At 46.9% G+C, this 118,747-nt stretch overlaps 3 protein-coding genes and 1 long non-coding RNA gene across 10 annotated transcripts; all 4 read left to right on the forward strand.

Annotated features, from left to right (window-relative positions):
- The first annotated feature begins 6,301 nt into the window (after positions 1-6,301).
- map7d1a (MAP7 domain containing 1a) lies at positions 6,302-44,623 on the forward strand. Of its 5 annotated transcripts, XM_023821198.2 has the most exons (20): positions 6,302-6,504; positions 7,741-7,847; positions 22,081-22,284; positions 26,167-26,235; positions 26,681-26,701; positions 30,244-30,407; positions 31,410-31,521; positions 32,867-32,971; positions 35,110-35,232; positions 36,001-36,152; positions 36,353-36,483; positions 36,992-37,218; positions 37,794-38,124; positions 39,146-39,305; positions 39,899-40,003; positions 40,889-40,939; positions 41,037-41,109; positions 42,126-42,210; positions 42,729-42,958; positions 43,963-44,623. In XM_023821198.2, the coding sequence occupies exons 1-20, from the start codon at positions 6,464-6,466 to the stop codon at positions 43,971-43,973; spliced, it is 2,502 nt and encodes an 833-aa protein (XP_023676966.2). In that variant the 5' UTR covers positions 6,302-6,463; the 3' UTR covers positions 43,974-44,623. The 5 variants fall into 5 exon arrangements, with proteins under 5 accessions (XP_023676966.2, XP_072572364.1, XP_023676967.2 ...); XM_072716263.1 differs by lacking the exon at positions 32,867-32,971 and having other exon boundaries at positions 6,304-6,504; XM_023821199.2 differs by lacking the exon at positions 26,681-26,701 and having other exon boundaries at positions 6,304-6,504.
- A 2,202-nt stretch (positions 44,624-46,825) lies between these two features.
- LOC111848852 (uncharacterized) lies at positions 46,826-58,665 on the forward strand. Its single transcript, XR_002839406.2, has 2 exons — positions 46,826-47,173; positions 58,372-58,665. It is a non-coding gene; the product is annotated as an uncharacterized lncRNA (long non-coding RNA).
- Positions 58,666-74,257: 15,592 nt separating this feature from the next.
- On the forward strand, positions 74,258-96,002 carry thrap3a (thyroid hormone receptor associated protein 3a). Of its 3 annotated transcripts, XM_023821249.2 has the most exons (11): positions 74,258-74,647; positions 84,346-84,504; positions 87,670-88,530; positions 89,403-90,158; positions 90,271-90,443; positions 91,059-91,170; positions 91,354-91,438; positions 92,330-92,508; positions 92,852-93,044; positions 93,782-93,931; positions 94,286-96,002. In XM_023821249.2, exons 2-11 carry the CDS (start codon positions 84,377-84,379, stop codon positions 94,526-94,528), a joined length of 2,880 nt encoding a protein of 959 aa, XP_023677017.2. In that variant the 5' UTR covers positions 74,258-74,647; positions 84,346-84,376; the 3' UTR covers positions 94,529-96,002. The 3 variants fall into 3 exon arrangements, with proteins under 3 accessions (XP_023677017.2, XP_023677019.2, XP_023677018.2); XM_023821251.2 differs by lacking the exons at positions 74,258-74,647; positions 84,346-84,504 and adding an exon at positions 86,553-86,860; XM_023821250.2 differs by lacking the exons at positions 74,258-74,647; positions 84,346-84,504 and adding an exon at positions 86,901-87,467.
- Positions 96,003-96,991: 989 nt separating this feature from the next.
- Positions 96,992-114,960, forward strand: sh3d21 (SH3 domain containing 21). The gene is made up of 17 exons (XM_023821252.2): positions 96,992-97,263; positions 98,705-98,862; positions 98,994-99,051; positions 99,985-100,100; positions 101,621-101,711; positions 103,275-103,336; positions 103,416-103,461; positions 105,543-105,637; positions 106,008-106,103; positions 106,563-106,614; positions 108,431-108,508; positions 108,995-109,076; positions 111,413-111,471; positions 112,297-112,412; positions 112,800-112,930; positions 113,740-113,803; positions 113,944-114,960. The coding sequence occupies exons 1-17, from the start codon at positions 97,260-97,262 to the stop codon at positions 113,983-113,985; spliced, it is 1,350 nt and encodes a 449-aa protein (XP_023677020.2). The 5' UTR covers positions 96,992-97,259; the 3' UTR covers positions 113,986-114,960.
- The last annotated feature ends 3,787 nt before the right edge of the window (positions 114,961-118,747 follow it).

Raw genomic sequence — 118,747 nt, forward strand, 5'->3', positions numbered from 1 at the left:
TAGAGAGGGTAAGATCACATGGAGGAGGGGGTGCAATACATTTCCTTTTAGGAGAGATCAAAGTTCATTTGAGGCCTTATTCCGAGTCTTATTCTCTCTGTCCCTCTCTCTTCCCCCACACACAGTTTGTCATGGTAATGAGTGTGTGTGTGGGGGGGAGTTGTCGCAGGGGGGTGGGGGATGGGGGGGGGGGGTGCCTGTGGTGGTTACTGAATGGATGAAGAGGAGAGAGGCCGCTAACGGGGTAGGCCTACCAACATCAGAGAGGAGCCTCGGGGGGGGGGGGGGGGGGGCTGGATGATGCTTACTTCTCCCCCACTGCCCCAAAAATGTCCCGAGTTATATTTATTGCCCCTATAGGGAGGGGTCCCCAAACCGCAGGAGTGTTTCTGACACTCATGGTAGCACCACAAACTCAAAGCTAACACCTACTCAGTAGTCCCTAGTGTACAGCACTGAGGCCTTACCAGCAAACTTGTTCCAAGCCCCTCCCCAGTTAATTGAATTACTTGTAGCTCTATAGTAAAATAGCTTGGACATGTGTGAGATGTTAATTAACCACGTGGAGAATGGGGCGGGGCTTTGTTCTACAGCTTCATCAAGGGCACTGATGTATGTCAAGCACTAAGAGCACACAAGCTATTCAGCAAAGGGGAGACACACCCAGGTGGTGCATTTTGTCTAAAGTATGTAAATAATCAACCTTCTTGACTGAAAGAGGCGGACTAACAATAGCCACTTCGGGTTTTCAGTATTATACTTGCATTCACGCATCTGCATTTCAACCATTCAGATATTTATCTGAATAAATATAAATAAACTGGGTCTATTCCTCCAGTCCACTAGGAGGCGCATAGACTTATCAAACACACACGTGGACAAGGTGCATTGGTGCATTAGACACGATCCAGAGCACTCTGTAAGTCTGGCAGGCTTAGTTGCACACAGCAGTGACATCCCCATGCACCTGGACGGCTTCCTGCACGAACAGGTTGATCCTTTCTCTTCCGCCATTTCCTCACACCACACAGAATAGCAGGCTTATGTCCAAAGCAAGTTTCATGACTGGCTATTTAGGTTCCCCCAAGTTTATACGCCTGGAATTTTGGGTTGAACCTGCAGATCGGGATTCTGGGAAGGCCACCTGCGGGGCTCCCAGCGGCTGTCAGCCGAAATCGCCGAAAGCTGAACCGCTGAGCGGACCTGGATCCTTCCTCTCTGTCACGGCAGCTGACAGCGAGCGTCCATGTTTCCAGGTCTCGGCCTCGGCCAGCGGGACACGGAGCAGTTGCCAGAGCCACGTGGCGATGGAGATTCTGCCGGTCCCCCCTGCCTGGAGCCAGTGGAGGGAACGAGTTAATCAGCATCTGGAGGAGAGGAACGTGAGGAGCGGATGAGTATGTGTGACGGTGACTCACGGGCTTCTCATGAGGTGCCGTGTGGCTGGAGCAGGAGGAATCTGGATCTACAAACCTTCTAGGTCGCTCCAAAAGCCTTGTGCGGCCACAGCGGCCTGCCGCCAACACGGTTGCCTCATGGGCGTCAGCCAGAGGCCTGCCATTCAGGGCTGACGTAGGGCCAAAAAGAGCAGACGGAAACTCACAGATTCCCCGCTGGGGTCTTATCTGTCGCCTGTAAAGTGAACAGGAGAAAGGAGTGTAAATATACTAATATTACCCAAAGCTCCCAACCACTAACACATCACAGGTTCCACAAGCAACCTTTGAAGGAGGCACTTAATGTAAAGTGGCGTAAGTCAGACATCCAGCTTAAGAAGTGTAGAGCTGAAGGGATGTAAGCCTCATTAAAAAGAAAAAAAAACTGATAAACCACTTAGTAACAATAAACCCCAAACACTGTGAGAGCGGGAAGGACGCGATAGAGGTGCAATTAATCTGCTTAGCTGACTCTTCTATCCAAAGAGTCTTACAGTTTTTATCCATTTATATGGCTGAATGTATTAACTGCTCAGGGGTACGAGAGCAGGCTGGGCTTCCCCGTCTGTGTTTGGACATTAGTGCGTTGCATTTATGTACCTGTCGTTTTCCTGCGTCAAACCCGAACACAGATGACCAGTGATCACGTGTGTCCCCAAGCTGGTACCCTGCCTCCCTAACTCAGATAAGCTGCATGTGTCTGTTTTGCCCACCCCCAGTCCCATGTTCTTTTGCTAATTGCTTGGCTCTGGGCCCACCCCTCTCAAGGCCACGGGCTGGCTTTTAATGAGGGACTGGAGTGTGTGTTTATGTGTGTGTGTGTGTGTGTGTGTGTATCAGTGTGCAGCTGCAGGCACAGTGAAGCCACACCCCCCCCCCCCCCCAACAACCTTTAACTGAAAGAGGAAGGGGGGCGGGACTTCCTCTCCCATCCATCTCTGAATGGGAGAGGGTCCCGTTTGTTTTTGTACAGTAGGGGTAAATGTTGCAGACTTTGGCCTGCATATTCTCTGGGTGCCTGGTGGGATAACGATCAAACACAATCAAGGACAAATAATTCAATCACACAAGTTTAATGAGAAGTAAGGCACAGTTTGATCATGGAATGATTATTTTGATTGTCTCAGACTGTGTGACTCGGATCTGCATCGTGGAACTCATCCCATCAAAGAGACCAGGTGTTCGGCTTAACAGCACACGTCTGGACTGTACAGTAACACCACAAAGTTTGGATTTATTAGACTTTGATCAACAAGTTTTATTGCTTAGGTGAGTCACAGCAACAGTGTCTCACATGTTTCCCCCTCCCCTTCCCCCATCACCCTCAAAGCCCTGCCCCCACAGCCCCCCCATGCTCTTGGCAATGTGACGAAGGGTGTAATTGATTTGGGACCGTATCTAATAAACGTTTGTTGATTATTCACCGGGGAGGGCTAATCCTTTTAATTCACACCAAATCAGCTGCTCAGTAACGTATCTATCATTATACAATTTAGGGCAAGCAGACTTTAGCAATGCGCTTCAATTAATTAATCCATCTACTAATTAACTAATTAATGAATCAGACCTGATATGTTTAGTTTGAAGGTACAGAGGATTCAGGAGGAATGTTATTTAATTTCACTGTATACTATACATGGCTAAGATGACAATAAAGCTTTATTTACATTATATATATGTATGTGTGTGTGTGTATATATATATATATATATATATATATATATATATATATATATATATATATATATATATATATAAATTGGATTAGACTCGTAAGTCTCCATCATCTGATTTTAAATGTGTTCATCTCACACTGACAGCCACAAAGCGGCCATCGTCATCGGTGACAGGCCACACCCACAACCACCTCCCTCGACAAACGCAACACGTGTGTCATTCTCCAGCTGAAGTTCAAGCTAGTGGGGGGGGGGAGGGGGGTGTAGGGCAGAGGAGGGGGCCTCAATGGCACCCGGGGTGCCTTTTTAAGGAAATGGGGGTGATCGGGGAGAGAAAGCTTTGGTGAAAGACCGGGGAGAGAAAGGGAGACAATGGCAGAGCAGAGGCGGTGCGGGCAGAGAGGGAGGGGGGTGAAAAGAAGCGTGCTCGAAAACAAAGGTGCGGGGGAGGGGGGCGAAGGTGGCCTGTAATGGGACTGGGGAAATGAGAGGCATCTTTTCAACAATAAGCTGCGAGTATCCCCCCCCCCCCCCCCAAGATGAGCCCTCCACACACACAAAATGATCTGCTATCCTTCTGCACTGCTGTCCGACATGATAAGCAACAGGGTAATTAAATTAGGTGCATTTGAGTTTGGTCTATAACACGTGACATGAAAGAATTACATTTCTGATTTAATATCCATGAGATTCTCCTTTCTCCATCTCCTTTTTTGCAAAGAGATACATCTTTGTTTGGCAGAAAACTCCACAGGCTGGAGAATATATATTTTACATATCTAATCGGTTTAAATTCTTCTAAATCTTCCAGAAGCCTCTGTGCTGAGGGAAGGGGGAGAAGTTGTATTCAAAGGATTTCTGCATGATATTTCAGTTCAGGCTGGATCAGATTTTGAGATATAAGCTCCCGATTCTCTCGACACACATTATGCTACTTAGCCAGGACGGGCAGTGGGGGGTTATGGTGGATTAGGCAGGGTCGTTAAAGAAATTAATGTCACCTTTTCAAGGAAGGTCACACACAAACTTCAGGGGTGTCGACCCAGGCAAGGCTTCAGGTGTTAACCTTTCAGGAAGGATAACCCCCTCCTTTAACTGCCAGATTCAGCCACCCAAAAAAAAAACCACAAAGTTCAGGTGAATTACTGAGTCTGACCTGCCTTTGGTTAGATCTGTGCAAAGGCATCCAGGCATCCTGTCCATAGTATGTCCACCAATCCCTGGGTACAGTGTTGGTTAACCTGACTGGATAAACATGGACGGCTGGTTCTCAAATACTTACGGACAACAGTTCAAGCAGTTCATTTTATTGTTAGCATGACAAGTGTCAAAACTAATTCCATTTAAAAATAGGTTTAGTTAATTTTTATGACACTTAAAATATTTTTACTTCCAGGATGAAGTTCACCGAAAAGAGGGGGGCATTAATTCTTAATTAAAGGGATGTGGTGGTGGTACCCTAATCAGCCAGTCTGATGGTTCATTCTCCTTACAGCATAAAGCCGTGTGCCTGAACTAAAATGTTTGCTTCTCCTGCGCCTCCCCCCCCCCCCCCAGTCTAGCTAGTCTTCGCAACACAGAAGACCTAGTCTCCCTTTTGATATGAAGTCTGCTCATCAAAATGCTGAGTGTCAGCTGTGTGATGATCAGCAGCCCCCCCACCATCCAGTTGCGGTGACAGGTGGCTCGTGAGAATTTGCTTTAAAGAGACATAACAGCTGCAGAAAAGGAGTCATTCTGCATGCATTGGGAGGGGGGGGGTGGATGCCACATCTTGGGGATGGCTGTCGGCCAGTTCGTTCCCCCCTCCCCCTATCGGCAGATGCACTGGGGAGCGAGATGCACAGGTGGAGATGCAGCCAGGCCCCCCCCCCCCCCATTGCTGAAGTGTGGCAAGCACTCAGGCGACCGCTGTGAAAGGGACCCCCGAAGACACTATTCATCTCAGATCCCAGATGGACAAAAAGTGGAGTAGAGGCACACATACACACACCCTCCTTCGTGACTCTGGAGACTGGAGGTCAGACAGGGGCCCTCAAGAAAGAACTGAAAGAAATTAATCTGCACATTGTTCTCCTGAAACAGACCAGGAGCCCACAAAGCCCATCAAATTTATGTGTCGTAAAATGCTGATGACAGACTTATGTTTGGAACAAATCTCTTTTTGCGCACATAACCAAAGCATACTTGGTAGCCATATGACCGTCCGGCAAGTTAAAATAGTTTTCAAATAGTTTGCTGGACTTCATAAAGGGATGCAAAGCGACTCTCAGGGAATTTCCAGCCACTTACGGCTGCAGATAAATGTCTGAAAACAGGACTGAGATCCTGCTTTGGACCAGAAGCTGACATACCTGGCATGAAATCTCTGTGAATCTATTCAGCCAACCTTCAACTCTTGCCCTTGAACTATGCAAAAATATAACCTTAACACCAGCACCAACAGTTACATATTGAATGATTATATATCTGGATGGACATTAAATAAGGGATTCATTAGGTTTATACTGACTGTAGATCTTAAAAGGCTGCTTCTCCCTGTCGTGCAGCAGAAAGTGATGGACTCCAGCCTTTAACACAGTAACTCGTCACTAAGATATTCTGTGGGAACAACAGAAGGACCTCGGTGAGACTCAGGCCAAATGTTTACTAATCAGCTATGTTTACAACATACACTGCCTGGGCAAAAAAGTGGCATTTCATTGGACAGTCTTTAACTTTGATTATGATGCACATTTGTCATTGATTTGTTTCCACGTGCCTATGCAACATCTCAATATTTTTTTTCATCTAGATTTGCATTAATTTCTCATCGAGATCGTGTATTGAGGACAGGAGTTGAACCACTCTGTAAAGTCTGCTTCAGCACATCCCAAAGACTTTCAATGGGGTTAAGGTCAAGACTCTGTGCCGGCCAATTCATGTGTGAAAATGATTCCTCATGCTTGCCGAACCACAATTCGAGCCCGATGAATCTTAGCATTCTCTTCCTGAAATATACTCATGTTGTTAGGAGAGAAAAAAAAATCCATGGATGGGATAACCTGGCCATTCAGTAGATTCAGATACTCAGCTGACTTCACTTTATTGCTGCATAACCTTAATGAGCTGTAATAATGACCCAGTCATTGGCTCTTAAGTGCTTGCTGGCCAAGCAGTGTACAACGAAACAGAACGTGGAAACAAAAAAAGATTCATAGCCCTGGGTCCCCCAGGCAGTCACCCACCTCCCAACGCAAGCCCCCCAGAATTCGCTTACGACGTCGTCTTTCGCAGCTTAGACTATATGGCGTGACACACTGGGGTAACTGCACGTCGGACTCCGATGCCTGGATCTCTGTATAAACAGTAATGAGAGAGCAGGACCAGGCAGCAGAGCTACTTAAAATGAGGTAAGAGACTCAAGTTAGAACTTCTGCTGCTTCCAGGACTCCAGCTAGGAGCATATAAAAAGCAGAAGGAAAACAAGCCTACGGAGTATTTGTGAGCGCTAAGAACACAGTTACACGATTAGTAAGTCCACATTTTACTGCGACTGTGAGAATATGCGTGACACAAATCTGATCAATGCATAGAAAATACACACATGCATGCTATATGTATGAATAACTATGCATATTTGTGTTTGTGTGTGTATAAACGATATTCGATTTAAAGAAGCAACATATGTGCCATGACAACAAAATGATTCTTTCAGTTAAAATGTCTGAGTAGTCACCGGAAGTCAATAGATTAATATATGAAGTTACAGACTATACATTCGCAAGAATTTAAATGCGCGATTCAATATTGAATGAAACGAGGGACAACTGTGTAATGGATTGTGACATTTTATCATAAAATGGCATTATAGGCACCACTACCACTCGTCAACAAGTTGCCGGACTGTGACTTTAACGGGGCTGGGCGTCGATGTCCATCGTGATCTTCTAAAGTGACTCACCATCTGCGATCTCAGCCAAAATAATTCAACTTTCCCCAGATAGTCTGAACATGTTGGGATCCTCGGTGATACCACTATGGAAAACGGAGGGGGGGTATATTGTTAGGCCGTTTAGATATATCGCATAAATCAAATGCAGAAGCTAGGAAAGGGGCAAAAAAATAAAAAAAATTAACGTAATAATAAATAGGTCCAGATAGACACGTATTAATTTGTCCAAATAGATCTACTTTTGTATTCTCAAATATAACAGGTACCCCGTTATATGTGGTACAGTCTTCTCTGGAGGCTAGGAGGGACCGACCGCACAATAGCTATTCCATCAGCTGTTGTTGCGGTGTGGTGGAGTTTTCTACCTTTCTTTTTTCTTTTCTAAAGTTTTTTTTCCTTTTCTTGACACCACGTCTTTGCGAAATAAAAATATTAACAGTTATTTCGGCTGCACAAGTGCCGTCGGGAAAGCCACTTTTACCATTTTCGTTTAAACTTTTTTGTATTAATTTGTCTTTCTGCCCTTTTTCTTCCGTTCCACGGCATCTGTCCATTTTGCCTTCTCCCTTTTTATTGTTTCCACCTTTACCGTTTGGGAAAATTGCTAGACGGTGTCTGCGCTGGCGAATGACTGAAGTGAATAACTAAGCCGAGATTTTTTTTTTTTATTCCACCCCCTATCTGCTGCTGGGAGGAATGGTTATACGGCCGCAGGACCAGAGCCGAGAAGCGCACGACTGAATGAGAAGACGGATTGCAAAGATATGGACCTACAAGAGAAACCTCAGCCTGCGGAAAAACGTAAGTTATTGATCTGCGGCACGTGAAGCTCCAGCAAAGGGCTCCGTGTCCTTCATACTGGCCGCACTGGTATGCTCCCCTTTTCCGCCGCCTCCCCATGCCACATTATTACACTGTAGGTACATATGGGCCACACAGTCTCGCAACATTAAATGCTCCTAACCGGGTTGAACAGCTGTATGGATCTAAGGAAATAACAGGCCGCGTTAATATGTATTTTTTTAATCACGTGACTTGCCTAAAAGAGGCGCAGATGTTTCCGCTGATATTTATAATCATAAAATCAGATCGATATTTTTTTAGACTAAAGAATATCTTGTAAATAGCGTGGACGATATACCCGAACCCTATAACTGAACTGATTTTAATTAGCGCCTTTGAGTGTTAATGTATATTTTTCCAGATCGTATAACAAAGTCAGCACTTCTCGCCCCTTTGGTCTGGGGGTGGTATCTCGCCTCCTACCCCCACATCAGAGCCTCGTCCTGCTCTGTTGCTCAAACCACAGAATGAGCGGATGCATTGCCCCCCCTCCCCATTTCATTCTGATTCCTCTCTTTATCCTCCCCATGGGATTTGGAAATAGTGTTTCTGTTTGCTCCTTTGGGTCTCTGAACCTTCCCCCAAAACGTGGCAGCGGGTTCCCTTTACGGTTTTCTATTCGTGATCATCTTCAAACGTCTTAAGCTAACTCCAGCCACAGGCTTCGGGCGTCTTGGGTCCATCTCACGGCAATTGCAGCGTTTTGTGGGGGAGGGGGACCGACACTAACCGGTATGAAGTCTGAATTACTGGGAACCGGGATTCATGTGCGGGATTAGTGCCCGTTAGTTCTCTGTCGTGTTGGGCGTGTTGACGTGATATCCGTCCTTATTTTAATGTTGCAGTTGCCATGTTATGAAATATATTTGCATCGGATGCTCCTTCAGAAAAATAACAGTAATAAAAAAATACCTAATCCCCCCCTACAGCACTGCAAATACATTCTTAAACTCACAGGTTGCTCGACTTGTTCCATGCTTGAAAAATAGCATCTCAGCTGCACCCATGAGGTAATCCGGTAGCCCTCCCCCTCCCCCCACCCTCTTCAAGCAGATGTGGTCACAAATCTCGTTTCCATGCTGCTGAAGCTCTTATGTGCAGGGAGGACCAGTCAAACTGCCCCCACTAGGGTTTTCTGTTTCGGACAACAAGTCTGGCTTGTGCTTAAGTCTCTGTTGCAGGGCAGGTTTTTTCCAGGATTCTGCAGTCAGGTGTGTTGTCGGGGGGGCTAAATGACAGCTAGGGAATTCCTTGATGGGGGACCTAATGAGGGAACCAGTATTTGTTTTTTCCTCTTTTGCTCCAAGATGCTGCTTGGCCGTGACTCAGCTTGGGGGGGGGGGGAGTTTGTGGATGTTCAGATTGGTGTGCGACCAGTCTGCAGTACATCCAACGTTAGTCTGCTTAGCGCTTGCGAGAGCTTGCGTCAGATATGCTGTAGGTTGTTCGCAACCCTGGAATTGACTCTGGAGCTGGATCTTCGTACACATTGGGTGCTTTGAAGTGTCAGCCGGCCACGACGTTCTCATTTTCCCGTTCTCCTCTCTATCAGGGAGCAGCACTGTTCCAAGAAGCCAACTTGCAGGACTTCTTCCTATGGATTTCTTGGCCTGGTTGGGAAGCTGAAACTTCAGCCTCACCAAATAGCATCACGGTTTGGAAAAAGACGCAGAGGCGGCCATTTGGGAGTCAAATTAACACCGGCGGCCGTTAGATGGGTGATTTGAGTACCTGTTGATACCATCCTTTGAAATGATACCCTTGCATTTACCCAGCCAGAGTTCTCTTGGTCGTTGGCACAGACTCGAATGTTAATTTCGATCCTTCACCTCTAAGAGTCTGTTTCCATATCAGACGGCGTGTGGTGAGAGTCCCACATGGGTATATGTGCGTAATCACTTCATACAGGGTGTGTGTATAAGGACCAGCAGACTTTCCCCCCTGACCTCTCACCCTCGTCTCTGTGCCATGAGCTTCCCGACATTCATACACACGCTGTGGAGCTTCTCTCCAGACAACAGATGCCCGGGCCTCCTTCCTGATTTTCGGCGCAGGGACGGCTTGGGTGGGGTGTGTTTTGGCCGAGTTTCAGATAGCGGAGCCCCACCTAGCCTGTGGGAACCTTCCTCAAAGGACGTGGGGCTGCTCAGCTCCCTGCCCCTTGGAGATGTTTCCTCTGCACCGTGAGAATAGCCCTGAAATGTCCGCGGCTCGCATGAGAATGCAGCATTGTCCTGTCCTAACCTTTCAAGACATTCTGGTCGTGTTAGGTGTGGGCTTTCCTTTTTTTTTCCTTTTTTTATTATTTTTTTTTTTTTTAAAGAACCGGCACCGTAGTGGATGGACCTGCGGTCTGACGATGTATCTCCCATTTTGAGACAAAGCGGCTGCAAGATATTCCAAGACTGTGGCAATTCTAGTGAGCTTGAGAAGAAGCCAGACCGCACCCGGCTCCACGGTGTCTCCGGAGCTCCAGGTTCTTAAAAAAAAAAAAAGACACACTTCAAAAAGTGAAGTTGTCTTTCTGCACTGCAGGTCACTGAAATCACCCGCAGAGATGAGACCTGCTGCCATCTTGGGGGGTTTTTACATTAGTTTGTGCTGGCTGTTGGGGGTGTAATATAAAGACATACTTTTTTCTGACTATATGACTGTTAACCTTCCTCGAATAGTTCTGTGATGTTCAACAGAAGTAACTTTGGTTAAGAGGATTGAATAGAAAGGTTCTATTGTATGGTGCAGCATAAGTTTAATAGCGAAACCAAGAAATAAGTTGTGCGTAGTGACTAATGTGTAGTGACTGATTTAAGTCTGCTTTGTAGGGGCATTTTGACACCATTTCTAACATTGTCATTAGGATTTAGTCTACAGAAGTTCAGCAAGGGCTGAACAGAGAATATTTACTTACAACTGTTATCCGGATGGACTGTTTTAGATTTCTGCTCTGCCCAGACTTCCCAAAGAGGGTGGGAATTGGGGGGGAGGTGGGATATAATGGTGCGTTCGATTATTTCTCTCCAAGTCGGAACTCGGATGAAAACGTCACGAAAAACGTCACTTCCCGTCGGAAACACGCCCCTTTTATGACGTTGAAGTCGGACCAGATTTTGTTGCCCGAGTTGCCCCTGTGACGTAATTTCAACATGGCGACTTGGTTTGTTTATAGTTTGTTTACTGATCAAAAACAAAATATCGCTATGAATGTACTAAAATATTTTATAAAGCTTTTAATGTGGTTTGACTAGTTCGTGTTTCTTGTTTGTCTCTCGGAAAAATCTCATTTCTCCATTTTGGAAAACTCCAAATCTGCTAAAATATAAAGCAACAACACACAGCAACGTGTTCATGGAGGCAGTCATGTTTGTTCCGAGATGTGGGTAGCTCGAACGGGAGATTGTCGGACGTGATGTCACTCAACTCGGAATTTCGAGCTCCGAGAGAAAAACGAACGCACCATTAGCATGTGGTGTCTTGCTCGTCATGCACTGAGCTCCTGGAACTTGTTTTATGTGTGAATTGGCCTGTTTTTGGTTTTCAATCTCCCTGGGCCAGAAGGACGGTCTCAGAGTACTGTTGCCAGGTATGGATCCAACGTTCTTCCATGGTGTGACTGGAGGGGAACACTGAGCCGAGATCCGTTTGCTTGTCTGTGTAGCTTGAGTGGTTCTTGAGTTTGGTGGGTGTCACAGATAGTAAGGACAGTGCCAGAAGAAATTCATATCATATTCTGTCCAGTGTGTTTGTGTGTGTGTGTGAAAGATAGAGAGGGAGCTCTTGAAAGTCTGTCACCTCATTCCACCGCTGGGACAGAAAAGGAAGTAATCCCTGTATTTCTGTAAAAAAAATACTTGCGTTTTTTAAATGCTAAGATGTCACCCAGACTACTTGCTGCGCATTGATGCTCTTTGTGTCATCTTGGTTATTTAGCTGCTGGCTGCAAGCACAACCTCTTGGAAAAGTGCTCGTTGGTGTTTGATCAGTGGCTTCTAGACAAGTGATCCCCTTTCCTCTTGTCAGTGCTCTGTGAAGTTAGGCATGCATGGCGATGTGAAGATCTGTCCTTCCATGGGGAAAGCTCCACTCGACCCAGTTGGAGGAGGAAGTGTATGAGGTGACAGGGATTAACGGCTCATACCTGTGTGCCTATTGAACCTTTTGATCGGGGAGTACTCAAGTCCCCAAATCTTGGCATGCTATAAATGGTGCCTACAGAGTAAGCAAGTGGCTGCTGGGTGCTTCTTGAGATTGGGTTGAAGTTGGGGTTTGGTTTGGGTTGGGTTTAGTTGCTCTGAAACTATTTGGGGAGAGAGTTAAACCTTTCAAGATAAGTCTTCAGTTGAAAGACTGTTTTGAATTTTCTACAGGAAGCCTACTGACCACCTACAGCTGATGGTAAAACTGGGTGAACATTAGTCATTTTCTTCATGTGATGTTATTTCTCTTTTAATGGATGTTTGTGCGTCTCACAGTGCTGAGCACCTCCACAGCGAGAGGTCAAGTGTTGACCTTTTTTGTGGCAGATGAGGGTTGCTTTGATTTTAATATCAGTGTAGATTCATTTTCTTGTTCATGACAGACTTCTGTTAACTCCGTTTGCTGGAAGAGGCAATAAATTTGTATGATAGAATCTATGTGTTCAAAGGAACAGATGGTGTTGAAGTGTCAGTGTTTTTAATCATGCTCCTAGTTTTGTAGTGATTAACTATTCACTGCAAGTTTCTAGTTACACGCAGATAAATAGTCTGCTGAGTGTGTGTGTGGGGGAGGGGGGGGGAGACTAATTTAACACATGCTGTCTTCATAACACACTGGAAACCGAAAGAGTATTTTCTAATGTGTTAATAAATTTGTCTTTTATGGGACGTAGGAGGGGGGCTTCGTGAAACAGGATTAACAAACCTAGACTTTGTGCAGCTCACCAATGAGACACGTGGCTCTGAGTTTGCTGGAATAGTCATTTTATTTATAGTGAAGCTGCCCGTTCACGTGCGTCTTGTCGTTTTGTGCAGATGCAGATGTTTTGTGCTGTTTTGCAGTGTCTTGCTGGTGATGTATGAATTGAACCTAGACTGTTTGCCCCGGGCTCTTCGAGATGCCAAGCCCCCCCCTTGAGATTTAAAGATTTCTGCACAGGCTGGCTGGCATTAGCAGGAAATTACAAGACTGTGTTTTTTTTTTTGGGGGGGGGGTGTTTGTTGCTAATAGTAGTGAGCTGAAATCTCAGACTTAAAATCCTTTAGAGCTGTAGGGGAGGGGGGATTTTTAAGGAAGACATTTAGTCTGTGTGTCACAGAGGGAGAGGGAATTGGAAAAAATTCCTGTTGGGGGGGGGGGGGTCATGAAGCAACAAGAGGGAACATGTGGTATTTTGGGAGTGTGTTCAGGGACTGTGTAGGGAAGGTCCTCCGACTCACTGTTAAGAGGAGGTGGTTCCCCCCCCCAGCCAAGCTGTGTGTGTGTGGGTGGCGAGTCTTCTGCTTGAAGGAATTGGGGAGGGTGCGGTGTGGGGCGGAGTGTCGGCTGGCTGTTGGCTTGGGTTGGGGGGGGGGGTCAATGGAAGCAGAGCTGGGTGATTTCATTTCTAGGTTTTAGTGGGGGCACTGGCATCACGTCACTGCGCTTTGGGTGTGGAGGGGGGCATGATGGGGAAATGAAAGGTCCTCCTTCGACATGCGAATAAGGCTCGCTCCGAAAGGGTACAAAGGGCTGCAGACTTGGGAAGAGCACAGACTGTTGTTTTTTTCGACCCAGATCAGCATAGACCTCCACCTTCTCCCTGAGATTTTTTTCTCATTCTGAGAACATGGATATCATGACTCTTACTAAATTCTAATTCCCAAAAGTCCAGCGAGTTCCAAGATGATTCTCCCCGGGTGTCGGACATTCCTCAGCCTCGTGTGCCGGTGACCCCCTGCAGGCCACTGTGGGGTCAGGGGTCGTCTGCTGGCATGCCAGCACTGAAACGGGAAGCCTGTGGTGCAAACTCCATCCTACCTCCTTCTCGGTTCATTGTTTTCATTCCCGTTAACAGAACAAAGGTTTCTCTCTCTCCGCAGGGCTTGATAACCCCTCTCATAAGGAGCTGCTGGGTCAGCCTTCTGTATCTCATTGTACTTGTTCTGGTCACAGCTTTCTGTCAGAAGCCGGTCATGAACACATGTGGCCCAATGTCCGGTAGAATCATAACCGTAGCGTTTCGGGGAAGGGGGGGTTGATGAGATGATGAATGAATTTGCTTCATGGATGGCTCTGCATATTTATGCCTGATGTGTAATTAGCTGTTTCTTCAAAGACCAGGCAATAGAAGCAGGGTTTCGTTCGCTGTGGAGTTTGCACCAGTACAGTGTAGTGAGAAGGGGAACTGATCTCCATTCACATCAACGCTCAGCCATTTTAAGAGCCTCCTTTCCAGGTGTCTGTGTTCCAGAACCATGTGGTTTATGGTAGTCAACTGGTTGGTCGAAACAAAATTTTGGGTTGGATTTTTGTTGTCTGGACCTTAACTATCTACTTCTGGGTATGATTTTTCATTGTTTCTTTAAGTTAAGCCAGTGTTTCCCAGTCTGGTCCTCAGGAACCCACAGACTGTCCATGTTTTTGCTCCTGGAGCTGGGAGGGAGCAAAAACGTAGACCGGCCCTGGGTCCCGGAGTATTTTCCTTCCACAGGTGTGAGGAGTCCAGCCAATCAGTCCTCTAATTTGTAATCTAATAAGGGAAAACCCACATATGTCACGGCCCTTTCTGGATAAGATTGGCACCCCTGCACTACATCAATCCCACATCCTTCCCCTCTGACCTGAGTCTTTGCTGGTCTTGATTGATGTCCACAGACGACCTTCTGCGACATGGCGGCTTGCAGATGACCGCAGCACTTGTCGTATGCGGCTGGATACGCTGAATCGGCTTGCCCGGGGGCAGCTGTCCACTGTCTCCATGCGTCTTTTCTCTCAGAGCTGGAGAAATTTGCTTCAAGTCGCAGTTCAAGTTCATAGTGAGGAAGTCGATCGCGCCTGGCGGAGCTTCCTGTCCGGGCCCCTCGTTTCGAGGCCCCAGGAAATAGAAATGTGGATCCTTGCTATTTTTGACGTCCCACTCCACCCCCATGAGTGTGCACTGCCTCTACTCTCAGCAGTGTTGCCATGACCTAATTTGAGTCCCAAACAGCTGTACCCTAGATTCTGTTGGGGTGGGTGAGAGAAGGATGCGGGGGGGGTGGGCTGAAGGCTGCCCAGTGCAGCACCTCCGTCCAACCGTCGCTGAAAATAAACCCGCGTGGGACTCGCGCGTCACTGGACTGGAAGGGCTAATATTAGGCTGCCGCTATCGGGCACCTAAGGGCATGTGGCACTTTTTTCAGGGGTATCTGCTTGCCCACCCCCCCGTCCAAGGAGCTGTGACTCTAAGCACTTAGATGGCAGCCATCTTAGACGCAGTTGTTTTGTCAACAGCGCGGAGGATCTTGGACACGACGCACGCGTGGGGAGGTTCCAGCGCTCGCCATGGCAACTGGTCAGTCACATGACGCGGTGTGGGCTTGATTCACAAGGGGTGTGTGGGCGTGCAAGAATGCCTGGCGTAGCTAAACCGATACACGGGTGATGACTCGTTGTCGCCATCGTTTGACCCTTGACCTTGCCTGCTCCTGTTTCCCTCCAACAAATTTTAAAGCGTATGTTATTCTTTTTTAACCACCATTTTGGTTTTCCAGCCACAGTGATTGTGCAGGTTCTTGCATGTTTCAGTTGAGCTCCTGTGATTCTCTGAAGAGCCGTCCACGCTTGGACGGGCATGTGGTTTGGGAACCTGTAATTACTCCTCCTGTTTGCTGGCGGTCCCTGCCCACGTAGGCAGGGCTTCCGTATCAAATGTCGGCGTTAAGAGGGACCTCGGAACTTCTGGGAAATTACACTGTACCATTAATTATACGCGACTCTCGGCAATGACATGTTTGGTTTACTTTTAATCAGTGCTAACGGTGATTCATTGAGTTGAGTGGAGTTGATCTGAGTGGATGCTCTTGTCTGTGATGGACAGTTTATGTCTCTGTTTATCGATTGGGTATCTGTGGCTCTCCTGGAAAACCCCCCTCACTGCTATTCCACCTCATTCTTGTGGCCAACATTATTTTGGTGTGCTCTTCGATTTTCCAAATGTTTGTACAGTGACCCCCTGTAGCGCCTCTGGATTCACGGGCCAGATGTTGTTTGAGTCTTCACTTTGCCTGGAGCAGGGTGGGGGTGTATCTGAAAAGTGAAATTCGCTTGTGAATTCCTTTCTCGGAAAAGCTGCGATATGCCTGTCCTTCCTATAGCAAACCTAATTTTTTTTTTCTTTATAAACCCAGTTCATCCACCAAGTACGGCACCAGTTAGAAGGCTGCCCTCATGAAGGGTGGCGTGACCCTCGGGCTTGTGAGATCGTCAGCCAGACGCGTCCATCTCAGTCCTGGGCAATGTGCTGTGTGTTGCTATGGTGATGGACTGGCCTGGGGGGTATGAGCCACGATGCTTCCTTCCTGGTCTTGATGCTCCCCCGCCCCCCCCCACGCACACAGCTGTTGTACTGGGTCAGTAGGGCTGGTTGACATGGAGGAGATTCAGATCAGCTTGGTCACATGGCCGGTTTGTCTGTTTGTTTGTGATCAGTTTAGTATGGAAGCCTTTAACAGTAAAGCTCATGTACGTCTCAGAGCCAGTGGAAACCCTTGTGGAGACCAGCCTAAGCTTCACCGTCTGTATCACACTTCACCGCCCAGTCAGACTTCGCCTTGGACTGGCAGTTTGCTGATTGGGGACACGCACGCACACGCGCACGCACACGCACACACGCACACACTTGTGCCATGTGGCTCCAGGGAGGGCCAGGGTCTCAGGGCTCACCGTCCTGAAATTCACCCCTTAAACCACAGTCAGCTGCCTCTGCATTCCTCACATACTTTTCGTGTGTCCCCCCCACCCCCCACCCCCCGTTCTTGCTTCCAGCTGTCACCCACTCCCTAAACCTCACCCCCCTCCATTCCCGCCCTGCTGCACCCTTCCTCCTGCCGTGCCATCTTCATGGATTTGCTGGGCTGTCTGTGATCATGCCGCTCAGTGGCGCCCCCGATTGCCCGGGGCTGTTGCAGCACCTCATCACTGGTTCGACATTCTTAAGAAGAGGCTTAAAAACAGTTTTTCCCTCAGACTATTTCACTGCTGAATAGCTTTGCCCCCCCTGCAACCTAAGTCTCTGAAGATCACTCTTCACTCTTCAAATCTATTTATTGCACGTTCTGCTTCAACACCAATCTTCCCCACCAATCAGGTGGTCAAATGTGTCTTTGTCTCGTCTGTATTACGTTTATATGTCTTAATATTTATATTCTATTTATTTATTACTTCTGATTTGTGCTACAACCAATGAGAATGATATTTCAGCTCAGTGTCTAAAGCTGACTATAAATGATACTTTGACTTTGGAGTCTGGTTCGTGGTCACGGTGTGGTCGTGGATCCTTAGCTGGAATCGCATTGTTCCCCTTCGTTCGCTGGCGCTTTTCCTACCTGAGATGGCACAGGTTCCATGCACCGAGTGACTGGTGTGCCCCTCTGCCCCCCTCCCTCGCCTGCTGCGCGCACTCAGCCTGTCTGCTTCTGCGAAGCTCTTCTTTGAAGCCATTTTTTTAACGTAACAGGCCGGGCGAAGTAAGCGGAGAGCGGGACTGCTTCAGACAGGGGGCTTCCTGTTTTGCCAGCTGTCGTGCATAAACGGGGGGGCTGATAGAATAAACAGCCGCCTGTTTTGTCCTCATGGATAAAGAGTCTCTGCAGCCGTGTGCGTGTGTGTGTGGGGGGGGTGTTCTGTTGCATCGTGCAAAGCGTGCAGACAGGGACTCATGCCGCGTTGGGGCAACAAAGTGCTCAGGGAGTTTAAACCATTGCTGCGGTGGACTTGGCTGTGGAACGTTCCAGGTCTGATGCCAGCGTAAGCCGTAGCGGAAGTGGAGTCTTCGCTAGGGACTTGTGGCGACTGTTCCTTAAATAAAAGAGGGGTTCTGGGGTAATAATCTGACTGCTCTGCCGGGAAACGCTTAAATGGTTCCTCTAGGATGCACCGTGTACCTTAGGGGATCTTCTTGCCAAAGTAAACACCGCACCCACCCTCTCAGAATCCCCTCACTCCTACCCTACCTCCAGATTACCCAGAATTCTCGTGTCCCACAGTGGATGAGACGAGCAGTATGCTATTATATTGCCTTCATTGCTCCTGGGGAGGGATGTGCTGAAGATGTTCCAGCATCCTCTGTAAATATTTATTTCCCTGGAACTCGTCTCTCCCCTTGCCCATCCCATCAGAGGTATGGGGGATGGGGGGGGGGGGGTGGGGTTGTGTTGCAGCGCGGTTGTAGCGAACAGCTGCTCTGCCCCCCCAGCCTATCGAAGACCCGTTTCTGAGGTGCAGCCTGGCTGGCTGGCCGCGGTTTGTTCATCGGTCATGGAGTGTGACGTCACACGGTTGGCGTGCAGTGGGACCCCGGACAGGTCGCTTCCTGTGTCCCCATCTCTGAGGGCTGACAGTGGGGTAGGGTCTTCCCCGTGAGTGACACGCATGCCAGGGATTCCTGCAGCACGACTGACCCCCTTACTGCTCCCCTCCGCCACTATCTGCTCCTATAATAGGACAGACAGTCTGAGACTGCCATACACCATGTGACACAATCATACGCAAAACTCGCGTGTCCCCGCTTTAGTGTGTGTGTGTGTGTGTGTCCGCTTTAACGCGTGTGTCCCCGCCTGAGCAGTGAAATGTTCTTTAGCGTGTCTGAAGTCTTCAGTCTCTCACTAGTGAAGCCAAAATATTCAGTATGTGAGGGATTTGACAGTACGGATCGCAGCATGAATGTAAACATTTTAAAGCCGCCTGATGAGACAGTCTCTCTCGTCACTAACAGCCCAGCACACTGGCCCCACGGCTGCGATGTGGAGACACTGCGTCTCCCATCTTCTGACAGATCGTGCTCGTTCCTGCAGCCCTGTGCCCTGTGCCCCCGGATGCTTGCAGATAATCGGCGGACGGCTGCCCCCACCCTCAGAGCCAGGGTGCCCCCCGGACTGAAGCTGGGGAGGAGGGCAGAGCCTGTTGGTCTGTCGGAGGGGCCAGAATTCAGGATGGAATCTGTCTCGTGCTTAGGGGGGGACGGGGGGGTTACTGATGGTTTTTAGGCATGGCGTCGTGCTCCTCCTGCTTGGTAACTGGCCCCCTCCGTAACGAGAGCCTGACTTCCCACTGTTTACTGGTGCAGGTTTACTGGCTGCTGGTTCTGAGCGCGGCTGGAAAGCCGTCGCATTCCACAGCTTTGCCGGTACCTGCAGCCCCCCTCCCCCCCCCAAACCGCTGTCATCATGGTGAAAATCTTCAGCCGCCAAGCCGCTTGTCTGATTTCTGAGGAGGACTTCAGCCTCGCTGGGTTTCCCCCGGATGGGACAGTGAGCAGAGCCAGGTGACGGGTGAACTGGAGGAAGGGATGTGGAGGAAGGGATGTGGAGGAAGGGATGTGGACCTCAGTAGCGTAGCAGAAGGAAGGTGGGATGAAGACAAAAGGCATGAACTTCAGCATCAGAATGGAAGCAACGCGGAGGCAAAGTGGGTGGCTGGCAGTGGGGAAGGGGGTCAGGAGCCCAGAGCCATGTGGCATGGCGATCCGGCTGTGCCCCCCCCACCCCCCCCAAAAACAGAGCAGTCATGTTCATAAGCACAGCCAGTCCTCTGCTTTGTGAACGGTGTCGTCTGTCTGTGGATTATGCAGCAAAGCACCACTGGGGAATTCCAGGGTACTTTCTGAGTTTGAAATGTCTACCACACACCGAGTGCAACAGCACAAATATGCAGTAAACAGAGAGGGATCAGACTGGCTGTCTGGGTGGCAGGCCTTACAGCACGGGGGGCGGCCATAAAGTTCTCCATGGTATCTGTGGGTCTCGGCGGCTCGCCGTCGTCGCTGTTGGTCAGAGAGCTTCGAGAGCTCGGCCCTGTGCAGATCGTCATATCTGTGGATTACCTGCTCTTCCCCTTCCAGTTTCCATCTCCAGATCTTCATGGATCATCTCCTTTCCTTCTGTGAGCTTCTTTCAAGTGTGGCAGTGATTTTCTAGACATAGTGTGTTCACCACAAAGTCGCCAAGCATCTTTATCTGGTCCTGACCCAGTCTGGGCTGACTTCTCCATGTTGTTCCAAGTAAACTTACAATAAATTTTACTGGCCTTGTTTGAAGGGTTGAAGTTAACTGGAGTTAACTAGAGCGGAAAGCCTGTAGATGCCGCAGTCAGATTGAGAAACAAACTGTCTTAGGGGGTTAAGTCTGCACAAAAACAGACCCCCCCCCCCCAAAGGCCCTGATCTGGTTTTGTTTTTGGTTAACACCCATTTCCAGATGATTAGAACAACAGATATTTCCAACATAATAGCATTGTGCTTGACTCTGAGCATAATGCTGAACAGCAGCGACGTGTACGGGAGATCAGAGCTGAATTCTTCATCCGTCGTGACAATGGGGCAGTGGGGGGTGGGGGGGGGTGCCTTTATTTTCAGGCAAACCAGCAGTGTTAATGCTGTGTGCTCAGATTCTGCGTTAAGGCTGCATTTTGCATTTGAACTGCCGGGGGTTGTGTCGCTTGACCCGGATCCAGTGTTTCCTCTGGGTTCTGTTGTGTACGGAGAGCCGGGGTGAAGTTCATTTTGGAGCTGAGCGAGGAGATGGGGCTGCCAAGCATGAGTCACTCTGCATTGACTATGTTCCCCCTGCTTTAGTGGGGAAGAAAGCTTTTTTTCTTCTTCCCTGCATCATCTGTGGAGGGTTGGGGAGTGAGACGGCTGACTTTGAGTGCAGGGTGCGTCAAGCTTTCATTTTCACTCTAGCGGGGGCTCAAACCTTCAGCCTGGGATACTTTGTCAGATCTGAAATGTGCTCTTCCATCTCCCCATGGTACCGCTGACAGCTGAGACAGCACTTTGGGCTCCCGCTGCCTTTCCCTGTCGCAGCCATCCCTAACCCAGCGCCCACTGGATCGCGGGGGGCAGGCTCGCGGTCGGGGGTGCTCTGTTCCTGCTCTGCACTGGACCACCCGCTTTAGCGACTTGTCTGGTCTGCAGTCATGACCTTCATCTCTGCGTTTGTGGAAATCGAAACCTGAAAACCTGCTGTCCTCCATCTACCGCTGAACAGCGCGTTTCTGGTCAGTGTGCCCGCTGGGTTGGCTGGTTCGCCTGCAGATGCTGCATGTCGAGAATATAGCACCTATTTTCCAGGGCAGGCTTGTATCTGGGGAAGGCGACTTGTGACTTCCTGCTCCTCTCCTTCCCTCTGCGTTTTCCAGCCAAATATAAACCTTACAGGATTCAGTGAGAGCCTGCTTTGGGACTACAAGTCTACCCAAGCATTTAACTTTGCTGCAGGAGTCTCCATAAGCCCATTTTTCATTTCACTTCCCCTGTCTATCTGTATCCTGTCATGAAACACACACTAGTGTCCACTGTAGATAACAACATAACTTTGGGTCTTGATTGGGATTCACAGTGTCGGTTTGGCCTAGAAGATTCGCCCGAACACTCGTACAACAAAAAGTATCCCACTCTGCTATTTCGAAGGTAACTCTAGGGGCGTGTAAGATAGCCAGAAGCACAAAGGAACAGTCTGTATCTTGTAAGTTGTAGCCAGAGTGCTGAAATGCCTTGACTCAGCCCAGATCAATAGGCAGGGCAGTGAGCAGTCAGGTCTGTCCCGGAAGCCATTCATTTAGCCCATTTTCATCACGTTAAAGAGCCGACTGCACTCGTCATGTCTGAAACCGCATCTTGATTTGTGATTCACGTAGCCGACGAAGGTGTCTTTGTGTGCAAGGCTGAGTCGTCCGGACTTGTTGCTACTTGGGAGTGTCAGGCAGGTCAGAATGCTGCTTATTACGGTGAAGCAAGACTGAACCTGGGGAGGTATAGCTGAGTCAAGCTGTAGGCAGTCTGCACCACCCTGCCACCGTGGGGGCAGGAAGCCGCCTGATGATTTGGCCGCTCTACCTGAGGAGTGTCTCTAGCCTTCGGGTGTCGGGATGCATGACGGATAACTGAAAACACGCCGTTTGCAGGACTCCGTCACACATTCCAAAAAACAGTCTTGCTTAATTTCACTCCTCTTTCTGCTCCCCCCCCTCCCCACAGCCACCAGCTCAGCTCCTGAAACCAGTCCCAAAGACGAGGACGGAATGGGAGCAGGAGGGAAGCCCCAAGATACGGAGCCCCCAGCGAGGACAGAGACCCCCACTAAGGGAGATTCCCAGAAGAAAAAGGACAGTGGCCGGAGATCCAGCACCCCCAGTAAATCCCTTGCTACTGGGACCAGTGCAAGCCCTCAGCCCAAAAAAGGTACACAACTTTTCTCATATTATATAATACCAGTGCCCATTTTTCCCCAAAAATATTTGCGTTGCATATATTTATTATATTCTAGATGTACTATCAGGAGGAATCTAGATGAGGAGAGTCTATAAAAATAGGTGTCGCTGGCATATAAACCATCAAACTTCAGGCACATGTGGAATGAGATTTTCATGCCTTATTCATGCTCTAGCTCATGCTCTGCCCACGTCTTAAGAGTCGATGAGGTCAGTTTCTGCATCCTTGCAGGCTTTGATGGGTCCAGTTTCTTCTACAGCCCAAAGATGTTTTCAGCAAGGAACATTTTTTTTTGTGCCCTAATGTGAAGGAAATTGTAGTTAAGGCTTAACGTAATTTGAAGACGTCATTAATGTAGCAGGCTGAGCGGCTTGGTGCCCTAACATGCCCTTGGAAAGCTCGTTTCATCCTAGAACACTCCGGAACACGCTGTGAGGATGCGGGCGGTGAGCGGATGGTGACCGAGTTAGATCCCTAGGTGAGCGGTAGAGGAATGGTGCGCCGGGTGAATCCTACCCTCGTCTCGGCATTCATTAGGGCAGTGCTTCTGAGTCTGGTCCCACTTTTTGCTCCCCCCAGCCTCCAGCACACCTGAACCAAACAATAAAGAACACAGGTGTGTTGGGAGCTGGGAGGGAATAAAAATGTGGACTGTGCATGAGTCCCTGCGGACTGGGTTGAAAGACGCTGATGTAAGTCTTGGTGGTAACGTCCTGGGTACACAGCTTTTCTCTGCTAAATGGGGCTGCTTTCTTGGGTATGTTTGTTGCTGATTCTAAGGCCCCAATGAATGAGGAGGAGATGCATTACAAACATGCAAACGTTAAGGACCCTGGATTTTGTTCCTGAAGGATTAGCTGTTGAACAAGCAGAAAGCAGCACTCATTTGAAGTATTTCAGCTGTGTTTTTGCCCAGGGAAATGTGGGTGGAAACATTGCAGTTTTAGACAATAGATGGAGGGAGTATGTAAATTGCTAAGCCTCACGACTCTCTCCTTGGCCTCCTTTGAGTCCGTGTCTCAGCCCAGAGGTCTGACATGCTCATAGTCTGAACGTTTGCAGGGCAGGGTGACTGGAGCCGGTTGCCAAGGAGACAGTCTCCTGGCACGTCCTCCTGGTGTCACTGCAGAATGCTTTTGTGTGTGTGTGTAACAGAGACGGTCTGTCTAATGGCTGTGTGCCTCTGTGATGCAGCAAACCCGTTTCAATCACAAACAGGTAGGGAAATATCCTCTTAAGCTAACCCTCAAAACACCTGAAAAGCTATAAAATAATGTAAAAATATCGTGGAGTTTGCAAATTGAGGTTCTGAGAATAGCTCTTCGGTCTTGACTGATTATTCTGGTGATCACAGTAGACGGTTGCTTTCTTAATAATCTTTTAATCACTAGAAATGTTTTAAGTGAACTGCAGTCCATCATCCGTAACGTACAGGTACCTCGCTTGGCTGTCACGGCTTAGTTACCCCGCAGGGGTTTGAAGTGCTGGGAATGGAATATTCCAGAATCCAGATGTGGATCGTGTCAATGCAGCAGATCTAATGTTGGTCTCTGTGGTTACATGTGGATGTAGGTCACAGGTCGCACTTCTGGGGATGATGCTGTAGGAAACTAAACTGACGCTGGTGACCAGCTATGAAATTTATGTGTAACTTGAGATGACAATGACTGCATGCAAAATATTTAATTCAATTAAATTCATTTTTATATAGCACCTTTCCCACCCCCAAGTCTCCCCAAGGCACCTTACATGGGTGTGTTGTGATACATTACAGAATGAAACAAAAACAGGGAAAAGGGAGGAGAAAGAAAGAAAGAAAGAGAGCCTGATGACATCGGAAGAGAGGAACCAAACACTCCCAAGTATGGGGGAAAGAAACCTCTGGGGGTCCAAGGTCAACTGCCCCCCCAGGCATGCTAACATTATAGAAGAAGAAAATTGGCTTGCTTGCTAAATGCAAGTAGTAAACTGTGATTAAGGGCAAAGCCAAAGTCCATCAATGAGTCTGTTCTCCACACCGGCCTGTTTAGGGGGGCAGATTGAAGTCTGCACCCATGATGTTGCAGTTTGTAAGTCAGATCCACAATGCCCCCCCCCCCCCCCCCCATGGGACCGAACCAGCACTCCAGCTCTCCCTCCCCGGGCACCATCCGGATACTTGGGAAGGAAGGCAGGGAGCATGGATGGCCAGAACGCATGTTGACACACACAAATGGACAAGCATCGTAGATGAATATGGCATGAACAGCAGTACCAGTAGCCATAGTTAAGGTGTGTTATGTGTTAGGTTGTGGCTAAGCTACTTCGGTTGAGATTTAAAGACTGAGACTGACGTGGCATCCCGAACATAGACTGCCAAACTATTTCACATATTGTTGCCCTGTAGCAGAAAGCTTTACCTTCAACTGTGACTTTATTTATATGTGGATTAACCAGGAAGTCTGCATGATGTGATCTGAGTGGGTGATGTGGCTTGAAGTAATTCTGTCAGGTTGGCAGGAGCTAGACCTTTAAATGCCTTATATGCAAGTAGGAGAACTTTGAAGTCAGTTCTGAACCTAACAGGAAGCCAGTGCAGGGGACTAAGACCAGGGGTTATGTGTTACAACTCCTGGTCACATTTTGAATATGCTGCCAGGTGTTTAGTGTGCAGTGTGCTCCCAGATAACAGCATTGCAGTAGTCTGACTTACAGTGTGCAGTGTGCTCCCAGATAACAGAGCATTGCAGTAGTCTAACTTACAGTGTGCAGAGGCATGTATCGGTTTCTCAGTGAATTGAACAGTATGCAGTCATCATATTTTGGCAGTGTTACGTAGCTGTAAGTCAGTCAGTCTCCTCTGTGGTTGGTTGATGACGGACAGACAGTGTCACAAAGCGCTGTGCAGCACTAAGACACTTAACTTACCATCGAGATAACAAATCAAGGAAAAGCAAACAAAAACACAGCACTGAATACAACAGAATGCAAGTAAGACAACTCAACTCAATTCAGTCGCCTGCTTAAACCAAGTCTTCAGTTGCTTTTTAAACGAGTCACCTGACTCAGCTGAACACAACGCTAGCGGGAGACTTACGACAGGCTGAAAGGCACAATCCCCATGTTCTTTAGCCGGGTACGTGGGACCCTTAGCCCGACCAGCTGAGTAGCAGTGGAAGAGGCCATTAATATATTCGGGTGCAAATACAAATTCTATACTGAACCGGAAACCAAGGCAGTTTGTACAAAATGGGGGTAGGAGGCACACCTTCGATACTGCATCCACATGCTTGTACTTAAGGTGACACCTAGGTTACGGGCTTTCTAATATTCTGATGCTTTCCTCATAGCTATCTTTCAGTCAAAGATAAAAGCTGCAGGAAGTGATGTAATCTGTGTTGGACCCGATCCATGGTGCTGGGGCAGCGTTGTGCCATTCAGACCCCTCACCAGTTATGGTAATGAGGTTCGCATCTGAGATCTCCGTGCCGTCAGTCTGATTAGGAATTGGTCTGGCACTTAAATGCCTGTCAGATTCGGACAATATGGAGGCTGCATCTCTGTTTTGGGTTCCCACTTACCCATTGTCCGAAAAGGGCTCCTCTGCGCCCCCCTTCCCCCACTGCACCCCCAAGGTTTCCTCTCTTTTGAAAGGAAATGGCAGTCCAGTCCTGCTCAGTATCCACCTGCTTTCCCTCCTTGTGACAGTGTGGAAAAGTGGGATAATTACCACCACAAGCATTGAAGCCTTGAACTGTTTGCCTTGTGTTGTTCACACCCCCCCCCCCCCCCCCCCCCACCACCACCAACATTTGATTAGACGTGCTGGATCTCATCCTCAAGATGTAATCTCTCTCTCCCCCCCAAACACAGATGGCATGAAATCAGAAGACAGACAGAAGCTGGCGAAAGAACGGAGGGAGGAGCGGGCCAAATACCTGGGTAAGCCGGCATGGTATCAGGCTAAAGAGCGCCCCCATGCTGTGGGGAATAGAACTCGCCCTCACATTTTTTCAGCTCGCATTGACCTTGACCAGTTCAAGCTTTCTGCAAAATGTTCTGTTATGTAATTGCGAAGAAGAATCACTGCAGTGATTGATACTTCAGGTTAACAAACGTCTGTTTCTGAATTTAAATGTTGACACGCATTACCTGCAGATTGTGTTAATCGAAGTCCCGTCTCGCTTAAGAAGGAGACTCGACCATGTCGACCGACTTCACATGGGGTTTATTCATAAAGCGTCACCGTCACCGTACGGCAGACGTGCTGTTCCGTGCCGCATTTCCCGTGCCGTGTCGCCCAGCTGTGTAGCCAAACCGAGGGAGGTGGGCCGCTTTTTCATGATTGACAGCAGCTCTCATCTTTTCTTTCGCCCCCCCCCCCCAGAGCAGCGTAGCCAGATGCAAGGTAAGAGAAGCCTTTACCATGGGTAGTGTCACTGTTGGTGGTGCCTGCGATGTCGTCTTGTGACTCGTTCTCTCTCCGTATGCCTGGGGATGTGGCCCCCCCTTCTCCATTCATCATCCCATACTCCTCCTTTTTTCTCTCCCTCTTCCTAGCTGTGATCTAATTGACAGTACTGAAACTTACGTTCTGCTGCAGTCAAAATCTCAAATCTAGATGAAGGGCTTGATTTTGGGGGCAGAGACAATCTGGCTCAGATATCGGTGGTGCTTTCAATCAAACGGGCCTTCAGCTGACATTCTTGTGGAAGAGGTCAGCCTCCTGTGTGGTTGTGACGACGGGCAGTAATCACTAGCTCAGGATACGGGAAAGCTGCGCCTGACCTCAAAAACACTGATTAAGGCTTCGATTTTGGTCTGCACCCATTCCCTCCAGCTCTCCGTCTCATTAGATCAAAACATCTCTCTCATGTCTCTCCTGCTTCTCTGGCGACTTCCATCGATGTTATTGAACTCGCCACATAGAAGAATGCCAGATCTGTGGTCGAATGTGTGGAATGGTTGTTTGGTTCAGTGTTTCTCAAACCAGTCCTCAGGGACGGCCAGACGGTCCATGTTTTTGCTCCCTCCCGATTCCCTGAGAGCCTGGAGGAAGCAAAAACGTGGCCTGTTTTTGGGGGTCCACGAGCACTGGTTTGAGAAACACTGGTTTAGTTGTTGCTTTAGAATGGGGGGTGGGTGGGGGGGGTATGGAGGAGGAGGGTGCCGAGCTGGGACTGGTTCATCCCTGTATGGTGGGGGGTAGTATGCAGCTCAGCAGGGATAGGGCGCTGTGCCAGTGATAGGAAGGTCATTGGTTCGAACCCCATGGTTGGCAGAGTGATTTTGCTGTTGGGACCCTGAGCAAGGCCCTTAATCCCCAATTGACCACAGAAGTATATGTTGCTTTGGATAAAAGCATCGGCTAAATAAGTCAAATGTAGTATCGTTTATGACAGATGGAATGATTTCATATTTTTTATGTGAACTTTGGGGATTTTCCTGGCCTGTTCACCACCCCCGCCCCCAGATGATCAGGGTTACCCCCCTCACCAGGCCATGGGAGTAGAAAGTGGAAGCAAAGGAATTCATATGCTCCCCCCCCCCCCAATCCCCATATGATTGTTGTGACTCTCCCTGGGGGTGTTTTTTGAATCGGCATAATTCTGGCTAGCAGAGGCTCTCCCCTGACAAGTTCACAATCCTCACCCTCACCCCCCCCCCCCCCCCCCCCCAAACAGATTGACCACCCCACCCCAAGCTATTCCCAGTCTGGGGGGCTCACTTTGAGTCAATATGAAGCTACACCCTCCAGGCCTGATGATATCTGATGCCTGAACAGTAGGGCTCTTTGCAATGATCAATGGTCATCACTATGCCCACCGACCCCCCCCCAAATTTTGCTTGCCACACTGTTATCAGTCCATTGTCACAGCCCTCTTAGCCCAGCAGCTGTAGTCAAAACCAGTCCAAACTTTGACACACTAGATGTTTGCAGAGATACAATCCAGATATTGATCACTGGGCCAGCAGCCGTCTGTTACTGGTGCTCGAAGTCACACCAGAGGTCCAAAGTAGTGTTAATTTACTATTCCTGCACATACACAGTTCTCCTCACACAGCATGGCTTTGTCAGATGAGGTCCGGTGACAGGAAATATCGGACGGTTGTGATGATGATGTCAGAGTTCCACGTGGCGTAATGCACAAACTCTGTTGCCCTTTCACCACACTGCTGGTTCCCATGTGTCTGTCATTTATGGCCACTGGAAATTGCATTTGACATTTAACAGAGGAAGGCGCCTAGGCCCCATCTCCTGAATCGATCACGGCTCCCGATGTCACAGAATCCGTGAGCAATGGCTAGAATCGGATGTTTAATGTGGTCGGGAGATAAAGCGGCACATTAAGGTTCCTCCAGGAAGAGCTAGCACTCTGAATCATAGTATTACCTGCAGGGGGCTCCAGTTCGGATGCAGAAGGGGGATCGCCAATTACAGAGGTGCTCTAGCATACATTAGTGCCGGTGGTATTGGCAGAAGTGATGTAATGATGCTTAGTGTGAGGAAATTTTAATTTCACTCATCACTGGTAGGAATGTGGTAGATTTGCTAGGAATATGCCTGGAATGTGCCGCCTTTGTCTGAGGCAGACAGTGATTTATGGCCTGGAAAAGCTTGTCTATCTGGTTTTCAGGGGGATTTATCTAATGGTCAATCGCGTCATGTGAAGCAGTAAACTAGCTGGTGTATCGTCACTGAGCAGCAGGTGGCGTTGTGGTTAAGGTCCTGCTGCCATACCCGTGTCAGGTCACCCAGCTTTCGTACCCTTGAATGAAGCAGTTAACAAGCAAGGTATCCAGCTGCCTTGAAAATGGAAGCCATGCAGTTTGCTTGCTTAGTGGGGTGGGGGGGGAGGGTGTGTGGGGGGGGGGCACAGCAGGGTCCTAATGGGCTCCACTTAAGGGAAGGGATTTTATTGGGGTTTAATTGTTTTTGTCACCAGGAGCAGTTCAGGCTGCTGGATGTTTAAATCTTATTTAATTTACTTTTCACTTATTTATTTTTGTTTTGTAAAATCCCAGCTCAATCATGGTGACTCACACAGGTCACTAGGTAGATAGAATATTTTCCTGGCTGTATGATTTTAATAAATAGGCCTGGCTGTCTGAGGTTGTTTGCCATTGTCTGCGAGGAGGGAGCTCAGACTCCTGTGCCTCGTTTCCACCAACACGGAGCTGGTGCCGCTGCTGGCACTGAGCTGGTTCTCGTTTGGTGCCTTTTGAGAACCTGCCCGCGTTTCCACCAGTTTCAGTAAAGAACAGAACGGGAATGTTACGTAATTGAGAGTAAAGTAAGTTCTGTTTCAGATTTCAAGTTTTTATAAGTTGCCGAACCGAAACAAGTTTTCAGCGTATGACATGAGCTATGTCTCTATTGCCTGTATGCACTTTTGTCTCTGAAAAGGCTCCCCAGTCTGTGCGTGTGAGTTTATTCTCACTTGTTGTGAAGAGTCTGCTTAAAAACTGAACTTTGCTGTCTGCCTCATGATCTCTTCACTATTCAAGCACCACAATATTTTATTTATTCAATCTGTGACATGTTTGTAATTTATAAAATCTGTCCAGCAAATCGATCTTTTGTATTTTTACAGAACAAAAAGCAATATGACATTATTCCACTAATAAGATGGCTAGCTGTTTCACTGCTGAAATCAGTAATATTAGACAAAACTAAATCAGCTATAGACTGAGTTTTCTGGGTATGCCAAAGGTTTGGACCCGTCCCACTTTCACTGATTTTATGCTTCCAAATTCTGAGACCAGCTTTTTTGCAGTGCTGCTGGAGCCATTTTTTCTAGACCGAGGCCTTTTTTTTTCCGGTGGAAACACGTGGAACCAGTTCTGAATTAGGATAAAGGCAGGTCCGGCACCATGTTGGTAGAAATGAGGCACTTTAGGTCAGGAAAGGGAGGCACACTGTAAACCTGCTGGCCCTGCACTCTACAGCTGCCAAGAAGACGCAGTGGCTGGAGAAGGAGGAGAAGGCACGGCAGCTGCGGGAGCGGCAGCTGGACGAGCGCCGCAGGAAGCTGGAGGAGCAGCGGATGAAGGCGGAGAGACGCAGGGCCGCCCTGGAGGAAAGGCAGCGGCAGAAGCTGGAGAGGAACAAGGTGGGCTGGCTGGAGGTGTGCGGCCCTCAGTGCCTGGCTGTCCCTGTCCTGCAGTGCCTGGCTGTCCCAGCCCTGCAGTGCCTGGCTGTCCCTGGGTTCGGGTGGAGGCTGGCTGTCCCAGCCCTGCAGTGCCTGGCTGTCCCTGGGTTTGGGTGGAGGCTGGCTGTCTCGGCCCTGCAGTGCCTGGCTGTCCCTGGGTTCGGGTGGAGGCTGGCTGTCTCGGCCCTGCAGTGCCTGGCTGTCCCTGGGTTTGGGTGGAGGCTGGCTGTCCCAGCCCTGCAGTGCCTGGCTGTCCCTGGGTTCGGGTGGAGACTGGCTGTCCCAGCCCTGCAGTGCCTGGCTGTCCCTGGGTTTGGGTAGAGGCTGGCTGTCTCGGCCCTGCAGTGCCTGGCTGTCCCTGGGTTCGGGTGGAGGCTGGCTGTCCCGGCCCTGCAGTGCCTGGCTGTCCCTGGGTTCGGGTGGAGGCTGGCTGTCCCGGCCCTGCAGTGCCTGGCTGTCCCTGGGTTCGGTTGGAGGCTGGCTGTCCCGGCCCTGCAGTGCCTGGCTGTCTCTGGGTTCGGGTGGAGGCTGGCTGTCCCGGCCCTGCAGTGCCTGGCTGTCCCTGGGTTTGGGTGGAGGCTGGCTGTCCCAACCCTGCGGTATCCTTGTGGGGTGAACTTACTTTACAGTGAGCAGTTGGGTTTAATGTTAGTGTTTGTGTGTGGGTGTTTCCATGGCAGCATAAATGAAGCCTGTAGGATGACCCCCCCCCCCCTCCGCTTCCACCTCGTTTCCCCTGGATGTGGCTACTTCCCCTTTGTTTCCCGGTTTGAACTGTTTCCAAACACTCCTTGTTATTTTCCATAGCATACTGTGGGGGTCAGACTCAGTGCGTGCCTGCATGCGTCTGCAAGGGATGTTACTGAGTTTGTCTCGAAGGTCGGGGTTTATATCTGCGGTGCCCGTCCCCGGATCTAAACTGGCGTCCATTCAGGTGCTAAAATTCTGTACGTTGACCTCCAGGAGCGATACGAAGCTGCCGTCCAGCGGTCCTCCAAGAAGACGTGGACCGAGATCCGGCAGCAGCGCTGGTCCTGGGCGGGCGGCCTGACCCGGAATGGCGGCCAGCGGGAGGGTGAGTGCGCCGCTGTGGGGGCAGGTGCTGTGTGCAGGGGGAGGGGGCTCTCTAGCTGCTTTCCTGCCTCTCCAGGGCCTCTAATTAAATTTATAGCACTGGTGTCTGGTCCTGTCCCTGGGGGTTTGTCAACATGGGCGATGTGCTTGTGGTGAGCAGCTCTGGGGAAGGTGTGTGTGTGTGTGTGTGTGTGTGTGTGTGTGTGTGTGTGTGTGTGTGTGTGTGTGTGTGTGTGTGACAGTGTACCAGCTCTGAGTGTTTGTACCTGCGTTTTCAGATCTTTGACATTATGGCTCAGTGTATCTGCCGTTTGTGATCATTTTATCCAAATGTGGTCTTTACTGGAATCCGATCCCCCACATTTTTCCTTTGTTGTACATATATTGATTTATTGTGGTCCATCTCTAGCTTATGGCAAGACGTATTGCAGCAAAGAGTGACATGTAATGCAGCCGCAGAGTCCCCAGATTGGTGGGGAGCATTTGATTGACAGTAGAATTGCATAACTGGCCCATCTCCTTAGCTGGGCTGCAGCAGAGGCGATGTTCTGTGTGGGGGCACGCGCGCCTTGCCCCCCTCCCGTCACTGCTGCTGCCTCTCATGTCACATGGTTTCGCTGTGCTGGAGGAGGGCAGTGCTTCAGTTTCAGGAGCAGCCCGATAAATCTTCATCGGTCCTGGCGATACAAGCCCGGTGTGCGTCTTCCTCCGATGGTCATGTCCAACAGTGGTTTCAGCCCCTGTCTTCCATTTTCCTTTATGTTGCGGAGTGGGAGAACAGTCTGCCATACAGTTTCTCACCACAAGGTGGCAGTACAGGTTCAACCTTTACCGCCTGACACGTCACTGGCGTCTAGGATCTGTGAGCGGAGCGTTACACACCAAAGTCATGTGATACCAGTGTTTTGTGACTTAAAAAGCACTAAAGATTCACCTCTTCAGTGCCAAGGGGATTTCCTGTTTTCAGTAAACAATAACAGTACTGTAAATAAAATGAGTCATTCAGTGGCTACACTGACATGCATGTGGGTGGATTGTGGGAAAATCTGGGATCCGTGTGTGTTTGTGTGTATCTGCATGCTCCGTGCAATTGCACCGTGGCAGGAGTGTCTTGGGTGTCTTAGGTTTCTTTTCTTTGTGGTGTGGTGGTTGGGTTATGGTGTCTCATGGAGGCTGTGGTCATGTGGTGGTCACATGCCAAGCCTTGGCCCCCCTTTCTTTTTTCGCGGGGCCGATCTCCCCTCGCTGGCGCCCCCTGCCTCGCGCCTCGTGGCAGGGCTGGCTCGGCTCGTCCCTGGGAGCCGCGGCCGCCCTGTGACCAGTGTCGCCCTCTCTCCGGTCCGCAGGCAGGTGCTCCTTGTCTGCGGTCAACCTGCCGAAACACGTCGACTCGGTAATTAGCAAGAGGCTGTCCAAGTCCTCTGCCACCCTGTGGAACTCCCCGAGCAAAAGTAAGGACCGCCCCCTCCACCCTGTCCAGGACCCGCCCCCCCGTCACATCACTGTCCCATCAGGCATAATTTTGGTCCTCTTCGTGAATCCTCGACCTCAGCTCCTTTATGATTTTCGTCCTTTTTCTAAAACTTTATTTTTTCCCCTTGAATCGCCCCTCCCTGCTCGATGATTACCAATCATTTTCACACCTTCGGTGCTCTTGTTCCCCCCCCCCCCCCCCCCCCCCGCAACGTGTCCTCTACATCATGCCCCCCCCCACATCCAGCTTCCATTGGTTCAGGCCTGACGTTTATATCTTCACATGAATATATAAGAGGAGTCAGTGCCTTTTTATTTGGTTTGTCCCTCCGCTTTTTCAGTTCTTGTCCATCCTCACATATACGCCCTAGTGTTGGTTGTGGTTGTTTTTTCCGTTTGCTGAAGTCTGTGAACGACAGCATTGTCACATGAGAAACTCGGGGTGTAGTGTGGGGTGGCGGGAATCCGTCCGTTCGCACCTTTGACTCAGGTAGGTTACCGACCATTCCCACGTTCTGTGTGCGATTCCTTTCATGCTGACGTTGAACTTCTCTTCTCGAAAGTGCGAGAGTGACGCAGTAAAAACCAGAATTTACGGCACTAATCAGTGGTGAGACGTGCCGTTACGGAAGCAGCCAGAAAAAGATGTGGGATCACGTGACGTGCACCGCCCAGCGGGGTCCTGACAGCAGGGCACGGCGCACCGAGCGCCCAGCCATGAAATCCGGCCTCCAGCCTTCTTGCCTGGTTGCTAGGCAACTGGTGTTTATCAACCAGTAAAGCAGAACTCAATATTTCCAAGCTAAAAATACAGGGACCTGTCACCAGAAATGGTTGTTTTATGACTGTGTGGTCTCGGGGGGGTCGCTGATGCAAGCAAACAGGTGTGGGGGTCAGACAGGTGTCACTTTTCCAAACTGCGGACCTCAAGCACCTGCCTGAACCCTAAGAATCTGGCCCTTTTACAGCGAGTGTAGGCTGCTGCCCCCCCTCCCCCCCCCTAATGTTTTTTAGCATGGAGGGGGTGAATTAGTTTGTATTTGTGCCTATATGTGTTTATAGAGTGTGGGTTTTCAGGAAAGGAGGCAAAGGAAGGCCTGTTTCTTACAACCCACAACAGAAAGCAGTCGATGGAGAGTTTTATTAAACGGGGGCTCATGGCCCTCATCTTCATTGTATCCTTGGAAACCGCGGAAGCGAATGGGAAGGAAGCGAGCTGCTGAAGCAGGGAAGTCACTGGAACTTCCCGCTATGTTCATCTATCGGATCCTCCCGCGCTCCAGTCTTAATCGGCACTTGTCTGCTCCTCATTAATTTTTCCTGCTGATGAAAATCTGGCGCTGAAGATGGATGCATCTGACTGCGACGCTGCTGCACTGAAACATGCGTTAAATTAAGGAAACTACATTTGTCTTTGAAGAAACGACACCAATTCCTATGAGTATTCTGCTTGTACGTGAGGTCTCTCACACTGAATTAGATGTTGATTGGAGTTCTTCTTTTGTTTTTTTCCCCTTTGTCCTTTTGGGGGAATCTTAACTGTTTGTTTTTTACCCTGTGAGCATGTGAGCATATTTTGAGACATACCTGTTTTTTTGATTACTGAACTGTTTAGTTCATGTTCTTAATTACGGGCCGCTTGAATGCACGGGATCCTCCTGGCCATGAGGGGGCAGCGCCGCTCTCCTCTCCATGATTCCTTGCAATTTGATCAGTCTTGAGCCAACGGTGACGAGCGTGTGTGGTGAGATGTGGCGTTCCCAATTCCAGTTGGTGGGATTTTCCTGCCCGTCGGCTTATATGCTGGTAACCTGTGTGCGTGCTGATGATGGGGTAGTTTTGCAAACTGTTACCCAATTGCTGTGGACAAGAGAGAACACCTTTTTTTTGCAAAAAGCCTTCAGATGCCTTCTGAAACCTGTCATTCATTATGTTGCTTGAATTTGGATCACACAGAAAGGTATTATGGGTAATTCCCCAAAGCTCCACTTTAAACCGTGTTTAAGCAGTTCAGGGGTACGCTTCTTAACAACGGGCTTTCCTGAGATTGTACTCCCAGCTCTGGTTGTGCCCAGTTGCTGACTGTCGCTATCCCGCTCCCCCCTCCCCCCTCAAGCTCGCAGCCTCCAGCTCAGCGCATGGGAGAGCAGCATTGTGGATCGCCTGATGACCCCCACCCTGTCTTTCCTGGCGCGCAGTCGCAGTGCCGCCAGTGTTCTGAGCAACAGCAAAGATGCCCGTGAGTATCATGCTTCGCCTCACTGTTACCCTGCCCTCTAGTGCCGGGTGTGTAGGGATAGTGTATTATAATCCTGTTTAGTGACTATAGTTATTTGATATGGGTGCCACGGATACTCCTGATGATTAAGTAAGCTGTTTTACTCGTGCTACCACTGTGCCACATTCAATTCGGTATGTTTTATATAGCACCCTGCAACATAACTGGCCTCAAGAACCTCATTCTGTTAACACATAAGCCGATAATTTATTAGCATTAGCCATTAAATTTTGCCACCAGCTAAATCAGTCAGTCAATTAATTAAATAACCTAATAAGTTATTCATTAGCCAGGCATGGTGCGTTTGACATAATATCGTAGTTTTACGTCGTTCATTTAAACCTTTTTTTTAGACTTTTACACAGTACTGTGTACTTTAAATTACCAGGTAAAAAAAAAAAGTGGCATTTTAACATTAGAATCGATTGGCAAAATGAAACATTCAGATCTAAAGAATCGATGTTCGGTACTGATCTGCACATCCTTAGCGGCGGAACAAAAAACCCTATCCCAGGACTCAAACTGGCAGGCACTCTAACGATGTACAACTTGCGTAAATCATAAGTGAATTTTTATTTCGGGTATACTGATGGAACTTTATTGACATTTATCAAGTGGTTTAAGCCAATCAAAAAGCAGTGAAGGTTTAAGCCAATCAGAAATAGGGTAAAACCAGTGTCTATATTATCAGTGAATTACTATTTGTGTCTTGTGACCCCTTATGCCCAGGGTCGCCCTTGTGCCCTCGTTCCTCGTCCGCCAGCCCCCTGACCGCCTGCAGTCACCACCACAGGGCGTATCATCGCTCGTCCGAGCGCTGGAAGGTGTCCACCAGCACGCCCGATATCACCCAGCGCCAGCGGAGGCGGGACTCCACACCGGTCAGTCGTCAGTCAAACCTCCAGTCGAGCAGCTTCATAAAGAATCAAACTGGCATGTGCTGTGCAATAAACATGGCCTAAAGGATTATGGGAAATGTGGTCTCTCTCGAGGAATATTCTGCTGTAGATCTTAACCCTGCCCCCAAATTTGTATATTACTTATATTTCATCCCACATATATTCCGGGTGTCTGTAAACAGATGGAGAAGAAAAAGAAGGAGAAGAAAGACAAGGAGCGGGAGAATGAGAAGGAGCGCAGCGCCCTGACGAAAGAGAAGGTCCTGCGGAAGAGGCAGTCCCTGCCCAGCCTCAAACACAGGCCCGAGCCCAGGTACCGCAAGCTCCGCATTACCTCCCCAAACCCTGTCCCCTTCTGCTGGTGACTGACAGACCCGCACCCTTGTCTCAATGATCAGAGGCTGCAAACAGCCAATCTGGGCTTAGCGGGTCAGCGCCTGTCAGTCTGGGCCAACGGCCGTTTGTGATTTATAGAGCCGCCGAGGGCTGTATGCCGTTTGTCCACAGTTCTGGTTCAGTTCAGGGAGCTCTGATGGCGTGTGTGTGGGAACATTACTGCTGGAATGTTTCCGGAACCAAGATCCAGTGGAACAAACATGTCCCCTTGACAAAACTTTCCAGCCAACACAGACAGTGCCCAGTGTGTACAGAACACAAAACTTGCTCACGCTGTGCTGCGTTTGGTATTGATTCCGTAGTTTGGTCCCAGATTGGTCCATGATGTCTGCTCTCCATTCCATGGCTGCTTGTTTGCCTTGGCGCCTTGCCGGATTCATAGTACTCCGGAATCTTTAAGTCCTGTCCTGTCCTGTCCTTTCCAGCACCAGTCTCCTTGCCAAACACCGGACCGCCTCCCCCGCCGCCACCAAGGGCCGACCCGCCTCCCCAAGCCCTGCGGTGTCCCCAAAACCCACCACGGTCCGAGCAACCCCACCTGCCAGCAAGCCCCGCCCAAAGAGGTCCCAGACCCCTGCCCGCGTGGAACCTCGGACGGCCTCCCCCGTCGCCGTGGAGAAGGCCCGGTCCGGCACCCCCGAGGAAGCCAAGAGTAAGTCCGTTGCCATGGATACTTTGTTGTTAGCATGATGTAGTAGTGTAATATTAGGCTAATGTAAGTTCAGGTTTTGGTGTTTATTTGTATCCTGAGTGACTGGCAGGTTTGGAGTTTCCTATATCTGTCGTAAGACGTAACTTGGGCAGGACAGGGGACTGAATAAATGGTGGATAGGAACAAAACTAATGCAAACCAGTAGCTAAAGTTGCTCTCCACTTATAAATCCCCCCAACCTCCCCTCACCGCCACGGCTGGAAGACGGGTGCTGTAAAGCGTGACTGTTGACAGAGCGTGACGGCGTGAGCAGACAGGGCTAATTAAGAAGCCATTATTGAGTAATTACCGTGCTCGTCCTTCCAGTTCAGGGCCGGAGTGCCCTTGAGGGCCGGCTGCAGCGCCTCCGATGCCAGATCCCATAAACAGGCGTCGTGCGGAATGTCAATGAGCCCATCTGCATGCTGATCATGAACTGCTGTGGGTGTCGGTGACGAGACCTGCTTCTGAGAGGGACTTGTGGTCTCTCCAGCGGAAAGCTCCACCCCTGATTGTTTGTGCCCCACCCCCTTCAGGCTCTGCCCCCATCCCATCTGTCGTCACGGCGTCGGCCTCGGTCCCGCCCCCTTCCGTGAGTGCGCCAGTCACGGTGCCCACATCTAAGGCAGTGCCCGAGCAGACCTCGTCGGACGCCGGCTCCCTGCCTTCTGTGCCCGCCCTGGCCCCACCCCCCGCCCCCGCCCCCACCCCGGCTGCAGCTGTGGCTGTGTCCCCGTCCGGCAAGCCCACAGCGGGCACCACGGACCCAGGGGAGGCGGCCCGCATACTGGCAGAGAAGCGGCGGCAGGCGCGCGAGCAGCGCGAGCGGGAGGAGCAGGAACGGCGAGAGCAGGCGGAGAGGGAGCGGTGAGGCCCCGCCCATCCATCTCACCAAGCCCCCCCCACACACGCACACACACACGGGCTTGTAGACTAAGAATCACTCAGCTTACATCTTGTCGGAAAAAGTACAAATTGGTCTGAAGGACTGAAACTGGGGAATATAAGAAGGTGCATAAGGGTATAACTGAAAGTTGCTGGTTCGAATCGCACAAGGGGCTGGATGTTGTACCCTAGAGCATTGTTTCCCAACCATTTTTCTGCCATGGTGCACTTTTCATAAGGTATTTATCCCAGTGCCACCATTGATTTAACACATACTGTACTACTAATCAGCTGTTAGTAATAACATGTATCACATTGCTCTTAATCTGCTGGCTCAGGATCAAGTATGTGTGTGTTTTTTTTTTTTTTTTTAATTTATCCATGATCTTGTGTTTTCACTAATTTCAGAATGGAAATTGTCAAACATATATATGTTCGGCTATCAGTTTTTATCGGTTTTATTCTGAGCTACGTTTCATTATGTGACAAGTGCGCTTTAAGTCTATTGGACTATTTAATGAATAAGAAGCCGTTTATACACAAAGCATTTTCTTCATCTAAGCCACTTAAAATATATTCATAATTGAATTATTAATACATATTTTATTTGGTTTATATATATTTGAAAGCATGGCATGCCTGGCTAATTCTAACGGCATACCGGTTGGAAAACACCGCCCTAGAGCAGCATAATTAACTGACTTGGTTTCCCCAGATGAATTTACGTTTATATTTTATTTAGTAGTCGCTTTTATCCAACGTGGCGTACGTTTTCTTGCGACAATCCCTGGAACATTTGGGATTAAAGGCCTAGCTCAGGGGACAACAATAAAATCACTCTGCCGGTTTCAAATGACCGAGTACTTAAATGTATGTGGCACACGGTAGGTGTCCTCTGTCGCTGGTGTGAAGGTGTTTTCCTCGGCCCGGGGGTGTGACTTGCGCTGTACAGTAGGGGACACACCGCTGATTTTGTGCAGATGCTAAGACGTCTCTCCTTCAGGGTGCTGCGTGAGGAGCGGGCGGCCCGGGCCGCCCAGGAGCAGCAGCGACGGGAGGAGGAGCAGCAGCGTCTCCTGGAGGAGCAGAGACAGCAGGAGGAGCGGGAGGCTCAGGAGAAGGCCCGGGCCGAGCAGGAGGAGAACGAGAGGCTCCAGAAGCAGGTGTGGGGAGGCGTGGCTTTAGGGACGTTCCCATAATAATCTGATCCGGATCGCCATGGTGACATCAGCCAACACACCCGCTAGCGGCTGATCTCCTCCTTCCCTCTAGCACACGACTTTCTGCTGGTTTTTCGTCTTGCGGGCCGTGTTGGGTGGGATTTAGTCTGCTGTGATCTGCAAGCCTTCCGTTCTGCTTTAGCTACTCGCCCCATTTCTGTGATATCTTGCAGAACCTTCCGGGTCCAAGTTCAGGCAACTTTCCGGGTCGTGTGCCTGAAGCTCCTCGACTCAGAGGAGCGTTTGTTTGCCCCCTACGTGGGCAGCATTTATAAGCCAGAGGCACTTTACAGTGACTCATCTGTAATCCACCATCCCGCCGCTTCCCCCTGGTGGCCAGATTATTACCCATGGCCACGTCGAAACGTTTTGGCTGATTTTAAAACATAAAAATGCACTTTTAATGTTGCCTTCGGCATCGGTTGGAGGAGCTCTTACAGAACTTCAACATCAATGCCCAAGATGTGTCTTCTGAGAATGGGGTATCTCACATTTTTGTCTTAGTTATGCAGTTAAATATTTAAACTGTATACCAGAGGGAAGAGGCAGAGATCAAGGCCAGGGAGGAGGCGGAGAAGCAGAGGCTGGAGAGAGAGAAGCACTTTCAGAAGGAGGAGCTGGAGCGTCTGGAGAGGAAGAAGGTAGGGGGGCACCTACCGGCAACGGCGCTTCACGCCCCAGAGGAGGAAACCACTGCCTTCCTTCCGTGGCCTGGTGCCCCGGGCCTTTGCTTTTGCTATCAAACGTCCCTGAATTTCAGCCTCATTCACATGTAGGTCAGTGTTTCCCAACCCAGTGCTCAGGGACCCTCGACAGTCCACAATTTTGCTCCCTCACGGCTCCTAGCACATCTAAGCCAAGTAATTATGGACACAGAGAACCTGGTGCAAGTGTGTTGGGAGCTGAGAGATAGTGATTAGCAAATTAAGCTTAATGAACCATTTGCTGTATTTTCTGTCCCCACTAGATGGTGCTCTCTGTTCAAAAAAGGGCAGAAAATACAGCAAATGGTTCATGAAATTTAATTTTCCTATCATTACTGAGAGGGGGCAATTATGTCTGGGGGTCCCCAATGATTGGGATGGGAAACACTGGTGTACATGAGTGAAACGGATGAGTTGTTATTGGCCTTTGTGGTTGGTGTGATGTTTTCCTGACCATATTGCCCTACCAGCATGTCTCTTTACTTTCCCTGAATGTTCTTATGTTCCTCATGAATATCTTATTAGGTTCTTGCTCCAGGACTGTTACACCTGTACCTGGGCATTCTCTGGAAGCTCAGCCTATCTACATTTATGCCTAATTGACTCCTTGACAAATTGTATGTTCGTAATGAGCTATTTGCTTCGCTTGTATGTCGCTTTGGACAAAAGCATCTGCTAAACATGTGAACTGTTAAAATGTAAATGTATTCTGCTGTATCTAGTAGTGGATCGAGTGTGTCCAGGGTTGCCATGTAATTCTACAGATGCATAGTTATGGTTAGGATTGTGGTTCTAACGACGCTTCCTCTGTCTCTGTCCCAGCGCCTCGAGGAGATCATGAAGAGAACCCGCAAGACAGATCCTGGGGAAAAGGTGCCTATATCTTCTAACTCGCCTCTCCTCCACTTCTCGTATTTAGATACATCATTCTTCCATCTCCAATCTGAACTGTCGGATTCTCTATTCACAGAAAGACGCCAAGACTTTGTCTCCGGCCCACATCAATGGAAAAGACGCCAAACCAGACTCTGAGAGCAATAAAGGTATCTTGAGTAACCGTCGTAGGCGCGCGTAATCACAGACGGCAGGCCTGTAATTCAGCTGCTTACTCACCCATTCATCTGGTTGTGGTTTGTCCAGACGGAGATCTGTGTGTGGCCTCCAGGCCCGAAAACAAAGCCTTTCGTTTGCAGAAATTCATTAGCTTATTTTGGGCGCATCTCGTTTTTATTAAAATTCTGTTGAGGGTTTTTTAATGGACAGTAAAGAAGTTAAACTGACTCGGCAGAAATGAAAGCCGGATGCGCATGTCTGGGAGCCGTTCTGGCCATCAAAGGAGAGCATTGTATCCGGGCCGGTACCGGCTACGGGGCAGAAGACCGGCCCTCCTCGGGTGCTGCTTTTTGAGCTTGTTGATGGTTCCCGTGTGTCTCTGAGGTGGTGCTGTCCTGCTCTCCGTTTCCCCAGAACAGACTCTCCTCATGTTCCCTGGAGCTGTGTCTGCTTTCCTGCCGGAGCCGTTTTGGGTGCTCGCTTCGGCCCTGTCCGTCCCCTGCTTTCCGCATGTTATTTATCCATTTGCCATACATTTCAGACTTATTTCATGCGGGGGTGTAGCGAGGCGTGGACAGGTCCAGCAGACACGGCGTGGTGGGGGGGTGCTGGTCATATCAGCCTTCTGGTTTGCAGCTGGGGAGGATCCCGGTTCTGTGGGAGATAAGTAAAACATAGGAGGCCTCCTGAGATGTGCTTGTGGATGCAGGGATTAAGGCCTTGGATCTTGGATTAAAGTCACATGGTCCCCAGACAGGGTGGTCCCGTCCGTCCTCCTCCTCTGTCGAAATTTCAGTGGAAAATCCCCTTCCTCTCAGCCAGAATGAACATCTTGTGAGCCCAAGATTGTTTGTTTGTTTTTTTTTATATTACTAAGCATAAACAGCTTATTAACTGTCCAATCTTAGGTGAAGGATGTCCAAGAAAAACCTAAATCTCTCTTTGAGATGTACGCCCTGAACATGCCTTCAAGATTCATGTTATGCCGTCTGTCCTCTTTTGTCAGTGATGGACTACAAACCGGGATCGGAGGCGGTGCTGTCCAATAGGGAAGCGGTGGACGTCCAATCACAGGGCAGCATCAAAGAGAGGTATACAAGAAATGCTTTCTCCTGTCTTTTTCCACTCTTATACTTTAGTGCTCTTCTATGTAAAGGCAGCAGATTAATCTGCAGTGGGTGTTGCTGTGAACACGGGCTCGGGAGCGCGCTAACCGTGATGCATTTGGTCTAACCGGACCAAATCCAGACTCTTATGGGACCGTGTGTGTGTGTGTGTGTGACAGAGAGACAGACAGAGAGTCAGTGAGAAAGAGAGAGGATTCTCCTGATAGAACGCTGTGAAGCATCCTGTTAAATGAGCTAACTAATTAAAAATCCGCCCAGAGATACAAGAGCCCAGTTTCACATTAGGCAGACAAAATACACAAGACACAAATTATACTCCAAAAATAAATGCATTAAAGTCTTAGGATAAATAGACACAAAGTCTTCATGGCTTGTCGGATCACGGAAACCCCACAAGGCATTGCAAAGTGTATAAATACCGCTGGTGGTCTCATTGGCCAGGATGATCATCACTGACCATCTGTGTGTGACATTACCCCCAGCCCCATGGTTCCGGTGATCAACGGTGTTCAACCGGCCAAGCATGAGAATGGACTGTCTGCCAAGGGGGAGTCGGCCGGCTTTGAGGAGATCATCCAGCTGTCCAATCACAGCAGTGGTGAGGGGCGGGACAAGTCTGAGACTGGTGTTTCTGCGGAGCCAATCCTGGCATTTGAGGCGGGAGAACCCTTCCTGAAGAAGGCGGGCTCTATTAAGCCTCAGCACGTCACAGGTATCTGGACAGGGAGGCACCGTTGGCCGTGTTTTCAAAGCCTTGCAAAGATCAAACGTAGAACTTGGTTGGATCATGGCATTGCCAACTGACTTGAGTGATGTTTCATGGTCCTTTTTAATCCTGAAGCAGAAGTTCAGGTTGTTTTCCCCACCCAGACCATGCTCTCCATGAAGCTAAAGTTCATATTCTTAACATGCTGCCCCTTCTATGATTTCCTTGCTCTGCATGTAGTGTTGGGCCTGACGCAGGCTGTGTGGTTGACTTGCCCGTAGCAGTAGATGAGGAATCGCAGAGTCTTTGCGACACTCCGCTGGTTTTTACATAAAAATGAAGGCATTTGATGGGACGGATTAGGGGGCTTTTAGAGTCCCGGTGTCGGGGGGAGCCGTGATGGTATTTTCCTTAAATAGAATGACTCTGATTAGTCGTGGTAAAACGAGGCTGGCATTTAAGTGAACCTTGCGGCTGACCCCCTGGCAGGCAAGGGCTCTGCCCTGTGGGACGTCCCACGAAGGGGGTGTTTAAGGTTGGCCTTCTAAGCACGCTGCCCACAGAGGGTGCCAGGAAGGGCAGCTGGGATGCCCAAAGCGGCCAGCACCCCAGGCCAAATATGTGCCAATCCTCACATTTGTGTTATCGATGTCACCCCCTGCCCACTGTAGCCCCTCACCTGTTGATCTTGAAGACAGGCCTCTGGTCATAAATAAAGCACAAAACAAACAGGAGGTTTATCTCCGGGAATGCTTATCACCAGCTAGACTGCTGCGGATCTGCAGGATCTCTCTGCTTAGCTGACAGTTTTATTTCAAAGTCCGACGGGCTCAGAGCCACGTCCAAGATGGGGGAGGGCTTTGGATCTCAGCATGACTGTTACCGTACTTTCTTGTGAAGCTGCTTGTCTTGCCAGTAAAATAAAAACATCACCATTAATGGCAATATTAATGTCCCTCCCCCACACCCCACCCCGACTGAGTGCCTGTATGCTGTTGGTTCCTTTGCAGAGGTCCTTTGAGGTGTTCGTGTGTTCCAATCCTACACCAGCATCTGAGAGGTGCGTCCTCCCCATCACCACCGCCCCCCCCCCCTTGGCCCTCTCCTGCCTGTCTGCATACAGCCCAGCCCCAACCCCCAGACCCCTGCCCCCCACCCAGCTGACCTGTGCCAAACCGAGAGGCGGACCGCTCACGTCCGCGTGTCCAACTTGCCCATCCCATGGAAACCGCCTCCTGGAGGGGGTGGGGGGGAAGAGGATGAAAAAGCGAGGATGAGAAGACGACCCCGACGACGCCAACGGGCCGGGGAGGGGCCACGCCGACTTGAGCACGCGTCACGGTGCAGCAGTGTTACGTTTTATCAGTGTCACTATGGTCTTATGATGCACCTTACAGGACTGACCGCGTGACCTATTGTAGAAAAAAAAAACAGAGCTTAAAATACACACTATTTCACTATTACGATTATAATTATTGTTGTTATGATGAGTTTGACAAAGAAGCGTGTTGGTTATTTTGTCTTTCATAATTTAGTTATTTAACTTGAAGAGAATTGAAACTACTGGGTACCATATGGAGTTTGTGAATATTGTAAATGAATCTCAGTGTTGTCCCTGCCTGGGGGGAATCTGTGGAATAAAGGTTGACAGAGGGGCATGGCAGCCCAGTGCACCGTGTGTTTTTCTTACTGGCCAAGAACGCGCCGGCCTACATTCTTGGGGCCGCATTCAGTGACCTTTACAGTGCTGTCACGGTGAGTAGGTTATACACACATCGCTGTAGAATTTAGAATGTGGCGGTTAATTAATCCAGGGGATCCAAGGCTGATTAATTAAAGAGCTGGAAGGGGGGGGGAGCCTGTATCTTTTGGGACCACTTACCAAGGGAGAGGCGTGGCCTCCTCGGTGTCTTGAAGACGTCTGATTGGTCTGTCGTGAGTCAGCATGATTCCTGGGAAAGACTCCAACGGCACCTTGATTCTGTGCTGGGGAAGGACTTAGAAGGTATATGGATGTTTATTAAACTACGCATGTCACATTTTACCAATCTGCAGCTTATATTTGCTTCGTAATGGTGGAGGCCTGGCAGCAGACCGGTCTCTGGCTTCACTGCTTCTCATGCTCTGTTCACTGTCCATCAGTGTAGCTGCACTTTGTGGCCATTAGTCCAGTTATCTGGGTAAATCGTGTGGCAATCTCTGAAATGCATTAAATCCCTCACCATCCGTGCATCACTGATTAAATCCAAGTGTGGTTTAATTGGTCATGGGCCTGGTACCAAGAGACGTTTTGAGCACAGATATTCTTGGCAAAAAACTACAAATATCTATTTCCACATTTACTTGTTTAGGAGAGATTTTCCAGTGTTGATATATAGTATTGTGTTCAACCCTCCATAGGAAAGCCAGAGACCCAAATAAAAACAGACTAAGGCTGGTGAAATCCCCTCCCTCACATGCTCCTAATAAGTGACTTAGTTACTAAGAAGTAATATTTCTTTCTCCAAGGGGGTCCCTCGAGTTTTTTTTTTTTTGCTTCGATCTGCCAATATTCAGTCAGTTTACAGCACTTTTCTACGAACCCCAAAGAATATTTAATAGGTTTGAAGTTCATCCTTCTCGTCGAAACGGCGTGACAAATCTCCCGTAAATAACCATCACGTTAATCCCACCCTCCCCGCACCTCCCTCCCACCCTGCCCCGCCCCACCCCAATCTAACCCAGTCTTTATTTACCCCCCTGCCCTTTTGGTCAGAGCAATGTGTAATCGCATCTCGCACTGGGCCGCTAGCCCAGATTTCAGGGGCAGACTGGATCAGTGCCTCCCCCACCTAACCGAACACCCCTTCTGTGCTCAGTTGGGTCAGACAGAGAGTTCTGCCAGATGTGCTGTGAGTATTTTTGTCCTACAGGCTGGTACGGATGTGGCACCCAGAGTATAGAGTGTGTGACAGCTCCTTCAAATTATTTGTCCAGAACCCGTGGTCAGAATACGTCACTATTTACTCATTTTAATACTGCGCAAAGATGGCAAACAGAAAGACATGAACGATTATCCACCTGCCCTTTCCACTTCAGCGGGGTGAACTGCCGCATTCGGCTCCAGCGGAACCCAGAAGTGGTCCCGTAGACAGAGGTCCGGTCCCTATTTCTGAAACTCTTGGGGGAATAGGTGGGGTTGGGCGGAGACGGGGCACGGTCCCCTCCCCCAGTCCGTCGGCTGCTGCGCCTGCTGGCATGCTTGAATAGAACATTGGCGCCTAGCTTTCTGAGGAGAAGCAATAAATTCTGCTTGGCTCTCAATGCCCTCCGTTCCCCCCCCCCACCGAACCGTTGAGCACACCGTCCATCAAGACCGTTTCCTGCAAGACTGACATGATTTCACAGTGTTATTGACCCCAGTGCATCCACCTCTGCGTCTGTCCTGAAGGGAACCACCCTCAAAACCAGATTCCACCCTCTCTCATAAATAAGGGTCTCATTAAACAAAACCATTGTCCAAATTGTAAGATAGGGTTAAGACGATTTGGTCTAACTTTGGTTTCCTCCTGTTTGGAAAGTAGTCTTCTCTTCACAGCAACAATGTGATTTAATTGCTATAAATAGCATCTGTAGTGGATGCCGTGCTCTTTGGATAAGAACTTGCAGCCTGTAACGTTTTTTAATGTTTTTTTTTTTTCTTTGGTTGTTGTTCTGCATGATGTCCAACAGGGGGCAGCACTAGTCTGAAGGTAGGTGAAGAGGCACTAGGCATTTGATCAAGCTGCCTTCTCATGCAGATCAAAACAGCTGTCCCATTTACTCCCCCCAAAGGCTTTGGTCAGGAGAGACTGGGAGTTAACACCAACCAATAGAAGGTGAAAACAAATTGAAACTGTGCTGGAGGTGCTGGTTGATTCCATGTGCTGGTGGTCCCGTGACCCCGTCCACTGGCCCAGCTGTCTGCTGCCGTGTGTGAAGTTCTGGGGGCTATTTTCAGCGGGGTGTCAGTGGTCTGTGACAAATGGGAGCCAGTTTAGTGGAGGTGCTGAATGAATTCCTGGAGAATTGGTGTGTGTGTTGGGGGGGGGGGGGGGGATCTGTGACAAGATTTATGAGGCTCTGATGGTCTGGGGTAGCCTGCGACAGTAGGGAGATCTCACCTACCCCCCCCTGGAATTTCCGCTAACATTTTGGGGATTAAATCATAGAAGTACATAGCAGCCTTGACAAGAACTGCAGGTAATGCCTGTAATTAGAGATCGGCCGGTATTAACTGCATGTTAATAAATCTTTTGTGGTTCAATGTGTATTTACTGTTCAGGCAGTGTTTGGATTTTGGTCTAACATAAATAGACACACTGAAAAATAATAAGAATAATAATAGACTGTATAATTTGCAATCGATTCACGTTTGTTTGCGATGCATGATCTGACCACTTGGACCATTGTAAATATTTGGGGAACATTAACATGTTGTTTACGTTGCTCGTTTAAAACGAGAGCAGTGTTGGAGTGCGGTAGGTAGACACAGCGGGAGTGCTGTCTGATAGGCCGGGCGTGTGGGCGGCCGCTGTTTGATGGTGGGGAGTCTGCTGCCGGCCGCGGGTCCGACTATTGACAGGAAGTGAAAGCAGAGCCAGCTGTCTTCTCCACCGGCTGCCTAATAGCCCTGCTGAAGGACATGGTAACCCTGACAACAGGGGCGTGAGGACAGCATGGCTGTCATCTTCTGTCACCATTGGTGCTCGGTTTTCCTAATTGTCCCATGGATTCAGGACGGCGGGGTTTCAGACCGTAGTGGGCCAGCTATAGAGCTTACACCACACCTCAGCCGCTGTGCGCGGACCAGGCAGTGCACAGATCCAGTGCACTGAGCACTGCTAAGAGGCTAATTAGCCCCCAGTACGGAGCAGCTCAGACGAAAGGCACGCACAAGCATGTGATTTAATACTTTCGCAATCTAATGCTGTGGATCGCTGCATACCTTCCTTACGTAAATGCAGATTCGGGGAACTAATTCATCCAGTAGAGATGCCGGCGTCCAAATGTCACCCTGTTGATTGGCAGGATGGTTTGCCTCCTAATCCTCCCCCTGACAGTAGGGATGTTTCAAAGCGCTGACCTCGTCGGCAGTTAGGGCAGGGTTCGATTCCACAAGTGTGCAGGTCCGGTATCCACCGTTCGCCTTCCCGGTCCACGTGGAGTGTTTTTCTTTTCTAGAGTGTAAGTAAGACTCATGGACAAGTGATATTTGATAATTACAGATGAAGGGCTTGTTGTTACTGGCTGTGATCCCCTGACCCGGTTCTGGTGGTGCAAATCAACCCGGGAGATCACATTGATGGCACCTGGAAAGGCCCCCAAAGTTAAAGGGCACTTTCTGCCTCACCACAGCGTTCCGAGAATGCTCTGCGAATGTTTCAGCGGCGTACACTAATAAGGACGCACTAATAAGGACATGGCTCATTGCAGGAGAGTTACATTTTCCAGTGTTACCTTAGCACATGGTCCAAATAAGAGAATTATTGTCATTTTCCTCTTGCTTAAATTGGCTCAGTTATCTGGGTATTCCCTACACGGACTTCTGGTCCTAGTTAATGGAAAAGGGCCTTGTAATTAATGTGCTTTCTGAGATTTGTCCAGATTACCTCTCATCTGACATTATAGTTTGCTAGTATGCAGTGACACATATGGAGAAAGCTCCCCCCCCCCCCCATACCCTCCCCCATTTTCAAGACACAACCGCAGTGATGCCGAGATGCGTTGGCGTGTAGGAAGATTTGAGTGCCCCATTTCCTGTTTACTACTCAGGCTCGTGTACCCAGGCTGGTTCCTAGGGGGGCTGTCTGAATTCACAGCCAGGACTCAGTTTGGCTAATCAAGAGCAAAATGAAGCAGCAGTGGGAGGAGCCAGTGCCATTGTTTCCAGAAGGGGATACTTCCTGGTTACCTGCAGCTGTATCTCCATTGGCGGTGCAGTGATAGGCCAGGTTATCAATGGGAGGAGCCCCGTTGCCCTGGGTGACAAACATACTTATGTGACTGGCAGTGCAGAGTCCAAAGGACAACTGAAATGAATAAATGCAGGACAGGTTGCCCTCAGAAGCAGTACGAGGAACCAGCTTTGTGCTACTGCAGGACAGCCTTGTGTCGTTAGCGACCGGAGCCTGAGGTGCTGCTGAGTTCTGTCTTTAAACTCTATTCTGTTTCCCTATTCCGGGGAGACCCCCCCAGTCACTTTGGGGGCTGGTTCCCAGCTGGAAGTTTGGTATTTTGCAGACTGATGAGTGGATTCACACTGTACTGCTTAGTGTCACTCACCCAGTCAGTCATTCAAACCAGACTGAGAACCAGTATCGTAGGTCAAAACTGCAATGTTAGGAAAACATAAAGGGTGATTGAGTGACACCCCCTGGAAAATTACGTGTCCAGTGAGAGGCAGCAGGATAAGCTGGAGAATAAGGAATCGTTTGGTTAAACAGACTACGCAGAGTTAACCAGGTACTGCCCGGAATGGCCCTGTAAACGCGAATGTGGCTATGCCAAAACATGGCGTCACACAAGTCAAGTCGGGCTCCAGACAGAGCTACAAATAGGTACTGCAGATCCAGATGAGGCTTCCTGAATGCAGCTTTCATTACAGCTGTATTAAGAATATAATGGTGCATTTATAATTTCTAATAGGGATTTTCCAGTTACAGATTCACTCATCAGATAAGTAGGAGTAGGATCTAGTAGTCAAGGGAGCAGTTTAGAACAGTTGTCCTCAATGCAGGTGTCAATGTGATTTTACTTGTCAGCTAATTGTGAAAGCCTTCAATTACCTGGCAAAGACGTGTAGGTGTGGACTGTATTGGCTGGGGACTGGGTTGGAAAACCACTGCGTTTACAGCCTTGGAACCAGAGTAGCTGGTTAACCTTTTTTCTGACAGTAATAACTGGAAGTGGAGTCTGCATTGAAGAAACATTATCAGCAGATGCATCAGACGAGCTGGCCGGCCAGTAGTCTGCCCACATACCACACATCTTTTGGCCGGTGGCCAAGACTATGTTGTGAAAACCATTCATAAGGTCATCGTTTTATATAATATAATTCAGACTATGATGTGTTTCTTGATTAGTCATGGTGGGAAAGATACAAAGATAAAATGTTGCCCTGAAGGATTTGTAGCCTGACACGAAAGCATGACCACCTGTTAATTAACAGTGCAACCTATACAGTTTACACAGTGAAATTCTTGTGCCACACTTGCAAGAGACAGGACTGGTGCATGCTGGGATATGACAACCACTAATACAATAATAGATGAGACGTTACTAGAATACAACATAGGAAGTGAAACATAAATACTCAATAAATAGCTTGTGCACTGGTGAAGGATGTGCAAATACCCACAGAAGTAGACATTACTGGTAATGTGCAAAAGTGGAATTTTAACAACAGCATGCAGCAAAATGTGGTGGGTAATCAGATGCGGGTCAGTGGTTATTTAGTAACATTATAGTGTGGGCAAAGATGCTGATAAGAGGGGTGTTTTTTTTTTTTCTTTGGTTGTTGTTCTGATAAAGGTAAGATCCCGGTTATAATCTGTTTCCTTGTTATGAACTCCACCAAGCCTCGTTTCTGATGCACGGTCACAGTCTTGTCATTGCATTTGTCACATTTATTACATCCATCACATTCCGCACATGTAAATATGTGATGCCACCAACCATTCTTCTGAGCAGAGGTTGAAAGTTCAGGTCCAGAACATAAAAATCCAGACCAAGATTTTGTTTCAACCAACCAGCTGAGAATAGAGTCACATGTACAGAGTACTCAACTGGTTGGTTGAAACGAAATTTTGGTATGGATTTGTACTTTCAGAACCTGAACATTTCATCTCTGCTTCTGAGTTTGCTGGCCACCCTTCATTCCAGCCGAGCCTTGGGATCCCAGATCTACTTGGGGGAAGTGATGAAGGGATGGGGGTGGATCCTCCACGGAGCATGAGTACAGGGTGGAGAGGCCCTGCATGTGTGCTGTGCCCTTTCTGCAATCCACAGCAAGTTTGTGAACATTGAGACCCTCTACTCCAACTACCATAGTGCAACTTAAATGAAAATCTCAAGCCGCCGCTCACCCAACACCTCAGTTCCTGAGTGTACTGTCTCCTTCTCCTTCACTGAGGGCTCTCCTAGTTTGTTTGATACCAGTTTACTCCAAGGTGCCCCCTCACACCCACTACCCAAACCGGGGCCACTTCCAGCATGGGTGTTTTCTCTCATTCTTCCCTTCTTCTTCTTTGTGTGCCTCTCTTCTCCACTTCCTCAGCTGTCTACCACAGTTGTCCACATCTCTCTTGGAGTAACTAAGTGAGCATTCAGCTCTGATGTTGACCCCCTATCCACAATGCCACATTGTCCTGGATGCTCCACCATCTGTTGAGCATGACAATTCCTGAGCAAGCACTGAGTCTTCAACAGACAGGGCGGTGTCACTGGTGTTTTGCATTGGTGTGGTTTGGCATCTGTTTCACATGCTTGTTAGTGCTCCCCTGTCACTGAAAGACCTAAAATGTGTGGACCTGCAGAACTGTTTCCAAAACCCATGTGTGCCTATAAAGGAGGGAGAGGAGATGGGTCACTGGCTATCTTGGCAGCACTAGCAGAGTTTTGGGGATTGTTTAGCTTAATTGGCATCACCCTCGCCTGCCTCTAGGCTTGACAAGCCACACATATACAGCTCCAGGCTCCAGCAGATCCTTGGCTGCAAAAGGCCAACGGCCTTGGTGGCACGAGATCAAGCTGCAATAGAGAAGCCTGTACCGACTGCACACAAAACTGTGTTAATGAGTGGCAATGGCGGTGGGAGGGGGCTTGTGCGCCGGAAATGCTAAACAATAGTCGGAGTGAAACGAAATTCAGAAAGGAGCGAGCAGAAAAACTGTGGGAAGAGTCCGAGCACTCAGAGACGATCTGGCACCACATGGGAGCAGGACGTGCTCACTGCCCAGAGCTGGCATGCTTCGACGCTACATTGGCGTTGCGCAGAAAGCGATTGAGTTGCATCAAATCTTCTGGCCAGGGAAATCCTAGCAGCCCCACCATGGTTTATTTCTGGCTGAAACAGGACCTCAGTCGCAGGGTCATCAACACAAAGGGGAATTGTTCGGCTCTCACTCCCCGTTTGTGGAGAGAAGAGAGGAGTGGAAAAAGCAGGGCAGCCAGAATTATGAAAGTCTGAAACATGTGTTGCTCATTCAGAGCTAAAAAGCTGAAAGGCGTATTCTGGGAGGAGACTCGTGTCCTGGTCGGATCTTTGGAGGCTTGTTTTCTGCCTTCTCTCATAAGATCCTGCTCCGGTGATAAGCGGGGCTCTGAAATCCAAGCCCAACGCAACGATGTGAAACCTTGTAAACTTGCATGTTTTGGTGAGTGTTCCGGGCACAAAGCGGCAATAAAAACTGCCGCCTGGCTGCACAGCACATGACGTATGCAAGACAAGTCTTTAGGACTGAGGAGGTGATCTGCTCCTGCAGTGGGCAATGCCGTCCCACTAGGGCGAGCATGGCCATTTGCAAAGGCAAATAGCATGCTGATTAGAGGGTACATGGGCACAGCTGCATTACTGGAAAATTCTGGCGTACCACCGCATTTGCATATTTGTTATACGTTAGTGGTTGTGGCATTCACACTGCCATACAGGCCGAGAGTGATGGGAGTATGGCAGGAAGACCTTGGAAGGGCATACCCTAGGTTGACGTCAATGAGACGTCAACGAGACATCAAGCGCTGTTGCTGAGTGCTGGGAGTCCCTACGGTTGGCCAGATCTGGATGGATGACCTCCTTCTCTGACCGAGTCCTACAGGCCCAAAGAATGCATCTATTCAGACCTCGAATGAATGTGAAAGTCATATGCATGCATGCAGGGGGTATTCTGTTTCTTTGGACAAATGCCCAAAAGCTATAAGACAAGTGTCTGGCATCCAAAAAGATGAGCACTTCAAGGGTAACAGAAGGAAGAGAGGGTCTGTTGAAATCAGCTTCCTCCGGGGACCTTTGAAAATGAGATCACTTTTTAATGAACGTTGAGTTGAGTCAAAAAAACGGAAATGAATGGGGCAGCGGCAGCTGTGTCTGAGACGAGGTAGCCACCTGAAGCTGCCAATGGACCAAAGGTCAGCAGCTTCTCCTGGTCTGGGCCTGTCTGCCGCTTTGGCTTTGTGGGAATTTGCTCCTGGACTCCTTGCCAGAGACGAAGCTCCATGATTAATGGCTGCCTTTGTGAGAAATGGGATCATCAGGGATTGGTTCACTGAGGGCAGCTCAGGCAATCCAGTGGAGGGTTGGACAACCTGCAGCTGAAATCATCTCTAATAAGCAAAGTGTCGTGCCATTAACAAGGACAAGAAGGAATTGGGAGGCTGTCACTTTAGGCAGGTAAAACAACAACAACAACAAATTTATTTTTGTATAGCGCATTAACACAACACTACATCGTCTCAAAGCGCTTTACAGCATCCCCACCCAAAGCCCCCAGGGAATAAGCCATAGGCGACATAAAATGAGGGACTAATTGGTCTGCTCATGATAATCAGACACTGCAACGATGTGGTATTTCTCCATCTGTCTGTTAAACCAGTATAGTATGGGATAGAGTTTATAATGGGATCATCCCATTTTGAAAGCATAAAATGCCTTGATCCATGAAAATACTTAATTGGCCCATATTTTTATACACATTTTGGATTCCCCCCTCCGCTTGGAAAATTTTATCATGGGGGAACCCCTCCACAATCCATGGATATCAAAGCGTCGGGTACCCCTACTGTAGGCATGGGGGGGAAGGGTATTTCTGGCAACCTAGGACTGGATTGGTATTAAAAATCCACCCTGGATTTTGGGTTTCTTCTTGAATTTTGCTGGTGGTTTTGGCTGGGAGGCCACTATAAAATTTGCCAGCCAAAACTGGTTCATGCCAGATGCCAGTCCAGGAATGCCAGTTCATCACAGGGTACACACATGATATTTATTTAGTGTTATGTGCTTTGTGAAAATATTATGAGATCCTGTCACCCCCTTTCTGCCACCATGCAAGCTGTAGCTGAATCGGTTCTCAGGCAGAGGACTTCAGCGAGTAGCCGGCGTGTCATGAAAAGCCCGCGGGCCAAAGAACAACAGGCCATTGGGGAAGAGTCCGAGAGCTGTGGGCGGGAGGGGAGCTTGACTTATTCATGCCGCAGGAATGTTCTGGATGGTGGCTTGCTCTCTGGCTGCTTGTTAATGAAACCAGAAAGGGGAACGATGTGATTTCCGGTGATTGTTTGCAGAAGCTTAAAAACTGAACAACTTTGTCACTTCCACATATGTCCAGTGAAAATGGACATTTTTTTTCACAGTCTACGTTCGGTATATGCAGACATATCTTCAGCACATATCTGCAGCATGCATTGCCATATATGTGATGTATTGATTTAACACTAATAGTTTTGTTAATGTTGCAAGCTATGTCCCAACTGCGTTGCTGTAGCAGATGCACGTGCGCACGTGCAAACCAAATAATGAGAGACGGAATACGGGATGCAGGAGAGACTTTGGATAGGATGCAGGAGACACCATGAACATGGTGTAGGGGATGTTATGGGCAGGATACAGGAGACACTTTGGACAGAATGCATGTGACATTGTGGACAGGATGCAGGGGACATTGTGGACAGGATGCAGGGGACACTGTGGACAGAATGCAGGGGACATTGTGGACAGGATCTAGGGGACACTGTGGACAGGATCTAGGGGACACTGTGGACAGGATCTAGGGGACATTGTGGACAGGATGCAGGGGACACTGTGGACAGGATCCAGGGGACATGGTGGACAGGATGCAGGGGACACTGTGGACAGGATCTAGGGGACATTGTGGACAGGATGTAGGGGACACTGTGGACAGGATCCAGGGGACACGGTGGACAGGATGCAGGGGACACTGTGGACAGGATCTAGGGGACACTGTGGACAGGATCCAGGGGACACGGTGGACAGGATGCAGGGGACACTGTGGACAGGATCTAGGGGACATTGTGGACAGGATGTAGGGGACACTGTGGACAGGATCCAGGGGACACGGTGGACAGGATGCAGGGGACACTGTGGACAGGATCTAGGGGACACTGTGGACAGGATCCAGGGGACACGGTGGACAGGATGCAGGGGACACTGTGGACAGGATCTAGGGGACATTGTGGACAGGATGTAGGGGACACTGTGGACAGGATCCAGGGGACATGGTGGACAGGATGCAGGGGACACTGTGGACAGGATCTAGGGGACACTGTGGACAGGATCTAGGGGACATTGTGGACAGGATGCAGGGGACACTGTGGACAGGATCTAGGGGACACTGTGGACAGGATCTAGGGGACACTGTGGACAGGATGCAGGGGACACTGTGGACAGGATCTAGGGGACACTGTGGACAGGATGCAGGGGACACTGTGGACAGGATCTAGGGGACATGGTGGACAGGATCCAGGGGACACTGTGGACAGGATCTAGGGGACACTGTGGACAGGATCTAGGGGACATGGTGGACAGGATCCAGGGGACATGGTGGACAGGATCCAGGGGACATGGTGGACAGGATGCAGGGGACACTGTGGACAGGATCCAGGGGACATGGTGGACAGGATGCAGGGGACACTGTGGACAGGATCCAGGGGACACGGTGGACAGGATCCAGGGGACATGGTGGACAGGGTGCAGGGGACACTGTGGACAGGGTGCAGGGGACACTGTGGACAGGATGCAGGGGACACTGTGGACAGGATCCAGGGGACATGGTGGACAGGATGCAGGGGACACTGTGGACAGGATGCAGGGGACACTGTGGACAGGATCCAGGGGACATGGTGGACAGGATGCAGGGGACACTGTGGACAGGATCTAGGGGACACTGTGGACAGGATCTAGGGGACATTGTGGACAGGATGCAGGGGACACTGTGGACAGGATCTAGGGGACACTGTGGACAGGATCTAGGGGACACTGTGGACAGGATGCAGGGGACACTGTGGACAGGATCTAGGGGACACTGTGGACAGGATGCAGGGGACACTGTGGACAGGATCTAGGGGACATGGTGGACAGGATCCAGGGGACACTGTGGACAGGATCTAGGGGACACTGTGGACAGGATCCAGGGGACATGGTGGACAGGATCCAGGGGACATGGTGGACAGGATGCAGGGGACACTGTGGACAGGATCCAGGGGACATGGTGGACAGGATGCAGGGGACACTGTGGACAGGATCCAGGGGACACGGTGGACAGGATCCAGGGGACATGGTGGACAGGGTGCAGGGGACACTGTGGACAGGGTGCAGGGGACACTGTGGACAGGATGCAGGGGACACTGTGGACAGGATCCAGGGGACATGGTGGACAGGATGCAGGGGACACTGTGGACAGGATGCAGGGGACACTGTGGACAGGATCCAGGGGACATGGTGGACAGGATGCAGGGGACATGGTGGACAGGATGCAGGGGACACTGTGGACAGGATGCAGGGGACACTGTGGACAGGATCCAGGGGACATGGTGGACAGGATGCAGGGGACACTGTGGACAGGGTGCAGGGCAGACATTCATACATTACGAAAATTTATAAACAACAATTTGTCTAAACCAAATTTTGGACTTTGTCGAGGGTGGGGGCTTGGATATGTCTCTTCTCAAATCATTTGTTCATGGCCAAGCAGGGCATTCCTGCTCCAGGAGACTTCCCCTCTCGATGGTTTGCGTGCTTCTTCCATAGCAGGCGATGGCAGCGTTAGCATCAGACTCACAGGTAGCTCAGCTCACTTATGATATCCTCCCATGTGCCAACAGATTGTGCACCTTTGATTAATGGCGTCGCTGTTTTCCCTGCTTAATTACACAGCCATTCTGGCTATTCCAGTGCCGTGCCTGGCATCCTATGAACGGGAGCTTTATTCCAGTGAAATAAACAGTCCCAAATGCGGAGGCACTATCAGCTCTCAGGGGGCCAGAGATGACACTTTTACTGTGACAACTTACAGCATATTTTCAGCAAATTTATTGCACTTTGAAAAAAATTGCACTTATATATGACTAAAATATTGTGTTCTCAGGCAGAGATGATCAAAATACAGAACATGCTGCATCTTATGACAAATAAGTTGGATTTGGATGAGATGTGAACAGATACTTGAATATTTTTGAGTTTTTGTTGATATGGTCATTATCTACAATGACTAGTTATGGGATATCGAATGCAGGGTTCCAGTGATCAGGCACACAGGACCCGGGGGCGGGTTATTCTAGGGAACACGTACCTCCTGGTATTTAATTTTGGCTTTATTCACCCCCCCCATCAAAGAAAAAGCATTTGCATTTAATTTATTAATTACCAAACTCTGTCCCATTGCCTCGGCAGGGACACCCTGGATATGGGGACCATTTAGAGCTTAGGTGTCTAAATTGGCAAGCTAATAAGTTCTCGCTTAACATATTACAACTATTGTGTGGAGAGACAGCACAGCAGACGGTGCAGATACATGCTCTGTGAGTGTGAGTTAATCGCCCTGTTTTAGACTCCGTTTCAATTCCACGTCTCAAGTTCAAGTTTCAAGCTTTTATTGTCACATGTGTTCCGAAGAACGCAGTGAAATTCTTGTGCTGCAGTTGTAGTGTAGGGGACAGATGCGTGGGGGAACCAATCAATGAAGGACAAAACAGCAGCGGAGGGAAAGAGAAGGACCCCACGACGTCGGCCTGACAACCAGGACGTCTACGGAAACAGATTCCTCAAGAAAACCAGGTCCATCCTCAAGGACCTTAGCCATCCCAACCATAAACTGTTCTTACTCGTCCTGTTATGGAAACGGCACTGGAGCATAGAAGCGCAAACAGTTTCCACCCTCAGGCAGTGAGGCTACTCAATAGCTGATAACGCCATTAGAATGGACAATTTTATTTATTTTCAGTTGTATTTATTTATTATTATTATTGTTGTTGTTTGTGTTATAAATTTGTACTGATTCACTCTTTCTATTTACTATTTTACTTATTTATTTCTCTGATATATTTCTCTTATATATCACTTACTATAGGGAGCATTCTGGGAAATTCCTTTCATTGCCTCTGCTTGCTGTGCTGTTTTGCATTTCACAAATAAACATTGATTTGACTTGGCAAAGACAATGTATGACATGTCAAACTCCTTGCCCCCCCGCCCCCCCCCATGCCTGCTGTGAGACAGTGGTTTCCAGTAGCTGCCTGTCACCTCCCTGGGCACCCAGGAGACCGTGAGTTGCAGGTGACGCTTGTTATTCAGGGGCTCCTGGGTGCTGAGCTTCTGCCCTCACAGAGGACTGTGGAACCATAACTTCAAAAATCCCCGTAATTTCCTGATTTTTATTTCATTTTTTCCCCAGATGGAGTCTGGATGGAATGAAGTAAAAACAGCGAGCAGGTTTTTGATGAGTTGGGTCAGAAAAATGCCAAACAGCAGCAAGCGGAGACTCGTTCGGGACGCCGTTGGGCAGCTCCGCCTCCTAGGTTTCTAGTACTGACAGCCATTTTCCTTCCTGGCTACCAAACAAGGATACATTCAATGTCAGAATACCAACATGTGGCCAGTATGTACTCTTAGTTCCACAGAAGCTGGGAATTCAGCAAGCTGCAAGTGAAAAATGCACAAATAAAAATATAACTTTGGTTTGTTGGAACCAGCATGGTTATTCTTGTCCTTTGTTCTCATTCTATTTGAAATTCTGTACATGCTATCCTATTTTTATAATTCCCCTTCAGATTACTCACAGCCTTTTTGACAAAAAGCCCAGAATGTAAACCTCTCTGACTGGGATTTGAGGTCTGGAGATCTGACCAACTCCTTCTCCACCCAGACAGCCAGACGCTCAGCTTATTTTGCAAGCTCATGCTCTGTGTCTGGATGAGACCGGAACTGGAACCTTGTCTTGTCTTCCAGGTCGTCATTGATTATAGAAGACATACCCCCATAGGGGGATGGGGTCATTTCCTCTCCACAATGACAGCTGTGAGGCTCAGTCAAACTGGTATGGGACACTGGAATCCTAGTCCCCAGTGGGCTCTGCCATAAGCAGCGGATGGTCAGATGTTTATGGCATTCCTGCGGTGTGGGGATGAGATCTCCATGTCCCTCATAAAAACGGAGCGGGTGCTTTAAAACAGTGGACCTTTTGCAGCCCTAAATGGGCGGAGTCTCCGAGACGGCTCAGTGGAGCAGTGACTCACCTCGCATCCCGACAAACTGACTCCTTTTGTAAATACACAAATTGGTAAATTTGTAAAATGGAAAACATCATTAGAGCATATTTAACGCTGCAGAATGCATGCTGGCTTGGGGGTACTGGTGACGCAGAGGCGTGCGGTACTGTGATTCACGCCGCTGGCTGTCCAGCTGCCTCTTGTTAGTGTCTTTATCGGTCTTTGTGTTTTTTAGTTTATCTGAGCTTTGCTGTTTGATGGAATGTTTCATTTATTCCTACCTGACTCCCCCCACCACAGGCTTGAGAATAAAATCCAGTTATTGGACCTGAATCTTTAATTTTTATTACTCTGAAAAACAGACCAAACGGGGGCTGCAGTGGCTGCGGGGATCTCGAATCTGGATCTCTGGATGCGTGAGGCGGGTTTATGGATCTTTCCGTCACACCCCCCGTGCGCCGTTCAGGGATAAGGCAGATGTCAAAGATTGTTATTGCGGGGGGGGGGAATGAATGGGGTACAAGACCTGGGGAACCATTATAGCAATCCTGATGTGATTTAGGAGGAAGACAAATAAGAGAATGATGATGGCTCTGCGGCATTAAGATTAAAATCATTTTTATTGAGTCCAGGTGAGGGGCCAGGGGGGAACTGGGATTAAAATTCATTGGGGGATCGGGGGGCTTCCACGATGAATTTTGCCAACCAGGGAAAATGCCCAGTATGCCACATGGCCAGTCCAGCCCTGCAAAGGGGATAAATGTACGTAGTGTGCGGATGAACATGCATATAGTGCAAAACCGACAAAGTGCAGCGTGCAAAAGAGCAAATAAACGTGATGCTAACCAATTAAAAAGTACACAGTACACTAACAGAATATCCTGAGCGTCGCTTAATGCAAGCTTCAGCAAGCATCATAATTAGCTTGTTTTTCCCCCCACCAAAGCCATCGGGTGAGCGTGTATGCTGAGATGAATACCCTTGTGCAACCGCACAAAGCTGCTTACATGTAACGAGCTGAAGTCCCACCTGAGTTAATTAGCTGCACGCGACACTATAGGAAACCGAGAGTCCAGCGGTACCTATGGCTGTCCGTGTTGGTGGTCCTGAGAGCTGATTCGCTGTGCTCTGGGTCATAGTTCTGCTCATGGATGAAGGTGAACTCAGCGGGAAAGTGTGCTATTGTGACAAGTCCGAGTTCAAAGGTTAGTGACATATCAGCATGTGTTTATAAACATATACACGGTAGACACATAATTACCTACACCTGCTTACTATTGCAAGCATCCCGCTCCTTCAAACAATGAGTCATATGGCTGCAATTTAGATCAGGTACGCTGAATGATCAAAGCTATTTTGAATGTGGTAAAGGGTGTCAGAGTTTACAGAGAACGGCGTGATAAACAACAATCAGTTGCTGAAAACAGAGGTAAGAGAACTTGTTTAAGCGAACAGGAAGGCCTCAAGTACAAACATAATAATTTGTACTTGCGACTCAGAGTTCATGGAATGTCACCTCTCTGGTGGGGAAGGAGCCTGAGCTTGTGCGTGAGGTTGAGAGGTATCGACTAGATATAGTCGGGCTCACCTCAACGCATAGCTTGGGTTCTGGAACCAATCTCCTGGAGAGGGGCTGAACGCTTTTTTACTCTGGAGTTGCGGCGGGTGAGCGACGCCGGGCTGGGGGGGGCTATTGGTGGCCCCACAGCTCGGTGCATTAACAACGGAGTTTACCCCGGTGAACGAGAGGGCTGTTTCCCTGTGCCTTCGGGTCGGGGATAGGTCTCTGACTGTCATCTGCGCTTATGCGCCGAATGTCAGTTCTGAGTACCCGGCCTTCTTTGATTCCCTTAGCGGTATGCTATTTGGCGTGCCGCGGGGGGATTCCGTCGTTTTGCTGGGGGACTTCAACGCTCACGTGGGCAATGACAGTGTGACCTGGAGGGGGGTGATTGGGAGGAACGGCCTCCCTGATCTGAACCCGAGTGGTGTTCTGTTATTGGACTTCTGTGCAATGCATGGTTTGTCCATAACGAACACCATGTTCGAGCATAAGGGTGTCCATAAGTGGACATGGTACGAACATGCCCGGGGCTACAGGTCGATGATCGATTTTATAATCGTATCATCTGATCTGTGGCCTTCCGTCTTGGACACTCGGGTAAAGAGAGGGGCAGAGCTGTCAACTGATCAGTTGGCTCAGGTGGTGGGGGAGGAAGCCGGTCAGACCTGGTAGGCCCAAGCGCATAGTGAGGGTCTGCTGGGAACGTCTGGCAGAGGCTCCTGTTCGCTTGAGCTTTAACTCGTGTCTCCGGCAGAATTCCAACTGCATGCCGGGGGAGGTTGGGGACATTGAGTCTGAATGGACACTGTTCCGGACCTCCATTGTGGAAGCGGCCGTACGGAGCTGTGGCTGCAGGGTGGTCGGTGCCTGTCGTGGCGGTAACCCCCGTACCCGATGGTGGACACCAGAGGTGAGGGGGGCCGTGAAGCTGAAGAAGGAAGCTTACCGGGAATTATTAGCCCGGGGGTCTCCGGAGGCAGCAGACTGGTACCGGCAGGCCAGGCGGAACGCAACTCGGGCGGTCGCAGAAGCAAAAACCCGGCCGTGGGAGGAGTTCGGTGAGGCCATGGAAAGTGACTTTCGGTCGGCCTCAAAAAGGTTCTGGCAAACCATCCGGAGTATCAGGAGGGGGAAGCAGCTCCTGGTTCCTACTATTTATAGTGGGGGGGGGGCTTGCTGTTGACCTCACCTGGGGACATCACCCGGAGGTGGAAGGAGTACTTTGAGGACCTCCTCAACCCTGCCTCAGATACATCTATGCACACTGCCTTTGAGACATCTGAGGGCACAGAGCCCGAGGGTGCTGGGGGGGGCTTGCACATCACTGGGGCTGAGGTGGCCAGGGTGGTTAAACAGCTCCGTGGTGGCCGGGCCCCGGGGGTGGACGAGATCCGCCCGGAGTACCTGAAGGCTCTGGATGTTGTGGGGCTGTCGTGGCTGACACGCCTTCTCAACAGTGCGTGGAGGTCAGGGACGGTGTGGCTGGATTGGCAGACCAGGGTGGTGGTCCCCTTATTTAAGAAAGGGGACCGGAGGGTGTGTTCCAACTACAGGGGGATCACACTTCTCAGCCTCCCTGGGAAAGTCTATTCCGGGGTACTGGAGAGGAGGGTGAGATCGATAGTCGAATCTCGGATTCAGGAGGAACAATGCAGTTTTCATCCTGGCCGTGGAACACTGGACCAGCTTTATATCCTTGCAAGGGTACTGGAGGGGGCCTGGGAGTTTGCCTATCCAGTCTACATGTGTTTTGTGGATTTGGAAAAGGCTTACGACCGGGTTCCCCGAGGTGCTCTGTGGGGGTGCTTCGGGAGTATGGGGTCCGGGGTCCGCTGTTGTGGGCGATCCGGTCCCTGTACGAACGGAGCAGAAGCTTGGTCCGCATTGCCGGTAATAAGTCGGACGTGTTCCCAGTGCGGGTTGGGCTCCGCCAGGGCTGCCCTTTGTCATCGGTCCTGTTTATAATATTTATGGACAGGATTTCTAGGCGCAGCCGGGGTGTCGAGGGTGTCCAGTTTGGTGGCCTCAGGATTGCCTCGCTGCTTTTTGCAGACGATGTCGTCCTGTTGGCTTCATCTGCTGGGGATCTCCGGCATGCACTGGGGCGGTTCGCAGCCAAGTGCGAAGCGGCAGGGATGAGGATTAGCACCTCCAAGTCCGAGACCATGGTTCTCAGCCAGAAACGGGTGGTTTGCCCTCTTCGGGTTGGGGAAGACGTACTGCCTCAAGTGGAGGAGTTTAAGTATCTCGGGGTCTTGTTCACGAGTGAGGGTAGGCGAGATCGAATCGGAGCGGCGTCTACAGTTTTGCAGGCGCTTAACCGGTCCGTCGTGGCTAAGAAAGAACTGAGCCAAAAAGCAAAGCTCTCGATCTATTGGTCCATCTTTGTCCCTACCCTCACCTATGGTCATGAGCTATGGAGAGGTTTTCCGTGCATGTCCTACAGGGAGGAGACCCTGGGGCAGGCCCAGGACTCGCTGGAGGGATTATATCTCTCGGCTGGCCTGGGAACGCCTCGGTGTCCCCCCCGAGGAGCTGGTGGAGGTAGCTGGGGAGAGGGAGGTCTGGGTGCCTCTCCTGAAGCTGCTGCCCCCGCGACCCGAACCCCGGACAAGCGGCAGATGATGGATGGATGGATGGATGGACTCAGAGTAGGCAGATGTGCAGAAGTGCATCTCTGGCTGAAAAGCTTGTCAAATGTTGAAATGGTCGCGGAGAAAAAGGTGTATCCTACTTAGTACTGTGTAGGGGCTAATTAAGTGTACACATTACTGAGCAGATAACATAACCAACAGCATATCCAGCCTAGCATACCAGCTAAGTCCAGCTGGGAGATGCATTTTTAACAGCTTCACCTTGAGGTCCTAAATCCATGTCCCTCCAAGGAAGAAGATCTCATTACATGCTGCGGGGCATTTATATCTCTTTAAGTGTCTGCGAAACACTTGTAGCCAAAATAGTACTAATAAAATTCAAATCCACATAGTATGCATTCGTGGTTTGGGGTCAGCTAAATGCATTTCCACCTGGCTGAAGACAAATTTGGTGTAGAAGACTGGTTAGTTTAAGTTTGGATTCTCTGCTTGTATGCCATCCCTCCAACCTGTCTTCTGATCATTTTGGAAACTTCTGGAGCACAGCCAGCAGGCCAGCAATCCTGCCTAATCCAGACTGGAATCTGACCCACAAGGGCTGTGTGCCAAGTTCTGAAGCAACAAAATTGAATTGTGTGAACCTCAAACCACCATGATAAGGCTAGGATCTGGTTCACAGGAGAGGGAAAACAGGTCCATAAAGTAGGTGAAGATCATAGATTTACACTCGTTATCACAATGGCTTCACTAATGTTACTAGACTAGAACACTAAAATGCTACGTACTGCTTTTGGTACTGCTTTTGGTACTCTTGAAAACAATTTCGCTGCTGATGCTTGACCAAACTTTAAATATACTTTTTATTCTACTGACCATAAATGTGCTAATGCATTCCAGTGCCGCTAAACAGGATGATTTATTGTTACAGCTCAGTGGAGTTTTACGGGGGATGAGAACTTGCTCCAAGCTAATTTTTTTTTTAAAACTGAAACCCCAGATGACAGCAAATATCGACGACCCTCTTCGCCGAGGGAAAGTTGAGTCGTGGCTTTCGTTGCCACCCTGGGTATCCATGGCTGACTCAGGTTACCACTGAAATTCCGGAACGCCAACCAATTACAAGTTAGCTAACAAGTCATAGCGTTGAGTGACAGGGCCCCAGATCTAGGCCCCCATGGGGGCGTGGCTATGGGTGGTCGGGGGGTGGGCCGTGCCCACCCAACACAGACTGAATTTCAACAATTGATTTATTAGAATCACTAAATTATTAAAGTAAGAACTCCAACCCTCAAAACCTCCACACGCCCAACTGAAACACTGGTGCATACCCACGACATCCAAATGCCCATCCCTGGTCACCCATCGAGGAAAGACTTGTCTGAGCCCTAATTCTGTACTAATATTATTAGTTATTTTACCTGGGACCTGCAGGAGTGAGCTGTATAGGCTGACCATAGGCATGTGAAAGCTATGTACTGAGACAGTACCATTTTGCCCACTTTGGTGTGTAAGGGAATGGACAGCTGGCTCCTTTGGGTGCCTTTCTGGATGCTCTCCTGTGATGCTGCCTGTCAGTCACATTACGAGGGGGGGTAAATCATCTGCATTCTATTGGCAGCAGCCCATAAGAGGAAAGAAAGGGGAAGGGTTCCAGGGGCCCAAACACTAGGGGGGGCTCATGAGTGGTTAGGAGATGAAGGGGGGCCCATTTGGTAGAATTTTCGTGTTTGTGTGGTCCTGCCTCTCCCCCCCCCAGGGGCCCAAACACTAGGGGGGGCTCATGAGTGGTTAGGAGATGAAGGGGGGCCCATTTGGTAGAATTTTCGTGTTTGTGTGGTCCTGCCTCCACCCCCCCCAGTGAGTGGCACATTAGCTCTGAAGGCCGAGCTTCACACCTTACTGGGATGTCCGAACGACAGAGGTCCACACTCCCCATTAGCCTGTCCTCCCAGCTGGCCGAAAACATCATCCGCGTTTGTTTCACACTCTCCCCGCGAATTGCTTCCAGAATCTTCTACTATGTGTTACCCAACAGCTAGAATCTCTGGGAAACTCAGCAGAGTTCTGCAGCTATGCTCCAGAAATGTTCGGGATAATTCAAAAAACATGTCTCATTCAGTCCCTTTCATTGTAGTTTAAACACAAATCATCTGCATTTTTATGAACACTGTGTTAAAAAAAAACATTTTTAAAAAGATACTGAAAATCGTTATTATGTGTGTCACCAACTACAATGTGTAAGCACTGTACATCTGTCACACATTATCTGTTTTGCAAACCACGAGATGGACAGCCATGAAAATGCTTGTAAGGGCCTGCTTCTGCTTCCCTTACCGAGAGCACTATAAAAATAATATCGTATGATACACACATCACTCTCGATGGAGAACAGTGATTTCCTCCTGGACAACAAAAAGGTGATCAGCTTGAGAATGTTGGTTTCTTCCCTGATAAATCTGAGGGGGGGACGCAGTGTTAGAAACCCCCTCTTTGTCCAACTGCACCTTCCAGACTGGGATTTGATGCATCCCACAAGAGCCTTTGATATAGTTTCCGAGTAAATTCACAATTTACGTTTATTTATTTAGCAGATGCTTCTGTCCTGAGAAACATGCAAGTGAGGATAGGAGAGCAGGGTCAGCCAGTAACCTTGTAGCAACTGGGGTTAAGGGCTTTGCTGAAGGACCTGACGGTGACATTTGAACCGGCGGCCGTCTGATCATGGCCACCAACCTGATCCTCAGAGCCACACATCACCCACAAACCACAGCCTGAACGACGTGACATTCGTTGTAATTTGAGTAGAAACCCATAGCCTGTGTCCAGTAAGGTGAAATGATTTGCCATGTGCTTTTTGTGTAGAGGGTCACCGCTTCATCAGGCCTGATTCACCGCAGAGCGCAGGGCGCCCCCCCCCCCCCTGAGGCTTCACGCGACGGCAGCTGTACCGCAGTAACTGACTGGTGCAGGTGCTGCGTTGTCACACGCCAGCTCTGTTTTTTTTTTTTACGAGCGAGTTGGTTTTCGGCCCGGCCAGATGACTTGCCGTTCTTGAGGTGCCGTTAAAGCCTGGATTGCCCGAGGGGGGCGGGGGGGGGGGGGGGGGGGGGGGGAAATGGCACGTCTGCCTTCCCCATGACTTTCCGCAGTTTGCTGACTTCCGGGACTTTCCGGTTAGTTTTCTGGATTGCGGATGTGGGCGGCAGTGTCCCTTTTCATGTTCGCTGATAAGCAGGTTATTCATTCGGTGATGCTAATCAGTTTGCCTAAGCTAGACTGATAGGAACCACGCAAAGAAACAGGTATTAAAATGCATTAATAAGTACGAGGGTTGATTGATGATTATAAATTATAAAATATAAAATAAGTTTCCAATAATATAAAATAATAAAAGCGATATCACAATGAAGGAAATTTATTTCCCTTAAATGTTGTGGATTTATTTTTCAACAAAGACCTAATGTACTGCTACACGGTTTTCCAAACATGCTATCCATTTTTTCACTCCATGCGTGATGAAAGTTTCTAGTCGGTTGTGGATCCATTCGCGCACAACAGCTTCAGCTTCGCCATCCGAAGAAAATTGTGAATTTCACACTCGTCACTGCTTCCTTCGTTCGTCCACTGCCAGGTGGCCTGCCGTTGTCACGATGCGAAAGAAACGTTTTTCTTTCAGGCCTGATTTTGCCGGTGTGTTGCTTCAGTGTTCGTAAGGTTTCATAATACCTTTTGGAATTTACCATCGTTCCTTCAGTCAGAAATTCTGGGTAAATCAGCCCTTGCCTATAAATTTCAATTGGCGCACAACCTTCTTGTGTTAAAAACTTTATTACTGAGGCTGCGTCACACGTAACTCGGATATAGCACTCATTACTAATGAACACTATTGCTTAAGGGGTTTGAACATTGAACTGAAACTAAGCTCGTTTACACAACACAGTATCGGCTACCGAACGCACAAGCACTTTTTTTCCCACTACGTCAGGTGGTAGAAGATCGTACTTATCAAGCAGCTTCTGAAATGTGAATTTATGAATACTACTGATAATGTCAAACCGTAGAGCCCATCTCAGATTTAAGGCCATGACCTTCCAAAAAAAGTGCTTTAACAGATGAAATTACATTATCGTGTCACTTTTGGACCACAAATGCCCAGGCGGCCTGTTTTTGTGTCTTTATTATCATTTCAACATGTGCTTCAAATGAAAGAACCACTTTCTTTTGGAAAATGTTGCGACTTCCTGACTTATCTGAAATGATTTTGTTTCGGGTAGTGAGAAAAAGAATCGCTTTGAAGCACGTCTCGTTTGGCAGCTTGTCTTGGTCCGCTGAGAGGCTTCTTTGGAGCGAGTTAGTGCAGAAACAGAGAGACAGGTTTGGTTTTAGTTGTGGCTGGGCTCTGTACACCTATGGGAGACAGCCGCCGACTTTTTGGAACAGACGGTGTTCTGGCAAAATTCTGTCTTTTCCCAGAATCCTTTGGGAACCTGAAGGTAGGAGTCCATTCCAGGGTTGTTAATTTCAGGCTAAGGCTGGAATTCCCAGCTAAACATACTTAATGGAGGTATCTGTCATTAATTACTGATCATTTAATGAGGTTTCATTTTTTTTTTTTTCATTACCAGCTGCAACCTGCTGCAGTTAGCTTGGGGGGGGGGGCAGGATTCACCAGGTGGGTGTTGTGAGGCGAATCGGTCATCGCAGTTTTGAGGCGACAGGCCTTACGTGGTTTCTCGCAGGCAGGTCCACGTCAACAGTGCAGCCTGTTTGCACTGCAAAATTGAAACCACATTGGGTCGAACTGCATATTTATCACGGGTGTGTTCCCTGGGGTCGTGCCCAACCCCATTCTCTGTAAACAAATACAGTGAGTTTAATTACCTTTCACCAGCGCTTATTTGGGGGGTGGTGAGTGGCTCCGTGGGCTACGTCTCTGTGCCTGTGATCAGAAGGCTACTGGTTTGAGTCCAGCCCTCAGCAGAACGGTCACATGTCTGTGGGCCCTTCAGCAAGGCCCTTAACCCCCAGCTCCAGGGGTTCTGCACATCAGCTGACCCTGCACTGTGACACCACCCCCCCCAAGTCCTCCTAGAGCATTTGATGTGTTCTATTAATATCTGGATCTGGAAGGTCCCCTTGGCTTGCAGGGTTTGTGTCCCTGGTCAGTCACCACTTCGAATAATGCCCCCCCCCCCCACCCCCAGTTAGAGTCCATACGTGCGCCACCTTCTTGAGTTTCCCTCACACAGACCACTGAGTGCTGACATGAACTGGCAGTTTCGCAAAGGCCCAAGACCCACTGGAAGCACCTAGAAGGCGCAATAATAGATGTGGAGCAGCCTTGGATAACTTTTTCTGCATTTTCCAGTTTCCTCCAACACTGACCCCTCCTTTAGCTGGAACAGAGATCCTGGTGGGCCCCTCTCACAGCAGAACCAGCACTTGGACTTGGCCCTTCAGTTGCGGGAGATGGTCAGATTCTATAGCAGGGTTACGGGGCACAAAGTATTGTGGGGGCTGAGCTGATAAAGACATGGACTGTCTGTCCTCAGCGTGTGTCGCCATATGTGACTCCTTATCTATGTGGCAAGTGTCCATTACAGCTCAAATTACAAGCATATGACAATATTTTTCCTCTCAGATGGTGTGAGGTTTGTGGAATTTAGGTGCAGGGAAGAAAGACTAAGGCTCTATGATGCAGTAATAAGACCTCAAAAGGCACAAACTGTGGTAAACGATAGTGAATAAGAACAAGAATTAGACCTGCTCTAGAAGGGTTCCTGAACAAGGCCGTGTGAGTTTCCATCTCTGCCGCCATTTTCTCCTCTTATTCTGCTTTTCTAAGACTCGCCAGTAAACCCAGTGACAGGCCGCCATCCCTTTCCCCGGCACTGACATGTCAAAGGAAAAGGGGAGAGTTCAGCGTCCATTTTAAGCGTCGTCTTTTAAACTACAGCATGCGAGTCCCCAGAGAGCAAACATACAGGCAGCATCTGAGTAGCCGTAATCCTCCTGCGCTGGCTCCAGAATGTCATGGTGCAAGTTCAAGGACCATATATGCAGTGGCAGCTGCTGGGGTGCCCCATGGACCCTATAAAGATGATGGCTTGTAATAGAATATCCTCACTCTGTTGATGCTGGGCAGGTGCCCTGTGGCTGTGGCATGGCGGGGGAAGGGGGGATGAGGGGGCAGGGCAGGAGAGCACCGCACTCAGGTCTGATCGTTGAATCCTTGGTGCTCAGCATGACAATGACCACCTACATCGACTCTGAAGTCACACCAATGTCAGCACTCTTAAAGCTACGGTATTCCATGGGCCAGCACGTCCGCTCCTGTCTCCAATGTGCGCCCTCTCGCAATCAGAGTCGGCCACCGCCGGTGTGACTGAGGAGCACAGGGCCAGGGAGAATCAAGAATATCGGGTTTGATGCAAACCGCAAGTCCTCCACAAACATCCCAAGGATTTTTCACTGCTGGAAGATTTACTGCAGCTTTTCCTGTTGTTTTCCTGTGACGCCATAATCATAAATTTCATTTCCATCAGAAAGCTGGAGTGACTCTCCTGCCATTTTTGGCACCGGCCTGGTGTTTAACGACATTGCACCAAACATACCATCTCTAGCCTTTGATTGGCCTGGCTTCTCTTTCGCCAAATCTCCAGTAAAAGCGTTCAGATGTTGAATAAATCCCTAAAGATGGCAAGAGAAAACAGCTGCAGACTGTTTCCAAAGTATTTTAGCCATATGTACTACTGTGCAATGGCAGACGGAAATGCTGACGCTGGGCGAGGCATGTTATACAATTCAGCAAAATGGGCGGGGCATGTTATACAATTCAGCAAAGTGGGCGGGGCATGTTATACAATTCAGCAAAGTGGTAGGGTGGAATGAAAACAACAACAAAATAAAAAGAGCACAAGGAAGGCAAAAGGACTAGGAAGTCCATAATCACATTCCCTGCCCCCACTCCGCCTCAAACATACCTACAGATTATGTAAGTTTACTGGAACTGCAATGACAAGTTACATTTGACTGTTGACTGGTTGTGGTGTGTGGCCCAGTGGTTTAGACTCTGCCTGTGATCAGAAGGCCGCCAGTTTAAAATCCATGACATCAAGCACGGTACTAAAAACCCCTTTCTGGGGGTCCAGTGGAAGCCAAGCAGAGCACCAGCTACCATATGTAGCAAGCACATGTAATGGAAGTAGATTAATTACATAACAGTGGTCTGTATATTTGTGATGGGAATGTTATTCCAAACAGCATTAACTTCTAACAGATGACCAAGGGTGCAGATCCACAGCTGCCGAAGTGAACTGACATGATAAATTATAGCCTCAGCTCAAATAGAGAAGACAAATCTTGTTTGACCCCCATCTTTCTACACGCTTGGTCCGCCCCAACATTTGAACATCACAGCACAAGCCAGGAAAATGCCCGCTGATTGAAGTGCCGCATTCATTTGCTGCCTAAATAGAGCCTAATGACTGGCCATGAGCTGTCTCATTACTCTAGAGAGCGAATTATATTACAGCGGCTTTTCTGAAGTGGACTTGTCCCACAGGACCTCCTGCCGGAGCCTGACTTTGGTTCAGTCCTTGTCCTGACATCATTAGAAGGTTGATGGGTCCAGCAGGTGAACTGGAATGAAGTAGGAGAGGGTTCCCTAATACATAACCACAAACCAACAAAACAAGTTTTATTTTGTGTAGCTTGCTTTGCCTATAAAGAGCGCACACTTATTTAGTAAAATCAGTAGGTTCATAAAACAGAAAACGCCATGTCAGATTGCGCATGTACGTGTGTGAGATGGTGATGCTGGTTTATGTCTGTGTTGCTGGTTCTGATTGGTTGCTTCTGTCCCTCATCTCTTCTGTTATGTATAAAATGCTATGCCGTGTTTTGTTTCACCACCAGTGACCAAGACCCGAGTCCAACAGCTTACCCAAGAGCTGTAAGCTGTCCATTTCCATTCAGTTTGTCCAAGTTTGTTGTTGATCTTGTTGTTGTCTGAAAAACAACTCCTATCTTTACTGTATCCTGTAACATCCTGGATGATCCAGGCAGGCAGTGCTGTTGCATTGACGTGCTTTTTCTTCGCACTGAATAATAGTGTTTTTGAGAGCAAATTAGCATAATCACTGGCTGGTGTTGGGTTAGCTGTCGCATGATACAAAACCATTTGAGGTCCTGAAACAAATGTAAGTTAATGGTGTTGGTAGTACGAGCTTACAGAGCCTTAATGCTCTGGTGGGCAGGGACAGGCTGCATATCTGTGTAAGCAGACTACAGAGTGTTAGAGGTCTTTGAAATGTCAGAAATGTACATTGCATAGATGGATGCTGAGGGCCATCGAGAAGAACAATTGGGCAAGAAAAACTCTGAAAAGTCAAAACAGGACAGTTTTCAAGAGGGATATGCACATACCTCTTTTAATACAGAACAAACTCATTCTCACACTCCTCTGAGCTAACAAGTAATTCTAAATGACATCTGCTAAACAGCTTAAGAAGGTGAAAGAAGGTGTGAGTCAATGATATATTTTTTCCAATATGGGTTCTGGAAACACCACAATGTGCAAGAGTTCAACTTTCAGCTTTCATATGACTGTCACCTTGGTTAAATAAGGCATTTATACCTAAACTAGGGAAATTTCAAGCTATATAAAAGATTAGGGGCTAAATCAAGCTTACCTGGTACTTAACTCTTTTTGAAGAAAGATTGGCATTGGGTGCAAAATATTCAGGCTAGGCTTAAAATACTCAGAGCTATAGCCCCCAGTGATCAGACCTAATGATGCCCAAGTCCCAAACCACTTTTTTTAACCAACATTGGATTTCTCTTTGTATTTATCTTTATGACTGTGCTTAGACATGACAAACTCTGTATTAAATTGAAATGGTATAAAAAATGGATGGATGGATGGATGGATGGATGGATGATGGACTGCTCAAAGAGTGATTAGCAATGTCAATAATATATACAAGAAATAAGCTCACCAATTTTATTGTGTTTGACAGACCAGATGTAGTGCAAGAGTCCACAACAATGCAAACAAAGACACATGTAGCTCATTATTTATAGTGAAACAGCTACATTAACCATCACCTGCTTCAGGGTCATTCTTCAGTTCCTCTGATTGATGTGATTTTTCGCTTTTTAATTTTTGACTTAATTTTATTATTCTTATTGTGATCTTTAAGGAATTTTGCTTTTGGTATGTATAACGATAGAATAAGTTGTGACTTGGAAAATCAATGATTGTGCAAGATATGGATTTGGAGACCACTGCTTTATTCTGTGGTATTTGGAGTCGAAAAAAATCTGATGTCAGATGAAAGACACTTCAAGCATTTGCCAAGAAGTTGCAGACGCTGAACTTTTGCGGCCATCAGGCTGGGGAAGGTGTTGCGGAAAATGCATACCTGGCTGTGCCGCACATTCCTTCCTGTTGGTCTTCTGGTGCTGCCTTTGGATGATTTTACTGGACCACATTGCGACGGAACGCCCACTGCATGCCACCCAGCAGGAAAATAGAGCAGACTTTAGGAAAACGCCAGACTGAAAACAGGACAGGAAGACAATGGTGAGCTTGTGCTGGACACGGTGTGTTTTGCAAGGCCACAGCTACACTGTAAAGTCTTTGGGCAGATTCTGAATCCTGTTTATTTCTTCAAGATACCAGGCCTGACCCTGTATAACGGTCTTTCACTTGCGTTTAATCCTCTTTTTAATAGATGTACATTGGCGCTTAATTGGCTGGTATTCTATAAATAAACAGTGAAGAAACCACTGAACTTCCGTTTTGCATCTCAGATGGGTTTCTCTTTACTTTGAATTAGGTTTTCTTATGTACTCTATGTGTTTCCTCTTGTGGTGAACTGCACGCAGAAGACACAAAGTTTACCAGAGATCCTGCAAATACTCCTTTGCACTCTGGCCTCTTGCAAGTGACCTGTCACTGTTTTCGTAACCTGATCAAACAAGCATAACTTGATCGCTTTATATAGCGTTGTTCCCAATATGGCTGTCACAACTGGTTTGTCAAATATCAACACAGATCTATCCATCCAGCCACGGTGAGCCTGGAGACTATCCCAGGAAGCACAGGACATGAGACACTCCGTATGGGACATCAGTTGACATAATAACATTTATTTAACAGCAAAATCACATTGGAAATTAGACAACAGAATACCAAACAGAAAATCCTTTGGTAGTTTCTGGAGGGAAAAAATCCTCTGGAAGACAAGTAGCACACAGACAAGGACAAAAAACAGGAACATAGTAGCCTAGTATTATTACAAATATGCACAGGTAATATTTACATAAGGAACACACAGCTCTTCTCTGTTATTTAAGGGAGAGAGTGTGGCACTGCCCTGTTCTGTGGGTAACTCAGCACAGTTGCAAGCGCTTCTCCAAGCGATGCCAGTCTTCCTGACTCATCGCAGCACATGCTAAAATATTTGCCTTGCAAATGCAAGCATGGAGACAGTATGACCCTAACATCAGCTACTGAGCCAGTTGAGCAAACTGGTTAAAGATCAGAGTACTTTTTTAGATTTATAGTAATTGTTGAACAGTCTATTTGTGTTTGTTTTTTTTAACTGCATTTCAGTCTGTCAACATCAAATTTTCCTTCAGTCTATTATTTCCATGTGGACGACATTTAAATTTGCTTTTCGCTACTATGTTACAGTGTAATAGGTACATATCGTTGTTTTTTTGTACTCCTTTCGTTCCCGCCAACAGCTACAATAAACATCAGACTGCAGACAACTTAAGCTAAAGAGACTGGATGGGATAAATCGCTTTTCCCTTAACTGCACAGACGGGCGGTGTGTCTGGCTAAGGGGGCGGGGCCTGGACGTCACCGAAAAAAAAAACCCGTTTGATGAGGAAAAAACCAGGAAGGAAATTTGACGCTCAGGTCTGTTTCTCGCGCTTAGCGTCGTCCAGCTGACCCCTCGCGTGCTACCAAGAGGTCGGCTAGTTGCGAAGCGCCAGGTCGCTAACCGACCTGGTTGTCTTCCTTCTGTAATTTAGGGTGTCCTACTACGAATTATGCGACAACGAAAATATATTGCGTATATACTAATGCAGTCAGTCCGCCAACGTAGATAACCAAGTTACTGTTCTTAGTACATCAGCTAATTGTAGCTAACGTAACGGATGCGCGTGAGCTACCGTGTTAGCATTAGCGTGGTGTAATAGAGACGTTGCTGTACGTTTGTGTTTTTTTGTGATCTGATAAAATTCATCGACTGGACTTAAAAGGCAGACGTTTTAAAAGAATCTGAGGTAAGTTTTAGTAATGCGCTAAGCACACATATTAAAGGCTAAGTTGCTAGCTAGTTAGCCTGGCGGTAAATGTAAAGGCTCGTTCGGGCACCCTAACCGGTTTGCGAGCCTGACTACACACGATCGCTGCGTCTTTCAGGCGGCCAGGCGTTTCGCATGGTGGACGAAGCTGTACGCCTGGCAGACAGTGGAGACTGGGCTGCCCATGGAGGATGCTAAGCTAATTAGCGAGCCCCCAGTTTACTGTCGCCGTTTGCGTGCTTTCTGTGATCGATTTACTCGATGTGTTGTCCTTGCTTTTTGCGTGAGGGTAGCAATCGATCTTTTCATGTCTGTGTTTTGATATTTATAATAAAAACTTGTACAGTTTCATTTAATGGCATACTTAATTTGACGAACACGTACTCGACCGACCTAAGAATCCACAACAAAACAAGGCCCCAAACGATCTCCTAGAGGTTGGGCTTTCCTGGTGAAATTTCCCCATATTTGAGTGTCGGTGATTTAAAAGTGAAACTAAAAAGGCCTCTGGAATTTAGCCAGCGTAGGGCCTGGAGACGTGAATCGATGTCATATCGTTTTTGGTTATAGTGTAACCCTTGATCTAATGGATAACTTTTTTCGCCAAACATGCCTTTGTTATTGCTGAATGAATTCGATTTGTGTTGAATAATGGTGTAAAAATGTCGAACATGTATGGCCAATTAAAATTGCCCACGTGGTTTTATAATGCAATCTAAAGGGAATCTAATTTTAATATAATGAGTGTAGAATGACACTTTGTGTTTAACTCTAGTCTCAGCATCCCCACTATTTATAGCAATCTAGCGATGGATGTTTAAAACGTAGACGATACGAAACGTAGACTGTAAGACGATACGAGCGACTGTTGAGCTATGATAGCAGTGGACTCGGCTCCATTTTGGCCAGTGAGATTAAAGGGAAGGGGATAAGCATGGATTTGGCCGTTCTGCAATTAGATCATGAATGCTGCATCACGCAATGTACGGCTGTTTAATGTTTGACAACAGGCCAGAAAAGCAGGAGAGGTTTGTTAGAAACGAGCTTTAACTGTGTCGAGGTCCTCATTTAGTGACGTCTTGCAGATCTGGTCAGATGTGGTCACTCAGACCGTGATTCCTTTAAGTTGAACGTATATCCTTCATTCGTTGTTTATGGCCCTTTACCAGCGCACATTTTGAATAAACAGTTAAGTGTTAGTGATATCTGAAACCACACACGTTGAATTTAATTTTAATTCTGACCTGATTTTTACTGAACCATGTTGTTTTGACTAGTTATGTTACTTTAATTCTGCTGAGTTCTATGCCAAAATGTGATTTGAATACATTCCCTGGGCAAAGTAATACCTGTCTTAACTTTTTAGATGTCTATTAACTAGACTTCATTTTAATAGTTATTTGGTACTACTTAGACTCTACACATGAAAAGATTAGAAGATTGTTAGGTGTTACTCATGTTGACTTGTCACTGATCTTTGACCGGTGCTGCCATTTTCTACTGACATAGCTTAAGTTTGCAAATTTGTGGACTTTGTATAAATGCAAGATGTATATGTCTTTATTTATGAGACGTTTTATCTGGAATTACAACCATCGTTGCTCCAAAACTGTAGAATTTATATATGCTCAATATAGGACAAGCAGATGGTTAGTTAAAAAGAAAATCCTGGATCTCTATAGTAATTACTATCCCCTACAAGCAGGTGGCTTTAAATGTCAGGAAAACTCCATGTTAAAGCAGCTCTGTAGTGCATAGAGGCAGTATAGCAAACTGCTTGCATATTGCTAAATGCTTCTAATCGACACGCCACCTTCCCATTAGGTTTGTGTTGTTTTAAGCAACAAAGTGCTTATGCTGTGTTCCATTTGAACTTGGAAGTCGGAATTTCAGAGTTCCTTGGAAATTTCAACTGGATTGCCCCGACTCCAACCTTAGAATTCAACATGGCTGTGCCCATCACCAACTGAAGTGAAAGCTATAGTTATATACTGTTTATTAGCATTTAAATCTTATTTGTTGTGCACACAGTATCTAAACAGCATCCATGGACATGTTGCTATAGTTTTTGTATGAGCGTAATACAGCATAATGTACTGGTTTTGCTAGCAATGGACCTGACTGGATCTTTGGCCTGTTTCAGAAAGCAGGATTTCTTGCCTAGCTGGTTAACTTGTTGGATCTAAAGTAGTCTAGGCTAAATGTATGTGAACAAAGATAAAGGCCATTTAAACTGGGGTACCTTTAATCCAACAAGTTATCTGGCTGAGCAAGAAATCCTGCTTTTTGAAACAGGTCCCTGGTATTGCTAAATGGCTTTCTGACTTATTGTACTAGAACGTGCTTAACTTGGGTGTGATGTCATTTTCAGCTCCAACTTCCGACTTTAGAAGTGAATGGAATGCAGCATTAGCATCTCACTTCTGCATCTCTTGTATCTTTCCATACTTGGGGGGGAGGTTATCACTTTTAGGTATGTCGTTGTGGACCATGTGGACTAAATTGTAAACAGATACGTTGACAAATAATGACACGTTAGCCTCTAAACAGTACATGAAATATTTTCCCTCAGAACAGTCCTGCGTCATGTTTACAGCTGTGAATCATGAGTCATGCGTTTGCTTACTCCACATCTGCAGTTCATAGTTGAATTGTACTAGGGTTTCGCTTTGGAGATGTCCAGTCTTTATTTCCAAATGTTGCATACATTAAATAATGCATATCTCAGAATGCTTCTGTCATTTTGTTTAGTGCAGATCAGGTCCACTTACATCTATCTGGCTTCCAGGCATAATGAAAATATGGAGATGATTTCCTCCACTATTTTTAATGTGTGGCTTGAAGGTTGTTCATCATACTTGTATCCAGCAAAATTACATGAAGAATTATCTGTCATGAAACTGGAGGTGCGTAAAGTATGTCTGGGGAAAAACAGGTTAAAGTGAATGTCTTTGTCTAGATATTTGTCCGCATGCATCAGTTGGCCATATGACATGACTGTGTTTGACATACATCCCATCCTGCTGGCTTTTCAACACTCCCTAGTAATAAAGATGCACAATATATTACTTAACATATTGGTATCAAATAATACTCAGGAATTAAGATATCGGTATTAGTTCAATGGGTGGGCAGAGGTGGCTTAACGGTTAGGGAATCACACTTGTAATTAAAAGATTGCTGGTTCGAATCCCTGACCAGCAAGGCACCACTGAGGTATCCTGAGCAAGGTACAGCCCCCAAGCGCTGCTCCCTGGGCACTTAATTGGCTGCCCCCTGCTATGTCACATTTGGGTTAATTGCAGAGGACTCATTTCGTTGTTGTGCACGGTGTGTTGTGGTGTGTCAACAATGACCAATGATCACCAAATTTAAAAAAAAAAAAACAATCTTGGCCAATATTGCCGGTTGATATTTCAGCTTTATTAATATTAAAAGTTAGCGACATCAGAGTCAAAGACTTAACTACGGAAATAATGGGGATGGTTGCATTCATCTCCATTATTTTAGTCTTTAGCTCTGGTGCCACTAACTTTTAATTAGGGGTTTGCGATATGGGGGAAATACTCATTATGATTTTTTTCCCCCAACACGGTCACAATCTTATCACGACTCTTTTTCATTTTTTGTTTATAAGACTATTTTGCAAGTTAGTTAACAGTACAACCAAACTAATTCCCCAATTTTTAAAAATATTATATAATGTAATAAAACCCAAAAGAAAAACAGGGCATACTCTTTCAGATCTTTTCTTTTGGTAAAAAGGTTTGTTGTGTTGCCATCTGATGTGAGCACTTTATCTTTGCCAGTTTCACAAATAACTGCTGTATCAGTTTTGGAAAATCCAAACAAGTTTTTCATTACCAATGTCAAATTCTTTTTATGGACCAACTCCTCCACTTTGTCCGTGACACTAAGTTGTCAGATAGGGAATTTGTTGCATGTTGCGCATTGCATGATGGGATGAGAGCACAAAAAAGAGAGAGGAAGGAATCCATGGCGCTTCTTACTGTTTGCTATTACTGGTTTATTGGCATGTCAAAATGGATTTCACTGACAAAACAACTTTAGATGCGTGTATGACCCATAGAACCGAAACTGATAGAATGTGCACTGTAGCACGATACTAATGATCACTCTAAAAGCAGATTGTGGAGACATTTTAATCATTCGCAATGTAATATCATCAAATTTCACACCCCTACTTTTAATATTATTAAAGTTTAAACATTGGCTGCCAATCAGATATTTTCTGTAGTTGCCACTTTTAATCTGAAGAAATAAGGCTCTCAGACCCCCAAGATTCAAAACAGTCACAAAATGTTAAAACAAGGCACAGGATTTTATTCTGCAATATGGGGCAAACCTGTAAAATTCTGTACGTGTGGCAACTCTGCTTCATTACTGGCCTGCAACGTGATTTTTATTCAGCCTGTGGCATATTTTGAATTTATTATTAATCTGGCCAAAAGATTGGTCTTTTGTTTCCCACAGAATTAAAATGATGTAGCATTATTCCGCAAAGTTTCGCCTCTCCACTCGGATAGTGGCTCAAAGTTTAGCTGGTTATTTAAGAATAATATATCGATCAGTATCAGTCAAAATTTCCATATGAGTTTTTCACCTTTGATGGTTAAAAAAATATGCATGTTGCAGAAAGCTGTCCTAGATCATAAATTATTAGCACCTGCAAACGCAAATGAGGCCAATGTCTTGTCTTTCATTTAATGAATTGGTCTGCTGGGACACAAACATCTGTGTTATTGTACACTTTGGGTTTACCTGATGCTTGTGTATCGTCAAGTGCTGTTTCTTCTGCAGGAGGCTGTTAAGTTTAGTAGATGTAGATCAAAGGAATTGTTTTACTTCTTGTTCTGAATGTTAGTTTGACTTTATTAAACTGAATGGCACTTCTTTATGTAAACTAGTAGTATTCACCTTTTTTGAATCAGGATAGTTACTTTAATTTTATTCTATTCCTGGTGTTTGACCACTGTCCAAGCTTCTCTTACCTTTGCATCAAATCTTTAGTGCTGCACAATCTTGGAATTTGGACTCTCTTTTTTGACAGGGTTGAATTAAGAAAAAAATGCTAAACAAGGATACAGAGAAGGATACCAGGTGCATGTACTGGGATCTTTTTGATCAGAACAATACAGGCAGGTTGCATATTGATTTCCCCCCGAGATCAGTGAAGTTTATCTTCATGAATAAATTGACCAGGCAGCTGTAGCCTTCCTGGCCTTATTTAAATATACGCTTTTGGAGCATGAATTTTTGGAGAATACAGTGCGTTTTCTATTTATAGTAGATTTTGTCTGATTTAGCGTGATAACGATGACATTTTTTGGAAAAACAATAATATTAATCTACGTAGATTCCCCAGTACAAAATATAGGCACCTTGTTCATTTCAGCCATGTATATGCCATGATGCTGTGCCGAAATGGGTCTTTCATCCTCAATAATGAGCAATGTGTGTTGCAATCAAGCTTAAAAGAAATTCTTAGTCCATTTTTATCTTCCAATCCCTTGCATGCAGCTTTTGTCGTTTTTGCAGGTATGGTTTGTATGAGCTGAGGAGTGCATGGTCAGTCTCTGAGAAGATGGGCTTAAATGTAATAGAGTTGCTGTATATGGTCATTAAACCATCCTGAAGACAGTCGTGAGACATCGCAGGCCCTGCTCTCTGTCACTCTGCAAGTTCATTTTAGATAAAGACGTGTCTTAGGGGGGAAATGCTGAAAGTGATACCAGTTCGCCCCTCCCTCTAATCACTGAGCAGTATTTGGAAACAACAGTTGCCGTGGCTGGCTGCCGTCCGTAAAAAGTTTAGATGGATGGCAGCTGCAGTTGAGGCAGCTGAAGTATCTGCAGCTCAGGTGCCGCAGTTGGTTAACCTCACTGCCGTCTCGAGTTGCTGGCCCATTGTTGTCTAGAGACTGTCATGAAATAAACAGGTGGTAAAACTGCTGCTTTCTGGGAGGTGGGTTTATGTTGTGGGGGTGGGGGTGGGGGGGGATGTTGGCTGTTGGGGTGGCGATGAAGTTCCTAAATCATTTGAAGACTTGAATGCTTCTTAGTTATTACAATACGGTTTTATGGTTTATTAAGGTTACAGCATATTTTCATTATGCCTGAGAGCCAGAATTCCATTTTCCACTGTGGGTGTTTAGCGAGACAGAAATTATCCTTAAAATGTGCCTCACAAGGGAAAAGTTTTGTCTACTGGCCAGAAACAACTACAGTCCCCAGAACAGGAGCAGGAAGGGAGAGCTTTAATTTCCTGCTGTACTGCTAGTAGGATCAGACATGTATTAGCAGCAGATGCTATGCAGGTACAAGTGCGTATATGTATTAGATCTGCCTTCAGTCCCTTTCCCTCTAGTTGTAATATAAGGAGCTTGGGGGCTGTTCCAGGAAGACCTAACATGTGGAAATTCCCTAATTTGTGTTGAAATGGAAGTGTTTTCCTGTTTTAGTTGCCTTAGAGAAGTGGTCTTGCATTCATTACATTTGCATGTGTATATATACATATTTAACAAACGCTTTTGTCCAAAGTGATGTACAGGAGTGACCTTTACCTCTAAGAGGTGAGGCTTATTTGCATGTGGAAAAACCGACCTGCAAACTAGCCTAGAACAGGGTGAAAGTGTTTTTTTGCTCCGCTCTTATTCAAGTCTCGGTAAATAATTTTATCTTAATGGGTTACATAATAGGGCCCGTAGACGGGTTAATGTATGGTAATTCATTTCTTCATCTACTCAGACATAATTATTTTTGAACCATTTTTACATTATGAACTGATTCTTGCGTAAAAAAGCTTTTCTAATACCATTTCATATTTCTCTTTTCTAATTGATAAACCAGTATTAACTAGAGAAATTGGGTAGAAGCTTTATTTATACAGCTATTTCCCATCTGTAGCCTGATACACAATGCAAAGCTTCCCCGTACACAATCCATGTGTCAGTTTTGGATTCCCTCATCTTTAACGGTCGCTGCATGTCTGTAATGTACTCTTCCCAGTCTACAGTGAAATAAATTCTCTTGAGTTCCACAGGGGAAAAGGGTAAAAAGTCCTTTTAATAACCTTAGTGTGTAATTTCACAGGAAATGGGAGGGGGGGTGGTACTATGGCAGTGTGCATGTTAGCAGGACTGAAATCAAAAGCTGGTAATAAACAGGTGCTTGCATTTAGTTTTTTCTATTATCTCTCTTTCAGATTGACTCTTATCTTTTTTTATCTGTGTGTGAAGCCCCAGGGTTTCACATGCCTGAATACCTGGTGAAGAGGGGCTTAAAGACCTAGAGACGGCGGTCAAAACAGTGTGTGGTGCCTCTGAGGTCAGCCCCAGTACTGCTGTTTACAGTACAGATAGTTAGGCATGATTTTAGGGATCTTTTGCCAGTAAAAGACAAGCTTTTTAAAAATGATTTTAAAAAGCTCAACAATGTCATGGAATTGGTAGCTGTGGTTAGGAGGCTTGCTCAGTAGGGGCATCAGTGAGGCCTGTTGTATCTAGTTGTGCTCATACTAACGATCTTCGTGAGAGATATTGAAAACTTCCGCTTGGCAAGAAATTAATTTGTTCTGATTTTTTTCCAGACGCAAAGTGGTTCCACCGTAACCTTGAGTTGACTGGCCCATTTTCTGTTTGTCTTTAAGCGTTTGATTTTTGTTAACATTTTGATCAACGTTAATCAGTAAGCGTTAATATCTATATATGAGCCATGCAATATAAATTTGCATACATAGAATGGCTTTTGGACAGGCACTCTGGCTTACAGTGGTTCTAAAATGGTCTTTGGGGATGTGAAATGTGAAAATTTCTTGTTTGAACGCCTGAAACCAGCTTTTTTGGTCTTCTCGTTTTCATTCAAGGAACCTTTTTATATTCCTGTCTTTCAGTGGCTTTCTGCTGTAACTTTGTAACTTTCTTCGCCCTCACAGCCTCACAACTATAGTAAAAAAATTTTTACTCATGGGCTTTTATGCAATATGGGTAGTCTCATTTTAATTCAGTCTTTCTCATTAACTTCATTGGTCACTAGATGTATTCCTGTTATCTTCTTGCTGTTAGTTTATGTCCTGAATACTATAGTCTTGGAGCTAAGGGAATTATGGCCCCTTTTGTTTTACTTCCCTTGAAAGTGCACCTAAGATGATCGTTTCTTATCTGTTACTAAGACAGCAGGAATGGAGACTGTCATTTGTTGGGCCAGATGTTCTGATGGCATTCTGTCTGCTAGGTCGACAGCTTGATTTGGAATTTTCTGTTTTCCTCCCACTGTAACTGCAAATAGTTTTGAAGGAATCTTGCAAATCTTCCTTTTATTTGAAGTATGTCCCTATATGCTTTGTACACTATTTTGTAGTTTTTATGTTTATAAATATATTCCTTAACTACAGTTTTAATGGAAGCTTATTCTACTAATCATCTATTGTGTCATTTAAGTTGGGCTGCCACTAACAACTATTTTTCTTTAGATTAATCTGTATACTATTTTACTGATTGGTCGATTTTAATCTCAATGGGTAATTTTTCTCCAGAAGATCAAATAGACTTTTTAATTTGTTATTTTTATTGTTACAACAAACTCTTTATTGCAGGGCTTTAGATAATGGACACTTGCTTTTTGGTACTATATGGACATTATTTTCACCCACAATTCAATAATCAAATTAGTAGTATGTTTAAAATATTGAGATGCATATTGTGACACTCAAAAGTTAGTCATTTGTATAAATTTGGCTTATCCTTATGTTTATTAAATTCGGTTAGCGGGGCACATCACATACTACTTTAAGTCATGGAAGCGATAAGCACTGAAGTGGCAGTGAAGAAAGGGACAGATGAGCAGCCACAATATCTTTTAAAAGTGGAGAAATTGTGGAAAAGCAAGGTAAAAAGATGTTGGTGTGGAGCTTCTCTTTGCTGATTTAAATCTGACAATTTTTTTGCAAATATAGTTTTCATGTTTCTGTTCACAAATTATTTTCTTTTATTTAGTGTATGTTTTCGTTTCAGTTTTAGTTTGATAACACTGGTTCCGACAAGCCCAATGCGCACGAACACATACTGGCACTGTCAGTTTTTAGCCCAGGTTTTAGCCTAAACATTTTCTCAAACATTTATTCAGTGGAGATTCTAAGGTGGCAGGCAGACATTTTGTAGCTATAATGAGTGTATATAGCAGCTACAAGGACAAAAGATATTAAAAAGCTCTCCGTACTAATGGTAATTTGAATAAACATAAACAGACAACGTTTACAGTGGTTTTGCTTATTCTGGTGGTCCAGAGTAGCACCCGTGTGTTTTCTCTTCAGGCGCTGTAGCATAGCGCTAGTGGCCCTGTGGTATGCCATCGAACTTTGCACAGTGTAAAACTACCCATTTCCTTTGTGATAATTTGAACTACTCCCATAATTACATAGTGATATTAAAGAAAAACATTTGTTATAATGAAGTGAAGCGTTTTGGAAATAATAATGGTAATTTAATGAAAGAAAGAAAAAATGATGCATCAGTTTAAAATATTAATATCGACGCATTTTCAGTGTCTGCGCCATCGACCGTCAACTAATCGCGGCAGCCCGACATTTACGTAGAGTTCTTAGTTCTTTTTGAGGTGTGCATGAATAGTCATTTGATTTCCCTTCTGTTTGTTTTGCAGCAGACTAATCTGAAGGAGGCCGCCTGCAGAGATGTCTAAGGCACCAAAATCTCCCTCACACTCCCGCTCTCGGTCCGGCTCAAGGTCACGTTCCCGATCCTTCTCACGGTCACGCTCTCGAAGCCGCTCGAGATCACGGTCCCGGAAGCACCGCTACAGGTATTTACCGCCCCCCACACCCCATAATAAACTTATCACAAAAAAACTTTTGAAGTGTCATAGGCCTAAAGAGAAATGTGAAAAGCATAGAAGAGGAAGTTAAGCGGAGTCAATGCAGTAGATAACGGCATAAGTCTTTGTGGGTGTCACCTTTCATCATTCCTTATAAAGAAATTCAATATTTCTAATGAAAAAAGTAGGAAGAACTTCAGAAATGTGCAAATCCTTTACTTAAACTTTCAGTATGTTGATACCAAGAGATTTGAGTGTTGTTTTTAATCAATGTGCAGGTTTCCTGTTTACTTGTTAGGCTGTGTTAAGGTTGTTTTTGTCTTTGTTGTTTTTGAAAAGAAAATTGCCCATTCTGGTTGCTTATCTCTTTACTGGTCCCATCACATAATTGAAAAGTGACCACTTAAATTGTTTTCCACCTTTCCTCTGGGCGTATTTTCTTTCACATGAGAATTTGGATGAACAATTTTTTTTAATGCATTTATTTTATGAATTTATTTTATGACCATTTTTTTCTATCTTCTGAGGCATCAGCTGAAATGTTGACATTTTTTATTCGTTTTGAACTGAAGAGCATGACCCTGAAACCCACATTGAAATAAAACATAAATCAATTGTTACCACCCAGGCTTCCCAAACTGATGGATCCCAGAGCAGTCAGAGCTGGCCCTGGACAGAATTGAGGCACACAGACTTGTACATTTTTTTTTGCGTCTCTAATGCTTTTGCCCAACGTAACCTGCAGATGTTTCCGCCAAAACTTGAAGTGGCATATTTGTAGCTTTTGTAACTGCTGCCACATTACTATTCAGTTGCTGATAGATGTCTCATTGAAGTGTTTTTGAGAGAGAGAGAGAAGTAAACATGAGCGGTTCTCTCTGAGGTTGGCGGTTCACCCACTGGACGTTTACAAAAGGAGCGTCCTGCAGCTTGCACAAAACTCTGTTCAAGTCACGTATTCCAAAGTAACGTTGTGCTCAGTAGCTCCCTTTTGACTCCTCTTCGTCAGAGAGGCCATCTTGTTTAGTCGTGGAGGTTATGGACTCGCACTATATTTGGCCAGCCTATTTTTGCCGTGCCACTTGTCTGCAGAAAGCTATGAACACTCCACGTTCTATGTTACCCCAGCTTCAGGACTGGGGGGCTGAAACAAGATAAGGGCTACTAAGTGAGTCCTGACAGGCATTGTTCTGACAGCCCTGCCAGGGTTCTCACCAGCTTGGTGGTAGGACTACATACTTATTCAAGCAGTCCTTCCCATTTAAACAGCATTGCCATGTTTAAGATGGGTTTCCTAGGGGAGCTCCTTTATTAATACCCACTATACTGAATAGCTAAGGGGAACAAGCTCAAAATATCTGAGTCACTGAGCTTAGTCAGCCAGTGTGTTCATTTTTTTCTCCCTCTCTCATGGCCTAAAGTTCTGCATGGTTATGGTTTTGGGTTTTTTTTGGACTGGTGCCACATCGGAGTCTTCTGAGTCCAGCTGGCCAGTTTGCCCACATAGACCAGTTTATCCTCCAGAGATCTTCTGAGACTGGAGATCTGGAGCTGCTTAAGTGAAGGAAATTGCTTTCGTTTCTGCTTGCTACCGTTCAATACCAGGTGTTCTGGACTTTTCTGTGCAGTCAGGTTCAGGTATGGAAAAATTCACACATTTTACCAGAGCTAATTTGGAAATGTGTCTAAATGCTCATTTTTGAGGGTACATTCTGTGTGGTTCCTTCTCTTTGTGGTTTAACAGTATGCTTGTATTGTGGTATTACATTGATCTCGCTAAATATCCCAAACGCCCAATTTTAGCCAGGAATTGTGGCCACGGCATTCATTGAAAAATGGTCTGGCTTATTGTGATCTGGGCTGGGCCTGGTCTCCGTTGTCCTGTCGTATTCCCTCTATGAAAAGGAGGCTGACGGCAGATTTCATTTGTCCTCGTTGCTCACATTCACTTCCCGGTGCTGCAGTCGTGTGTCCTAAGCCCATCGCTTCGTACCTCGACAAACCTGTTGCTCGTCGTTTGGCGTCACACTGGGGATAAGAGAAGTCAGAGCCGTGAGATTGCGGAAGGCGACGGACGTGCAGCCTCCGACTGACTGATCACCCCCGCCTGCCATGTAGCGGCAGCAGCTCTCTGCAAGCTTGCTGCTGTGGCAGCTGGTGGGCTAGGCCCCTCCTTGCTGTGAAGGATTAAAGTAGAAATGTTTCCCATATGGCCCGAGCGCCCGCCTCTTTCCACCAGCGCACACATAAGAGATAGTGCGTCCCTCACACTGCTGAGAGTGTGCAGAGCTGCTCCGTAGTGCGCTCTCCATTCACGGTCGATTCCAATGAAAAAACACGCTGGGTGAGTGAACTCTTAGCATTCCTTTTGTTCTGACTTTATTTAAAGCTACCTTGCCTGGGTGACTTTTTTTGGGGGGGGGGTGCTCTTTATTGGTGTTAACAGGAGCAGAAACACTTTGAGCAAAGAGGACTTTTCCAACTTAATGTGGTCCCTTATGCATTTCGATGAGTGCTTTTCTCCATTCGTTTTTGCCATTTGGCAAACACTGTTTTATTAGCTTGTCTTGCCATTTTCTGTATAATCTATGCACTTTGTGAACGGGCATTTCGCAGTTTTAAGTCAACCATGCGAATTTAAATACTCAATTATTCTTGGTTTTTGATAGTCCCAGGATGTTTAGTGTAAGTTGGCATGTTTTATATTTAAGTCTGTTTTGTTGCATGAGTATATCGCCATAAATAATTGCATTACACGGCAAAGAGTTTCGCCTTCAGGGTTAAAACAACATCCGTGTTAGAGTTGCTGCGGTCGCTAGAGCTTAAAGATAGGGTATAAAGATGGTGTGATGTAGAAACCCTTGACAGTGGAACAGCGCCACACAGTGGACATGACTGGAATCACAAACAGCAAGCAGTTGTCTTAAAATGTCCGTTTGCTGCCATGATGGGTGAGTTGCTTTTACTAGCAATGGATTGTGGGATTTGTGTTCTTTTTCCTACTTTTCGTGAAATGTTAGGCTGTCTGCCTGTGCTTGTGTATATAACATGATATAATGAGGCCTATGTTTAATTATATTTTAAGATGACATCATGGATGACTTTGATCTCCTTGGCAGATGTTTAGTTGCCTTCCTCTCTTTTTCATCCAAGTTCTAGGTCTCGTTCCCGCTCCAGATCCCATTCCCCAAACCAGCACCGGGACCGGAATTACCCAAGGGAATACCAGAACAACCGTGAGTTCCGGGGCTACCACCGAGGCTTTCGCAGGCCCTATTACTACCGTGGCCGTGGGCGGGGCTACTTCCCACGGGGCCGCTACCAGCGGGGAGGGGGTGGTGGATACAACAACAATTATCGACCCAACAACTGGCAGAACTACCGTCAGCACCAGCAACAGCAGCAGCCCGCGCACCACCAGCACAGCCCCAGGAGGGGGCGCTCTCGCTCCCGCACACCCAAGAAGCGCTCGGGCAGCCCACGTTCGCGCAGCTGCTCCCGCTACTCTGACCGTTCGTCCTCCGGACGCTCCCGCCGCTCCTCGTCGTCGTCCTCTCGCTCCTCGTCTCCACGCCGCCGCTCTGGGTCTGGCTCTGCCAAAAGAAGCTCTAAGGATGTGAAGGACCGGTCTGCGTCGAAGGAGGCCCAGCGGGCCGTGGGGGCAGATGAGGAGCTGGCGGGAGGAGGTGGAGGCGGCGGTGAAGCGGGCGACGATGGGGCCGATGCGGAAAAGGCTGCCAGCAATTGGCAAGGCCTGACTGACTACAACAACAGCCCTAAACGGGCCAGTCCTGCGGTGCGCTCGGCAGTCATCATCAGCCAGGGGGCCACGGGTCCTGGCCACCCCGGCACATCCGGTAACAGCGGTGCCCCCTGGCAGAGTACTGGCCCCACACCTTCCAGCAAAAGCCCTGCAGAGAAGAGCCCCACTGCTACGTTTTCTGGCTTTGGGCTCTTCTCCAAAGAGGACCACAGAGCAGGGGAGAAAGCTGCCATCTCGACAGCGTTTAAGAAGTAAGTTCATTTCTCTCTTTATGTTGTTATTTCTGATCTGACACCCAGTGTGACTCAGAGCTATTTATAAATGGTGGCCCTCCTTATGTTATGTGCTAGAACATTCTGTTTGCGCCGCCATTTAAAATACAGAAGCCGTTGATTCAGTGACTCATTGTAGTACTACTTGAATTTGTCTTCAAATTCAGTCTCTTTTCCTTTCAAATTTATGCTCAGAGTTTTAATTATATTTTGTTTTGATTTTTTTAGTCAGCCTCACAGATCCGTGGAGGAATAATATTTAAAATGGGAGTAGTAGCCTTCTGCTTAAATAACACCTACATGTGACTGCTTTTTGCACCTGCTGCTGTGCGTTAGCCGCACATTGTAAGCTATCCCAAATGTTTAGGAGTGTGAGTAAGGTAGAAGTAAGTATGAATTTTATATGAATTACGGTTCATTGTGTCCATGATTGCGCCGTAACCATTGTATGTGCCGTGTCAGAGCTGCAGTTGTTTGTAATCTGTGGCTGGGAGCACAGTAACCCCATAGATGTAGTGGGGTGGGATTTTAACAGGTTAAAACAGGACATGGCATGTTCAACGTGGCTCTGGGGATTCGCCTGTGCTGCCCGATTTTCCCCCCCAAGGTCTAAAGGTTTCATTGGGGGATAAAGCGGATCTTGAGTTGCTTTTCTCAGTTTTTGTGTGTTTTCTTGTTTTGCCAAATGCGAAGTATAAAACTGTAATTTGTTAAGTCTGTCTTGTAATTTAAGTCAGAGGAGAAGGTGGTGCTGCCTGACGTGCCACTTAGATGCCTCGAAGGTGTTTGTGTATCAGTGCTCCTGGAGCTTTCACAATAGGCACTGAAGTGTGCACCCCCTCTCTGACTAGGTTCTTGGAAGAACACAAGAGCAAAAAGCAGGCGTCCGACTGGGAGAACGGCAGGGACAAGGAGGTCAGCTCTGCCGATGGCGACAGGGAGAAAAGCGGCAGCAAGTGTGTCTTTGACCGGGGCGCGGGGTACAGTGCCTCAAAGAGCCTCGAGCACAGCAGCAAGGCTGAGAAGGACAAGTACAAATATGGTGATAGCTTTGAGGGCGAGCCTTCGGGTGGCTTTATGAAAGGGCCTCCTTTCCTTGGTGGCAATGGGGGAGAGGAGGAGGAGGAAGTGGCGCTAGAGCCACGGGCCAAGCTCCGGAAGGAGCGGGAGGCTGAGGAAGAGCCCAAGCCCAAGGGCAAAGCTGCCCTCTCAGCCCGCGAGGTCTTCGACGAGCGCTTTGGCAAGTGGGAAGATGTGTCCTACTTCCCCACAGCCAAGGAACGTATGCGCAAGGAGGTGGAGGCGGCTGGCACTGATGACCTTGACGACATGGAAGAGGAGCTGTACCGGAGCCGCAAACAGGAGAGGGCCTCGGCGCTGGCCAAGAAGGAGGCATACAAGGGCTTCTCCCCAGAAAAGCCGACAAAGAGCAGGAAGAAGGAGCGGGTAGAGTCCAGCCCATCCCCGCCACCTCGGAGGAGGAGCACAGAGAACAGGGACCATGAGATGTTCATGGTCCGCAGGGATGACTCTCCTCCCAAAGCCTCTGTGAAGAGAGGGGCTGAGTTTAATGTCAGAATGGAGCCTGTATGGGATGAAATTGCAAGGTAATCACCTTCCTCATGGAACTGGTACATCCTTCCATACTTTCTTCCCTTCAGTGGCAGCTAAGCAGCCAAATGTCCAGGAGGCTGGATTAACCTGTTTTCTTTCCTCCAGCTCCTCCGGGACCTTGGCCAACGAGCGCCGGATCTCACGGGACCTGGTTCAACCCACTAAGAAAGATAAGGAATTCCGCTCCATCTTTCAGCACATTCAGGCCACCCAACTGCGCAGGAGCCCTTCGGAGCTGTTTGCCCAGCACATTGTCACCATTGTTCACCATATCAAAGGTAGATCATCCCCGATGTGTGTTTGGCCAGTCACTGCCAGCCCCAACGTGTCTTGGCTCATGTGCGGCATGACAACAGCATACTGTAACATATCATTCCAACCATCCCAAAGATGCCCACTGTTGTTAAGATGCTAAATACCTAAAAGGTGGGGCTGTATGGGATAGCAACTGTCCTCTTAGATTGAGGGAGTATTAATTTACCTTCCAGCTAGTGGGTCATTTAATGGCCTTTGATCAGTACAGAGGGAGTATCTCTGTTTTGTGTGGAGTGCTGGCACTACTAGTCCCTTGGATCTTCTTGCCTTTACCCGTCTTTCTGTAGGGACATTTTTCCTCATTATGGCTTTAAAGACGGCAATTAATTATGAGTCCATATCATACTTACAAAATTTGAATAATCTATATTTATTAAATATCGTGTCTTACACCACTATGGTTTGATGGTCCTACGGTAAGTTAACAGCTCCTCTTAGGAAAGTGTTCATGAGCTTCTGTTTTTGGCTTTGCAAACTCCGCCATGATGTACCCAACCCTACCTGCATTTTTCCAATATAAATGGCTCGAGCTCTTTTCGACCGGGGTGACCTCTGACCTTCCTCCTTCCTGTTTGCAGCACAGCACTTCTCGTCCTCAGGGATGACTTTAAATGAGCGATTTGCCATGTACCAAAGAAGGGCTGCTGAAAAGGAAACAGTGAAGCCAAGAAAAAGTCCAGAAATACACAGGTAGGTCTGTGGGCGGCATCCTTGTCCCCCGCTGTCAGGATCACCCGTGTGGCCGCTGTCCTCATAAAGGCGTTGAGCTAAGCTGCAACATATTGTTTTCTTTTGAAGGATCTATTGTTTGTAAGCAACAGAGTTGAACCCCAACCTGCTAAGGTCATGCATTGTCTGACCTCTCTCTTCCAGGAGAATTGATGTTTCTCCCAGTGCTTTTAAGAAGCACTCTCACCTGTTTGAGGAGATGAAAAGCTCCGGGGAAAGCAGCTACAAGGTGACCGAACATTTTGAAATATGAAGTATTTGGAGAGCAGAACCAGACAAAAACAAAGCAGAGGCTCTTAGAGTGCCCTCTGTCTTAAGTCTGTGCTTTCTTTCAAAGGAGGTGCTTAAGTCTAAAAGCAAATGCAGCACACTGTCGGTTTTGTGTTACTATGCCACCGCTCCACGTTTGTGATATGATTATACTGTGGTACAAGCCTGCCAAAGGCAATTGACTTGAGATGTCAGACATGGAGGTGACCTTTGCTCCTGTATCCAAGCCTGACAAAGGAATCTAAACATTGTCATCGTAAGTATTTTTATTCTACCTGAGTAACACAAAGAACCTGAATATAGTTAACACACATACTTTTTTTGTTTGAGAATCCATAAAGGCATGCTGTGTTTTTTTCTTTGAACCGAGATCTTTCACTTAGGAGGTCCACACTTGAAACTTCACGCTCTCTCCTGCAGTCTGTTCATCCTTTGTGTGCTCATTGCTGTCTTGTGTATCTTTCTGTAGGGAGTCTTAACTGTCAACCTTAAGATATTACCTTAGGGAAAGAAGATATTTTTAATGAAAAAGTAAATTGGCTGTTTAGAAAAATGCTTGACAGTGAACAGAAACCAACAACAAACATTCCTCTAGCTGATCTGTGTGTTGTCCCACTACAGACCATTCTTTGTGATGAATCCCAAATCCATTGTACTGTTTGAAACTTTGGTATGATTTTAAAAATGCCGTGCCCTGTCTGATTGTACTGCTACGGTAGCATGCCACTAAAGGACTGGTTGTCCCACACCCGTACTCTCCTTTCGGGTTTTCACCCCCTCTCTTACAGGTGTGCCTTGTCGAGCGTGTTGGCATTAATGTGCGGCCTGTCTGCATCACTGTGTTTCACAGGAGGACAGCAAAAAATTTAAAGGTGATTCTATGGATCTGCGTCTGGATATTGAGCGCCGTAAAAAATACTCAAGCAAGGAGCGGGAACACAAACGGGACGGAGTGAGAGACTCGGACTCCCACGGGTCCAGCAGGGAGAGATCCTCTGAGAAGTTCACCAAGTATCACAAGAAATCCAAGTATGGGCTTGTTATATGAGCTTATGTTTTACATGCGTCCTCCCTGCCTAATGTATTATCCAGGCCTAGTAATCTTCAACTCTGAGGCACTGAATTCTTGGTTATGCATGTCATCTTAAACATGTACCAGAAAACTTGCTTGAACATGGATTTAGTGGGCGGTGGTGTTTAATGGCTGTTAAATTGTATAATTTTCTAAAGTTCAGTACTTGTTTGCCAATCAGTTTAAACAGCTCACCACATTAGTCTGATTTCATTATCCTGTAATATGGAGTTCATAGGATTTCTTCTTGGAGCATCATCTGACCTGGTAGTGTTTTGTTTTCTTGTCTTCCTCTTGAAGGAAAAGCAAGAAAAAACGTGAGCGCTCTCGGTCCTCCTCGTCCTCTTCATCCTCATCCCCCTCACATGCCCACCGTACCGGGGAGTACCCTCATGAGGAGCCGGAGCCCCGCGAGGAGGGATTCAACAAAGCCCGCTTGGGGCCGCGAGAGTATGGGGGCCCCATGGAGCGAGGCCGCGCCCGCGGCGGCTTTGTAAGTGTCCCCCAGCTTCAGGATTTCAAGGATTTCAATACTTTATTTGGCATTTGCTCAGGTACAGGTACAAGGCTTCAGAATTCTTGTACAAATCTCTGTCAATACAAAATATAGTAAATACACATAGTAACACAGCAAATATGCATAGTAAATGCTTTTAAATACACACGGTAGTAAATATAATGAAGTAAGTAGACTCCTTACCAATGTATGTATAAGTGTGTACCCTTTTAAGAAATATAAAACATGTATATTGGCTCTCCCAGTGTGTGTGCATGTATGGAGAAGATTCTGGCAGTGGCTGTGTTTGTGTGTGTGTGTGTGTGTGTGTGTGTGTGTGTGTGTGTGTGTGTGTGTGTGTGTGTGCGCGTGTGTGTGTGTGTGTGTGTGTGCGCGTGTGTGTGTGTGTGTGCGCGTGTGTGCGTGTGCGCGTGTGTGTGTGTGCGCGTGTGCGTGTGTGTGTGTGTGCGCGTGCGTGTGCGCGTGTGCGTGTGTGGGGGGGGTGGAGGAATCAGTCAATCTGTTGTCGCAGGCTTGCACATCTCCTGGAGGGTCTGCTCTGAATTGAGTCAGCTGTGGGAGGGGGCTGCTTTCTCATTCTGGGGACCCATCTCTTGGTTTTCCTGTTGACGTGCAAACCCCCACAAAGCCTTGACAGTCTCATTCCCACCACACTTCAGTGCTTTTGGCAGCACAGTGAGTCATTTGGCTTCTTGGCCTGGTTCTCATTGCAGCAGTTCAGGATAAGAGGACGGGGCTGGAACAGGGGCAACTACCCGGGGAACCAGAGCAACGGCAACCCAGCAAGCATGGGCGCGCCTCCGCACCCAAAGAACGAGGACTGGGACCCAGAGTACACCCCCAAGAGCAGGAAGTATTACCTGGTAGGTTTTCCTGTCATAGCTGTTTCCACTTTGGTTGATCGCCACTCCTTATGAGCACGCAGATGGGAGTGGCAGAGGAGGGAGACTGAAGACCTCGTGAAGATACTGAGTCATGCTGAAATTTCGCCTATAATTAGTCTTTAGTATGTGGCTGGAACAGATTATAAACAAAAAAAAAATTTCCCCTCCCACTGTGAGTGGTAGTAGCTCCTCATGGTTGAGTTGAGAGAATGAGAGAATCTCTGTTCATCAGCGGTATGGATTAAGAATGGTCACTATAAACTTAGAATAACTGATGTGTATGTCTGGAGAGAAAAGTCTTCTCTATGAATCCCGTATGTTTCACCCTCGTAGCACGATGACCGGGAGGGCGAAGGGGAGAAGAAGTGGCTGGACACGAGAGGCCGAGGCAGGGGCACGTTCATCCGAGGCCGGGGTCGCTTCATCTTCCGCAAAGCTACCGTCGGCAGCAGCAGCCCCAAGTGGACCCACGACAAGTTCCAGGGCAGCGGCGAGGAGGGAGAGCTGAGGGACGAGGAGAGTGAGCAGGACCATAAAGAGGAAGACAAGGCCATCGGCCCCGGGGCCGAGCAATAAAGCATGGAAATGGCGCTCACCCTTCTGGGATAACGCAGAAATCTGACACGCAGAGGCAGCCTCTACACCACCACAGTAACAGCTCTGTCCAGCCAGCCACTTTCAGCCAAAAACTCACACACTTTAAATACTCACTAGAGTAGGATGACAGTTTTTAAAGTGGTTTTTACTTTTGGACTTTGAGGACTTGGGGGTTTTTCCCAATATGTATTTTTATCAAAAGGATACTGTCTAGGAGTAATTTACTTCATGTTTTTTTTTTTTTTGGTTTTCACTTTTTATTTGCTCATTGTAAAAGCATCGTCTGACAGTAGCGATGAGGAATAGGAAAGGGAACAGGAACTGATTCCTGAAATGAAAGATAAATGTGGCCCCAAAACAGCAGAACGTCAGGTTATGGGGAGGGATTCTGTTTTTCTGAGCACGAACTGTGTTTGTGCCTTAGATGATGACAAATAACGATCCATGCAGGTAATTTTTAATTATTTTTTTTTTCCTGAGGGCAGGTTTTTTTCCAGTAGGAGTTGAAGATGGTGGGGTTGTGTTTGATTGTTGGGCTGTCGACTAGCCATGCCCAACATGACACAAAAACCTTCAACTGACCATGGGACCAATCTGCTGTGTGGGTCAAAGGTCACATACAACAGACCAGCATGCTTTCTCCCTGCCGTGGGCCGCGACATCCATGATGTACCGTCCATCACAAGTGAAGATGTCGAGCTGCCCTGATGGCAGCCCATAAATGCAGGGCTCTTCCTTGTGCTCGCTGCTGCGGTCGATTTTAGGTTTTCAGACCGATCTGTCTAGGTTTTGATGGGTGTGTGTTCAGTGCAGAAGGTTTTGTGGATGTTGTACTACATTTTTTTTTTCTTTTATATTTTTATTCATCTGTACCGGTTTTCAGAATTTAGTCATCTAAGATGAAGATTTAAGTTAGTGCCTCTTGGATATTAGAGAAATCACTTCTGAATAGACAAAATGAAATACTGAGATTGTAGAAAATAAATTATTGTGGCCTTTATGTTAGGGGAAAATTTTAAAAATGTGTTCTGTAGGTGTTCAGTCCAAAATTTGATAGGGTACAAGGTTTTTTTTCTTTTGGAGCCAAATTACGTTTCTTCTGTATTTTTTCCTTTCAGTTGACGTACATCAGCAGTGTGCAACCCAGTCTTTCTGCAGTCCGAAATTTTGTGTTTCATACAATGTTTAAGGAAGGGGATACTAATTCCTGTGTCAATTCAATTCTGTAATTCTAACAGTATGTATGAAGAATTTTGCTTTCACAAGGAACTACTGCAAAGACTATGGCACTATAGTGATTTGTACATCTTGTTCTGAATTGCACTGCATTTTAATGTACAGGATATACTTTGACTGTGATTATTCAATGTTGAGGCAAAGTTGAAACATTTTTAAATTGTTCCTGTAACTCTTGTAATTTCCCAAATTGTCAATTAAACAAAAGGCTGGTGTATTTATTTGTCGTGTCATTTATTATAAATTAGGGCTTGCATTCCTCTTCTGGGAGTTCAGGCATTTCCACCAGGACTGTGACCCACAGGTATTTGGGTAGCAAATTAAACAAAGGTGTAACTGCGACATATATAACAATTTGTCAGGCTTCGTGATTCAGTTGCTTTAAAAAAACAAACACAGGCTTTATTATAAGCATTTCAATAAATGTCCAGTTAATCAGAGGGAAGGAGTTGCAGCTTCATTTGTGCAATCTGGTCTGGCATTTGCATTGTGCCATGCTGCAATTGTCCAGTTTCACTATGATTCATGTTTACATGAACTTTCGTTTAATTAAACTCTTCAGACCGTTCTTCCAAGCACCAGTCTGAGGTCAGTGTGCTCTGGCCCTTTCCTGCCATTAGAGTGCTTTCCGGGGAATGTCCCTAATCTCCAAGGGGGGAAATGACTTGCGGTTTGCAGTGCCTTGTGCGGTAAAGCCTGCTCTCCTCTTGGAGGTGCCCCCTCAGAACGTTTTTGTTATATTATTGACGTCATCTCAACAGGTTCTGCTGGTTCTGGTGCCCAAAAATATTTCACATTTGCGATAGCCGATAATCGTCTTAACTTTTTTTTTTTTAAATGCTTCCTCATTATTAAGATATTACTGATTTTTTATCTTTTTGATGGATTTACTTTATCCTGGTGAAATATGGAGGAAATATATGCTTAAAGATTTTACCAGTTAAAACGGGCTATTTTCGTTATAGGTGAAACTATTGAATGTTTTTGGTAGAAGTTATTCCAGGGGAATAGTGTCGTTATCTGCATCAAATCTACGAAACAATCTGGAAAAAGCATGGGCTGTATGCACAAAATGCACCATGTACAATACATTACCACATTACGACCGTGTTTTTTCCAGTGTGTGTGTGTGTATACCATCAATCTGTTAGTTGACAGTCCTTTCGAATGAAAACACGACCAGGGAAAAGTTATAAGGTCCTATCAGCTGTTTTCTTTCGACACAAACCTGTCCCGCCTGTTCCTACCTGTGTGACGACGCTGACCCTCCTAGCTTGTTGTGACTCGTTCAAAAGATTTTTTTTACGTCTTTCGCAAGTGGGAAGAAGCTGTGGTGACTAGTGCTTAGGCAACACTTCTCTTGCACGTTACTTTTCTTCTGTTTTCGCTTTTGTGTGGACTTTTAGTTAACGGAACAGAAAAGGGGGAGTTGTGTTTTCACAGGTGAGCAGGGAGGAAAGCCCTTCTGGACAGCATGGGTAAGTCCGACCTGTGCGCATGGGACCCGCGGGCGCCCGGCGTCTCTGCGCCCTTTTTGCATTTTCCGCTATTACTATGGGTCGATCAGACTGGTCTCTTCTGATCATTTATATGGAAAGAAACGGACGAGTGTTACCTTCTGTGTACGGAGATCCTTCATGTCTTCTGCCTGCTCATTTCTACACGCGTTCAGCCCCAGGGTAGTGATTTGCTGTTGCGCGTACGATCGTGGTGCTTAAAACGCAACAAATTACCCAAAGCTGATTAAGAGTGGAAGGATATTTGTCTTCATAAACAAATAAAAGGTGCTATGGACAAAACTTATTATAAAACGCTCGAGATACAATAACGAACCAACTCCTAAGATCCTGCAGCGGAGCCAGTGTGAATACTTGCTTTAAAATGTTTCCGTGTCACTATTTATGAGCCTGGAATCAAAGCCACTTAATCAGACTTTGTTAAACGGTTTCTGGATGAGACTACAGCGATCGAGTTTATTCCTTCTTGCCCCACATTATTTCATGACATGAAACCACTGACGTACTTTTGTGTGTATTAACTGTAGTACCAGCGCTTCGGAGCACAACAGTCCGAAAGTGGCGAATCTGATTTATTACGGAACTCCGAGCTCCTCCACAGACCCGCAGAAGTTCCGTTCCGAATAATTAAAAACAACATCGGTTTTAGAGGAATAGTCCTGGACTGGGCTTTCTTTTCCTGCTGTTTTATAATTTTATCTATTCAATCTGTTGGGGTGGTGGGATAAATACAGACCCGTAACCAGAATTAAATTTCCAGGGGGTTTAAACTCGTTATTTTACTACCTGGCTACGTCACTGGTCGGGAGCAAACAACACGCCCCCCCCCCCCCCCCGCCCCCCAATATTCAGACGTGCTCCCGATGTCCCAACAAAAATCTATTATAATTTCAGCCTTGGTCCCCCCCCTCCCCTCCCCTCCCCTCAGTGTTTGTTCCTTGGCTAATTGCCTTGATGGACATGCATCTCCCATCCCCCCTGTTCCTATAGGCTGCATTGTAAGAGCAGCCTCTCATACTGTAAGGCTGCCATTCTGATAAGGCATCCCCTCCTTCCTGATTGCTGGGATTCCAAAACATTCCAGATCCTCAAAAACCTGTGACCTGTATGAACATGCACCACAAGGAGCACCGGTGGCCAGTATAAAGCCAGGGTCTTTCAAGTCGAAGCCGCCCCTTCTGGAATTTTACTCGTCTCGGCTAGTAGAGAACTGATACCTGACAGGAACAGCTACAGTAACCAAGTGTAATGCTGCAGGTACCGTTCACAGGACAGAGCCCTTGATGTGAAATGTACTATATCAGAATAGCTTGAAGGAACATAACCATAAAACATTTGTTGTGTGTAGTGGCTATGTGTGCCGTGTTTGAGACGTCTCTCTGTGGTCTCTTCCATGCCCCAGAGGTCATGGTCTTGATGGATTTTGAAGGCAACGAGGCGGATGAGCTGACGGTGCACGTGGGAGACGTGGTGAAGACCGTCAGCAAGGCGGCTGAGGATGGTTGGCTGCAAGGGGAACTGCGGGGGGTGCGAGGCATCTTTCCCGCCAACTTCGTCAAGGTCTGTGTTTGGGCTCGGAGTCTGTTCCGGAGATCAGATGTCCCTTTGAGGCCCACGGGCTCTGAAGACTTGCAGCAGCCCGTGTCACACGTGTACTGCTCGTGACGGTGTGTGGTCCTCTTCCCACACAGGAAGTTCCTGCATATCTGAAAGGAGGTGAACACAGGGAACCAAGAAGTATCAGAAAATGTGAGTTTAGGTCCTTCCATTTCACCATGTCAGAGGGGGGGGGGGTGTCTGGTGCGAGTGAGAACTGCATAATGATTTATCTTTATTATCCTTATCCTGGGAACCCCCTCCAAATTGGTCCTGAAGGTTTAAATCAAAATAGTACCCACTATAAATGAGGCAGGTAAATATCCTCTTTGAGTGTGAATCGCCTTTTTTGTTGGCCTGTGTGTGTTTTGAGGAAGTATATTTGGTTTGAGTGATGCTGGCCTTCAGTGTGGTTTTTGTTGACTCTGAAACTGACTTATCAACTGGACACTATACTCAAAGTCATTGGCCAGTCACGCAAAGGTTTCTATGGTAATGTGGAAGGTTAAATTAATAGCAAAACTGGCCATTTTTTGAAGCATGCGTTGGCTCAAAAATCTGACATTAAATCCCCGGAGATCATTTAAATATGAACATTTTGTGCTCTAGATGTCCCTCACACATATTCCGGCTTATCTGTTTTTTGGGTTGGAGACTACTTTTAGTGATGGTGTTGTTGCTATGGTTGTTTTGTATATGTTAGTGCTGTCAAAATTAGTGCGTTTAATGTTGTGATTAATTAAAAATATTTGACGTGTTAAATTAGCGCAATTAATGCAAATGTGTTTCGTTTACTTCCTGTGTGGAGGCTTAAGACTTAAGAAACATAATTTTTTAATCTCAATTAATCAGGATTAATTCGTTGCAAAATGTGCGATTAACTAGTTAGTTTTTTTAATCGATTGACAGCCCTAAAGTGTGTGTTTGTGTGTGTGTGTGTGTGTGTGTGTGTGTGTGTATATATATATATATATATATATATATATATATATATATATATATATATATATATATATATATAGATGAAATGCTGTGTTCACATATCTGGTCAGACCTTTATATAGAAGTATGTCTACCCCTCTCCAGCGAAGACGGTGAAGGGGACGCCAACGCGGCGATGTGAGGTCCTCTTCCCTTACACCCCCTTGAATGACGACGAACTGGAGCTTACCGTGGGGGAAATCGTAGAGATCCTCAAAGAGGTAAAGGGACTGCTTTCCCGTGCTGTACTAGTAATGGTTTATCCGATGGTTTAAGTCTGACGGGTCAAACTCAGTCGCTGAAAGAACCATCTTAAACACCACCAAAGACCAAAGCTTATATTTATTTCATAACAGTATGACGCAAACTCTGCAGTTACTTGATTGAAATATTTAATGTAAATATTATTTACAAATATGAACTTTGTTGTAAATATTATTTCAGGAAATTCTTTTTAAATAAAACAACAATAATATACATGAACCTCTCTGAAGATATAGAATTAAATCAAATGCATCCACTTGGGCTGATGAACCATTATTATTCATCTGCTTTTATCTGACATGATCCACTGAATCCTTCTTTTAAATGAGAAATAGACCCCAAGAAATCAAAACAGCCAGATTACACAATTGTGCAAATAAGCATCCCTTAGGTTTTGCTATTTAGAACCTTTGATTTCCAACAGTTCCTAAATGTGTTTGTAGTTTTCATAGTAAATAACCGAGGTTTGTATCGAACCGTGAACTTTGTGTGCTGTTACAGCTCTATTCCTGGGCCATTTTTAACAGAATATCATCTCGCGGGCTGGATGAGGCCCATGACCTTGAGTTTGACGTATATGGTTTAAGTTTTCTACAAAGACTGGTGTACTATGTTTTTTATTTTTGTGGAAGCGTGCTCATTCGGATCCCTTCACAGGAATTCCGCGGGGTTCAGAATAACAGGAGAAGGCTGTGTTGGTTGCAGGCGTGGGCCCTCTGACTAACCACCTGGCCAAGCAAACAAAAAATGCCACTTAGCACGTGTCTGATTTTTCCTCCTCACTTCACAAGCGATATTGGTGATCGATATTAAGCGTCAGACTGCTTGTGCTTCCGAATGCAGTGCCCCAGCCAGTGCTTTCTGATGAAGGTTGAACGCGACTCTTTCTCATGTCAATTCTGTAGCTGCCCAGAACTTTTCCTTAGTGTTGCTCTTCGTTTTGGTTTGGTTGATCTTGCTTAATAGCAGAGCTGCACCATATATCGTTTCAGCATCATTATCGCGATATGTGCATGCGCAATAATCACGACGCATTTGTCAGTGCTGCTTGACACGCCTCGTGGCAACAGCCCCAATGTATTTGACACACTTTCTTGGGTGATGATAACATTTTGTTTGGCTATAGTTTATTTCAGGTAATTTCATCGACTTTTTTGTTTTATGAATATCACAGTATTACTTGAGGATATTTCACATACTGTGACAGGTGTGATATCACGCAGCCCTACTTAATAGTGAATATTAACAGTAAGTTAATAAGAGTGCCATGTTTGGTTGAGAAGTTATTGTCCCCTTGAGAAATAAAGATCTGTCTAATGAAGATGGGTTCCACTTTATGCATAAATAGAGCAACATTAGCAACCCAATATAATGAAAGTATTTGAAAGAAAATGTATGCGTGTGTTTCATTTATTTTTTAACAATTCATTGTATACCTTTTGTATTAATCTCATTTCTTATCCAATCATCTTAACAGATTGAAGATGGTTGGTGGCTGGGTAAGAACAATTACAAATTAGGGGTCTTCCCATCGAATTTTGTCAAAGAGATTTTCGTCACAGGAAAAGGTGAGTCAGGACACAAACATTTTATTTATTTCGTTTACTGTTTTTGGGTGCTTTTTGCAGTATGTATATAGATCCTTCGTCCAGCCCCCTTGTTTTGCACTGTCCTGCGTTTTGTGCTTCAAGTACTGGGAAACCCCTCCCCTGTCACTTCCTGTTTGTGTGTGGCACCGGGATCCTGAGGGAACATTATTTCGTGCTGTTTTACCTGTTTGCTTATTGGATGAACCGCATGTCTGTGATGACATTCCTTGCAATATTCCCTTAGCTTCTCCCTGTCTGATGGCTTTGCAATTTAAGGACATGATCACTTATTACATGATGGTAGGATTTTTGTGAATACACAATGCCTGCTGTGCCGGAAGGTTTCTGGGTCTGCAGATTTAGATGTCACTGTAAGACAGCGTTTCGCTGGCCTTCAGATAATGTTCAGACTATGCCATGAGCTTGAAGGGGTCAAGCTCCTCCCCACTGGAGGTGTCAGTCCAATGATTTTTATCTACCTTATCCTCGGTATAAGAAACAACTAGGGATGCACCAATCCGATATCTATATCGGATATCGGTCCGATAATGGCTTAAATAGGCATATTGGATATTGGTAGCATTGGGCCGATATATGCGACTGATCTATTTGATTAAATTATAAAGTGTTTCTGTATTCATACACGTGCTGAAGCTACGTCAAGCGCGTGCAAACTCCATTATGCATCAGCGGCACGCAGTTAAATCCACGTTTGGTTAAGAAAAGCTACAAGAACAGCGAACAGTATGGAGGGAACTGAGAAGAAACTGTCATCTGTGTGGAGGTATTTCGCGCTTGCTGCTTGTTTGCAATATCTGAAAAGCCAGTGTTTCGCGGGGAGGCAGCCGCACTGCAAAGTATAACACGACCAACTTAATGAAGCGTCGTGCCAAAGAGTGTGAGGAGTTGACCAAAACGAAACGGGGGATTGTTCGAAGCTGGTAACTCTACAGGCAGCATTGCAAAGACGTGAGAAACTCCCTGCATTTTTAACTCCTGAAGATTGCTGCACCTAAAAGTATACTTATAACATTACTTACATTGGAATTGGAATTTCTGTTACTTTACTGTTAGTATTAGTTACTGTTAGTATTAGTTACTGTTAGTAACAGGTTGTTAGTATTATGTGAATGGTAAATAATTCAGCTTATACATATTTGTGTGTGCGTATTTTTTACATTTTCTTGGTATTGGTCTTGGCATACATCTTACTAATCAATCACCGGTATCGGATCGGTACTCGGGATCGGCTGATACCCAAAGCCCAGGTATCGGTATCGGACCTGAAAAAGTTGGATTGGTGCATCCCTAGAAATAAAACTCTCCACAACGTGGTGTCCATTCCTCTGGTAGAGTAACCACGGCTGGTGCTTGTTGTTTTGTGTTCCACCATCTGGCCAGGTGGATTTTGATTCTTTGGTATGAAGAAAACGTCGCATGACGCTTGTGTGTTTTTACGAGCCTCTTAGCCGGCTGTCCCCCGTGGCAGTTTCGGCAGGAATGCGTCATGTCTCAATGTGCACATTTTCTCATATTTTAAAGATTACAAGCCTGCCGAAGGTAAATCCCGGCCGAAGCTGACAGACGCCATATTCACCAAAGAGGTTGGTTCCGGCTCACTTCAGATACCCTGGGTGGGGTCGGTTTGGGGCCGGGAGTGCTGAACTTCCTGGTGTGTTTCAGGTGAAGGAGCAGCAGAGGACGAGCGTGCGGAGAAAGATTAACAGCGGTGAGTAACCCTGAGCTTCTCTCGCCATGCAGAACCTGTGACATTTCAGAGGGTTTCGGCCTCACTGTGTTAACAGGGGTGTGTGTGGGGCTGGAACACCCAGCTGAAAGCTGATTGGACTCCTCCCCTGTAATTCACCATCTCAAAACATTTCATTGGCTAATGATAAGGTTGGCCACTCCGTATGAATTATAGCTCATCCTATGCCCCACCCCCCACCTTAAAAAACTCCCTAGAATCACCCCTTAAGTGGGGTACAATCCAAGTGTCCCTCTGCCTCAGTGGAGGAGGCCTCACAGGGAAACACGCTGCTTTAATGCCAGACATGCTTTGTATATCTAAGCAAAATAAAATGAGTCCTAAACTTCAAGAGCTGCAGATATATCTGGATTTTGAGAAATTATAGTACAGTTATTCTGTATATGCCTGTGGCGTGAGTGTGTATTATATAAACATGTGACATTAGTGATCATAACATGGTTAGATTCAAGGTTAATTTTAGTGTCCGGAGAGCATAGACCAAAACAAAAAATATACAACGTTAAGAAGGCTAACTTTAATGGTACTAGAAACTGTAAACTGGATGGAGATAAATATCAAAACTGTTGAAGAGGCATGGGAGTTGATTAAAAGCACATTATTGTAAGTGCAAGAGGACTTCATGACTGTTTCCAGCAAAACTAAATCTAGGAAACTGCAAACTGAGCGGTTTACTAGTGGAATTAAGAATAACGTCGGGAGGAAAAGGGCTCTCTTCCACAAATGGAAAATAAATAATGATGTTGGAAGAAAGCAGGGGTATCTAAGTCTACAGGTTGAGTTAAAAAATATTAGACTCACTAAGACTCATAAGGGTGATTGCACTGGAGGCTAAGGATGACATTAATAGTTTCTTCCAATATTTTAACTCCAAAAGAGCTCTAAAAGCCGAAATCACTAATCTGCAGGATAGTAAGGGCCTTATAATTGAAAATGATATTTTTTATAGTAAATGAGTTTAATGATTTTTTTGCATGGGTATTCACTGTAGAGGACACAAGTGAGTCCAGTCGTCTAGGACTAATATATGTATAACTGAAGCTGATGTGCTACAAAGCCTGACTAAGGTCAAAATAAATAAATCGCAGGGCCCTGATGGCATCTTACCTATGGTTTTAAAAGAGATGAGGGATATGGATATTTTTTGCCGACCTTTATTATTTCTGAAATCATCTGTTGGTGTGGTACCTTCTGATTGGAAACATGCTAATACAATGTCCATATTCAAAAAAGGGGATATAACTAATCCAGTAAACTATAGGCCAATCAGTTTAAGTGTAAGCATTACTGGAACATTCACATAGCATTCTGAGGGGTAACCAACTTGGATTTAAGAGAGATGGATCCCGTTTAACTAATCTACTTGAGTTCCTTGAGGAATCTACTAGAGAAATTGATCGCAAAAAGGCCTACGACGTGATCTACTTAGATTTCCAGAAGGCCTTTGTTGTTGTCCTCTACAAACGGCTACTGTTATTTCTAATTTACATTAACAATATTGACACCAATACATACAGTAAGCTGGTTATGTTTGCAGACGACACCAAGGTGGGTGGTGCAGCAGATGGTACAACGGGATCGTCACTTAATTATTGTAGACAAATATAGGGTAATTCATGCAGGGAACTGAAATATAAAGTACAGATATTTTATGGGTTCCATTTAATAATAAAGGAAGCAGATTATGAGAATGACTTTGTTGATGCTTCCATGTCCCACTCGCCAGTGTGGGGAAGCAATAAAAAAGGCCAATAGGATGTTGGGTTACATCTCTAGGTGTGTGGAGTTTAAGTCAAGGGAGGTGATGCTATGATTATATAATTCCTTGGTAAGACCCCACCTAGAATATGGTGTGCAGGTTTGGTCACCATACCTTAAGAAGGACATTGCCTAGGAAAAGGCAAACATAGGGCTACGAGAATGATTCCTGGTCTTAGAGGAATGTCTTATGATGAGAAGTTAGCTGAGCTGAATCTGCTCAGCCTCAAGCAAAGGAAAAATGCAGTTTTATGATTGGATCTTGCTCTTTCTCACATTAATAGTGAATGAATGCTGCCAGGTCATGTTCGACTACAAATCGGTCCTGGATGACGAGCTGGATTTGAAGAAGGGCGATATTGTGACGGTCATCTCCAAGGTAACGGGCTCCGTGTTGCGAGCCGTAGCGATGGCCTCGTAAGGGGCCGATATTATCTGTGCAGGAAGTGAGAGGAGCGTGTCGTGGGCTTGGCCGCCCCTGTCACAAGGCACATGGGAGTGCGTTCCCTGGCCTGACTTACGGGTTTGGCTGGAACAGAGAGCGTAAGAGTCTGCAAGTCGTCACCAGATCGGCACGATGCTCTCTGCGCGGTGACATCGGCCGGGGAAGTCACATAATGAGGGACAATGGGAGGAGGGCTGGAGATTCTTGTCTGTGTTGTTTTGGTGACATTGCGCAATGTGACTTAGTCTTTCTCAACATTACCACTGCGCCTTTGCCCCCCCCCCCCCCCCCCTCCCCCACCCAGGATTCGGAGGATGAGGGCTGGTGGGAGGGCGAGCTGAACGGACGGAGGGGATTTTTCCCGGACAACTTTGTCATGGTGCTCACCGTGCCCCACCTGGTGAGTCTCTGCCCGTGGCATTGCTGTGATGCCAGGGATAAGCTCCAGCCTGAGGAGGGGGGGTCGCCAGGCTGGGGATGCTTTCTAACATAAACTACTATTTCAATTAAAAGGACCTGGATTTCACTTAAGCACTGAGCTCTTGCTGTGTGCTGATTGGTCAGCCTCCGCTAATGCTAATGTGAAACTGCTGTATGAGTCTTTCAGTCGAGAAAACAAACCAGTCAAGGCCACAAGAACGATTTTGCCAAGTACAGGAGTTTTTATTAAATTCTCACTTCCTCCTCTGTGGTGTTTGGGGACGGACTTATGTGTCAGATTTGTTTTGCAGTCTATCTGTGGTTTTAGGACGACGCTCATGGTTGTGTGAATGAGGTGCAGGCCGAGGGCCCTGACTGAGTGTCTCTGTCTCTCTCTCTCTCTCTCTCTCTCTCTCGCCATGGCTCTGCCTCCTCGCAGCCAGGCGCCATGAGCCAGCCGCCGGCACGCCAGTCACCCGAAAAGCCGCCAGGTATGGAGACCCCCCCCGACAGGATTCGTCTGCACCATAGTTTTGGTTTTGAATGCCGCCCAGTTTAACGTGACCCTCCCATTCCAGCAGACATCACTATGGTGCATATCAGAGGTTAACTTTTAGTAAACACTGTTTGAGGTAAGCATCTTAACATCATGTATCAAATAGCCTTTGAAGTGGAAAGGAATCCTGTCCTATCAGTGAGAGGTTTGGGTTTGGGTCTGTTTTGACTGGCGCTGACCACAGTCACAGTGACCGTGCTGGGCTGAGATGATTGAATGAAGTGGTTCCACTGAGTCTTCGCTCCATTGAGATGCATAACCAGTGACAAGAGTGTGATCTGGCCTGGTGGTTAAGGGCATGGGTCAGTAACCATGCAGATGCTGGTTAATGTGTTCAAGGGGTTTTACAGTGTGGTGTCAATGGGAAGTCCCTCACCCGCATTAGTGGTCTGAAAACTAACTCGCTCCAGTTAAGACCAGCTCAAAATAAACAAAGCTGGCTTAGAAGTATGTTGGATAGTTGAGCACCTGACAGAGAAGAGATTGGTTAATCAGGTTGATGACCGAGACCTACCGCGGTGGAATGACTTAGCGCTACTCACGCGGCGGCTTTGGTCGGCTTGTTCCTGAATCTTGTCGGACTTCCTTTTCTCAGTTCCCCTTGCAAGAGAATGCCTACCCTGCTTGGGACGGCAGCCTTTATGAGGCAGGACCAGCCGGGCTTCCTGCGCAGGAAGCATGGCATCGCCACCAGGTGGAGCTGTCCTACTGACAGGGACCACAGTGGCGGGATCGGGGCCAGCCGTCAGCGCAGGAAATACCGGCGCTGATGGTACTGTAAGGGTGCGCGGCTCTGTGCTGGGGCTCCAGCGCCCTCGGGAACTGACGTCGTCATGGGGATGGTTTGTCCGGCCTTTTCCAGAACGGCTTGAAGTGAAAGGGGCTTTAGCCGATTGGAAAGATACGGGATTCAAGGCACTGAACACTTTTGGATGCAGGTGAACATCTCCGCAGCCGACGGGTTTCGCTCACATGGGCACGCGTGCGCATCCGCTGCTGCCAGGAAGTCAGAAACCACAGTGGGGTCACGTGACGGGCAGTTGGGGAGAGACGTGCGCGGGGGGGATCTCTGTGGCTTTGCCCGACTCGCTGGCTCAGGGGCGGGTCCAGACCCCAGCCAGGGCGGGAGGGGGCGAGTGCCTCCTGGCCTTTTTGACCCGGTGTGCTTTTGAGGTCGGCCGTGCTGGGTTCCCTCTCGCTGATATCTTTTAGCTAAGGTGTGTTTTAGGTGCCTGAGAAGTTCGCAAGGTTGTTTTTGTTCAAGGGGCAGCGGTTTCAGACACGAGGAGCTGGGTAATCTGCAGGCAGCGCACGCCGTTCACGCCCGATATGTCCACCTGTGACGTTGCAAAGCCTCTTGACAAACAGCTGTGACTGAACAGCCGCTGTTTCTCCCCCACGTCGGACGGTTTCCTGTGCGCTCGGGTGTCAGCAAAAAAACACAGAGAATACGACGCCTCCGTCTTGCAGTGATCTCCGGTCAGCTGAACGCATCGATTAAGGTGCGGGACCTCATGCTCGGAAGGTCACGGGCTCTATTCCCGATACCACGTGACAAGTGTGTCGGTGAAGAAAAATGGGGTGTTTTTGCGAGTCGGTCACCGTGTGTCAGAATGACGGCCGAGTCACTGACCGGGTGGGAAGAAGCCGGACAAAAATGCCACCGCCCAAGAATCAACTGTGACCGTCACGTTTGGGACGTGCAGAAATAAGTACCCCGGCCTGACACTCCTCTGTGTATGGTGTTGCAGGTGAGACTGAGCCCCCCCCAGTGGAAAAGACGCCTCATCAAGACGAGACAGACCTCGCACCACCTGGCCAGGGGAGGGGTAAGGTGGGCTCGTCTCAGAGGGCCTGGGGTCAAAGGAATGTAGAGACATGGGTCGTGTTAGAAGAGATTTACAGATGAGGTGGTTGAATCCACTGTGAAGTACTGTGTAAATGTATAATTAACAGGAAGAAAATGAATCCATATTTAGCTTTGCAAGTTAAAGCAACAAACATCAAGTCTGTCTATCTGAGGTAATACAGTATGTTACTTTCCACCTTGCATGTCTTGTTCATAGAGATGTTGCGTAGTGGTTGTGGTGTCAAAAAGTTTGGTTTCTGAACCGAGCAACACGGAAACTTGAGAGCCAGCAAAACTCATCTACAGAAGCGAAGATTTGTTTTGATCAGAACTCAAACCGTTCATGCAAATGAAAGAACGTCACAGCTCTGCAGTCGACCGTAACGTCACCATGAAGCTGGTCTTTGGAGGATCTAGATTCTCGGCAAAGCGGCTGTCTGTTGAACCTCCCTCCCCTGTTTTGTAGAGACGACTGACGGCCCCATGAAGCAGAGGAAGGCCGCCCCACCGCCGGTGAAGGACAAGCCCAGCTGGCCTCCACAGATCAAGTATGTCCCTCCTCCTGACCTGCGGTCCGTACGCTGTCTGAAAGCTGGGGGGTGGTAAAGAGCCCAGGCCTCGGGTTGAATGCTGTCGGGAGTGTGGTGTTCAGTAAAGCGGGCTTGTAGATGAAGACAGGGCCAATTTGTTGTCTTTGTTTGCACGTAATGCCGCTCGCCAGAACTCGCATACATACACAGTGCTGGAAATGAAGCCCACCCACTCACCTAAGGCCAGCCATTTAGACAAAGGACAAGTACGAAAAGCTAAATGCATGCCCACTGCCTGTGCTGTGTTTAATATATGTGTTAATTCTGTAAACCTTTGTGAATCACTGAAAGAACTACTGAAGAAACAAGTAACGAATAACACGTTAAATATTGATCTCATACTTGTTCATCATTAACGAATAATGATGCATCTTTCATCCCAAGTTGTTATATTTCTTACTATATTTCTGTAAATCTTTGTTAACTACTAAGGAAGTACTGAAGGAACAAGTAATGAATAACACGTGAAATTTTATTCATGTTAATTCATCATTAATGAATGATGCATCTTTTATCTTAAGTAGCGACTATATTTGGTCATGATCTGTTCATGATTTGTACTTAAGTAGTAACTGAGTCACACTAAAAGAGGCAGAAATAGTAAAATGTTGTACTAAATTTTTTTACCAAACTAACCCAGTGAACTAGAAGCAGCTGTACATGCAAAATGGTCATTCGAAATTTATTTTGGCTATTTTTTAATTGCACATGATTATCTTGATTAGAAGGAATTGTCTTTTTTTGGTAACACTTTGAGGGGACACAAATACTTAGTAGTGACTTAGTAGTGGTTTACAGAATTAACAGATATAGTAACAAACAGAGTAACTACTTGGGATAGAAGATGTGTCATTAATGATGAATAAATACGAGATCACTATGTTACTAAAACTTTGTGGTTAATTAATACATAAGCAATAACATAATGGTACATTATTGCTCCCACTCAAGTAAAGTGTTATTTAAAAAAAAAAAAAGAAAAATCCTGTGTATGTATGTATGTATGTATGTATGTGTGTGTTTTTTATATATATATATATATATATATATATATATATATATATAAAATGTAATATATGCAGCCAAAGAAAATGATGCTTAAATGATCTTTATATGCTATTATGCTTGTTAAAGTGTCAACTTCGCCATTTGCTGCTGAAACCGCCCTGTTATTTCCAGCATGCATCCCAAACACCCCTGTATTTTTTTTACTTGACTACTAGCACAGCTCGTACAGCTAATCAATACCTCACTCACATGTTTTAACTAATTAATTAATTAGATGAGCTAGTGGTGAAATTTAACAAACACATGGAATGGCTGAGGTGCCCCTGAGGAGAGGTTTGGAAACTGAAGCTGTGTTCATCTAGCCATCCAACTAGGTATCAGTGACTTTTTGGAGAACAGAAGAAATTCTTATTACTTTTTATTGTGTAACGGTCTGTTTACATATGTTCTAATGTTAAATAGTTTTTTGTTCTGAGCAAATGTGCACTCACTACCCAGATACATTGCGTTAAACATTTCTTTTGACTGCTTAAGACTTTTGCACACTCCTGAATATATTGTGTTTAACATGAAGGAAGCCCCCAGCTCCGGGTGCGTCACTGTGTTTTTGTATCTTGTGAGTAAATTTGAGCACAAGCCTTATCTGCTAGTTCCAGGATGGCATGCGGGGACGGGAAACCGCGCTCTGCCAGCGTGCCCCCTCCCACAAAACGCGAGTAACGAGGCTGGGGCCCGGGGCTGTTTCCGGGGCTGATTCCCCCCCCCCCACAGGGTGGGAGCAGCCGTGCCCTTTTAAGGAGATGCTCGTGGATGGTTGTAAATGCAGTTGTCTTTCTCAGCTTCCAGAAAGATCTACCCCTGACAGTCTTGCCCCCCTTTTTGTTTGGGGAACGGGTACAAATAAAAGCTGACAGGCTAAATCTCTACCCCCCCCCCCACCCCGTTTCAAAGCTGAATCAATGATCAATGAGTGAATTTTTTATAATTTTTTTTTGCTGCAACGTGAAGTTGAAGGCAGGGGATTCCAGGCCCGAGTGTGTCACATTGCCTCGATGCGCAGGCTGCGCACCCTCTGCTTCTGCAGTCGAAAACAGGATGTTGAGCGTCGTTGCGAGCATGGCAGTCGGCTGACGCTGGGCTGGCATGCTAATACAGCAGCTGGCACCGTGAGCACGGTGGGGGGGGGGGGAGGGGGTGAACGCTCTGTTTCTAATTGAACACCGACGGCCGTTGTTTACAGCCCGTCTCCCCCCCCCCCCCCCCCCCGTCTCCCCCCCCCCCCACAGGATCAATGGCGAGCAGTCACCCTCATCACCAAAGCCAGCAGAAGAAACGAAAGAAAAAGGTTTGATCTTAGATTTTTTTATCCATCTTTTGCACCCGTGTGGCCGGGGTACCAAGCCTGTCCCAGAAGCTAGAGAGTAACCCAGGATGGGGCGCCAATCCATCGCAGGGCACTCACAAATAAATCAAGTAAACATGGCGTGTTTTTGGACTAGGGAGGGGGCAGAGAACCACAGGGAGAACACACAAACTCCACACATGTATGTAAAGCTGGAGAGCAAACTTTTATATGTATAAAACTTTTATATATATATATATAACATACATTTTGAACATTGAAGGTGGCCCACCTGACTGGACACGCACTGCAGCTGTAATGTTGTGACTTTATAAGCTTATCAGCTCACATGCTGTCCCTGTGAACATCAGATCACAGCTTCTGTGACATATCATCTTAACTGCTCACCCACACAAGATCACAGGGAGGTCACTGCCTCTCCCTGAGATCGGTATGCCCGTTTTCACAGGGCATTCGGGCACACGGGCTGTCCAATCATGCGCAATTTCACAGGGCATACAGACACACAGGCTGTCCAATCACGCCCATTTTCACAAGACGTTCAGGAAGACGGACCACCCAGTTGTGCCCAGTTTCACAGGACATACAGACACACGGGCCGTCCAATATGGCACCACTCGAAGTCTTGTGGATGAAAATTAAATAGTCTATAGGAAACTTAGGAGAATACAAGTCAATATTGGTATATACAGTACAGTATACCAACTTCTAATATAAACAAGCAGGTTCCCTTGTCTACTAAGCCATTGGTGTCGCTGGTCTTGGTAATGTGGCATAGGGATTCCATCGGACCCCCTCCTTTTTCAGATGTGGATCAGTTTGACAATGTGGACGTGTCCCCCGCCAAACTGAACCACCCCACGGCCAACCGGGCGAAGCCTCCCCACAGGCGACCCCCGACCAACCTCCACTCCCCATCCAGCGTAAGTCTGCCTGCTCCGTGCCATCAGCCTCATCCATGCCTTCGCAGGACCTTTCAGGTCTGAGACGTTCAGTCATGCAGTGTAATTCTGTCATGCAGTGTAATTCAGTCATGCAGTGTAACTTCCTGTAGGGGGAGGGGGTTGCCAGCTGGACAGCTACCTAATAAAATCACGTGTTCTTCACCTGCAGCCTACAGAGCAGACAGAATTTGATATGGCCCCCAAAAAATTTGAGATTGCACAACCAAGAACCCAATCAATGCGCTAGACATCATTTATATTTATGCCCAATGATAGTGGGAATTGAAGTCATGTGACTATGATAATGCCCATTGATAATCCCAGCATGGCTACTGGCATCATTGTTGACCCTTCAAAATCCCGTAGGAGACTTTCCCGGTTGTGGCCCCCAAACCCACCTCCAAGGCATCCCAGGAGGAGGCCGGCACCATGGACGACGTTAGGACCGCCGTCCGCGACCTACAGATGACCCTGGAGCTGTTCAAGGCTCAGCATGAGTCAGTCTCCAGTCGTTGTGCTACGTTTGCCATTTATTGTCATTCCACTGATGACCTATAGATGGCAGATGTGCAACACGTTCAGCCAGTAGAACCCAGTTTGCAATATAGCTTAACACAGTATAGTATACCAGCTTCTAACATAAAGTCTTCGTTATTTCAGAATCAGATTTATTTGTCAATTTGTTAATTCACAATAGGACTGATGGTGTCTCTCTTAAGTTATACAGACAATATACAGACAATGAACATTTGATTTACAGACAATACACAAATCATACATAGAGTGAGTGAGAAACCAAAAGTAAGTAGTAATCCACACAGCATTGCTTTCTTTTATTTTGCTAAGATTCTTTACGTTTTCTTGTTGGGTTTGGTGGGATGGGGAGGAGACTGAATGCCCCCCCACACATATTTACACCAGGTATCTGCTGCAGAAGCCAGCAGACATTTCAGACTCTTGATAAACTTCTTAGGCATTTTTGTACATGATTCTGTAGTTTCTCAATTTTTGAAATACACCATATACTGTGCTTTCCCGCAGTTCCTATCGTACAGTATGCAGTGTGCACTAGGTAGGGTAGCGTTTCTAGACATACAGCCACTACAGATTTTATAATAAAAAAAAAATATATATATATATATTATTTATTTATTTCTTTTTTGGACATATGTGCGAGTGCTCGTAAATCACATAGGTGGTGAGTTGGGGACAGTCTGTAGCTCTTAACTGAAACTTTATTTGGCTCATGAGCTGACGATTTGCCCCCGGAGGAATAGTATTAACAGCGGCCATCTTGCTTTCCCAGGAGAGACATGGAGGAGCTGAAGGCGGACCTGAAGGACGAGAGGAGCAAACGTGTGGCCCTGCAGGTAAGACGCCCCCCCCCCCCCCCAAACGTCACCCGACTTCTGTGCCTGGCTGAAAGGAGCAGGAAATGTGGAGAAGCAGCTTGACAGTCGCTTCCACCGGCTCCCTACACTCCCTGAAGGTACTTTCTGTTCTTCGGCAGGGGGAGGTACAGGCCTTGAAGAAAACTGTCAACCAGCACTGAAGCTGGATGAGTGCCTTCATCCAGTGAAACTTCACAGGGACTTAATGGTCTAACAGAGCAACCCTGCTGCCTGGTTTGGGCAAACCATAGTTGAGACTGCAAGTGACTGTTAAACACTTTTCCTGTGGCTATAGAACTTTTTTCATTTTGTAGTAGTTTAGCTGAATTTTATGCACAATGTACTGTTCAGATTTACTAGAGATGGTATGAATGGGGGTGACTGATCAGTTGGGAGAAACTATTCAGCATGTCCTTATGGCATGAGAATGTGTTTTTAAGCAAACTTCAGTGTAAATATTCACAAAAATGGAGGGTTTTGGAAATCATATTTCTAAAAGATTATTTTTAAGACTGACTATATATCAGAAAAAAAGAAGATTCAAAATGAAATATGACTCAAGTGTACCGACCTGTAGGGTATCTGTAGGAACAACCTGAGCCTGAACAAGACTGTGAAGCTTGTTTGTCTGTTTTCTTCTCATTGCATGTATGTCTGCATTCTGTATCACTTGTTTTCGTTGGGTTTTGCCTAGTGCAGTAAATGTCAACGCATTGTGCAAAGCCTTCAGCTTCATCCAACAATAGCAGGAATGTTTTGTGTTGGTTTACTTAGGTGTGAGCACCACTTTAATCTGACCTTTGTTGAAAGTTTAAACGAAAGCGATATATCACTGCCTGCAAGGGTTATGTACTTATAACTAATGAAGGGGGATTTTTTGGTGTGTGCAACAAAAAATAGTTTTCATTGCTTGGGTGCTTTTTCAATACAACAGGTGTAGATATTAAAGGTTCTTACAGAACTTACTACATAATACAAATACTACTACTAATGACTGTGTTCAGGTTCACTAGCTGGGACTCACCTGAGTGAGCAGGGGGTTGTTCTGGCATCAGAGGGTATCGGAGGTTGAGCCTGGGGCTCTTCATTAATGAATGATAATTAGTATTACGAAATAAAATCTGCTGAGGAAGTCATGACGTGGTGTTTTTCAGATGATTGCTGTGAATTTCTGGGTGATTCCATTTTTGATGAAAAACGTCACATATCGTGACGCGCTGAAGGTGATTGTATTAACAGGAAGTCTATATGCCCGCCCCCGGCGATGCCCATGCCTGTATCGTTTCCGGCATTTGTTGACACCGCAGCCGTTAAGGTTTCACTACTGAAGAGGGATTGAAAGTCTAGGGAACTGAAGGGAGGACCTCCAGGTTGAGTTTGTGCAGGGGTCTCCAACTCCGGTCCTGGAGAGCTATTAACCAGTAGGTTTTCTATCCTACCTGGCTTCTGATGAGCCGCACTAGTTCTCAGGTAAATATCAGGAGCAGCTGTGGCTCATCAGAAGCCAGGTAGGATAGAAAACTTACTGGATAGTAGCTGGATAGGTGACCCCTGAGTTAGTGACTGATTTAGTCTCGAGCAGCAGGCCCTAAGAACAGCTCCACCAAAGCAATCAAGGCCACCTGACATTCAGCTCACCGCACAGCCTGGAGGTCCCCAGAGCCCCAGCCAAGTCTGGGGATTTGAAGCTTGTAAGATAGACCCTGGATATCAGAGCTGGGCTTTTCTGTTTAACCCTGTGAATCGGATTGAACCTTATCACCAGATGAAGAAACAGGAAACAAATTTCAAGTATATAGGCCACAAAATAGGGTTTCCTTTGTTTGTTACAGTTTGAAAGATGGAGTTTCAAAAACCACTGACAGCATTACAAACTAAACCATAAATGATCTCTCTAATGCACAGATGACCATAAACGACCACTAATACATACATTTCCTCTCAATATCATACTGTAAGAAACTACTGAATAAAACCTGTACACTATATATTTTTGAGGACGGAAGTTGTTTAATCTGTTAAACAGCTAGAGTTTATCTTACAGGGTTGTTTTGCATAAATACTTTTATTTACTGTACTTATTTCTGTGATTAGTGTTCATGTTCATTAACACCAACAAGGGTGATAACTGAAGTTTATTGGTCCTGCATGAAATTAGTTTAGAACTTAGTAAAAAGAGTATCTGCTTATACTGAAGTGATTAGCTGGATTCACGTTGATTGGTGTTGCCTCTGAATGTCGCACACAATCTGATGGCCTACTCAGTACTCTGTGGGGGGGCTGAGGTAGAGTGTGAGTAGTTGGATGCATCTCGGAAGGGCAGAGGATACACATAGGCATACTACACTGCCTGGCCAAAGAGAAATTTGCCTTTTGAATATTTTGTTGGACTGTGTTTAGCTTTGATTATGGTACGCATTTGTCATGGCATCATTTTCACAAGCGTATACAAACATATCTCAACATTGATTTTCGTCCAGATTTGCATTCATTTCTAACAGATGACAGGAGCTGAAGCACTCTGTAAAGTCTTCTTCAGCAAATCCCAAAGACTTTCAGTGGGGTTAAGTTCAAGACTCCGGTGGCCAAATCGTGTGCGAAAATGATGCCTCATGCTCCCTGAAGCACTCTTTGACAATTCGAACCCAATGAATCTTGGCATTCTTGTCCTGGAACATGCCCATACCAATAGGGAATAAAAAAATCCATTTATGATGGATGGAGGTGTAACCTTGGCCATTCAGTAGATTCAGTTACTCAGCTGACTTTACTTTATTGCTGCATAACGTTTGCTGAGCTGTAATAACTATCCAATCATTTTGTTTTGTTTTTGGCCAGGCAGTGTAACATTGCAGGTGAATGGGAACTGGGACCTGCAATTCACCGTATGTCCATTTGGGGGGGATGTTTAGCTGTTCTCACAGTTCTGTCAATCTCTGCACCTTCTAAGTTTACCCTACCCAGTATAGGGTAGCGGAGGCCTGGAGCTTATCCCCGCCACTATGTGGCTCAAGGCAAGGGGTACATGCTGGTAAGGATGCCAGTCCATCACCGGGCACAAAAGAAACAATTTAGAGACACCAGTCCGTATCTGGACTTCAGGGAGAAACCGGGAGGACCTGGAGGACAGGGGGAGGAAATGCAAACTGCACACACAGAGCAGAGACAAGATTCGAATGGCCCAACCCTGGAGTTGTGCACCGCTGCACCATGTCACCCAGCTCCGTGCTTGTGCAAAGAGTCTTTCCTGAGCTGCATTCTAGGCATATGAGTCATGCAAGGCATTAAGACCAAACTATATGTGCGAGTCCAAATTAGTCAGACTGTTTTGACTCTTTCTGAAGCCGGTTATCTGCCCCTAAAAACATCTCTCTTAAAACACCTACTTACCAGTGGAAGTGGACAGGGCGTGTTTCAGACAAGGGCGTGGCGCCGGTCGGGGTGAAAATGGCAGAAGTCGCTTCCATGGGTGAGAACGGGACACCGGCAGCCCCAGGAGAAGCCTGTGCAGGACTGATTCGGCGAGTTGGCTTTGGTCTGCTGTCAACGCCCAGCTCAGGAAGGAAACCATTTATACCGCCCTCAGGTGGAATTAATTATACTGAAAAGGGAAACCTGGGCTACAGAAAGTATACAAGAGCTTGTCAGACTTAACATACACACCGAAACTGGAATAAGCATGAAACAGCTTTATGAGTTACGTTTAAGAGAGGAAGCAATATGTTAACATTGTGAAAGCAGTATTTAAAATGGACTGAACTACAGTAGCTGGAGTTATTACGGCAGAAGCCTATTTGAGTATGATCCATAACCTTTTTGTTAGAGTAAATAACGTGAGCCAGAAATACTGGGTCTCAGTTTTAGATTCTACAGGATGGGAGTGCCGGCTGGGGACACAGATCTGGCATCGCCTGTAAGGCCTGGTGAGGGGGCGGGGTCTTTCTGGGGAACATCTGGGGCCTATTACAGCTGCAGGGCTTCTGAAAACATGGGAACGGACTATTTTTAAAAACTGCGCTTGGCTGAATAGAGCGGACGTTCACAGGCACACAATTCTTTTTCTGGGGGGTGGGGGAGCAAACAAAGTAAAACTATATAAGTCCTTATAAGTGGGCCCAAGAATTTCATATTTTTTTACTGCGAGTACGTTCCCTGTAATTTCTTGGGTGCTTGTATTACCTGGCGGTCAGCTGAGGAAGCCGATGACCTTTGGGGTGACGTGAAGGTTGACAGGATATGGCGCAGCCATGGTGTGGGGTTGTGGTCAGGTAGCGAATTTTACAGCTCACAAAAGAGGGCAGTGAACTGTTAAATGCTCCCCTTCTGCACCCCTTACAGCTGGTTTTTAAGCCCTTACTCGTACCCCAGACAGGCCACAGAATAAGTAAGCTTTTCAAGTAGCCGAACACAAATCCGTTTTGAAGGGACCACAGTGGCGTCGCTGTACGGCGAGAGACGAAGGCATGCAGAGGGCCGAAATGGCGAGGAAGGAAAGAGTCCAGAGTAACGGGTGGCTAGGGGCAAAGGGCACTGTTCCATAGGAAAAGCAGATATTTTCTAAAATTAGATGCGTCTTCCTCCAAGGAAGGGAAACAGAAGCAGGATCTGTCCTGAGGAGAAACTGAGATTGCGAAGACAGACATCCACAGAGAGCTCAGCCATAATGGTAAATTGACTGATGAACTGGTTAGTGTATTGGTGCAGCCTCTTGGGGCAGCGGTTAGCACTGTGGCCACACACATCTGGGACCGGGGTTCCATGTGTGTCGAGTTTGCATGTTCTCCCAGGAACATGCTGAAGTTTACTGGAGTTACCAAATTACCTGTAGGTGTGTGTATGAGTGTGATGGGTTGGAACCCCTCCTGGACTGTTCCCTGCCTTGCACCCATAAGCTCTGAATCCCTGTGATCCTGAACAGGACAG

This window comes from Paramormyrops kingsleyae, chromosome 9 (genome assembly GCF_048594095.1).
Source record: "Paramormyrops kingsleyae isolate MSU_618 chromosome 9, PKINGS_0.4, whole genome shotgun sequence".
NCBI classification, from domain to species: Eukaryota; Metazoa; Chordata; class Actinopteri; order Osteoglossiformes; family Mormyridae; genus Paramormyrops; species Paramormyrops kingsleyae.

Bases quoted from the DNA above. Each gene is read 5' to 3' on its own strand.
- thrap3a (XM_023821249.2), top strand. From the start codon at position 84,377: ATGTCTAAGGCACCAAAATCTCCCTCACACTCCCGCTCTCGGTCCGGC. The intron at 88,531-89,402 runs GTAAGTTCATTT...CTCTCTGACTAG, and splicing joins ATCTCGACAGCGTTTAAGAA to GTTCTTGGAAGAACACAAGA. The intron at 90,444-91,058 runs GTAGATCATCCC...TCCTGTTTGCAG, and splicing joins CATTGTTCACCATATCAAAG to CACAGCACTTCTCGTCCTCA.
- map7d1a (XM_023821198.2), top strand. From the start codon at position 6,464: ATGAGAGAGCAGGACCAGGCAGCAGAGCTACTTAAAATGAG. The intron at 31,522-32,866 runs GTGAGTGCGCCG...TCCGGTCCGCAG, and splicing joins GAATGGCGGCCAGCGGGAGG to GCAGGTGCTCCTTGTCTGCG. The intron at 40,004-40,888 runs GTAGGGGGGCAC...TCTCTGTCCCAG, and splicing joins AGCGTCTGGAGAGGAAGAAG to CGCCTCGAGGAGATCATGAA.
- sh3d21 (XM_023821252.2), top strand. The intron at 106,104-106,562 runs GTGAGTCTCTGC...GCCTCCTCGCAG, and splicing joins TGCTCACCGTGCCCCACCTG to CCAGGCGCCATGAGCCAGCC. The intron at 111,472-112,296 runs GTTTGATCTTAG...CTCCTTTTTCAG, and splicing joins AGAAGAAACGAAAGAAAAAG to ATGTGGATCAGTTTGACAAT.